At 40.5% G+C, this 144179-nt stretch overlaps 1 protein-coding gene across 3 annotated transcripts; it reads right to left on the bottom strand.

Annotated features, from left to right (window-relative positions):
* Positions 1-58200: 58200 nt before the first annotated feature.
* MACROH2A1 (macroH2A.1 histone) lies at positions 58201-126930 on the bottom strand. 3 transcript variants are annotated; one of them, XM_089529762.1, is made up of 9 exons: positions 126776-126930; positions 109340-109549; positions 79961-80067; positions 79536-79733; positions 76792-76899; positions 68692-68782; positions 65132-65221; positions 62047-62221; positions 58201-58909 (listed from the first exon to the last, which is right to left on the bottom strand). In XM_089529762.1, exons 2-9 carry the CDS (start codon positions 109509-109511, stop codon positions 58744-58746), a joined length of 1107 nt encoding a protein of 368 aa, XP_089385888.1. In that variant the 5' UTR covers positions 109512-109549; positions 126776-126930; the 3' UTR covers positions 58201-58743. The 3 variants fall into 3 exon arrangements, with proteins under 3 accessions (XP_089385888.1, XP_089385879.1, XP_089385899.1); XM_089529753.1 differs by lacking the exon at positions 68692-68782 and adding an exon at positions 70794-70893 and having other exon boundaries at positions 126776-126929; XM_089529773.1 differs by lacking the exons at positions 65132-65221; positions 68692-68782 and adding an exon at positions 70794-70893.
* Between the last annotated feature and the right edge of the window lie 17249 nt (positions 126931-144179).

Raw genomic sequence — 144179 nt, 5'->3', positions numbered from 1 at the left:
CAAATACCAAGAGCCTGAGAAGCTGGCCATCACTGCCATGGAGGTAGGGAATGATAAATTCCAAAATGTGTAAAGTTAATTTCCAAAGAAATCTTGGATTTCAGGGGTAGAGAGAAAGGAGGGTAGTCAGAAGATCTAGTCTAACTGGACAGTTCACACTCATTTTTCTCTATGTCACCAGGAGACCAATAATTAGACTTCTTCAAGATGACATCCTCCAGAGTATGATTCCTAGGAATCTTCAGATAGGAGAGATGGAATCTTCTGGGAGCTGTTTAACTGGAGTGCACTACGTTGAGAAACACTGCCATACATGACAGTATGATGAAATGTAATGGGGATCCTTTGCAGAACAAAATTCTTTAAAAATACTTGCTCCTACTGAAAATGCAGCCACAGGATCATGGCAGTAAGGCTGTATTTTGTAGTGAATTCAGGAACTTGCAAACAGATGGATATTTGGCTCTTTTGTAGCTAAAAATAGATGACTGTTCACCAACACCCCTCCCGGCCCTCAAAATGAAAGCAAAATCAATTGAGGGTTGAGAATTTATTTTGTATGCCAAGTTTCAGTTCTTGCAGCAATTTTTTTATGACTGGTGTATAATCCTCTCCAAAACCCTGGTTTATAGCACACATACCAACACAACGATAACTGTGTAGCAGTACTAGTGGTGCTGTAATATTTATGGCTCCCAAATGCCATCAAGGGTCAATCCTTTAGAAATACAGTTGTTCTCTGGCCTCAAAGAAATCAGATAATTTAGTGATCATAAGAAGCATTTTTGCTGAAGTTGCTGGTGTGTTAACAGAAGATCTCACGCTGTGATACAGCAAGAAATCTGCTTTCACTAGGGGAGCTACTGAGGAGAGTTCAAAGGATTAACAATTTTTCTTTGATTTCAATTCAAATCTAGATGTTTTGTCAGCTTTTTTGTTTTGTTTTTTGGTCCAACTGTCTTTGCAAAAGTAGAATCTCTCATTACTTTTTTCGTTATTTACTCCATAGTTGGAAAGGCTACATAGGCAACACAATTACAATGCTTTTCAGTATAATAGTGAAGCAGTTCCATTTCAGTTTTGTAAAATGCTACATGGACTACAGAGAACTTGAACACTTTGCTGAATGTTGCTTGCTTAGTACCTTACAAGACTGAGGATACCGGGTATAAATCAGAACTGTACATACACTTGGGCCCAGATAATCCAAAAGACTTAAGTCGGGAAAAGAATCAATAGTGAACAATGAGAAAGCTCTTACTGTATTCACACAAAACGGTTGCTTGTTCATAGCTACTGTAAGCCTTAAACTAATTCACCAAAGTAATGTTTACTAGGAATCTTGGTCAAGATCCACTAACAGTCAGCCAGGACCTAAGACTTGTAATGTTCTAAGTTAGAAATCTGATGGTGACTAGTAATTTACTCAGCTTGGTTGTGTTGTTTCTGCTCCTTGTAGGGGGAAAACCCAGCACCCTCACCATCAATGAGAAACTCTGACATTAGCCCCAGAACATCTTGGAGAAAAATTATAACAGGCAATAACACAGAGTGCAGAAATACTTCGTATATGGGTATACTGCTGTTAGTGTGAACCACCCCTTAAATTCCCAGAACACTTTTTATCAGGTTGGGAGTAAACTTGTCAGAAGAAAGAAATGGCACTCAGATGGTGGTGGGAGAAGGGATGGTGCAGGATCTATGTGTCCTGAATTTCTTTCAAGGGACAATAAAGAGGGTGAGACTAAACACACACTTGAGGTCTAAGTGAGCTTTCTGGCAAGGTGCAAAGACCTATGAAGACAAGCTGGCTGTGGCAATATTTATTAGATCACCTTGATAAAATTCCTGACTTCCAGAAATTTCTTCAGTGACTGACTTTTCTCAGAGTAATTGGGACAAAGCAAATGTGACAAGAGAAGGGGTTTCTTTTCCTTTCTTTTCTTTTTATATATAAGACCTTGGCATTAAAGGCTAAAAGGGGAGAGCATTAAATCCTGGTGTGACAGAGACTCTGAAACAGTTTGATGTGACCCTAGAGAAAAGAGCTGTTATCACCACTTACCAGTGGAGCGACTGTCACAGTAGTGATGGTGTAGGAACACACAAAAATAAAAAAGTGTGTCTAGCAGCAAATGGTTCATGAAAACCTTTTCTTCTGCTGCCCTGTTCCACAGTAGGAGTTTGCCTCTAGGAAAAAGGTCATGAATGAGAAAGAAAGAAAGAAAGAAAGAAAGAAAGAAAGAAAGAAAGACTGGTGTAGAGGGTGAAAGTAAGGTTGTCTGCATTTCAAGCTATCCATGTAAAAGGGCTATGTCATCTAATGTTGAAACTAAAATAATCGATGCTGAAAACATATACTACTTTTTAAATACTATTATTTCTTTTGATCGAGACACTGTACTTCTGTTGATGCAGCCTAGAATCGCTTTGGCTTTTTTAGCTGCCACGTCACACAGCCAGGGAACAGCTCAAATATCACACTTCTCTAGCCTCTACATTACTTTATTCTCTAATCCGGGTATTACTGTATACCAAAAGTTAAACAAATCCAAAATTGTTTGAATTTGACATCTCTGGGCAAAGGATTAAAAAAAAACCACACTTCTGCTACTAGACTAATATTTCAAGGACAAGCTTTTGAAAAATATAGTTATCAATGAGTCAACTGCACAGCTTCAGGCAATCTTCAGTCAGTCAGTATCATGGTGTATCTCTTGTGTATCTATGTACATGGATAAGGAATAATCAGTATGATGGAAAAGAAGACCAAATCCTGATTTTGACATGATCACAACATGGAATGCCGAAAATCTAGGAAGAAAGGAGTTACAATTAAAGGACAGTAAAAGACCTCATTGTATTTCATTATTGTTCCTGATGCTGTTAACTTTTTTCAAGTCAAATTCAACTTATGGCAACCCCATGAATAAGAGACCTCTAAGTCCCTCTACCACCAGCATTCCTGCTCAGGACTTGCAGACTCAAGGCCTGATTTCTCTGATTAAATTTATCCATCTGTAAGGTGGTCTTCCTCTTTTCCTAATGCTTTCTACATTACTAATCATTATTGTCTTTTCTAGTGAGTCATGTCTTCTCACGATATTTCAAAAGTACAACAGTCCCAGTTTAGTTATCTTGGCTTTTAGGTAAAGTTCAGGCCTGATTTTCTCTGTGACCTATTTATTTGTGATTTTAGCAGTCTACAGTATCAGTAGAACTCTTTTCCAGCATCACATTTCAAATGAGTTGATTTTCTTTCTATCAGCTTTCTTCACTGTCCAGCTTTCACAACCACACATAACAATGGGGAATATGATTACATGGACCTTACTAACTTCAGTATGCAGTGATAGACCTTGACACTATAGGATCTTGTCTAGTTCCTTCATAGCTGCCCTATCAAGTCCTAGTCTACTGATTTCTTGACTGCAGTCTCCACTCTGATAAATGATTGAACTATGGTTGAAAAATCTGGAACTATTTCAATATCGTCATCATCTACTATAAATTATAAAATTATTTAAATTATATCTCATATACTAATTACAAACAACAATCCTGCTATCAACATAATGAAAGCTGCAGTGATTTAATTTTTAATGTTACTGGGTAGCATTTATCCCTTTCCAAACAATGTTGTTTTTGCTACTTTAATCACCTCCAGCTACTTGCGATGGCTTTTCAAATCAATGCGCTTTGCTTTTAGGGGATGTCTGTGGTGAAATCTTTGGCTTAAGGGAGATATGCATTTCTGCATCTATTCCACTTTAGAAGATGTCAGCTGAAAATCTGAGATGCTATAATACTGCCCTACAGCGTAACTGTTATTTTAAACCCTGGGGCTAGTATATTAGTTGGCTACCCAAATTATCTCTGGGCCCCGCAGCAGATTTCTACAGGCTGTATAAACATATACTCTCTGTTAAATCCTGCCTTGATTAACACCTCACAAAAGTTCAGTCAAGTTGGACAGCATGTTGATATGGCTGGAATTTACTCTATGAGAAGCAAACCTAGATTGGGCCTATAGAGCACACAGAATATCCTCTCTGTATCATATTCATATCCTAAATGCATTATATAGCCAGTGTAATTCACGTCTACACAAAGGGATCTAATTGACAAGTCTTTATAATTTTATCAAAATGATTAATAAGAGCACTTGTAGTATCTAAGAGCCTTACTGCACCAGAAAACAAAGCAGAAATGGAGCCAGAGAGCAGTGGCTTTTTCTGTTCTTTATCACATGATATTGTAGAGCTTCAGTTTTTAAAGTGAGTATTTTGTATAGCTGGAAAAATCTGTTTGACAAAAGACACAAAAGACATAAGCTTTTATGACTGTCTCCTGCAGGAAGAACTGAAGTACTACAATGTCATGCAGTAAGGCACAGAGAAAGTCACTATTCTCCGGCTCATTTCTGCTTTCTTTTCTCATGCAATAAGGCTCTTAATGTTCAATACACTGGCACTATTTCATTAATTCCTACAGCAACCCAGCAATATTGCACAGTTTATCAACCCATTTTACAAATGGGAGACTGAAACTTTGATCCAGTTAAGGTTTTCCTATGGTCCAAAGTTATATGTGACGTAATGTGTGATATTAGGAACTAGTTAGATACCAGCACAAGTAAAGTCATCTTGGCGGGTTACAGACAGCCCATTTGGGGCGGGCTGCACCCGCCCCTTTCCTCGGTGTATCGGGGCCTCAGCGTCCAGAGCGGCAGCCACTGAGGCCCCGATCCGCCGCTTTTCAGGCTGCGGGGAAGCAGCAAAAGGCCCCTTCCCTGCAGCCTGGAAAGGGGTGTCCTTGGGGCTTCAAGCCCCAAGGACACCCCGCAGCGGCAGGGAGGAGGAGAAAGGAGCCGCTTGGCCTCTTTCTCCTTTGGTCCATGGGGCACAGCCGTGTGAAGGCTGCGCCCAGCGGACCAAACCAGGAAGGAGCTCCGAAACGGAGCTCCTTCCTGCTCCACGCTTAAGGGCGCACTAGGCGCCCTGGCGTGGAGTGAGGACGTCACTTCCGCGCCGCCCCGTATAGAGGTGGCGCGGTCGTGACGTCCTCATGGCGGTGGCTGTGTGGAACGGCCACTGCCATTTTGTGCGCGCAGAGCGCGCACTAGGGTTAGGGGTGTGTGGAAACACCGCCCCTTTCTAACCCTAGGACGCGCTCTGCGCGTACTTTCCTGCCCGCCTGTAACGGACCCTTAAGAGAAAAATTGTGTGGTCCCACTTATTTCTAAATCCAGCAGGTCAAGTTTAATATCTTTTGCAGTTTAGTATGATTGTGTTGTGTTGTGTTGTATGTGTGTAGACAGAAAGATGTACAGGGGTAGGGAGAATGTACAACTTCATTATAGTATTTTTTTTAAGAAAATACCCCAAGAGGAAGCTAAAAACTTAGGCACAAAAAAGCTGAAAAGAAAAGCAGACAAGTAACAAACTAGAATTGTAACAAAGGAAAACCGGTACTGAATATTCTTCTGCACACTTTTTTTTCTCTGGATTGCATAAATTGAGTTAAATCAAAGGTGGGAATCATGCCACCTTCCAGTTGTTTCTGGATTACAGTTCCAAGAATTTGTGTTGGTTATGCTATCTAGGGAAGTTCAAACATGCTAACAACATCAGAAAGGCTGCATATTTCACATATCTAAACTCAGTCTAACGTTAATCCTATGTAAAGTAGACAATTGCAATTAAAGTACACCTACTGAAATTAGCTGTAACAAACAAGTCCCATAATTTCAACGAGACTCTTCTGCATAAAGACTAGTGTTAGATGTAGCCCATTGTATTTGTAGTAGTCCTCAGGAAATCAGATCAAATCAGAAGTTGTGGTTGGTTTAAAATTAACATTAAACATTTCAACAAACATATTCAACAAATCATCATGTTTAGCAAACATATTGTTAATCCCAATCCTATTATCAATGCAAAACAGAGTAGACTAGAGTAGAGACATTGAATCATGATGAGTCAGCACATCCTCACCATTCAACAAAGGATTCAGTGGATTTACTCTAGTTAGAATTTACCAACAGGATTCTAGCCATGATTTCCATCATCATGAGATCATAGAATCATAAGAGTTGGAAGAGACCGCACGGACCATCCAGTCCAACCCCCTGTCATGCAGGAAATCCAAATCAAAGCATTCCTGACAGATGGCCATCTAGCCTCTGCTTAAAGACCTCCAAGGAAGGAGACTCCACTACACTCCGAGGAAAGAGTGTGTTCCACTGTCGAACAGCCCTTACTGTAAGGAAGTTCTTCCTAATGTTGAGGTGGAATCTCTTTTCCTGTAGCTTGCATCCATTGTTCCGGGTTCTGTTCTCTGGAGCAGCAGAAAACAAGCTTGCTCCCTCCTCAATATGACATCCTTTCAAATATTTAAACAGGGCTATCATATCACCTCTTAACCTTCTCTTCTCCAGGCTAAACATCCCCAGCTCCCTGAGTCGTTCCTCATAGGGCAAGGTTTCCAGACCTTTCACCATTTTAGTCGCCCTCCTCTGGACACGCTCCAGTTTCTCAATGTCCTTTTTGAATTGTGGTGCCCAGAACTGGACACAATATTCCAGGTGGGGCCTGACCAGAGCAGAATACAGTGGCACTATTACTTCTCTTGATCTAGACACTATACTTTTATTGATGCAGCCTAAAATTGCATTGGCCTTTTTAGCTGCTGCATCGCACTGTTCACTCATGTTCAACTTGTGGTCTACTTGGACTCCCAGATCCCTTTCACAGGTAATTTCATTCAGCCAGGTGTCGCCCATCCTATATCTGTGCATTTCATTTTTCCGCCCTAAGTGCAGTACCTTACATTTCTCTGTGTTGAATTTCATTTTGTTAGCTTTGGCCCAGCTTTCTAGTCTATTAAGATCATGTTGAATGTTGATCCTGTCCTCTGGAGTATTAGCTATTCCCCCTAATTTGGTGTCATCTGCAAATTTGATAAGTATGCTCCCAATTCTGTCATCCAGGTCATTGATAAAGATGTTGAATAGCACTGGGCCCAGGACAGACCCCTGTGGGACCCCACTGGTCACTTCTCTCCAGGATGAAAAGGAGCACCCTTTGGGTTCGGCCGGTCAACCAATTACAGATCCATTTAACAGTTACTTTGTCTAGCCCACATTTTACAAGCTTGTTTGCAAGAATGTCATGGGAAACCTTGTCAAAGGCCTTACTGAAATCAAGATATACTATATCCACAGCATTCCCTTCATCTACCAAGCTGGTAATTTTATCAAAGAAAGAGATCAGATTTGTCTGGCATGACTTGTTTCTCTGAAACCTGTGTTGACTTTTTGTGATTATGGCATTGCCTTCTAGATGTTCACAGACTCTCTGTTTAATGATCTGCTCCAGAATCTTTCCTGGTATTGATGTCAGACTAACTGGACGATAATTGTTGGGATCCTCTTTTACCCCTTTTTGAAGATGGGGACAACGTTTGCCCTCCTCCAGTCTGCTGGGATTTCTCCTGTTTTCCAGGAGTTTTCAAATATGATTGCCAATGGCTCCGATATTACATTTGCCAGTTCCTTTAGTACACTTGGATGTAGTTCATCTGGTCCTGGAGACTTAAATTCATTTAGATTAACAAGGTATTCTTCTACTATCTCTTTACTTATTCTGTGCTGAAATTCCCCTATTCTGTCCTCTGCTCCATTATCCTCAGGTTGAGCACCCTTTGCCTTTTCTGAGAAGACTGAGGCAAAGAAGGTGTTGAGTAATTCTGCCTTTTCTCTGTCTTCTGTTAGCATTTTGCCATCTTCTCCATGCAGTGGCCCTACCGTTTCCTTCTTCTTCCTCTTGCTGCGGACATATCCAAAAAAGCCCTTTTTATTGTTCTTAACCTGTCTAGCAAGCCTGAGTTCATTCTGCGCTTTAGCTTTTCTGACTTTACCCCTACACATGCCTGCTATTTCTTTGAATTCCTTTTTTGTTATTTCCCCATTTTTCCATTTCTTATACATGTTCCGTTTCAAACTCAGCTCAGTTGAAAGTTCCTTAGTCATCCATCCTGGTTTCTTGAGACACCTCCCGTTTTTCTTTCTCACTGGAACTGTTTGAAATTGTGCCTTCAGTATCTCCCTTTAGAGAAACTCCCATCCGTCTTGAACTCCCTTCTCTTTTAGTATTTCTGACCATGGGATCACCCTCAATACTTCTCTAAGGCCTGTTACAGACTGCCAAAATAAAGCTGCTTCGGGTCTCTTTGGAGGTATGCTATTTAAATGATGCTTGGGTCCTAAGAGTCCGGAGGTTGCGCCAAAGCCACACTCCATTCCTAAGCACTGGAGTGCAGCTTAGGTGCAGCTTCTGGATTCTTAGGATGTATGCATCATTTAAATAGCATGCCTCCAAAGAGACCCGAAGCAGCTTTATTTTGGCAGTCTGTAACAGGCCTAAGTTTACTGAAATCCGCTCTCCTAAAGTCTAGAATGCGTGTCTGACTATGCCTAGCTTCTCCTTTCCATTGTATAACAAACTCCAGGAGAACATGGTCACTTCCACCTAATGATCCCACCACTTGTACCCCATTAACCTAGTCATCCTTGTTAGTTAGGATCAGAACCAAAATAGCTGACCCCCTTGTTGCCTCTTCCACCTTTTGGACCATGAAATTGTCTTCCAGGCAAGTGAGGAATTTGCTAGACTTTGAGGATTTTGCTGAGTTTGACTTCCAGCAAATATCAGGGTAGTTGAAGTCGCCCATCACTACTATATCTCTCTTTTCTGACTGTGTGGTCATCTGTTCTAGAAAGATATCATCCAATTCCTCAATTCCCCAATTCCTCAGATGCATGTCATGGGATGAGTTCCAAAATCTGGATTAGGCATTTTAGATATGCAGCCATTGAAAATTATGGTTATGTTTACAGTGCATTTTTTAAAAATATATATTTAAAAAGTTTTCAAACTCAGTAATAGTGTTTCAAATAAAAATATACCAACAGTTGATAATGTGCACTACATAGCAAGTATAACATCTCAATACTGAAAAGTGACTTTCCCAGGGGTTTATTAAGACAGTACTGGGCTTATTTCAGAAAGGTGAGATTTGACATTCAAAATGTTTTTTTTAAAAAATTCTTTCTGTAGTGGTATTCTGGAACCACTGTTTATATGTTCTGTGAAAGGAAGCAGTTTCTGGATGAAGGCATCACTGCAGATGAAGCCTTTTGAAGCTTTCATGTCATGTGTTAGCTTTTCCAAAAGAAGAATGTTCCAAATTCTTTGTCACCAATTTTCTATTTTTTTTCCTACTTCAAGGCAGAGGGGGTGTGCCACTATTGGAATATGGGCAATGAATTAGAGGGTTGAATCCTATAAGAAATACCATTTTTGGTCTTTAATTCTAGAACAAATCTCAGCCATCTCAAATCAGCGAGTTCATCAATGTACAATGCAATTTTTTAAAAGGTATAGTAGCAAGGGGAATGCTTGCCATGGATTAAGATATACCTTTTGTATATAAAATAAAATACACTTACTATGCTTAATTAGCTACAAATACATAGCTCAGTAATCTCCTTGCCCAGTCCCTGAAACCTAACAGCCAGCAGTCTCACTGAGTGACGGACATCTGTTCTGCTGTTGATCAGGGTGATTTCCAGCACCCTTCCTCCAGTGAGCAACAATCAGAAACAGGACCAGCAGGTGGGTAGGGACTGAAAATTTCATCCTGCTGCACCCTGATCAACAGCACAACACATCCCCATCTCTCAGCTTGTCTGCTGCCCATTAAGACATGTTTGCAGCGGTATTTATGGTTGTGGCAATAGTGTCATGATCATAAATGTAAAGTATTACCGAATACAGAGCAGTTATGGATCTACAACACTAGGTTATTAATCTGTAACTACAATAAAGGATGCTAGCCAATATTTGCCAATGTAAAAAAAAATGAAACAGGAGCAAGGAACTTATGGCTGTTTAGGTATTGCTGAACTACCATACCCATTATCACACACCTTAGGTCAGGCAGCTGGGTCTTCTGTGGAATGAATTCCAACAACATGTGGAAAGCCATATATTCTCTGGTCTTGATCCATATTGTTTGATTTATATTCTCCCACCCCCACCCCACTTCAAAGGCCTCTGTGATTTCCCTTCAGATTACCTGCCTATTTTCACATTTTGGTAAATAGCTAAGGCAAAACATTTCTATGAGGATTAGAAATGTTCCACATCCACACGATTCACATATACATACTTATCTAGATGTACATCTCAATGAGTGGCATGGGATCTATTTCAGATAAAACATGTGCAGGAGCTGCCAAGCAGCCATTATGAAGTGTGTGTGTGGGGGGGGGGGGTGCAGTCTATGGGCCACATGTGGTTCCCAGGGCCATTTTTATGGGCCCCAGAACTATTTTTTAGTTTCTTGGGGAGATTTTTTAAAAAAAAAAATCCAAAAAGGTGACCTCCACTCGCTTCCTGATTTAAAAGAGTGTATGGCTCAGGCATAAATGCTCCCCTTCCGCCAGAGGGCATATGGGGGGATTTAATGTGAGATGCAGTTAGAGGTGTAGTCCTCCAAGGTCTCATGAGAACCTAGCCTACCTCGGTTGCCCACCGCTGATTTAATGGTACAAACCTTTGGAATTCTATTATGGCAGGTAAATACTTCTTGGTTCCTTAAAAACCCAGTACAAAAGAAAAAAAAGGAAAAAGAAAAAAAAGAGGTGGCATGGCAAAGATTTTTTTAATTTTTATTTTTGGCTTTACTCTGTCCATTTAGATACAGTTTCTAGTAAGCAATATATTTTGAGGCAATCCTAAATTAAAGCTTGTGCTCCTTGTGCATTGGAGCAATTGAAATTTCTAGTCTGGAGAAAATATGAATATGGAAGAATCTGTGTCACAACCATTTGAACAGATGAGATTTTTATGACACATAAAACTGCATCTCCTTGTTTAACTTAGCTCCCTGTAGACTAATTGAGTCAGTTCTGTGTGCTGATGTCATCAACACAAGGTCGGCTCCAAGGTACTTGAAAAAGAAAAATAACACAGATTGCCTTTTTGCTTAATAACTAACCAAGAAAAAAAAACTGGTGGGAAGAGGGAGTTTCTGGTGGAAACTTTTCCTTGAGTTCTAAGTAGTAGTTTTTTTCTGGCAACAGAATGACTATTGGCTTCTCATAGTTTTATTGCATTTGTTCAAACTACATTGGCTTATTCTCATGAAATGTACACTCTGAGTAGTGTCTCTCCAGAGTTTGCATTCACGGATAGAGTTTCAACTGCAAACATAGGAAATGAGGCTCTACCAATGCCAACGAAGTACTGCATCCAAGGACAGATGCTGAAGCTGGCTGGTTTGGCCAAGAGATTATGGGAATTGTCAACATCTTGGGCCTGAGGTGATAGCATTATAAAATGCCAAGGAGATCAAAACCAAGTTCCATCAGGAAATCTAAAGGTAAACCTATTAGCCAATGGTCAGAAAATCTGAATTTATAATCTGGATCTGTTCTACTTTATCAGTCCCTCAGTCCCAGACAGGTGTTGCTGGAACCTGACTCAACCACTCTCCAATAAGTCTTGTAAGCCCAGGGAAAAAAATCTGGGTTGCCAAAATAGAAAGTATCCCAATACTTTGCCAGAAAGTATTAGGGAGAGGGTAGTTAAACTGGAGTCTCCAGAGTTCCCTCCTATACATAACAATTATAACTTTAAGTAAACTAAGAAAAGTTACACTGCTAAAAAAAAAGGCAGACACCTTTGCCAAATTGGGAGAACACTGGAACATTTCTTTATCCAAAGCTTAGCACATGAAATATGGTGGAAACTGTTCTAATTCAATTATTCCTTCTTAACTGGGATTCCCCCCCGCCTCCATACATCCTTTCTTGGTTAATATATGATCATGTGAATACATATTACATACCTTCCAACATTTTAGAGATAAAATATGGGCATATGTAGCCAAGCAACATCAGTGTGATCAAGATGGCAAAGGTTATTAATGAGAAAGAACAGACAAGCTGGGAGAGTCTGCAGCAACAAGCTTTTGCCTGAGCCTGCTGGGAAGGATAAGCTTCCACCCCTTCCTCTCTTTTCCCTCCTGTTGAATTAATTGTGTGCAAATTACTTTTGCACTTTTAACTCTGTAGTAACAGAAATTAACCTGGAGACAAAGGGGGAAAGTAAGAGGAGGAGAGAAAAACCAGGACATTTTAAAAGCAGCTGAAAATGTCAGATGGCAGAGGATTAATTGGGACTGTTTCTGCCAAATGAGGACAGTTGGAGGGAATGATATAGATTGACACATGTAGCCAAGATTCCCTATAGTGTTTCGACTGCCTGTCTATACTTCCAAACTTTCTAAACTGCAAAGAACTTCTATGCCCTTCACTTTTTTTTCTTAAAATAGCAAAATAGTTTCTGTGTAGAATTAAAACACGTGTACCATCAATGAAGGTGGGTAGTTGCCTCCCTTCTTGGTGAGCATGATTCATCTCTCTCATTCTTAGAAAATGTTGTCATTTGAAAGGCCCGGTGCCTGGGAATCTAGCCTCAGCATACTGATGGTTACCCAGGACCTTCCCTTTGATTAATTTGAAATGTTGGCCTATTAGCTCTGTTATAGCCTTCTCAGTTCTGCCTCTATGCACGTTAAGTTCTGGTTTTACAAAAGGAAATGGACATTTCCTTGCTAATAGGATTTCCCTTTGAGCCCTCAGGGAGAACTCCTAAACACAGTTTCTTCAGTGCAGATGGAAAAAGGATTCTTCTTACAGCTCCCATGAAATTATAATGTTGTGTTTTTTGTGAAATGTAAAACAAAGTCAACATTCCATTTGAGCCTCTTATCCATGTTATAATAAAATGAGACACTTGTTTTAAAAGGCTTTAAACCACTTTCAGTCACACTGACTAGTCCACAGCAGTAACATACAACTCAGTCATCATGCATATGAAGTCTAAATTCCTGACCTTCTGATTTTTCTGATTCTTCCAAGTCCCAGACAATTAACTAGAAATCTGTCCCTTTCTCATTATGTTCAGAATACCTCTGGTTTTTCTAGTTCTCGTGCTGTTATGATATATGAGTAATAATGTAACCACAGATCAAAATTACCTGGTTCATAAAAGCCTTTTGCTGCCTCATAACGCTCTGATGATAAAAAAGAGGAGCATAATTCCACTTGAAACTGATTTCTGGCTTTGAATGGTAAATAAACATTTGTATGTGTGAGGTGAACAGACTAGCTGTTGATGTCCTTACATTGCCACAGGAAATCATGGAATATATGGCTCTAAATGTTTCCTAGTCAATTGACTGGGAATTATTAAGAGCTTCCTTTCCAAGAGGTGTCACTAGCAATAGATGGAACAGTAAACATGCAAAATAAACAGCTTCATTTTATACCGCTTCATACTGAACTAACAGTGTCTAAGCAGTTTACAACTGTAAGCTAATTGCCTCCAACAGTCTGGGTACTCATTTTAGTGACGGTAGGATGCAAGCCTGAGTCCAGCTTGAGCCCATTTGCTGGTATTGAACTCGCAACATTATGGTTTTGAGTGAGTGGCTGCAGTACAGGCATTTAACCACTGTGCCACCAGGGTTCCTTACCATTGTGCCATCCAGTGTTGCTAGGATAGCAAGCATGGGGACTTTGAAATGCTAGGGGCTCAGGGTCGACTCAGCCTTGCATCTTTCTGAGATCACTAAAATGAGTACCCAGCTTGTTGAGGGCAATTTGCTTACATAAACCATTTAGATACTGCTTAGTGTGGTATGAAGCAATATATAAATGAAGCTGTTATTGCTATTCAGTCCTGCTCCTATGCTCAAGCAGGGGCAGAGCCAACACCACAACTTCAGCTACAGGAGAGAACAAACATAAGCATAGTACAATATGCCTAGCGATTCCAGTGCACCTCCTCCCATCAATACTATGTGTTGCTGCTGACTGCCATTGTCATAGACTGAAGGCAACAAAGAAGGCATGATGATAGTAGCCTAACTGATGGATTGCTCAAAGGGGGCGGAGGGATGAAATGATCAAAAAAAGAGAAAGAGATTACATAGATTTACATAAAAATTGGCATGTGCCAAATTATACACAAAGATGCAAATTTGGAAATAATTACCATAATTTAAATAGGAGTGGAATATATCTCATAATAAGTAGGATTGGGGCACTAGGTAACTGGTGTTCACATATTGCAGATGCTACCAAAGATGGGTGGGTACCCTCAGGCCCATGCTGTCTTTCTTTTTCTTTAAATCATATTACAGAAGTGGAGAGCTTCACATGCACAAAGTGCAAGTTGGTAGCACTCTTGGAGGAGAAAGTACAGCAGCTGGAGTCCAGAGTAGCTACACTTCAGCATATTAGGGAGCAAGAGGATTTCCTGGACAGAATGGAAGTAACGATCTTGGACGAATACCACACAGAGGAAGTTGCTGGGGCGGAGGAGGTCACTTCACATACACAGGAGACAGACAGCTGGAGGAATGTCACACAGAGAAGTAGGCCAAGAAGGGATTGTTCTGGGAGCTTGCAGCTAGAGAATCAATTTGAAGCTCTTTCCCTTATCAAGGAGGACGAGGAAGAGCAGCATGGACAAAGACTTCAAGGACAAAGCAGGGGAGCCTGAGAGTTCCAGTAGAAGGAACAGTTGCTGCTGTGGTCATAGTGGGGGACTCCTTGCTGAGGGGTACAGAAGCAGTGATTTGTAGGCCTGACAAGATGTCTCAAGAAGTGTGTTGTCTCCCCGGGGCAAAGATCCGTGATGTGGCAGAGAGGCTGAACTTCTTCTAAAAGTCATGATGACAAAACTGAGGCCATCATACATTGGCCATATAATGAGAAGACATGACTCCCTAAACAAGACGATAGTGCTTGGTAAGATAGCAGTAGGAAAAGAGGAATACCACATTCTAGATGGACAGATTATGAAGGAAGCCACAACCCTGAGACTGTGAGACCTGAGAAGGGCTGTTGATTACAGGGTGACTTGAAGCTCTCTCATTCATAGAGATGCACCCATTGCAGTTGAACAGAAATAATAGCACTACAATTCTGTAGTCTGAATGGGCTCCTGGTCATCGCTGAAGGTAAATACCTTTGCATGAGATCCTAGAGTTCTTCTGCCAGTGAAAGTTGGGAGCTTATGGCATTAACAAATAAGTTGTTTTACCTCTTGCAGCTTGAATTCAGGATCAGGGATGCCCACTTGGATGTTATCATACCTAAATCGTCACCAATCTAGCCAGGATGCCACTGCCTGGATGCATCCTGGGTCGAAGCCTCACTCAGTCAGCACTTTTTCGAAGTCAGGGAGCTTCCAACTTCAATAATTGGCTGGCTGAGTGAGGCTTCGACCCAGGATGCATCCAGGCGGTGGCATCCTGGCTAGATTGGTGGTGATTTAGGTATGATAACATCCAGGGGCATCTTTGATCCTGAATTCAAGCTGGAAGAGGTAAGACTGCTTTGTTAATGCAATAAGCTCCTTATTTAGGGAAATGTACTTTCCCCTCCTGGTCACTGGCAATGCTAGCTGATGATTCTGGAAGTTATAACCCCCCAATCACCTTTTTACAGTTGTAAACCACTTAGACACTGTTAATTCAGTATGAAACGGTATATAAATGAAGCTGTTTGTTTTTATGGTCCAGAGTACAGTTCCGATGGGACACATATTCTGGCCTTCTGTAAGATTGCCTCATAAAACTAATTCTTTGCTTCTCTCTTAATATTCACCTACTCTTTTGTTTAATTCTACATCTACAAGGATGCTCCTGCCAGCTTCTTACACCATGTAGTTATTCAGTTTATCAGTTCTCTTATAACAATAGGCATCTGAACAGCATCCACATTCTGCACTGGGGGCAAAGTAATCTAGAAGCTGGCACCTGTTTGTACCTAGCAGGAATAGAAATCCCGCTAATACTAGATATTATTCAATGATATGCTGAGATTATTCTTTTTCCATTACTCTTCATTAGATTTGTGATACATTGCCATCTCAAATGCCTCTCCTTGGAGTTAATGAATGTTTTGGTTTGCTTAGTTTAAATATACAATGACAACATAAAGCGTCTAAGGAAATGTTATGATTGTAATGGAAACATCATATATCTCATAGCTGGCTATTGACATCAGCTCAGCAATTACATGAAATAGGATCTTTGCCACTATCTTTTAAAAGGGCTTCTGCACTTACCATGAGAACCTGGATTACTGAGACATTTGGGTGAGAAAACCTTGCAGTTGTTTCAATGATATTTAATCCCACTGGATTATGGTTCTTCCACAGCCCCTGAACTAGCTGTTAATATAAGGAAAACAGAAGCATTTATGCTCACAGTGGATTGGGTCACTGCATGCTGGGGATACAGTAGATGTCAAAATGTCCAGTATATCCGATTGCAGGCCTTCCTGACATGGAATTTGAGAATCTAAAGAAAGTGGGGATGGAGCAGGCGGGGTGGTGGGGAGGGAAGATGTGCTGTGTGAGATACTGGGGGGAAAGCAAGTTGTTGGCAGACTTGCATTCCATTCATTATGACCTGAAAAATTACTCTTGGTGCAACTTAAAGGACTAATGTAAGTATTCACATACAGTTGTCCTAGTTAATTAGAGCAAGAGGACAGCACCACACTGCCATCTATTGCTGTTTGTCAAGATGTTCAGGATATCATTCTACATGGTTGATTGACAAAAGCAAAGGGACAAAGGTAAAGTGACAGATATCTTTTAAGGGGTCAGAAGAGTTTGCCATGAATGAGACCAACTAAGCATGGTTGCTTTTGCTGTCAGGAGAAATACAGACTCTCATGTTGAAGTCTTCCATAGCCCTGATCTCTTAAATCCATTGTATCAAACATTATTTTTTTCCTTTCCTGAAATATCCACCTTACTGAAGTATCCACCCAGCACTGGCAGGATATTAGACTAGAGGATGATATAGCATGGTATATAGTTTTGTATATAGTGTGTTTATGCTCATGTGAGCTTGTTGACAGCATTTTTCGAGAAGTGGTGATGAAATAACCCATGACTCTGATCTTGGCAAGTATACATTAGTTATTTATTTAGTTAGTTGTGATATTTACTGCAAGAGCCAGCATGGTGTAGTGGTTTGAATGTTGGACTAGGACTCTGGAAGACCAGGATTTCAATTCCTGCTCGGCCATGGAAACTCACTGGATAATCTTGAGCAAATCAAGTCTCCTAAAAGGCCTCTTAAAAGGAAGACACTGGTAAACTTACTCTGTACCAATCTTGCCAAGAAAACCACATGATAGGTTTGTCTTTTGTTTTTTGTTGTTTATCACCCTCATGTTGATCTCGACCCATGGTGACTCTGTGGCTGTGACATCTCCAAGACTCCCTGTCCTCCACTGCTCTCCTTGTAGTTCCTGTAAACTCATACCTGTGACCTCCTTAATAGAGTCCATCCATCTACAAGTGGCCTTTCTCTCTTTTTTACTCTCCTCCACCTTTCCTAGCATTATTGTTGTTTTCTAATGAGTCCTCTCTTCTCATGATATCTCCAAAATACAATAGCCTAAGTTTTATCATTTTGGCTTCTAGAGAGATTTCTGGCTTGATCTGCTCTAGGACCATTTGTTTGTCCTTTTGGCTGCCCATGGGATCCTTAGCAGTCTTCTCTAGCACTACATTTCTAATGAATTGATTTTCTTCCTATCTTCTTTCTTAAGTGCCCAGCACTCACATCTATACACAGCAGTTGAGAATACAATGGCTTGTATGATTCTAACTTTTGTACTCAGTTTTATACCTTTGCATTTTAGAATCTTTTATAGTTCTTTCATGGCCACCCTCCTCATTCTTAATTCCCTGGCTGCAGTCCCTATTCCTATCAATGTTTGATCCCAGGTATCAGAATTTGTTTACTATTTCTATTTCCTCATTGTTTAGGTTGAATTTATGTAGGTTTTCCATGGCCATTGTTTTAGTTTTCTTTATGTTCGACAGTAAGCCTACCTTTGCACTTTCTTCCTTGACCTTCCTTGGTAGTTGTTCCAGGTCTGGGAGGTTTTCAGTTAGTATTATGGTGTCATCTTAGATTTGTCTTAGGGTTGCCATAAGTCAGAAATGACAAGCACACAACAACAACAACAACAACAACAACAACAATTTCTATTACTCTCAAAAAAGTTTCAGATCAAACCTAAAGCAAATAAAGAAGATCAGAATCCACTGTAATGGCATGGTTTCTAGCACCAGGCAAATAGTTTTTAGAGTCCTTGTTAGCATCACAGTCAAATCTTGACAGTTGTCCAGCGGTACAGAAAGCATTCATTTTAGTAGGCCCTGATACAGTTTCACTTTATCCTGAGAAGAAAAAAAAGGCTGGGAATGACTGGGTAAGTAAACTTTCCTTTGCTTATGTAGTTCTTACTTGTATAGTTCTCGTGGCCATTGGGAGGGGAGATAGGTCACACCTGCTCACCCCATTTTTCTGTGATTTTTGCACTGTATAATCCTTGGTCATTTATTTTCTGTAGACATCATGGTGTGTTTGTATGTGTGTGTGTGTGTGTGTGCAATCTCAGGGACCCCATTTAGCCAATCATGGGGAACTTGTAGAATTTGGCTTTTTGAGACAGTTCTACCACTTGCTGCAAAGGGATGTTGGACTCCATCAAAGGCCCTAAGATCTTCTGGGGAAGGCTTTCTCTCAGTCCCAATCCATCACAGGGTCATTTGGTGAAGACACAAGAGAGGGTTTTCTCAGTGGCTGCTCCCACCCCTTGGAACTCCCTCCCACAAGAGGCTAGGCTGGATATCTTCCTGCTCTCCTTTCACCAGCTGGGAAATACATGTTTATTCAAGCAGACTTTTAATATATAATCTTTATCAGGGAGGCTTTTGTACAGCATGTGTATGCTAGTTATGTTTTTCAGCTTTTTATTTTTATGTAATTTTATACTTCTTGAGTGAGACAATTTTAATTGTTTTAAATTATTATTGTAAAGTTTTAAAACAGTTTTATCTGTGAGCTGACTGATGCTCTAGTGCTTGCCCTCCTCACTCCATAAGATCTATGACGTTTTGGCCCGACTGTTACCTTTGTTGTGCCAGTTCTTTTCTTCTGCTGCTTTTATGGTGAATTCATCTCACCCTCTTTTTTCCCAGGTCTTCCCAAGACACAGATTATTGCGCCACCAATTTCCTGTTCTTGAAAAGCTGGGGGAAAAGCTCAGATTGGATATAGGCTGCCTATTGCACAGTCACAGGGCTGACTGATAAAATCTGCATGTTACGGTTACAATCTGTTTCTATCCTGATGGGAAATTGGTGGTGCAATGATCTCCTGTGTTTTGGGAAGACCTGGATTAGAGCAGCTTCAGCTCAGAACACACATTCCTGAAAAAAAGTGGTGAGATGAATTCACCATTAAAGCAGCAGAAGAAAAGAATCAGCACAACAAAGGTTAAAGCGGGGCTGTTGGAGTGAGGAGGGCAAGCACTAGAGCATCAGTTAAATGATTCTTATAAAATAGGAGTAGGAAAGTACATATGAGGCAGGGGTTAATTTTCCATCACGAGCCACACTTACCCACCTGTGCCCCAATCAACCTCTTTTCTGTGGTGAGATAGTGGCCAAAATGGCAAATAAAAGTTATATGATGCCATTTTGGCCAATATAGAGATGGGGGGAGGGGGAAGTATCTGTAGTAGTTGTGGTGTTCTGGAAGGTGTGTGAGGGTCTATTGCTTGAGAACTGTGCCCATTTTTAAAAAAAAAAAAACAAGGTAGGTGGCTTCAGGGCTGGAAATGTGTAATTCAGGGACTGGATTTTCCTCACCCTGTATGTTAAATTTAACTAATATTTAGGCATAATATTTAGAATGATAATGAAACAGCAGCTTACTTGAAGCGGGAGTGCTTTTGCTTTAAGGAATCTAGCTCATGAGATTTCAGAGGCACAGCATGAAGAAGTAAGGGGCGAAAAGAGAATACTTTACCAGGAATTCAAGTGGTGAGATATCCCTCAAACATTCCCTTGGTCCCTCTTAACACATTTAGTAATCTAGGGTGGCACTAGACATTTCCATTTCATGGCACAATGCTTCCCTCACTCCATCTCTTTCACAGTTGTCTATCTTACTGTCTTGATGGGAAGGAAAAATGTGAGAGCTGCTGCTTTTGAAGGATTCAGCATTATTTGTTGCTGCTGTGTGGATGCTGCCTTGCTGCCTGGATGTTTAGACTTTGCTGCCTCTCTCCTGACGGGCACTACATGGTACTGCCTATTAAGGCATGTTGGCAGGTTGCTGGTGCTGTAATCCCTTGACAATTTACCTTATTCATTTTCAGCCTACAGGGGAGGCAGATAGCAATCTTGGAGTCTTCTGACATCACAAAGTATCACTATACACTGTCTTTTGTGTGGTGACTCAGAATTCCTGCCTTCCACCTCAGGGCTGCTTCTGCCATGATGCTGCTTCTGTTGCTCCCTCCTGCCTGCCTTTCATCTTCAGTATAAAAAACAATCCATCCAACAGATGGAAGCAGAATTATTCCCACCAGCACATCTCTGAGTGCTTACTGGGGATGAAGTAAGTTTGCTCCCAGTATGACAAAAAATATTGTATCTTGCAAGTTCTCTTGAAAGTGGAAAGCAAACTGGGCTGCGTCTTCCCATCCCTAGATAGCTTTTGCATTAATGCTGTAGCGATTCCTCATAACTGAATAATTTAAACTAGTAATCAAAGGTAACAGAAATTGTAATAATTGTTGAAAATATAAGTGATATATACATATAACTAATGAGATTTAACAAAAATAAAATGTAATAGTTTGCTTGTAAAACCAATTGGACAATAAAACAGTAATGTTTGGCTTTGCTTTAGAATATGCATTATACATGCAATATAATAATAATTAGCCCTTATCCAACCCATTTTTTACTCCAGGCACCAGTCCAGCACTTGCACAGTACATCTCCTGATTGAGATGGAATAGAGAAGCAGGCCTGGAAGTCATTGTGTTCCAAATCCCTAGATGATGCCTCCCAAATAGCATGGGAGCAAAGACAGACCTCTGCAGAACCCCACAGGTTAACTGCTACAGAGCTGAGTACAGGTTTCTCAATGCTGCTCAGTAATAAAGGCCTTGACGGTGGAACTTGAAATTAATGTGGTGTAGTGCTTCTTCCAGACTCCTTCAAAGGACTAATTGATTCTACTCCTGGACTAGATCACAACAATTTAATCATGCCTCAGAAAAGGATGCAACTGCAGCAGAGAGGTATGCTTTCCTTCTTGCCACTACAACCATGTGGTAGACACAGTGGTGTACTCTTCCCTGTTTTCCAATCACATTTGGACAGAGGCTTGTGTCATCTGTGCTTTAGCCAGCCTTTTGTTGCTTGAACTTCCTATCATGTCATTGCTTTGAGATTCTAGGAAAACCAGGCAAGTCTTTGAGCTCTGTGGAATTGGAAAGGGTACTCATGTTGACAGCCCTACTTATATCACCATTCCAAAGTGAAACATAAGCATCAGCAGAAGCACCAGCCATGTCATCTGGAAAATCTATAGTTCTTGAGTATTCATTGGGTTCCATAAATCTCTAGGGACAAACCATTTTAATAAATTTTGGATAGTGTTGTAAATAAGAGAATAAAAATAAATAGAAACCAAAATGTAGTTTACCTAGCAGCTGGAGAAAATGCAGTCAATAAAGCATTGGTTGATAAGGGCAAAGAGATATCAAGAACATGATAGATGGTACACTGTGCCAGCTAGTTGGGAAATTCCTTTAAAAATTCCACCTCCTTGTGGATTGTTTGACTAAGATGGTAGTTCCAAGATTGGGTTTCCAGTTCTTAAGACTACAGTTTCCAGAATCCTCGGTCATTGGCTCTAATGTCTGGGCTTTAGGGAGCTAAAGTCCAACAGCAGCTGGGGACTCAAGTATGGGAAGCATTAGATTAAGATGGTGATCGAAAGGTGAGATGACATCTGCTTGTAGCTGGAGTTCCCATTATTTGCATATGTAAAGAAAAGCAGTTCCTTAATTTCACTGGAGCAGAGGGCACAGAAATCATGATTATTATTTTTTTACTATATCAAGTGTTTGCATCTTACTATCAAGATCCATTTGATCCTAGCTACACTGTCTCCTGAGCCTGTGCATCCTTTATGGAACAATAAAATATACTAGACAAGGTGCTAGGTTGATGCCCACACTATACACGTGTAAAAGCTGAGCTTCTCAGTAACATTATGCTACTTTGTTACATCTGTTTTTTATTTCATGTTTATTGTTATTGCTTTACTTTGTATTATCCCTCTGTTGTAAGCTGCCCGGATTCCCAGTGATTGGGCAGCATATAAATAAATCTTATTATTATTATTATTATTATTATTATTATTATTATCCACTTTCTTTTGCTAGATGAAGTATAAATTATCTCTTCTTTTCATACTCTGCAGTAGAAGGGAGCCTGATGTACATGCCAGCTTCATACTACAGAACACGAACAGCTGTAGAAACTTCAAACAGCCATACTGCTGGTGATGTGTGCCTGACAGCAAGTACACCCCAAATCAAGTAAAAGGTCTGATTAAGAGAAAGTATTTCTTTCTGTCAGTTGCCCATTATCCTCCTTCTTGGCAATATTGCCAAGCTTCGTTCTTTTAGGGTTGTCAGTACTTTTACTGACTATGATAACTCACTTTGCAAAAAAGTATTTATAGCCATCCTCTCTCTCTCTCTTTTCATATATATATTCTGAAAAGCATATAGATCATGTTAAAAACCAGAAGTCCATTGTTCAATCAATCAACTTAATCCTGCCTCTCACTGATAACTATGCCTATCATATTTCAGAGTGATTTTACTGGATATTACTGGGATTATGCGGGGTAGCCATTCAGTCTAGACAGGAGTTTCTATTACAGTGAATACAGACAAAAGACTAATAAGAATTATTAATTCCTCATGTATAAATTGCATATCAGAAGATGAATTCTGCTCACCAGAATCCATGTTTTCCCTCTCTCGATTTATCTCATATTAGGCTGACTCTCTTTAATAGATTAGGACATGGAAGGAAGTAGTTTGCAACACTGCCCCAGAACTTGATGATGATGACTTTGTTAGTTTTGACCTACTGCCAAAATGCATAGCTTCCAAATTTCAAGTACAAATACAGAGCTTCAGCGATTTTAAAATGCACGTGTGTACTTGTGCTTACTTGGTAACATTCTGTGTTATTTCCAATAGATTCAGGATCAATGTTTATGATGCAGAAATTTTCAGTAGTTGCCATTCTTCCAAAAGACTCCCAAGTGATTTTCCTTGTCATACCAATGGTTTGGTATACCAGTGACATTTTACAAGGTTTTTCCACATTACAAATAGTCCCATAATCATAATATCATAGAGTTGGAAGAGGCCACAAGGTCCATCCAGTCCAACCTCCTGCCATGCAAGAATACACAATCAAAGAACTCTTCACATATGGCCATCCAGCCTCTGTTTAAAAACCTCCAAAGAAGGAGATTCCATCATATTCTGAGGGAGCATGTTCCATTGTTGGACAGCTCTTACTGTTAGTCAGGAAGCACTTTCTAATGTTAGGTCAAATCTCTTTTCCTGTACTTGAATTTGTTGCCCCATGTCCTAGTCTCTGAAGCAGCAGAGTAAAAACTTGTTCCATCCTCAATATGACATCCCTTCAGATTTTTAACTATGCCAACTTACAATTCTCTTCTCTAAGCTAAACATACCCAGCTCCTTAAGCTGCTCCTCATAGGATGTGATTTCCAGACTTTTCAGCATTTTGGTAGCCCTACTCTGGACACCCTCCAACTTGTCAATATCCCTTTTGAATTGTGGATACAGTATTCCTAGTGAAGTCTGACCAATCAACCAGGCCTAGGAAAAAGGCTGTGTGTGTGTTTGTGTGAGTGTACATGTGCATGTGTGTGCATGCACCTACATGCATAGGTGCATGATGAGATATGCTTTCTCAAATTCTATAATGTTTAGATTTCATGTGTAAATCAATTAATAGCATTAACAGTGACAGACTTTATGTAATTTATTCCCAGCCAATATGAATATTTTTCAAAGTGGGAAACCTTTTAAAACATTTTTCAATGTTTAAATAATCTTACTGAATTAATAAGTTGATTAATTGCTTAAATTGATGATGTTAAACTGTACTTATGTAAGAAATAAGAAGCTAATGGTGTCAACGTGAATGGTGTCTGCCTGGGAAAATACAGCCACTCTGTATAATGTCTGTAGCTACATATAGTTTCATCTGTTCAAAACCTCTTGGAATAGTAATGATGTGAAAAATACTCTTTGGTCAGCTATTAAACTGATAGCCGTTTTGAGTTCCTATGTTAGGAGAAAGACAGAGTATAAGAAACTTTAATAATAACAACAATAACAACAACAATTAAACATTATTATTAAACATCTTTATCAGGCAACAACATTATACCACAAGCTTTCAGTCAAGTGCAACAAAATAGAGAGAAGATTGATAATTGAAATTAAGACTAATTAGCCAATTGACTAAAAGAATTTAATCTCTTAACGACATTTGCTGTTGTTACTTCACAGTACTTAGAGATTCATGTCACTTCAATTCTTCATTTCCAATTTGTGTTGCAAATCTTATTTCTGATACTAGATTTAGGCTTTACACTAGCTCTTTTCTCCCCACTGTGTAAACTAATATTACCAGTTCTTTTACACCTTAAATGTTATCAGTTTAACTTTTTAGAGAACTAAGACCACATGTTAAGAGTACAGCAGTTAGACTAAACCAAGATATTGAGGATGGTCTGAAATGTCTTCTGTGGGCACTAATAGACTTCTGGGAGAGTTTGAATGTTGAACACTCTCTCATGTGTCTATTTATTTGCATGTGGAAAGCTAGCACATCAGAAAATAATGCACACTAGAAGTACCTTCAAATGATGTACCTAGTAGGGAGGATGGATGGATGGAAAGATGATGACTGATTGATTGAGTCCAAGATTCCATCAGATGACTAGTGGGACTCATTCAAAATATTTATGCTAGACGAAAGACAGATCTTTTATCTTGTTGTGGAATGCATGATGGACGAGTCCTGGCCTTAGCCTCATGGCCAGTCAGCCAGTGAGGGACAGAGTAGCACCCAAGAACAGTCCAGCTTGCACAGTGCAGCAAGAAAATATAGTAGCCTCACTGGAGGTCTGGGAGGGCAAATGCTGTTCCTTTCCTCTGCTATATAACACAAGCTGGGCAGCATCTAGGCACATCATTGACAGGGGATGGGGTGGACTGAGCTACAGCTTGGCAACTTCTAGTTGCTGTTACACATCAGAAGGAATGATGTTGCTAAAGGAGGTGCTTGATACTTCCATGTACAACCTCTTTAAAAAGACTTTGTTGAGATACGTTCTAGTTACATCTATAACCAAGAGGATTCTGGATAAATAGATAAACAGATGGGTGTCTTTAAATTTGTATTCTACTCCTCACATGTGCTGTTGATGTGTTTCTTTGTTCAGTTTATATACTGCCTTTCTCCCAAGCATGTGAGTTAAAGCAACTCGCAATAGGATTAAAATACAAAAATTTAAAATAATCAAAAATTAAAATATGCTCAAACAAATTACAATGTTAAAAATACAGTTAGATCTAAAGCAATTAAAAGCATACTCATTAAGGAATGCAATGGTCACTCATAAAACCCCTCTTCCTCAGCAATAGCCTGCATAAACAGGATGCTCTTTGCCTGCAGTAGAAGAAAAATATGAAGGGTGCTAGATGAGTTGCACAGCCTTGTCTCTGTGGTGATTGAAATTATTTTAAGAACCTTTTCAGTCAGTAGCCTTTACTCTAATCTTCTCCTCCATTCAATTCTCCATTTTTTTTTAATGTTCCTTTGTTGCCATAGGTGAAGAGGATGGCCAACAGATCAATACTAACTCATACTGTTCTAGTGGTATAGCACCTTGTTCTCATTTGTGATGTTAGTGCAAAACCACAAATCATCATGTTGCAGAACAGTCATGACATCTCATCCTAAACACTAGGAAGGCTCACCATTGGATCATTTGATACACAAGATATACATTTCAGGGCATAACCTGGAATAATTTGCTGCTGAGATCCTTGAACCAGAGCTGCAATTCCTTCAAAGGGATAAGAAGTGGCTTGCTGTCACATTCACAGCAAGGATGTTGGCTTGATGGACCAGTGGTGTGTAAGATTTATTTTTTACTTTCTTGTATAACCTCTGGTCCAAAGGTGTTCCACTATAATTCCACATAACTGAATGTATGGAAAGAAGATCTGAATGCCTCATAGTATGAGAACATTTGCCATTCTCAGTAAGCGCCGCCAGGCTGTTTAACTTGAATCTCCTTTAAGCTAAGAATTATTGAATAAACACAAGAGCAACCCATACATGTAATTGTGGACAATTTTTTAATAAAAGATTTATTTAGCCTGTAGTTCCCACCAGTTTAAATGCCTTCTTGGCTTTCTGGTCAAATAAAATAACAGCCCAGAACAATATTTTTAAGTAGAACCTGAGCTTGGAATTAAAGCAGCTAACTTGGCACTTGGCTTATGGCTGGGGATTCCATGGCTTTCACCACCCTTCAGAGAGATTTGACTAAATTGTGTGTGCATTTCATGTAAATGAAAAATGAGGCAACAAGGATGAAAGCTTTCACTGAAACTCCATCCAAGTCATACTTTCTAAGAATCACAGCTAACACTTCCTCTGAGTACGTGAGCTGACACAAAGGGATTTTCCTTCAGTGACTGCATTTACTCAGTCCTACTTTTTCATTTAATTTAATGCACCAGCAATAATACTAATACCAATACTAGCAACAACAAAAATAACAACATCCTCCTTTCAGGAACACTTAACTTTTTCCTGCAATGTTTCACTTCTACATCTAAGCCTGATCACTATGCTTTAGCATCTCTGTGTCTGAATCATTACCAGCTTGAAAATGTGAATAGGATCCTTGGAGAAGTGAAGGCCACCATGTGCATACTGGATCCTTGCCCTTCCTGGCTTCTGAAATCCACCAGAAAGGGACTGGCTGAGTGGGTAAAGGGAGTGGTGAATGCTTCACTGCAGCAAGGCAAATTTCCATCCTGCCTACAGGAAGCTGTGGTGAAGCCTTTACTGAAAAAGACCTCCTCGAATCCCGCCATCCTTGATAACTACTGGTCTCTAATATTCCATTCTTGGGCAAGATTCTGGAGTGAGTGGTGGCCTCCCAGCTCCAGGGATTTCTGAATGAAACAGATTATCTAGATCCATTTCAATTTGGCTTCAGACCTGGTTATGGCACAGAGACAGCTTTGGTCGCCTTGGTGGATGACCTTCACAGGGAACGACAGGGGGAGTGTGTCCCTGTTGGTCCGGTTAGATTTCTCAGTGATGTTCAATACCATTGACCATGGTATCCTTCTGAGCTGCCTTTCTGGGATGGGACTTAGGGGCAATGTTATGCAGTGGTTCCAGTCTTTCTTGGAGGGGCAGACTCAGAAGGTGGTGTTGGGGGACTCCTGTTTGACTCCTTGGCCGCTGGCCTGTGGGGTCCCACAGGGTTCTGTGTTTTTCTCCATGCTGTTTAACATCTACATGAAACTGCTGGGAGCGGTCATCTGGAGTTTTGGGGTACTGCGTCATCAGTATGCGGATGACACCCAACTCTATCTCTGCTTTCCATCTGACTCCAAGGAAGCTGTCTCTGTGCTGAACCAGTGTCTGCTGTCAGTAATGCACTTGATAAGGGCAAACAAATTGACGCTTAAGCCAGACAAGACAGAGATGCTCCTGGTCAGTCGTAAGGCAGATCAGGGAATTCAGGCTGTGCCTGAGCTGGATGGGGTTACACTCCCCCTGAAATCTCAGGCTCGCAGCTTGGGTGTGTTCTTAAACTCCACTCTGAACCTGGATGCCCAGGTTTTAGCAGTGGCCAGGAGTGCATTTGCACAATTAAAACTTGTGCATTAACTGCACCCATTCCTTGAGATGTCAGATCTGGCTACAGTGACACATGCCTTGTTCACATCCCATTTGGACTACTATAATGCACCCTACATGAGGCTGCCTTTGGAAACTATTCGGAAACTTCAGCAGGTCCAATATGCCGCAGTTAGAATGCTGATCAGAGCCAGTTACATGGAACGTATAACTCCTGTATTGAAACAGCTTCACTGGCTACCGGTTAGTTTCTGATCACAATTCAAAGTGCTGGTCATGACCTATAAAGCCCTACACAGCTTAGGTCCAGACTATTTGAGAAACCGTATCTCCCCATACAAACCACCTAGAGCCCCAAGATCCTCAATAGAAGGCTTTTTCTTGGTCCATCACCATCCCAAGATCGCCTGGTGAGGACACGAGGGAGAGCCTTCTCAGTAGTTGCTCCCACCCTGTGGAACTCCCTTCCATGGGGGACTAGGTTGGCCCCTCACTGCTGGCCTTTCACCGGTAGGCAAAGACGTTTTTATTTAAATAGGCCTTTTAAGATCTTGCAGGTAGGGATGTAAAGAATATTCTCCAAAATTCGAAAATTAGTAGAAATATGCCTAATTCGACAATTTCGATAACATTTTAGAGAGAAGAAATTTTGAGCACTTCTCGATCAATGAGTAAGAATTTTTATTTTTAATAATTTTGAAATGAAGTGAAGAGACAAGACTGAGCTGACAATTCGACCTCCAGGATTTGGGTATTTTGCGTAAGAAAAGCTACCATTCATACTGGCTTTTACCAGGGGCTATTTCCTTTGTTAGGGTGATTCCCCCCCATCTTTTCTCACTCAGAGCTTCGCTTTGAAAAACAAAACAGAACTAAAGGAGGGAGCCTTCTCCTCTTTACATTATGCTCTGCCATTAAAATTCTCCCAAAAGAGAAGAAGGAGGTGGGGCTGACAAAGGGAAGTTTGGCAGATGTTTAAAGAACATTCCTCTTCTGAAAAAACCAGAAGGCACACACACACACAAAAGGAAAAAAATCTCAACAAATAAACAAGAAATGCTAGAGTTGGGGGACCCTCAAGGACCATCCAGTCCACTTCTGCTATGAAGTAATACATAGGAATACATATAGGAATACATGGGATCCTAGAGGACATGTAGTCTGACCCCTGTTCAACATCAGGATGGCACTGGAAGATGGGACAAACCGAAGGTTTTCTTGGCATAAAGAGGAGTTTTGCCATGGGATGCCTCTGAGGCTGAGAGAGTGTGACCCTCACAAAAGAGAAGAAGGGGCAGGGTGGGGTGCAATGGCAGGAATTCTGCCATGATGGATAAAACCTAGCATTCGAAGGGATTCCAATAGGTCATCCAACCCCTCCCCTTCTACCATGAAGGAATACCTAGGAGCTGGAGTTGAAACTGAGAGCAAGTGACTTGCCCAAGGTCAGCCAGTGCATTTCTATGGTGAACTGGGAGGCTAGAGTCCTGATCCCAGCTCAGCCATGTAAATCCACAGGGTGACATTGGGTAAGTCACACTCTCTCACTCATGGATATTCTGCACTCTCCTTGCCAATTATTATTATTATTATTATTATTATTATTATTATTATTATTATTGCATGACCTTGGCATCACCATGGGAGAGGTGCAGAGATGGATCCCATGTATTCCTTCATAGCAGAAGGGGGTTGGACTGGATGGTCCTTGAGGGTCCCCTCTACCATTTCTTGTTGGGGCTTCAATCACAGTTTATTTGTTGAGACTGGGCTCCCCCCCCCTTTTGTGTGTGTGCCTTCAGCTTTTTTTAAAGCATAGGAATGTTCTTTAAACCATAGTGACTACATGACAAAAAGGCAATAAACATGAATCTACATCCCTATTATGTCACCTCTTTGATTTTAAAGTACTTGGTGGGGTAGACATGAAAATAGAAGCCTATCATTGCTTATATATATATATATATATATATATATATATATATATATATATATATATACTCAATGAAGCGCAAACATGTTAGAAGTTCACTCTTTAAGTTATGCAAGTTATAAAAAAGCTCTTAAACTGAAGTCGCAGGGAGACAAATCAGTCTTTTTGGATGGATTAGCCACCTAGGTGGTAGAAATCCAAAATGCAAATTCTGTTAAGAAGACAAGTCACTCAACTTTCATGCCTCCAGTCTCAAATAATGTCAAAGTATCTTGATGTCTTCAATCATGAAAGAATGGGCTGCTAGGAGGCATTAATAAGTATTATTTGCCGGCTCTTTGAGTTTAGCTGAGGATACCTTTACTTCTTTAGGTCACTATGCAATTATGGCAATTATTCACTCAAACCGTCTTGCAAAATAAGAAGGAGTTGTTTTAGCAAACTGGCTGGGGCTGGAAACTGAAGTCCAAAACACCTGAGAGACCAAAGTTTGGGAACCTGTGGTCCAAAGAGCTATAGCCAGATTGTTAACTGAGACTGGCTACAGACAGTACACAACTCCGTTGTTGCAACTACTCCGCAAGCTGCCAGTCTGTTTCTAGGCACAATTCAAAGTGCTTCTTTTGACTTATAAAGACCAATATGGCTCAGGTCCAGGTTATGTGAAGGACCATATCCTTCCTCCTGAACCAGCCCATGTTTTGAAATCTGCTGAGGAAGCCCTTCTCTCTGTCCCACCACCATCAACAGGTACATCTGGTGGGAACATGGGAGACAGCCTTCACAGTGGCTGCCCCCAGGCTCTGGAATTCCCTTCCCAGAGAAGCTAGACTGGCACTTTCCTTGCTATCTTTCTGCAGGTAGGTGAAGGTTTTCTTTGGGGGGGGGGGGGGGGGCAGGACTTTGAAGACTGATTGCTTGAGGGGAAAAGGCCTTACATAATGTGCTGTATTTTCCATTTGTTGCTTTCTTTTAATGGTTATGTTTGTCACTTGTTTTGATATTTAAGTTACATTTTTAACTTTTGTATGAGGTAAATCTGTTTAAATTATTGTAAGTTGTCTTGAGTCCTAAAATAAGAACAAAGTAAGATAGGAGGAGGAGGAGGAAGAGGAAGAGGAAGAAGAGGATGCAGTAGCAGCAGCTGGCACAGTCATAGAATTAGGCCAAAAGCTGGCATAACTTTCGTTGCACCAATTTTAACATATTCTGAGTTCTAGCAGAAAGGTAATACTCAGAAATCATTTGCAAAATGATTTTGCCAGATGCATAGATATGCAAGCATTTGAGTTTTCTGTTAGTGGGGAAAGGGGCAAACCCCAACTAGGATATGTCCCTAATTATAAGTGGTTGTGAATAGGGATTGTTACTTTGAGGATTTCATTGCACAGTTGCCTGTGCACCAGTGGAGTATCATGCAACAGCTTAAACACATATTTGCGGTACACAAATGGGGAGACCAAGATTATAAGGAATGCAGGCTGGATGCACAGATCTCAGAGAAGGGTGGTTCTGCAATGTTCTCAGCCAGTTTTATTCCATTGTCTAATTGTGTTTATGGTTAACAAATGTTAGTTACTGTCAAATCTACATCTTCCTTTCAATAGACCAGGTGTGGATAAAGTACAGCCTGTGAGCTACATGCAACCCCAATTTCTGACTTCCCCAAGCTCACCAGAGCACTCCCCAAACCTCCATTTATAGTGTCCATAAAACTGTTTTGCTTGTTTTATCCACCACAGTCTTCCAAAGTACTAACTCATCCACTTCAAAATGGTAGAAATAGATCAAACCAAAACAGGAAGTAATGGGGCTATCCAGAATGGCCTGAAAGGACGGCTTGTGGGTGGAGTTAGGGCACAGTGTCCTGATGATGAAAGCCCATAACTCCACCCCCAGGGTGCCATTATGGTGCACGCCAGTCCAGACAGTGCACGCCATCATGACGCACCACTGGTGCTGTGTCCAGATGATGCAGCACCGAAGGAGTGCCATACAGCCGTGCTGTGGTGGCTATGGCACCCTATGGAGGGCACTAAAAGAAGTTGCTTTTTGCAGCTCCTTTTTTCACCCTCCAGAGGCCAAATTGGGGCTGTGGCATGAGGTTGCTGCAGCCCCGATCCAGCCAGGAAATGGGCGGCTGCAGGCTGCCCCTAATGTCATGTGATGTGCTGTAACTTCCTGGTCAGCAAAATGGCACTGAGCATGGCCATGATGTGGGCACAGGGGAGAAAATTAGTTTCTATTCCTGGTGCACTCATCTATCCATCCTAAGTTTTTAGTCAACTTGCTTTTTTTATCTGGAATATATTATAAACTCCTCAGAAAAAAATGGCTTGCATGGCACATAGTTTAAATATTGTTGGCTTTTTTAAAAAACAGTTTATCATATTTTGAACATTTTAAAATGTACCCTGTAATGTGGATAAATAATTTTTATTTTAGATCTGTCAAAACAAGATCATGGTGCAAAACAATTTTTTACAGCTTGCCAATGGTCCAAAGATGGTGATACTGTATCTGATATAACAACATTTATGATGGCAAAACCCAAAAGCTACAGTTAGTGTGTTCTAACTATGGATGTATCAACACTATATAAGTATAGCAGTTTGATTCTTAACTACTCTGGCTCTAGCCTATGGAATCCTGGGATTTGTAGTTTAATTCCAGTTGGCTCCAGTTATACAGTTGGCCCTCCATATTTGTGCATATGACATTTGTGGATTTGATTATTTGTGGTTTTATTTAATATGTTTTGTCTATGAATCTCCAGGTTCTCTAGTACAACTCTGCCAGAAGTTGACAGCAGAATTGTGCTGGAGAACCTAGAGGTTCCTAGAGAAAACACTTTGTAGGTCCTCCAGCATGATTCTATAATCAACCTCTGGCAGACATTGACCATAGAGTCACAGTGAAGGACCTGGAGATTCCTAGAGAGGTGTTCCCTTAGGTAAAAAGAATAGTGTTTTTTTATTTGAAGTTTTCCACTTTCACTGGGGTCCTTTACTCCTAAACCTGGCAAATGTGGAGGGACCATTGTAGTTCAGGGGAGTGGGATTTGAAGAACCTTACAAATGACAAATCCCAGGATTCTGTCAACATGTAAAATGTTATCCAACTGGTCTCATTATGCAATTTATAGAGCACATGAACTTTAAAACCATCTAGAGCCTCCTGGGCTGCAGCCAGGACACAGGATGAAGGTGGGGATTACTGCATGCTAAATCACCACCTAATTGCTTCCCGCCATCATCCCATGTTGAAGCTGGGTCCCATCACTTTTTCAAAGTCAGAAGCTTCCCATCAGCCTGGGACCCAGGGTGATGGCAGGTGGTGATTAGACAACAATTTAGCATGCAATAATCCCCGCCTCCATCCTGTGTCCCAGCTGCAGTCCAGGAGTCTTGAGATGGTTTTAAAGTCCATGTGATAAACTCCATAGATAACGCTTATGTATCTCACAAGAGACTGTGATCTATTAGAATCATTTTTAAAAACAAGTGACATTAAGTCTCTGCTTAAAGAGGCGTTGGCCACTTAATTTGGGTCACTTAAGTGAAACTAACAATATAAAAAGAATCAGGTCAGTTTTTTATATTCTTGGAAAATGATGCACGACAAAGTTTGACATTTAAAAATGGCAAGACAATCCAAACAGATAGCCAATTAAGAATTACCAGAGTTACACAGCTGAAAAGGTTAAAAAGCGCAGGTAAAAAGGTCAAGGACTTCTTTTAGAAATAATTCACAGTACCTTATCACAGCTTGATAAAAGCTTTACCCCACATTGTGTTGCTGTTTACATAATTGCTGTCTGGTCCCACAACATTATTCACTCTCCATTGCAAGAAATGAGCTCACCTCTAAAGGTTCATTAAGAAAAGAGGGCAAACAAACCTTTGGAATGAAGTGCCAGAGCTAAACACAGGCCCAGTTATTTTGTACTTACAGAGCTATGAGGGGTAATGTTATCACAATATACATTGAGTGGATTTATGGGGGACACGTGCATATGCAGAGTTTAGACAAGCTGCTAGACTGAACAAACATCAGGTAGAGACTAGCAGGAAAGAAACGGCAGGGTTTCATGTGGGCAAAGGAAGAGTAATTGCCTGTGGAACAGCTGTGCTGTGCTTGAAACTCAAGACGAACATATCGCTCTAGCCACTGACAACAAAAGGGCACCACTAAAAAAATCACCTGCCTCCCCTCCATCTAATTACCAGGAAACAAACAAGGAACCATCACAGTATCTCCTGTTCAAACCTTTATTCGATTCTGCACCTTATTTGTAAGATGTTCAGGAAAGTCAAAGGTCATTGGACCTTGATGGGCTTCTCTCCAGGAGAAAGATGTGCCCAAACAGCACGGATGTAACAACCCAATCTCATGAGGGTTTTGGACTCTTTTCATTGTACAGTGCTATAAAAGGAGAGGATTAAAGCCACCCTATTTATGTTGTAGACAACGGCAGTAATTCAGGCATCTTCCTTGTTAAATAATTGTAATTATAACTTCCATCCACCCCCATGCAGACTTCACTCACAGGGCTTAGAAACAACAAGTTTCTATCCTTGCTTTTGAATTTGGTAACTGAGGCTAAATTAAAAGTATCATTTTAATCAGAAAAGGGCATGCCATGTGGACAGAAAGAACAAAATTCTTTTCCAGATGGCATCCAACGAACCATTGGATTAAAACAAAGGACTTGAGATCATACTATGTCTACACCAGGCATATTTTTATACATAAAATGAAGGAAGTTGATTGTGTTAAGTCCTTGGTGTTCTGTTTCTTTTTCTTCTCTAGGATTGTTCAAATATTTAGTTTTTACATATGATTAGAGTACCAGGTCATATGCGCTGGCAAGGTCTCAAAGAAAGTGCTTTCTTTTGCTGAATGAGGAGGGTTTGTGATTACACCAAGAGTTCTACTCAGCTGGAGAACTCCAGTGCCTCTGATCAAACTACAAACACCAGGGTTCCATAAAATGCAAGCAAAAGTAAAGAAGTGAGAGCAGTAGATCAGAACTCTGAATGCAACTCTTCAGCAACTTGTGTTCATGGATGAAGAGAACTATTGTAATAATCAGTGCAGAGAAGCAGAAGATGACAACAATAAAGGAAGAATGAGAGACCTCTTTAACAAAATCCAAGAAATTTCCAAAGGGAAATTTAAACCAAGAGATGGGATATTATATGACCAGCAGGGGAACACACAATGGATGACCAAGTAGAAAAACAATGGAAACTATAGAGTGAACAATTATATAAAAGAGATGAATGGATGACAGCTTCATTCAGGGAGGAACCATTTTCAGATGAACCTACAATTTTAGAAAGTGAAGTAGAAGCTGCGCTCAGAGCTTGGGAGAAATAAATCACCAGGAATGGTGGCATATCAATATAACGGCTTTGATCTACAAAAACAAAAACTATTCTAGTTCTAAACTAAAAATCTACCAACAAATATGGAAAACAAAACAATGTCTTACAGATTGGAAACAGTCAATACACATTCTAGTCCCCAAGAAAGATGACAACATGGATTGCAATAACCAAAGGACCTTTGTATTAGTTTCCCATGCAAGCAAGGTGATGCTCAGTATTCTACAACAAAAAAACTTTTACCATATATGGAGTGAGAAATGCTAGATGTCCAAGGTGGGGTCCGGAAAGGAAGGCCCTTATCACATGTGGGGGGTTTGCAGCTCAGATCCGCAGTCACTCCTGTTCTAGCAATGCAAAGCATGATGTTTTTTCACACCAGATCCGGAGTCACTCCTGTCTAGCAATGCGAATTCATGTTAAAACGTGATGTTTTGCCACACCTGGTTGCCTTTCTGCTGCCTTTCCAAATCAAGGGGGAAGCGGAGTCAGTTCTATCCCAAGCAAGTCACTTGATGCGGATTCAAACAAAGCGGGGTGAGTGCACATTGTATTACCACACCAGAGGGTTCAACGATTCGAATTGGCACCCTTGTGCATGCTCAGTGGGGCTCTGGACACTGTCCTCCTTCCCTGCCCCCTCCTTAGCTGTCCTCCTTCATTGAGGTGTAGGAGCACTTGGGGGATGATGGGATTTGTGGCAGGGGGTCACCAGGGCCAGGATCGGGATGCAGGAGCACTCAGGGATGATGGGATTTGTGGCAGGGGGTCACCAGGGCTAGGATCGGGATGCAGGAGCACTCGGGGATGATGGGATTTGTGGCAGGGGGTCATCGGGGCCAGGATCGGGATGCAGGAGAAGGCAGGGGATGATGGGATGGGTCGCAGGGTGGCAGAGAGGAGGAGATGGCATGAAGGAGGAGGAGGGGGATGGAGGAGCAGGAAGCAGGGGGCCAAGGGGCGCGACATTGGAGTGATCTTCCACACCAGACCAATTCGGAGTGAAATTGAAGTGAGCTTGAAAGCGAATTCTGTGAATTCCCTTTTCCCCCTATTTTACCGAAAATGAGGGGTCACTTTAGAATCACTGTGGAAGCCCCACAGAAGGGGCGCCCATAGAAAGAAATCTCATCTGATAACACATTCACATTGTGACGTGAATCCGCATCGTGGACCCGCACTCACCCTGGATCTGAGCTGCAAAAATCCCCAAAAACCTCAGTGTGATAAACCTCGAAGAGAGATCATATTTGAAACATACTGTATTTTCCAGTGTATAAGACGACTGGGCGTATAAGACAACTCCCAACATTTCCAGTTAAAATCTAGAGTTTGGGATATACTTGCCGTATAAGATTACTTCTCTTCCAACGCACACCAAATAAAAATTAAAAAAAATCAGATTTGATTTCAATATGGTAATTTTAATTCAAATGCTTATGACATTCAGGTACTTAGCAGGAAAACTTGTTGTATACAAAGCCTGCTTGGTTTGGATTGTGTACAAAGCCCACAGATTCTCCAGTCTGGCTCAGAAGTTTCAGCACCCGCCCTATAAGATGAAACCCGGCATATAAGACAACCCCCGACTTTTGAGAAGATTTTCCTGGGTTAAAAAGTAGTCTTATACGCCAGAAAATACAGTATATTGGATAATGGAATGTGCCAAAAATTTTCAGAAGAAAATCAGTCTGTGCTTTTCAGAGTATAGGAAAGCCTTTCACTGTGTAGATCATGAAAAACTATGGCTAGCTCAAGGAAATGGGTATGCCACAACATTTGATTGTCCTGATGCATAAACTGTACTAAGCACAAGAGGCTATCATCAGGACAGAATACAGAAAAGCATAATGGTTTCCAAGTGGCAAAGGAGTCAGGCAAAGCTGCTTTTTGTACCCTATCTGTTTAATTTGTATGCTGTACATATCATGTAGAAAACAGGATTAGACTCGGAGGAAGGAGGTGTGAAAATTGGAGGAAGGAACATCAACAACTTAATATATGCAGATGACACCATACTGGTAGTGCAAAATAGCAAAGATTTGTAACGATTATTGAAGAAAGTCAAGAAAAAACTGCAAAGGCAGGTTTACAGTTAGAACATTAAGAAAACAAAAATAACAAATTATTAGTCAGTGCTTGTTTTTTTTTTAACTCAGGCAACAGCGTGAGTGCAGGAGTTAGAGGTAGAAGGCTTTTCAGTTTTGTCCACTTCTGTGGTATGTTTTCCGGCAAGGAGAACATATATGGAGGCTTGGGCCATAAAACACATTTTCAGGTGTACAGGTCTACCTTGGTTAACAAACTAGACATGCTCCTGGACATAACTTCTTTAACAGAAACTTTGATGTGAGAGAAATAACCTAGGAAAGAATATGGATAGATTTCTGCACTACAAAAACATCATTTCAATAAGTTTAAGTAAATTTTTTATCCATTGCCCACAATATGCACATGTGAAATGAAACAACCAGGTCAAACTGTGCATAAGTTAATAACAACCTTCCAGCTTGCTAGAGACTACTTGAAAGCTTCTTCCAAAATGCATCAAGGGACACTTTTTTCAACCAGATTCCATTTTATAATTTACATTTTGGTGACCAAACATATACTATGGATCTCTTTTTCTTAATATGCTTAGAGGAAACGGTAAGGCAGGCTTATTTGTTCCCCTTTTGCATTTCATGCATGCACAGTAAGGGATTGTTGAGAGAGTTGCTGTTTACCTTCCCTGTTGTAGTGAGGCACACAGAGCTACAGGATTGGCTAAAGTAAAATTCCACTTTTCCCCATGTTTAGCATCATTGCATTGTTTAGTGCAGGCATGCAACTGCAACCTGGCACTGAAAATCTAAACCCCCTTCACCATGCTCTCAGTGCTGATGTTGCAAAACATCTTCCGGCTAAACAAAAGATGAGGAAAAGGGGGGCTGGGTAGGGATAAAAAGACTTTGTAAAAAGGAGCTTCTTTGGCAGAGGGTTTGTTAACTGAGGTATGCCTGTATTTATTGTAGAGCCATTTCACCTTGACAGCCTTAGAGTTTGCTTTCTTTCTGTAAACATTATCCAGCAGTAAAAATTGAATAAAAGTGATAAAATTAATCTTAAATCTCTTTCATATCTCATTAAAATTATGGAGAAACTCCAGGAAATCCAATAGCATCAGGGCATTACATATATTTGGATTCATCATCATCATCACAGTAGCAGCATGCGCCTTATTTGTTCTGTGAAACAACGAATTGTACCACCAAGGCCTGCAAAACTCCATAGTTTATTTTACATCAGATATTTTAACCTCAAGTGATACACTCTCACACACAGAACAATGAAATACATCAGATGGTGTCATTCTTCCCCCTTTTCTCAAGCATGGAGAAGATTTCTATGGCTGCAGAATGCCTCTAGGATACAACCTGGTGGAAAGCTCTCCATTTCCTTCTCACTGTGTGGGTATGCTAGTAATTAAAGCCTGGTGGAGCTGTCAATGTCTGTTGACAAATATATTACAATAAAGTTAGGTTAAGTGAAAGTTACTTAACATTAATCCACACCTTGCCCAATATTCCCCTTTTGCATTGGTAAGAATGAGCCAGCAGGGATAAGAACGATTTCTGACAACATTCTGAGAACCACCTCAAGGTGGAAATTTGCAAATAGAGCTACTGTAGTAAGTAATGAGAAGCTGCAGGGCTTTCAATTATCCCACATAGTCTGTCTCTTTGCAACTTGACTGACAGCTAATTATGCTGGTGCCATTTTTTGGCAGTAGAGTTTAATCTCCCAGATGGAAAGCAAATCAATCTGCCCATCCACTGCAGCTGAGGCATACTTTGGCTCAACTTTAATTTATTCTCCTAAGCCTAAGAAGCCTAGTCATTTCAAGGTACAGAAATATCAAATTTCCTGTGTTAACCGGGCTGGTGCAAAAACACATGTGGCAGAGTTGGGATTTCATAGGCTACACTTTGAAATGTTGTCACTATTTGTTTGCCATTAAAAAACAGCAAATATCATCTCCCCTTGATTCCTATTTGTGAGCGCCAGCCAAGAGCAAAGACATTTATGAACTGGTTGCTAGTGATAATGGTTAAACATGAGTTGTGGAGGCATTAAGTTGGATTCTATGGAGGAATGAACTAAATCTCTGAAGAACAGAACACAGAAAGGAACTGGTGGCAATTTTCAAGTCTTTTAGCCAGTATGCACTAGCCTAGTTCCCTGTGGGTTTCAGACCAGGGATGTAAATGCAATCCTTCTACTTACCTGCACTCTTCAGGCCTATCAATTATGCTGCTGCCTTTGAGTTGCAGTTACCACTTGAGGTATTATGGCCCTCTGCAAAGGACATACAGAGCAAAGTATAAGGCTAGTTAGTACAGGCACGCGGCCTGATTCTTGAATGTTATAACAGCTCCCATTCAAGGCTTCAATCCAAAACAATGATCAGTTTAATATTTCAGAAGGAAAGGGTGCTGTGGAGTTGCAGTATCTGAAAATGGGGTACACACTACGTTCTTTGAAGAGATAACATTTTATGATAGAATGTATCCTTTTTTGTTATATGGAGTTCATTTGTGAGCAACACACGCTTTGCCTGTCCAGGAGGTAATCAACATCATGATTTACTTTTTTCTGAAAAGGGACAATCTTGGGATTCCTGGAGTTCCTGAGATTGCACAAATGGAAAATCTTATGGGATAATTCCCAGTCTCAGCCTATGATTTCTCATTAGCAATAGCATGAGTAGGTTCCAGGAGTCTCATGTTATCATAGTTTAATATTTTTAGAGCATATTTCTATATGTATTTAAGCATCTATTCATATATAGTGCTCATCAGTGGGCATCAAGAATGGGAAAAGTGAAGCCAGTCTTAACAAATGAAAAGCCTACATTTAAATCCAGAGGAACAGAAGTAATCATCAAATGTTCACTTGCCTAAATTATTTATGGACTTAAAAAGTAATGTAGAGTTTTCTAATCACCTCACATTAACAGGAAGGAAGGTGATGGGTTTAGAATGACTACCTTTTAGGCCAGGGATTGAAATTTCACTTTTTTGGATTACAACTTCCAGAAGTTCCCAGCCAGTATGACCATTTTTCAAGCAGTGCTTTGGATTAAGAGCCAACAGTACTAACCAGTTGTAAACCAGGCACTAGGTCACCCTTTCCCAATAACTTCTCTGATTGGTCATATCTAGCATGCTACCCAGGACAGGGGTTAAAAAAGGTGTTGGGGCAAAGCTTAGTCCACAAAAAACTATGGGTCTGATTCTTTTGAAGGTGTGTCCACACCACACCCCTGCTGCCCCACCTGCCACAAAAGCAGTGCTCTGGCAGAAGAGCCTTGCTGACAACACCACTTCTGCTATAGAATGGGGAGCACAGCCATGTGATTAATGAGGAAGGGCGACCCCCTGCATGCCTTGTTCTGATGCCAGCTAAGGGGCATGTCAACAGCACGGTTCATCCAGGGATGGGGATGCTTCTCCAGGAAGGTGGTGGCAGAGGAGGACCTGAGGAGAAAGGAAGTTTTATTTATTTATTTTGCAACAAGTGGCCTGGCTCAGAGAGGTTGGTAAGTAGCACTGGTCTATTGAAAAACTGGCAGTGGTTACCACCCACCAAAATCTAGCCTAATCCAGGTGTCCACACCTCCAAAAACATTGAAGTCACTATGGAATTTCCTGGAAGCTGCAGAGAAACTGGCACATTTTTTTTACATTGGATTAAAGGCCAAAAGAAACAGTTTTGTTATGGAACTGGCTGTACATTGTCTGGACTGATTCCAACAGTTACGGGGTGAGTACATTTTTCCCCCTTTGTGTAGACACACCCTTAGTTTTCAAAGACCAAAGTTTAAAACCCTGCTCTTCCAAGCAAATCCACTGGATGACCTAGAGCATATTACATTATCTCAGCCTCAGAGGGGCAAATGCAACAAATCTTTCCAAGAAAGACCCTGGGATAGGTTTGCTTTATGGTCGCCATAATCAGATACTGCTTAAAGGTACACAACAACAACAGACCTATTGTGCCTGAGATGACATAAATCTTCTAGCCCTTCCAAACATTCATCTTGAGCTTGAAGTCGTTCGGAGCAACCAAGATAATACAAGGTCTGGAAACTAAGCCCTGTGAGGAATGACTTAGGGAGATGGGTATGGAGAAGAGAAGGTGACATGATAACACATTTAAATATCTGAAGATATGTGGAAGATGATGTTTTCTGCTGTTCCAGAGACTAGAATACAAAACAATGGATTCAGATTACAAGAAAGGATATCCCACCTAAACATTAGGGAGAAACTCTTCACAGTAAGAACTCTTTGACAGCAGAACAGACTTCCTTGCAGGGTGGTGGATTCTTTTTCTTCAGAGGTTGGGTTGTCATTTTTTAGGAGTGCTCTATGTGTTGTCACATGTCCGGGAACTGGCATGGCTGGCCCTTTCATTCCAGTTCTATGACGGTATGAGATTAACATGCATCTCTGTATTATTACTATTATTATTATTATTATTATTATTATTATTAAGCACTTTGGGGACATTTATGTATTCCAAGATGCACATCCATTTCCTCATCCACTTTTTGCATGTGTGCTTAAAATTTGCATATAACTCTTTGTTGACTGAAGAAAGAATGCTAGAAAACAAAGAGGATTACAAAAAAGTAAGAAAATGTTCCACTAAATTATATCACTGTGCTCAGTAGTGAAAGAGGATAGTCCGAATAATAGATCACTTTGAACAGCACAGGAGAAGCACAGGCAAAATTATATTTTCTGACCTTATCACTCTGTGAAATATTTTGTGTGATGAGTTAGTGCCTTAAGAAAAATCACTCTGTGTCTCCAATGAACAGTTTCCATAAGGTTCTGAAAACTATTGATAGAGCTATTCTTTTTGATAAACAAACTATGTTGAATGAGAATTCAGAGTCAGTTAGGCTTTTGTAGATTGAAAATAAATCTTTTGCAGAAAACCAGTATAAAGGTAAATCTGAGTAGCCTAAAGATAAATTTAAAAATGTTTCAGACACACATACACATGTAGAAATTGGTATCTTGCCCTTGTAGTGTTTACTATTCAAGGTGGATAACAATACTTAAAATCATTAATAAAATTCAATACATTCTGAAGCAAAAACATTGTAATAAAAGCAAACATTGAATAAAACTCATGGAACAAAGAACATGTTGGTAGACATCCTGTTTTAATGCTACGTATATTGCTATGTATATTGGAGGCTAAAATATGCCTGGACCTTATATAATTACCATATACAAGGCTTGCAAAAGTAAAATAATATGCAAAAGTATTTCAGTGGTTCCAAAAGCAACATTAAAATGGTCAGGAAATATACTAGCCATGTTTTCTTTTCTTCCTCTTTTATGAGGACAGAGCCTGATACTTCACTGTTTATAACCTCTAGAGTATACCTATATCATAAACCATACAACACACAGCATATAAATATGTTAACCCTGCTGATGGAGCTTAACATCTGTGTTCTTTGCTGACACTGAAGGTTAACATAGAAGATGTCACAGAAATAATCCTCCTTCCTTCCCCCAGTGTGAATTTTAGAGTAGGAAATTCCAGGCTAAAAGGGAAATGACCTAAAACACAGATGGCTATCCTGCCTCCTATTACTGCTACTACAGGCCTAGGGCAATTCTCCCCAAGAGCTTCAGAAAGATGAAGGCGTCTTCTCTAGTGTCTAGGACCACTCTCCACTAGATTTCAGCCAATTTACCAGAGGTAACAACATCTGAAGCAGAACTTGGAAGAAATGATACCTTTATTAAATCAACCAAAATGCACTACATGTTGCAAGCTTTTAAAGTCTCACTGGCTTCTTCATCAAGCAAACAGGAGAAAAATTGAAGATGTTAGTCATAGGCTTGCATTTTCTGTTTCTGGTCTTAGTTCAGATAGTAGTGAGGGCTATCTGCAGGTTGGCATCTCCCCCTTCGGCCAAGTGGTCACTGGTAGATTTTCAAAGTCAAGGAAATTTAATGTCTATTTGCAATTCAAAGATGTTTCCTTGGAATCCAACATGTCTCCTTCCTTTGTGAAGCCACAGGCTCCTGTGTAGGAAGAGAACTCTGAACTCCTCAAGAAGTTTTGTTTTGCATCAGGAAAATTTTAGGTGGTGTAGTGGTAAAGCATGCCAATCTCTTCCAATATGAGAAAAATTGCTTTACCTTTATTGGAGGCAGAAGCCTCAGATGGCAAGGTCCTAGTGCACTAGATCTCTTTATGATTCCCCTATGACAGCTAAAATGTGGAATCTTGAAATCCAAAAAACATCTGGGGTAGCCTTGTTGGCCATATAACAAATCCAGTAACATCCAAACAATGATACTTTTATTGGGCCAACCAAAGGAATGGGTGACACATAACAACATTATCTGAAATATGTTGCTTTTGGGGGTAATGAAGCCATAATGATGTCATACAAATAACACAGACTGGTAATGTTGCTACTCTTTTCAAACTCATGAATACTATTCACTCATTTTTTTAAATAGTTTTTATTTTTTCTTGTTGCTATGGGGAAGGAAATTAAAGGCATTTAAATTGCTGTGAGGTGTTTTGGGGAGCCATCTGACAAGTTACTTAACAAACTACTTTGAAGGAAGCAGGTCTACCCTCAGTTATATATTATATCCATTGGCAATACTGCAATCTCTTTACAAGCATCTGCCTTTAAATATGTATCAGAAATACCAAGTGGTGATAAATGTGGGTACCCAGATATCAGGGAGTGTGCATCAACTGGAGTATGTTTCATCAGTTTTGTACCAGTTGTTTGGTACAACTGTTGTTCAGATTATTCTTTTCTAAGTCCAGTTTATTATTCTTGACCTTTAAAGCCCTTAACAGTCTGCAGTCAGATTATTTCTGTTTTAGCACATAGGAACATACCCAAGCTTTTTGACTGGCTTGAAAAATTCTGCTCTTCAACATGCTTCTGTTGTGTATCAGTTGATGGGCACCAGATGCAAGGCTTTTCCAGTTGTAGTTATAGAAAGTTGTAGAGAAAAGGTGCCTTTCTTCCATCTGCTTTTAGCTGGGCTATTCAGGTAAGCATATTAAACTGGTCTTTGAAACTGTAAGATCTAATTTTACAGTCTGTAGCTACTTTTAATATTTGTTTTATTTTTTTGGTTTTAATTTAATTGTCTGAAAGGTTTTAATTGTATACTAATTTGAATATACATGTGCAAAATAGTCCAGTATGACTAATAGTAACAATAACAACAAAAACAATAACTGCAGAGGACAATATTCCTGCATAAAACCTACAAATAATAACAAATTACCAGACCAGTTTTGTTGGGATTAAGGACCCAAAAGGCACCAGATCTTGTCTGCTTTTGGAAGGAGGGCCAGCTCTGGTTAGTACTTAGGTGTGAGACGTCCAATGAATACCAGGTGCTGTGGGCTTTATTTCAGAGGAGGAATTGGCAAAGCCACCTCTGAGTACAGTGGGCCCTTGATATCCTCTGGGGTTTGGTTTCAGGACCCCAATGGATACCAAAACCTGTGGATGCTTAGTTCCCATTATATACAAATGGTAAAATCAAGGTTTGCTTTTTGGATTTAAAAAATATATATATTTTCAAGCCATGGATAGTTGAATCCATGGGTGCAGGATCTGTGAATACAGAGGGCCAACTGTATTCTTTACCTTAGATAGTTCTATGAAGGAGGTTGCCATAAGTCAAATGGCAATTTGAAGACAGATAGACACACGCACACAATGCATGTTTTGTCTTGAATTAGACTGATGATGAGATGATGAAAAAGCTTGATGGAATGACTGGTCCAAAAGTGAAGAAGATTTATTAACCATCAGGTTTCCAAATTTCACAATGTATAGCAAGACCTTAAGTGGGGAAATCAGTGAAAGAATAGAAATCAATATCCTATGCTGACTCAATCATTAAATCTCCTGTTTACTCATCCAGAGTCAATGGAAGTATTCAGCAGTTGTAAAGAAAAAAAACATTCAATTCAGGTTTACTGGTCACAGAGAATCAGTCTGCCTGTGCAATTTTTGTTTAATATATTTATGTTCAGGACACACTAGAGAACCTGGCAACCAATTTGCTGATAAATCATTCTTGCACCTATTGGTTTTATCTTCTTGTCAGACATTTCATCATTTTTAAAACACCTGTTTATTTCCATAACTGCTAGAAATTTACTTTAAATTTTAAAAGAAAGAAAAAAAGGGGGGAGGGAGAAAGAGAAGTGGGGCGCAGGGGGAAGAAAGAAGGAAAACTAATACATTTTTATCCCTTCTTGTACAGAATCCAAATATATTTTCAATATGGAATTCTTTGTGTTTTCCCTGTGCTTGTGTAGAACTGTGGAGAACATTGTTTCACTTAGATGGGTTTAAGTAGATCTATCTATCTAGGGCCCAGTACAGACAAGCCTCATGGCACGTCTTGATGACGTGCTAGGGTTGCCTCGGGGCCTCACTTACAGACTCCCTGCAACCCTAGTACGTATTTCGTATGTCAAAATGGTGGCGCCCTGTACAGATGGGCACTGCCATTTTGACGTGATGGACGCTTAGCATCCACATGTCACGACGCCATTATGACGTTGCAAGTGCTGCCTTGGTGCACTGCAGCATCATAATGGTGCCACAAGAAGAACCCACTTTTTGCGGCTTCTTTTTGCTCTGCGGGAAAGTCCCGCGGTCTAGAGACTGCGGCTTCTCTGCAGAGCAAAGCCAGGCACCGGGAGACCGCCCTTTTTGGGCGCTCTGTACAGGGCCTAGATATCTATCTCCTCTTTCCATCTGATTCCATGGTAGCTGTTTCTATACCAAACTTGATGTCAGTAATGGATTGGATGAACAAATTGAAACTTAATCCAGACAAGACAGAAGTACTCCTGGTCTGTCGAAAGGCAGATCAGAGGACAGGGATTCAGCCTGTGTTGGATGGGGTTACACTACCTCTGAAATCTCAGATTCACAGTTTGGAGGTGCTGCTGGACTCAGAAGTGAGCATGGATGCCCAGGTTTTGGCAGTGGCCAGTAGTATGTTTCCATAGTTGAAACTAGTACGCCATCCTTGAGAAGTCAGATCTGGCTATGCCTAGCTTACATCCCATTTGGATTACTATAACACACTCCACATGGAGTTGCCTTTGGAAACTGTTCAGAAACTTCTGTGGGTTCCAATGCTGCAGTCAGGACACTGACTGGTGCTGGGTAAAGGGATCATGTGACTCCCCTGTTGAAACGGCTTCACTGGCTACCCGTCCATTTCCAGGCAGAATTCAAAGTGCCAGTTTTCATCTTTGACCTCATTGTTTTTACTGTATTTTTTTGTTCCAAAGAAAAGAGAAAAAGAAACTTCCATGTTCCCTAGCATTTGTGCATGACAAAGCAAAAATATTGATATCCTTGTGACATCTTTACTTTGCAACAACAGTTTTTCACAGGCATAGAATAGCTCCATTATCAGCTGAGTCCTGTTCTCTTACTGATGATGATGAAAGAGAAAAACAACTTTGTCTTAAAGAAATCAGCATTCAAAAGGACTGCCCATAAGAGGAGTCATTTGTGTTAAGCTGATCAAATAGCCGATCATTCCTATTGAGTCCTAAATATGTTTGAATGGCCTTGTCCCATTATAAGCTGGTAGTTCTGTAATTATATAACATTTCTGAAAAGGGGTCAGGTGAGGATATTCAAAGCAATCATCTTGATGGATTTTGATAATGATAAGCCAGCCTTCCAGTTTAGAAACTATGAGGTTGTGTCCAATGGTATTGTTCAACATTTCTGAAGATTGCAGAAACCATTTTTCCTCTTTGTGTAACTGTCAGTTCCAATGTTTGATTTCACTTGCACAACGCACTGCATATGCTGTTACATAACTCATTATGTTTCTTACACTAGGTATTGTTAGTGCAAGTTGATCCTTCAGCACACTTGAGCAATCATTATCAGTACATGCAATCACCAATAGAACAGTGTCATGTTCTGTGTATTTCTCCCAGTGTTACATCGAATACAGCTACCCAAGAATATAAGGTTTGTCTTTACTAATTCTGACCAGCATTCATCTGACTTGATATTCTATTTCCAACAATGCTTAAGTGAAATACTAGCAGGAGTACAGGACCTGTTAAAGTAAACTGAAAGGCAGACCATAAAAAAATGGTGCTAGACAAAAATAGAAAATCTTTAATGATGCTCATTAATTGCTTACCCATGTTTGATATGGCTTTATTAGGGAAGTAGGAGAGTTCTGTATGGTTGGGATTTTTCAGCTCATGCCCAAAGAGTCATTAAGTCATTAACTCTGAAACATGCTGAGCAATTAATGAGCCATCATTAAAGATTCTTGGTTTTTGTCCAGCACTGGATTTTTAAAAAATCTTTGTCTTTCTTTCTCTCTTGCTCTCTCTCCCTCCCTCCTTCCTTCTTTCTTTAGGCTTGCTCTAACAAATAGCTCACAAATAGGATGTGGAAGTAGGGGCATTAATGACTGTTTTTCCATAGCAGCATTTAGTACTAAGAAACAGACTGCCTTTCTCCATGTAGAATTTACTAATCTATATTGGCTTGCTGTATTTAACAGACCCATCCTTCATTAAATTATATAAAAACATTTTTTTAAAAAAGAAATATCATTTTAAAATATCAGCCATTCTGGTAGTGAACTTGATAAGTTGTTTAGACCTTACAGAGGGATTCACCTGAGTTAGTTGTTGCTTGTTGTTAGCTGTCTTTGACTTTGTTTCATGAGCCACTTCCAAGACCTACAGTCCTCAACAGCTCTGCTCAGGTGCTGTGGGCTCAGGGCCATGGCCTCCTTCATTGGGTATATTCATCTGGTTAGTGATCTTCCTCCCTTTCTGCTACTCTTCACCTTTCTTAGCATTACTGTCTTTTCTAGTGAGTCATCTCTTCTCATGATGTGGCCTAGTCTTCTGATTTCTTGACTGCAATGTCCATTATGATCACTGATTGATGCAAATCTTTAATTATTTCAGTTTCCTCTTAATCTATATTGAATCCTCCATAGTCATTATTTTTGTTTTCTTAATGTTCAGTATTAAGTCTGCCTTAGCACTTTCTTCTTTGTCTTTCTTTAATTAATCATTGTTCCAAGTCATTGTTTTCTGGTAGTAGTATAGTGTCGCCTGCATCTCTTCAACTGATCTGCACTCTTTTTCCTCTGAGTCCAGACTTTCTCTGCATATGATATTTTCTGCATACAAGTTGAATAAACAAGGTAATAGACTGCTTTGTCTGACCCTCTTTCCATTGCGAACTATTCTGTTTCTGTGTATGCTGTTCTGATAGTAGCCTCTTATCCTGAGTATCTGGTATGCATCACGACAATCAAATGTAATGGTATACCCATTTTTTAAAGAACAATCCGTAGTTTAAAGTCGAAGGCTTTCATGGCTGGCATCCATAGTTTTTTGTGGGTTTTTCGGGCTATGTGGCCATGTTCTAGCAGAGTTTCTTTCTGACATTTCGCCAGCATCTGTGGCTGGCATCTTCATAATCCGTAGTTTTCCATGATCTATGCAATAAAAGGCTGTAAAGCACACACTGATTTTCATCTGGAATTTCCTGATGTACTCTATTATCCAGCATGGATGGGAGTTTCTCAAAAGACAGATACTGAAGGCACAATTTCAAACAGTTCCAGTGAGAAAGAAAAACGGGACGTGTCTCAAGAAACCAGGATGGATGAGTAAGGAACTTTCAACTGAGCTAAGTTTGAAACGGAACATGTATAAGAAATGGAAAAAGGGGGAAATCACAAAAAAGGAATTCAAAGAAATAGCAGGCATGTGTAGGGGTAAAGTCAGAAAAGCTAAAGCGCAGAATGAACTCAGGCTTGCCAGAGAGCTTAAGAACAATAAAAAGGGCTTTTTTGGATATGTCCGCAGCAAAAGGAAGAAGAAGGAAACGGTAGGGCCACTGCGTGGAGAAGATGGCAAAATGCTAACAGGGGACAGAGAAAAGGCAGAATTACTCAACACCTTCTTTGCCTCAGTCTTCTCAGAAAAGGCAAAGGGTGCTCAACCTGAGGATAATGGAGCAGAGGACAGAATAGGGGAATTTCAGCACAGAATAAGTAAAGAGATAGTAGAAGAATACCTTGTTAATCTAAATGAATTTAAGTCTCCGGGACCAGATGAACTACATCCAAGTGTACTAAAGGAACTGGCAAATGTAATATCGGAGCCATTGGCAATCATATTTGAAAACTCCTGGAAAACAGGAGAAATCCCAGCAGACTGGAGGAGGGCAAACGTTGTCCCCATCTTCAAAAAGGGGTAAAAGAGGATCCCAACAATTATTGTCCAGTTAGTCTGACATCAATAGCAGGAAAGATTCTGGAGCAGATCATTAAACAGAGAGTCTGTGAACATCTAGAAGGCAATGCCATAATCACAAAAAGTCAACACAGGTTTCAGAAAAACAAGTCATGCCAGACAAATCTGATCTCTTTCTTTGATAAAATTACCAGCTTGGTAGATGAAGGGAATGCTGTGGATATAGTATATCTTGATTTCAGTAAGGCCTTTGACAAGGTTTCCCATGACATTCTTGCAAACAAGCTTGTAAAATGTGGGCTAGACAAAGTAACTGTTAAATGGATCTGTAATTGGTTGACTGGCTGAACCCAAAGGGTGCTCAACAATGGCTCTTTTTCAGCCTAGAGAGAAGTGACCAGTGGGGTCCCACAGGGCTCTGTCCTGGGCCCAGTGTTATTCAACATCTTTATCAATGACCTGGATGACAGAATTGGGAGCATACTTATCAAATTTGCAGATGACACCAAATTAGGAGGAATAGCTAATACTCCAGAGGACAGGATCAACATTCAACATGATCTGAATAGACTAGAAAGCTGGGCCAAAGCTAACAAAATGAAATTCAACACAGAGAAATGTAAGGTACTGCACTTAGGGCGGAAAAATGAAATGCACAGATATAGGATGAGAGACACATTGCTGAATGAAAGTACATGTGAAAGGGATCTAGGAGTCCAAGTAGATGATAAGTTGAACATGAGTCAACAGTGTGATGCGGCAGCTAAAAAGGCCAATGCAATTTTAGGCTGCATCAATGGAAGTATAGTGTCTAGATCAAGGGAAGTAATAGTGCCACTATATTCTGCTCTGGTCAGGCCCCACCTGGAATATTGTGTCCAGTTCTGGGCACCACAATTCAAAAAGGACATTGAGAAACTGGAGCGTGTCCAAAGGAGGGCGACTAAAATGGTGAAAGGTCTGGAATCCTTGTCCTATGAGGAACGACTCAGAGAGCTGGGGATGTTTAGCCTGGAGAAGAGAAGGTTAAGAGGTGATATGATAGCCCTGTTTAAATATGTGAAAGGATGTCATATTGAGGAGGGAGCAAGCTTGTTTTCTGCTGCTCCAGAGAACAGGACCCGGAAAAATGGATGCAAGCTCCAGGAAAGAAGATTCCACCTCAACATGAGGAAGAACTTCCTGACAGTAAGGGCTGTTCGACAGTGGAACACACTCCCTCGGAGTGTGGTGGAGTCTCCTTCCTTGGAGGTCTTTAAACAGAGGCTAGATGGCCATCTGTTGGGGATGCTTTGATTTGGATTTCCTGCATGGCAAGGGGTTGGACTGGATGGCCCTTGCGGTCTCTTCCAACTCTATGATTCTGTGTTTGCAATGTGATCCCCAGTGTCTCCTCTTTCCTGAACCCAGCTTGCACCTGTGGAATTTCTCACTCCATATACAGTAGGAGTCTTTGCTGAAGAATTTTGAGCATGACTTTGCTTGCAGGATCATTGCATTAATTTCTGATGAAAGCAATGTCATGCTCACTGTCAATTCTTTTCATTAGATGGCCCCATCTTTTGTTGCTGGAGTCAGAGGAAGTTTAACTCCCTTTCCTTCTTTATCTCCACCATCCATAATTATACAGTCTGTTATTATTTTTTCACTTGATCTTATTCCTCTAAATAGAAAACTTTCATATGTTTTAATCTGTGTTTGTTTGTAAGAGGTGCTAATAGCCAATAGTGCTACTTCCTGGGGTGTCACCTGGTGTAGGTGGCAGGGCTTCTGGAGGCGGGGACAAATGGGCACACCCCTCACCTTGTTGCTTCATGACATCTATTCATAAGTAAAATGGTAAGCACAAGGGGGTGCTCTGGGCACTCTCCCTCACTGCCAAATGCCACTCTACTTGTGAGTAAAATGGTGCACAACAGGGAGGGGTGTGTGATCAGCTGGGTATCACCCCTCTTCTGGGATGTCACTCAGTGCGGTCTGCACCCCCTGCATCTTCATAGTGATGCCACTGCCGATATCTTGATTATCAGAGTGCACATCTAGAATTATTAAAAAGACCAGGTTTTGTTCCTATTCTTTCCAAAATCTAAGATACGATTTTGGAGAGCCATATGCATTTTGTTTATCCCAGAATATTTTCCGTCAGATTCCAGTACAATCTTCCATCTTCTACCAGCTTCCCAGTTTAACCCAATGTAAAATCAGAAAGAACAGGAACAAAATCTAGGTCTTTTCAATCAGTCTAGGGCCCCATTCCCACTGACCCATTTACCCTGGATAGAACTGGGCAGATCCAGGTCCCCCCTCCCGAATCTCTCTGGAAGCAACTGCCCACTATCATTTACCGTGATTGGGGTAATTTAACCCTGAATGCCATTGCAGCTCTTTGCGGAGAGTTCACATTTGCAGGTACTGGTTTAAAAGAAGGCTCCTTTGCTGTCAATCAAATTCAGTTCTGCTTTCGTCAAAGGTGACGTTTCCTACAGCAATTGGGCAACCGGATGGGTGCTTCCCCCCTCCTTTTTTTTTAAAAAAACTGGCGGCAGTGTGCGCATATTTTGTCAAATTTAAAAACCTCCAGGTGTGTGTGTGTCGTGTGTATTTGGGTCACTACAGATTATGGATCTTCCTCTGCCTCTGTTTTCAACCCTAAAATGCAATCTAATGCTATCTCTGCATCCTCCCTCCTTGTGACCCCAGAATGCCTCATACACATACAATAATAATAATAATAATAATAATAATAAATTCCTCACCTTGGAATGCCATCTCTTCATCCTTTACTTTCCCTCAGCCACCTCAGAATTCCTTACAGACACATACAGTAGCAAAAGCATTATGTATCAATTTGCCAATTTGAAAGAGAAACATTTGTAACATTGTAGCATTTGCATATAAAAAATAATTTAGAAAAAAAGCCTCTTGCAAAGTGCTGTGCTGGGAGCAAGCTAATGAAAGGGAAATGTAGCGCAAGCAGACACATTCTATCTATATATGTATCTACCTGTAGAAAAAGTATTTGCATAGTCTGTCAAGAGAGAAAGCTGCCTGCAAGAGCGAAGGCATGTTCCGCTCCCTGCCCTCCCTCTGACCTAATTCTCTCCCCTGAACTTGACCCTTCGCCTTGCTCCTTCTTCCTCCTTCACAATTCTGCGCTTCATGGCCCCCTTCTTTCCCCGGCACCTCCTCCCTCCTCCGCCCTGATGAAGGGGAGGCATGTTCTGTCATCTGCCCTCCCTCTGACCTAAATCCTTCCCCTGAATTTGACCCGATCATGATCAGGTACAAGTTCATATTTGCCGGACCCGGTTTTTCTCAAAAGATACAGCTTTTACTCCGCTTTCAAAAGACCCGCACCAAGGCGCATTTGTCCCTGAATGGGTGTGAAAGCCTCATTTTTGCTTGTAGAAGGATTGGGGCCAATATGAACTTCCTGTGGTTAATTGGGGTTCTGATCCAGGGTAAAAGGTAGTCTGAATGGCCCCTAGATGTGTCCCGAATAGTCTTTTCCAGTACCTTTTCAAAATCTCTACTATCAGTTTTTGGGATTTTTGGTTTTTTGAGCTGGGATAATTATTCAAAGTAGATAATGTCTTAGTTTACATTGCATATACCGCCAGAATGAACATGTACCTCTATTTTTCAATGGTTAGATCTGCCCCTAGTATGTAACACGTTCAAAGTGGTTCAGCACTTACCAGTGACTTTACACATTGCTCTTCTGATCCTGTTGTTGAGCCTGGCATTCCCTGTGAGAGCACAAAAGTTTTCCTGGCTCATCATTGCTACCAAGTGGCAATGCCCTCATACTGGGACTACAGGTCTTCCAGTGCTTCATGTTGCCCAAACTATATCTCTGTTGGGAGCAGAAAGCCAAAGTATAGCTTTATGTCCAGGGGCTTCCACTCTCTAGTAGGACTCCTCGTTTCTGAATGCACACCTCAGTATCACCCCCACACCAGATCTGGTAGAGTGCTTTCTGTGAGGAGTGGTTTAAATTTTTCCAGCAGTGCATTCTTCTTTGATCCTAGACATTCCTGAATGATATCTTTGGCTGCTTTATAGTGAATTGCCTGTCGATGTCTGCAACTGGTCCCTGACTGTCATAACACTAGTATATCTGCTTGGTCCTTCCTGGATAGGATGGAGAGTATATGTTTCCCTCCTGTCCTTGAGCAGGGATAGATATTCCTTCTCATCTGAGCACTCTCACCAGCTTCTTTGCATCATATTGTATTCCCCCTCCCCAAGAAAACAATGAGAGAGAGAGAAAGAGAGAGAGTTTTTGCATCAAAAATTATTAGGGTGGGATAACAAAATTACTAAAAGAGTAAAACACAGGATTTATGGAGACATTTTCTTTTGTTCCAGATATTTAATTTTTTTAATCCATTAAAAAAGTGGCAGGTGGCAGAAGCTTGGTGACTTTAAAAAAAAAACTTCTTGATGTGACAGTGTCATAAAACGTCTATTACTGTTCCATAAAACATCCAGTACTGTGTGTATTTCATAACCAATGAAAATCTATGGTACTGAATTGTGCCATCTGTTAAGATAAGAGTGACAATGGGCCTTGTTCAAAATTTTCCCCATGTCCATGGGGAAGACTCATCTACTCATTTAAGTGGTTATATTGCTGAAAGGAGAGAGAATACATTGTCAAGGCGGGGAGGATACACAGTTCTGCTTAAACGTTGTGTGTTCTAATTTTTGTATATAGATGGCATTTAGATTAGAATGACTATAATTAAGAGAAAACTGCATCTCATCCTTGTGGGGAAGATAATGACCAAGTGATTTGTGTATCTTCCCTACCTGCTCTCCAGGAGCTGTTGATGGACAACTTTAAGAATCCTGCTGTTCTTTTTTTATGGTTATCTTTAAACTGGACTGACTGGACAAGCCTTCAATGAGAGGACAGTCTCAAAGAGGTAATTTTCTCTGCAGATTAGGCTACAAAACCACTCTGTACTAATCCCATGATTTATAATTATAAATAAAGTCTCTACTGCTCCTGTCCTGTTCAAAATGAAATGCAGATATATGGAGAAACTGGCAAATCCTACAACCTATAACTATTGTCCCATTTTGTGGAGGGAGGGCGAGTTCTATATAAAAGAAAGCTTGGAAACTCTAGTCTCTGGTTACTAGTGAGATCTAACTCCATGGACTTCTCTTATAGAGAGCTATTACTTTCATCTGCAAATGGTAGAACGAGGGTAAGTTGTGTGCAAAGAAATTCTGCACCATGCAGAATGTAGGTTGTCATTTGCAGTGAGTACACAATCGTCTTATTTCTAACATCACACCAGAGGTGAAAATTGTGTGGCCCTCCACACATAGGGCTCTTCTGCATAAACAGGTAATATTCAGTCTGCCAAGGACAGAGCCAAGGTGGGAACCTCAGTTCGCATGTGCTGCATGCAGCCCTAGTGTGGCCACAATGGTTTGACTGTATACATTTGGTTGTTATTTACAATCTGATTGCCAGTAAGGGAGGTGGATATAAACTTTAATTCAAAACATTATTTCAAGTTCCAGGGTGACCCCAGGGACAGACCTCTGGCTCTAAATTAGCTCTGCAAAAATACAATATGTATCAGTGTGTGTGTGTGTATGTGCGTGTGAGAGAGAGAGAGAGAGAGAGAGAGAGAAATGGGGGAGGGGGGAAGATTTGCATACCTGGACTAGGGAGTCTGGGATTATAACTATTTTTACATTATCTACAGGCTGATTTAAAACTATTAGTTTTATGTCTAGGGAATCACCACCAACAATGCAGCCTATCTCATTATAAAATCTGAAAGGCATACTTTAGCCAAATACTTTTTGCAGCATGAAGTAAGATGTACACTATATGTTGCTTCTTATTCTGCAGAACTCTGGGCTGGGTAAGAACATTTGCTTTTCATTTCAGTGTCTGAAAATGATGCAACATGGTTTTCAGTCGTTTCACAATTCTGACATCTGATAGCATGGTGTAGTTTCAAATTCTCACGCCCACAGCATTTTCCTTGCAAATAGCATCCAGGACATCTAAGTCTTCATTTGTGTTCAGATGATCACAGATACAACATACATACAAAAAGTGCTGACAAACCAAACCAAACCAAACCAAACTTTGCCTCTTGCAGGAAAAATTCCAAAGCGGTTAAGTGGCCCTTCTTCAATTCCTGCAACTCTTTTAGTGACACCTAGTGGAGGTTGTAATGAAGGCACCTTTTAGGGATATGCTAGGCAATAGTCCTACTATCCTGGAACTTAGAATCATAGAATCGTAGAGTTGGAAGAGACCAGAAGGGCCATCCAGTCCAACCTTCTGCCATGCAGGAAATCTCAATCAAAGCATCCCCGACAGATGGCCATCCAGCCTCTGCTTAAAGACCTCCAAGGAAGGAGACTCCACTACACTCCGAGGGAGTGTGTTCCACTGTCGAACAGCCCTTACTGTCAGGAAGTTCCTCCTAATGTTGAGGTGGAATCTCTTTTCTTGGAACTTGCATCCATTGTTCTGGGTCCTAGTCTCTGGAGCAGCAGAAAACAAGCTTGCTTCCTCTTCAATATGACATCCCTTCAAATATTTAAACAGGGCTATCTTATCACCTCTTAACTTTCTCTTCTCCAGGTTAAACATTCCCAGCTTCCGAAGTCGTTCCTCATAGGGCATGGTTTCCAGATCCTTCACCATTTTAGTCGCTCTCCTTTGGACAAGCTCCAGTTTCTCAATGGACACAATATTCCAGGTGGGGCCTGACCAAAGCAGAATACAGTGGCACTATTACTTCCCTTGATCTAGACACTATACTTTTATTGACACAGCCTAAAATTGCATTGGCCTTTTTAGCTGCTGCATCACACTGAAAAGGCCAATGCAAAGCCCTTTTGAAACTTTCAGAAATGCCTCACATACTTCTGAAACTTTCAGAAATGCATACTTAGGGTGTGGTGCAAAAAAGCCATTTTCATTTGACTATAGAGAAAGATGCTTGCCTAAAGAAGTCATCCATTGAAAACAATGGTGTTTTATATCACTGCAGCTACTTCATAGAGTAAAAACTAGTACCAATAATTTATATCAGCTTAGTTACATATGCACACACACACATCAATAGTAACAACACAGTAGCTGTCTACTTTCCATCCCCGTCTTCTTGTCCTGGTAGTGCTGAGAAAATGGTGTTTCCTCTGCCACCAGCTTCTCATCCACTTTAGGATTACTCGAGGTAGCATTCAAAGATATAGTGTTAGTCTGTAGATTCAGTATGTGAAGAGAACTTGTAGCACCTTTGAGACTGAAGTTGATGGCTTTCATGGCCGACATCCATATTTTTTCTGTGGGCTTTTCGGGCTATGAAACTGTGTTCTAGAAGAATTTATTCCTGAAGTTTTGACAGCAGCTGTGGCTGGCATCTTCAGAGAAGATGCTCTTCCATTCCAGCATTCTCTGAATATGCCAGCCACAGCTGCTGGCGAAATGTCAGGAATAAACTCTCACCTAGGTTGGCCCATGTAACACCTGTGTTAAAAACTCTTCACTGGCTGCTGATTAGCTTCTGGGCACAGTACAAAGTGTTGGTTATTACCTTTAAAGCCCTTCATGGCTTGGACCTGAGTTACTTGAGGGAATGCCTCTCCCTACACAATCTGGCCCGCATTCTCAGGACATCTGGGAAGAATTTATTAGAATACCATAAGCCCAGGTTAATGTCAACTTCCCATAGATCGTTTACGGTCGCAGCCCTCAAACTATGGAACAGCCTACCAGAAGAGATCCGTCTTATCACCACCTTAGATGCCTTTAAGAAAGCAATTAAGACGGATCGCTTCTCATGGGCTTATCCATCCGACCTCTTATAGGAGATCTTTAAGATAAAATGCTTCACACCTGGTTATGATATATGTTTTCTCAACGTTTTAGATGCTCTAGATGTTTTAGCTATTTTATTGAATTCATAATAATGTCAGTGTTTAATTGATAGCATTTTATATCTGTGTTGTGTTAATTTGTTGATGTAATCCTGCCTCAATCCGCAGGGAGAGGTGGGAAAATACAAATAATAATAATAATAATAATAATAATAATAATAGAACACAGCCTCATAGTCCAAAAACCCACAAAAAGCCTTTAAGACTAACTGAAAGTTAGAGGTAAGGTTACCTCTGTTAGATGTAAGAACTTAATAACCGAGGCTGCTGGCAGACTGCTGAAATAAAGTAGTTCGACACCACTTTAGCTTTCATGGCTCAGTGCTATGGAATTCTGGTATTTGTAGTTTGGTAAAGGACTAGAGCTTTTTGGCAGGGAAGGCTACATAGGTTGCAAAACTGAAAGGCCCCGTAATTCCATAGCATTGCATCATGGCAATTAAAGTGGTCTCAATGGCTTTATTTCTGCAGTGTGGATACATCTCAAATGTTTGATTAGGCACTCATCATACCGTAACACAAGTATCTTCTTTGGTTATTAAAGAAATATGTGTGTGAAATATGTTGATGTGTATTTATGAGATGCTCAGAAAGCATTAATTTACAATACACAAACTAGACCATTTCAAACATTTTACTAAATCAGTTCACACAAATTCCAAATTGCAAATATAATTAAGGGCAACAGGGTTCTTTTCTCCCCAGATTTATCATTAAGACAAGAAATAAACATGAATTAGATGCGTAACATTTTTTTTCTCTTTCTTTAAAAAAATGAGAAAAGAACGCCACATGATAAAAGCACCACAACACAGTTACAAAATAGGATCTGCCAATTTCTTTCACGAATAAAAGACTATGCTAACAACTTTTTGCATCAATCCATACTTCATTAAAATAAGACTATAAAATCTTCTAGATTACACTAAATTCAGACAATGCCTGGAATACAGTGCATTAACAGCAGTGATGCCAACTATCAGTGCCAACATAAAAACATTTTAGAAAGTCCAAAAAAAGAAAAGAAAAAAAAGCCCCACCTTTATTTCCCCTAGAGGAACAAAAATTTCAAATAAGGGGCGCTCTTGTTTCACAATGTGGATTTAAGAATTTGAGGGGGAGAGGGATGGGCAAGGAGACAGGTGTTGTTCACTTTCTAGACTTAGTTGGCATCTAACTTGGCCATTTCTTGCACATAAATCCCTATACTCTCACTGTCAAAGAGCACAAAATACACCGTTTTGATCGAAGAGGACATTGTGGACACAAAATAGTTGGAAATGGCTTTCAGAATCAGCTGGGCAGCAGTCTGTTTTGGGAAACCATTCCTAGGAGAATGCAGAGGAGAGGGAAAAGGTTAGTATTCCACACCAACATGTTCCATTCCAAAGTACACATAGACATTTCCTTGTATGTAAAATGTTACAAAGCATGTGTGCGTGTCTATACTAATTAGAGTGAGCAAACAGCATTTACAAAAACAATATTAGCAAAACATTATGGTTTTTGTTTTGAACACTGAGCTTAAGACCATGTTGTTGTGTTCCTTTAAACTGTCTCCGACTTAGGTGACCTTAAGGCAAACCTATCATGGGGGTTCTTGGCATGTTTCTTCAGAGGGAGTTTGCCATTGCCATCCTCTGAGGCTGAGAGAGTGTGACTTGTCCATGACCAAACTGGTATTCAAACCCTGGTCTCCACAGTCATAGTGCTGGCTCAAGATCATATGGTTAGAATATTATGATTCCACTCTAATGGCCATTGTTCCAGCCTATGGAATCCTGAGGTTTGTAGTTTGGTCAGAAGCACCAGAGGAACCATCTGGCTGAGAAGTCAAGTCCCCTCTCTAAACTCCAAATCCTAGAATTCCATGGGATGTTGCTATGACAGTTAAAGTGAAATACAGTACTATAATTATGTAACGCGAACAGGCCCACTGAGAGGCGGGGGATTTAGAATTCTCAGTCAAAGAGCTCCTCCAGTGCCTCAGACCAAACCAGAAATCTCAGCATGCCATAAGATGCACCCATGGCAACTGAAGTGGAATCAAAATGCTTTATGTAGCATGAAAATGCTTCAGATCAAATCAGTCAATAGGACTGTATGCATTTGGTAACAGGAGAACAGCTGTGCCCATAGCAATGAATGATTGAGGTGGAGTTTGATATTTTCCTGGGTTGACTTTTTTTTTTTTTTTTGAGGAGGGATTGAGCACTCAAATAGATGCCAGATCTGTAATAGTAAAATTAGGATAAAGTTTGATGTTGACATCTGAACTATGTATAACTGTTGCTTAAAATACTGAACTTGCAGCTATTTTTTTTCCATTTGGGCTGCAGAATTTAGATTTGGGAGGCCATCTGGCACACTAAATTCTGTACATGGGCTACTGCTCCCCCTGTCCTTTTGAAAAAAATTACATACACAAACATTGTTCACCACCATATAAACCCATTCTTCAGTCATAAAGGAGAATTAAGCTATTTATGTAGGTTTAATGAGTAGTGTCTGCTTGACAGATGTCTGTCCCAAAACAGCTGTGTACATGTGTTGGATCTGAGAGAGAATGCCTTCGAAACGTTTAATGTTATAAGCTGTTTTTTTAAAAAAAATTATTAAAAATACTTTAATATTTTTTTTAAAAACTCTAATACTTGCTAACTGAATTAGCAGGATGAGCATGTTACACTTCAAAGGAACACATTTTTATTTAAAGCACCACCCTGATTCAAATGCTCTTCAACTCCTCCCCTGCCACACAAAGTGTAGTTCTACCAAATGATGGAAGATTCTTTTCCTCTTCTCTGCTTTATTATTTATGCAAGTTGAGACTTTTGGTCTTTCCATAGAAGAACAAGACTATCTGAGCTTGGCAAAACAATACATTATCTTGAAGGACTTCTATCTTAAGCACCAGACATCAGGGAACAATCACAGAGATACTGTGATCTCTACATATATGCATCAGGTTTGCTCCTGCCCATATACACTCTGCTAATATTTGATTATTTTGACATTAAAGTCATAAAGTTCATTCAATATGCATTACCAAACTACTGCAATCAAGTTACTGTTGGCTTCAGGAATGAATGTGGACAATATGTACAGGTATGGAAAGTTGTCAAAATACTATGAGGCCTGGTTTGTGTCAGAAATGTGAATGCAATCCATTTTCATCACTGTCTGAAAAGCTATGACAGTATTACACAGTAAGCAAATGATCTCTACCACACTGCAATATGAAAATGCAAAATAGGATTTATTTATTTTTTACATTTATAATGACATAATGTGTGTGTCACTGTAGGCAGCTCAATAAGGATCTGGTTTCCTTAACTGTTCTGACATTCTACAGATATGAATTTTCATAACATAATTTTGTAGCAACAGGCATTTCCTTTGACCATAAGCTGCCTGTTGTAAAAGGTAATTAAAACTACTAGGAGCATGTGGCCCTGTTTCAGAGCTCTTAAAACACGGGGTGGGCAACTGCAGCTGGTCTGGGGGGCATTTTGTTTTTGTTACAGGGATCCTCTGGCCATCAAAAGGGCTGTCATAAACCCCCTCACCCCACCCACACTGAAATGGCCAAAAGTCAATTTTTAGTTATAGGTGAAAAATAAGTTAAAGACTTTGGAAGACCTTGCAACCAAATTAAAAGGTGAATTCTTGCTGCTAGAGGTTTCTAGGAAATGCAATTCTCCATCTTTTGGGGAGGGGGAAAGCACAAAATGGGCAGTGTAGGGAATCTCTATGAGTTGGGGACAGCTCCCCTCAAAAGGGACTGCAACTGACCCAAGCCTACCCACTTTGCTGGCTGGAAGCATCATCTCTCTCTGAAAATGGCAATAATTTATACATTGCTTTTCAACAAGGGACACAGAGGATATGAGTTGAATGCTGGCTACAGCTATTTGCCTTGAGCTCCAGAAGGCAGTCCCAGAAACTAGAACCCTGTGTGGCAGAAATCAGTCCCAACATTAGCTTCCCCTCATAGCATGAGGCAGGTACTGGGAAAGGCCTCTAAGTTGTTGCTTGTTTTGGCCTGTTGGAAGACAGCAGCTTGGCAAGGTACTCTCTGCAATCAAGAATACATTGCAGAAGAGAGGCAAATAGAGTATGGAAATGAGGGGTACATCTGCACTGTAGAAATAATGTAGTTTCATATCACTTTAAGTGTTGTAGCGCCATCCTGTGAAATCCTGGGATTTGTAGTTTTACAAAAGTTTTTACCTTTCTCTGTTAAAAAGTGCTGGTATCTCAACAAAACTACAAACCCCAGGATTCTGTAGAATTCCGCTATGGCAGTTAAACTGGTGGCAAACTGCATTAATACTACAGTGTAGATGCACACAAGAACTGTCAATATGACAACAATGATATATCTGAACAAGATGATGGTACTAGAAAAACAAAGCAAATCTCTTAACAGATTTTTGTCACACATTTCTTAGGCCAGCCTTACCTTCCACTTCCAATGGAAGGAAATGCAATTGATTTCAGCTTCTTCTCGTCTGCCAGAGCTAAGCAGTTTTTCACTGTCTTCTCCAACAGCTCTTCACATTTGTCTGCACCCCAGCTAGGGCTATTGCAATGGATCACAAACTTAGCAGGCAACCCATGGCCTGCGCTGACAACAGCTGGTTGGGGGGAGGGGGGAAGAAAGCAAATGTTAGCGATTTAAGATTTTGAATAGTGAAAGAGTGAGAAACAAGATTAAACTAGTGAAGAATATATACAATTCATTATTGAAATCCAATGGACTGTGTTTGGTTTAGCGTAAGGTGAATTATTTTGGCAGGTCTGGGGCCAGTTTCACATTCACCTGCTCCTTGCATCTCAATATGGCCACAAATACTGCTACTACATGCAGGTGAAATTGAGTTCTGTGGTAGCAACTAGAAGAGGGGGAAACACCAACTTAATTTCAGAAAAACGCTTACTGTATATACTCATGTATAAGTCTAGAAATTTAGGTAAAAAACTGACCCCAAAAAATGACTCGACTTATCCACGGGTCAATGTAAATACTGTATATTAATCTTATTTAAAATAAGGAACCATCTCCTGATGAAAAGCAAGAGTATAATATGTGAAGCACTGACCCCTTCTACTCTCTCATCCATCCAGTCTTATGAGTAAGCACATAGTTAATTTTATAAGTTCTTTGACATTGTTTTGCTTTGCTTCGTCCTTTAGATCCTTTGCTATATGCCCCTAAGTTTTACCCTTGACTTATCCACGGGTCATAGCAAAATCCATAATTTTGGCCCCGAAACCTGCCCTTGACTTATACATGAGGTCGACTTATTTGCTTTAGGGCAGGGATGTGCAACTACTCAAGGCCCAAGAGTTGCACATATTCTTCACTGGGCCTCAAGAGGGCTGCAATCTGAAAACACTGTGCCTCCTCTCACCAAATGAAAGTGCAATTATTTTCTAAAATAAGGTGCACACTACCCATGCACCTTGTATTAATGTCAAAAAGAGTTTTGTTGGGTTTTTTTTAACTACTGCACCACTACTTTTGGTGCTATGTTTCTGAATTCAACATGAACTGCAAAAACAGCTGGAGGGACAAAGTGCCCATCCCTGCTTTGGCCCTATCTGAATGAGCTTTGGCCCTGTCTGAATCAGTCTCATGAACTGAACCATTTCCTTTTCCACTGTGACAGGAAAACTGAAAACTTTTGCTTCTAACTAACTGCAGTTACTTATTATGCCAGAACTCAGAAATAATATTGTACGTTTTAAGTATGGACTGGGGGGGAATATGAACCATGGTTTATTCTCACTTTCTTAAAACCACAGCTAAGATTAACCAGGACCTGCTCCAGACATAACAAACCATGGTTATTGACAATGGAAGGGGAACCTTTTAATCTCTTCCTTGTGACAACATAAGATGCAGAAACTAGAGATGGGAGCATATGAGTCCATCCCCTGAGATGGCACAGAGGACATGACTTCTGTGCAAGTAACATTAAACTATGTTTTTAAGATTTAAACTGGAACACTATTATGAACGTACATTTTAAAACTATATTCACATCTGTAGAATGCATTATCCACTTTGTTGTACTGGGCTTTTTTCTATGGAACAACTGATTATCTGCTAATTTAACAAATATAATAAGGGTTTATGGCCAGTCCCAGCTTTGGTGTATCTGTATAAAAGGTAAAAGTTTCTTCTTTGATATGAATATTTAGTCAAGTGTGTAGGGTGTTGTGCTCATCTCTTTCACTTACCAAAGTGGTAACTATTTATCTAATTGCACCTTTACATGCTTTTGAACTCCTAGCTAGGCAGAAGCTGGGACTAGCGATGGGAGCTCACTCTGGCCCATGGAGCTTGAGTCTTGAATTGCTGACCTTGCAATCATCAGTGTCTTACTGCTGAGCCACCATGGAGCTGTATCTGTATACAGCAATCAATATGGATATTTTTATTTGGCCAGCCAAAATGCTTGCATCATGTATTTTGTGTATTTTGGATGTCCAAATGATGGTATCTCTGTTCTGTGAATTTTGGATGTTAGTGTACTTTGCTATATGGCCAACACAGCTATCCATGAATGTTTCCTGCATATAGCACTATATGCTTTCATAGCAAAAAGATATGCATCATTCCAACTGTATGACCATGTTATAAATTTAACACTATAATAGACTTGGAGTCAGACGTCTGAATTAATAACTTTAGTTTTATTTATTTACAATTGTGTGCTGTACTTTTCTTTTCAATGCTTTGTTCAGTATTATACTCATTTTTATTTTATCTATTTATTTAATTTATAGCCTTCCTTCCTCCCAGCACAGGATTCATGTTGTTTTGTATGTGTATCATAACTTACCTCCTACAAACTGATATTAGCACTAGGGGAGAATTTTTACTTTTTGATATATTGTTCTTATATTGTGGCAAAAACAGGATGTCTCCCATAGACAATGGTAACTGTGGAAAGGAATGCAAAAATAGAAGGGACTATGCAAATGGCTACTGAGATTCCACACTCAAGGAACTCCTTTTACTCATTTCTCATCCAGGTACATCACTGGTGAAACAGATACCCAAATTGCATTTTCTTCTCTGAAAAAGTTGGTATAATATACTAGCTTTCATACTGAAGCAGTACCTTAAGCTGCAATTATGTACTCACTGGAAATAAGCTCATGAAATCCATTGGACCTACTTTCAAGTAGGCATGCAAAAAATAGCTGTAAATTACTTATGCATGTCTAAAGCTTTTAAACCCTAATTCTTAATTATAAATATGTATGTTACTGACATGTTATTGTGCACAATATCACTTTTCCTCCTTCATTACCTGTTTCCACATTGTTAAATTATTTTTTAGGGGTATTCACTTTTAAAACTGCAAATATTTAAACATACTCCAGAAGTCTTTCAACAAAATCCTCAGAAACGGCTTGGTGCAGGTAAGCTTTTCGTAATCATCAAAAGAACACATTTCAATTAAACCAAACTAGAATATTATGGTACATGCAGATATTTAATTTCTCCTGTTTCGCTGGAGTTTAAACTGCACCTCCTGCTGTGTCCAATGGCCCACTCTTTTTCCGAAGTTCAACCACAGCCTCCACGAATTCTTTTCCGCCTTTCTTCTCCAAGGTACTACCTGCACAAGGACAGATTTGTGACTGTTCCATATCTGACAGAACATTTATGGCTTTAGATGGTCAAAACATCATAGATTTCTCTGAGCAAAAAAATTTGGGGGACTGCAAAGTAAGATCTAAACCTTTGGGGACTAGTCCAGAACATTTCCCTTTCTGTCTCTCAATCACTCTCTCTCTCTTCTTCTCTCTTTTTAAAAAAGTCACCCTCCCACAGAATTTTAAAAAAATTATATCTGAAAACATTTTCTGATGCAATTCTCAGTGTCAACCAGCAGAGCGGTGACATTTCTAGCTGCTTCCTCTGCCCCAGGAGGTAGACAGTGTTCCGGGGAATATGGTTATTCAATGGCATCAACTCTTTTCCTCACGAGGGCAAGATCCCACTTCTATTACAGATAGTTTTAAAGACAAATTTGCCATAAGAAGAACTTGAAACTCACCTCATCTTCATCCCTGACCCCAACAGGTGGCCCCCGGGAGTGAAACAGTCTTGTGAGTGCAGCGGGCTGCTTTACTTGACAATTGCCCGGCTTGTTGAACCACCTTTAACCAAGAGGAAGAGCCTCAGTAATAAGGAGAGTCTCTAGGGAACATATTCCTCCACTGCATTGTTCAACTGCAGCTATAGAAGACTGACAAATGCTGCTCGTGTGAGGGAGGGAGCTGCATTGTTGAAGTTACAGGTTGAGATTTGCACAAAGGCAGTCCACCACTAAATGGTTTAGATCTTATTTTGCAGCTTTTCTTTAATACAGAAGAAATAATAAGGTAGCCCATAAGGTTTATTCCTAAAACTAAGCACCCCAAATTCCCATGGCATTTTGCTTTATGATTATACAAGTAGCAAAGCAAGGAACAGCATCAGTGATACTTGATTGATTCTGAACTGAGAAAGTTGGTTTGCAAATTGATTGCTGCAGCTTAATCTTAAACATATTCATTTGGGAAATAAACCATGCTTCTTTCAATGGGGTGTACAGAATGCTTATGCGCACAGCCATTGGCTAAGTTCTTGCGTACTCTTGTTATTTAACTCAGCAATACATACTTATTTTGTGTACTGTCATATTTTGTGAAGTAAATTTCATTTTAGCAATATGGAGGAGGGTACTGCAATTTTTAATGGATGTGCACATATAATATGCTCAGTGAAATATATTTGCATTTGAGACCATGTGTCAAAAGAACAGAAAAAGCACAAGAGCAAATGAAGATGTATTCTATCTCCCTCAGCATCCCTCACTAAATGTGGCAGACTTCTAATGCCATGTTAACTCACCTCATTTTTATTGGCCAAAGATATGGATGGTTTCTAGCTCAATGGTTCATTACCTTCTTTTTAGAGCTAATTTGTTACCTGTGGATGAATCTTGGATCTCATATGGCACTGATGGCTCTTAAGTGGTCTCCCAGCTAGGCTGAAACCACACCCTGACCTCCTTATGCCTTACCTAGGCAGGTGTATTATGTGCTCTTATGCTAATCCATTCAGACTAGTAATTGCAAAAATTCCAAGAAATGTTCCAGATATACTGTTAAAGCTCAGCTGATCTGGACAAGAGAATGTCTGGGAAAAATGACACTAACTTTACAAAGGAAAGAACAAGATATAAGTCTCAGTAATGGATTTAAATGTTTGCATGTAGTTAAGAGGCATGCTCATCTCTATGACAGTCTCTAGCTGCACCTCTTTGGTAAAGCAGAGGATTTGCATGCATCAAATTCCACATGAGACATGTGGCACCGTTCCTTGAAATCCTGCAGAGGGACTGCCAGTCCTTAACAAGCTGGATGGAAAAGTGGTCTGAATGTTTCTGATTCTGAAACTGAAAATCTGACTACCGGTAATTAATCATCCCAAGACACCCAGAAAGGGGCAACTACTTGAACTGTAATGAGGATGCCTGAATATGTCTCTAGCTATATTCCTGTAAAAATACTGTATTAGTCATGAATGGACATGAAACAGGCACTGACTTGAGAAATATGATGTGACTGGAAGAATTTCTCTTCCCTTCAGTTGCCCCCTATATCAGTGCATCTATATAAGCATCAGAGATGCAGTATTTTGGTGCCTAAGATATAAAATCCAAGAAACATCTCTACAGGGTCTTGAATTTGCTGCCATTTAAATATACGAGCCTTATTCAGTTTGATATGATTTTAAAATCGATATAGCATTTAAAATGCTATATCAAATCTGTGCTGTGATACTACTAGAGTGACTCAAGAAATGATGTATTATATTAACCTTTTACACTAAGCTAAATGGCTCTATTTAAGGGGCCCTGCTCCACAATATACAGGTTAATACTTCTTTTCTTGTCACAGGCATAAAAATATGTGTTACTCCCACAGAATAAAGTCAATATTTCATGCTCTCAAAGCAAGCATTGGTATAATGGTGACAACAGCCTCGGCAAAAATTCAAGCCTGTAATTTTTTTCAAAATATTTCCCCAACACATATTGTGGTTAGAAAGTCCTTTCTATGTATAAAAGTTAATCATTTGAAGCTAAGCATGTGTGCATTTCTATTCTTCCTTCCAGCAGTCACTGGCAACTAAAACATTGTTGGCTACTGAGTGAAATAAACCAGCATGGGGACATGGTATTTTTTTCTTTGATAACATAACTCTGACCCAATATCCACAGTGATTTTGTATATTCAGCTGCCAACTGAAGCTGAAGTTACAAGTGCATCACTCAAAAAATGTGATCAGATGTTTCAAAAATAGCTTTGAAATCTATTTATGATTTACAATTTTTTTTAAAAAAGTGGCCATTTTGCATTTAAATTTGCTTGTCGCCATTTGTCATTGCAATCATGAGCCATCAATATTTTATTTTAAAAGATCACATCATCTTAAATTTGATGAGTACAGGTGATAACAGATCTAGTTACACAACTATTCCAAGTTTATGTCTTTCTTTTCTTTTTTAAAAGAATCTTTATACAAATGTGTGAGAATATCAGCCGTGTAAAGATATATTGGGTTTAAACCACTGTCAATGGCTGCATCTTCTGCTTAAGAATTCTAGCAGTTAGTGAGGATGCCTTTGTTAGAGATGCCTAAACTCCAACACAGATTTCTAGCATCACTTGGGGACAACTCTATTAACCAAGTTAAGATGCATTCCAAAAGCCAAAGTTTCATATTCCACTCTAAGAGGCATAGATGAATATTATATCATTGTTTTTAGGCTGGCATTTTATGTTCAAGGTGGGCATATTACTTTCCCCCATAATAACATTAATTTCAATGTGACCTACAAAGCAAAGGTTTTGGTGAAATTGCTTTGTACAATTCCAATATTGATTAGAAGTCTTTTGCATTTATTGACTTGAAGCTGGAGGAGACTGCTGGAAGGTAGAAAATAATGCAGATCTGCAAAGCATAGGCAAGCTGGTGGCTGCTGATTGGTCATGCACACACATACAAACTCTGCAGCACTGAACTCTCCATTACCTACTTCACCACCGGTGTAGAAGTCAGAGTTTGTCGGGTGAACGACAGCATCACTGTCGATCGTGGCAATGTCAGCCTGAACAACTTGCAACTACAACAGGTAAACAAATGTGTATCAACCATGTTGGCCAAAGACCCAGAAGAGGATCTACATTTATGCAAGTACCAACATCTTTGTTTTCCTACCTTCTGGGCTGAAAATATGTGCCAAAAATTATGACAAAACCCAAAATAAATGTACAGATATGTGCTCAGCAAAGGGAGAGGGAGGTGAAAGCAGGAGGTAGAGAAGCTTCAAATTCAACAATTTTTGTGTTTCACCAAGAGGTCAAAGGCACGGCAAGAATTTCAGAAAGAAAGTATTAAGAGCAGCTAGCACCTGCTTGGCTTTGTGGAAACCTGCGAAACTAGAATCTTATAGAACATGATGATAACAATATCTTACACCTGGATCATCAAGCCCAACAAAACAACTTGTTTCTCCATTCCGATTACTAACAGACTTTATTTCTGTCTTTTCTTGATTATTTGCCACATATATCATCATATTAAGGATATGCCTGAATCCAGCTAATTTTTGAAGTCCTGCTGAACTCTGAATTCCCTTAAAGAAACCACTGGGAATTTAAGGCTGTTCTTCTTTACTCACTTCCCTGTGATTAAGTCCCACTGAACTAAGTGACCTAGGATCATGGAATCATAGAGTTGGAAGGGACCATAATGGCCATCTAATCAAACCCCCTGCCATACAAGAATATACAATGAAAGCACACCTGAAAGATACCCACCCAACTTATTTTTAAAGATCTCCAAAGGTGAGTCCACTACATTCCAGTGCAGTCTATTCCACTGTCAAACAGCTCTTACAGTCAGTAAGTTCTTCCTAATGTATAGGTGGAATCTCTTTTCCTGGTGCCCATGGAATAGACACTCCCCATCCTATTGTCAGAATTCTTCTACACTGGTAGGCGGGCCTGGCCTCTTGCTCCTACTCCTCAGCCAGCTGGGGTCAGAATTGGTCTGATATTTCTGAATAACCATATAGAGGATTTCACTATAAAAAAATGCTTCTGTTCGGTTATATGTACTGTAATATTTGTACCTTGCAATGTGTCACAAGTATTAGTTTTCTAACAAAAGACCTAAAAGCCATGTGACATGGCTTCATATGAAACTTATGCCATTAATCTTTCATAATATTTAAACTTTTCACATATTGGTTTATTTAATTTTCACTTTTCAGTATGAGGGTAACTGGAGAGAGAATTTCTCCCGTAAACATTTTAGATCAGGTTTTGCCCACTAATGTATATATTAGCATTCAGAAAAATGAGCAGTTTGTTAGAACTAAATCCATTGTTTCAGTAAGAAATTACTAAACCCACTTATAGTAACAGATATAGAATAAGATCCTCCTTATAAAAGCATACAGATTAATTTTATTAAACATCTTTCCTTTGAGGGACATGTAAATTTCCTCTTGAACACCAATATTTAAAAACAAAATTTAGTATGGACACCCAGTTATTGAAATAGCATTTGTTTACATCAGAACAAGAAGCTGTCTGAATCACGCTCAAAAACAACAATGGAAGAAGAGAAATTTCTTTTAATTAACTATTTCTCTCCACCAATTTCCATCTCTACCTATTCAAGTCAAAATAGAAACATGTAATCATAATGGAGAAACTAAATAGTTTCAAAGAAACTTGATGATTAGAAAGATTGCGAGATATAAAACTATTTTAGTTCTCAAAGAATCCATATATGAAACATTCCCAAAGGAACCAACAGTCACTGCTGATTATTATGGAACAATGCTTAAGTGACTTCAGGTAGGGTATTAGTTAATAGTCGTCATGCAACTATTAAATAAGGGCATCTATTAATAATCCTTCCATTAAGTATTTTTGGGGCTTAGGTCTGCGGTTCTATATTCACTTGCCTAGGAATAAGCCCCATCAAACTCAATGGGACTTACCTTCAGATAAGACAGGAATAGAACTGCACTCTAAATACACTGCACTTATTACATGATAATAGTACTAGAATTCCATAATTTTCATGTGACTGTTAGTTATGGCAGCCCATTCCCCATTTACCTAGATCATCTTTAAGGTCAATGTCAGCATTGGTGGGATTGATAATGGCCTCCACTTCGAAGCCGGCTAAATTACTGATTTCACTGTGAATAAGGTTCAGCTGAAAAGAAAAGCATGTGGTGGGAAATAACAACAGGACAGTTGGGAAATCACAGAGAAGCTGCAGTAAAGCAAGAATTGCAACTCAGATGGGATAGCACCACTGCAAATAAATGTGCAAAAACAAATGGCAGGTCATAAAGAAGGTTCCTGGTAAATAAATAAAAAGAACAGATGTGTTTCAAACCCAAGACTCAAACATAATTCTGCATGTGTGAAGGAAGCATGGTCAGATCAAAGACTTAGTTCAGCACACTTTTAACAGTCGGGGTGGGGATAACTCTCTGAAAGCTATGGCTGCCAGCTGCTATGGCTGCAGCTTTTGTATCTGCAATGATTGTGTTATCTGACTATATGACAAACAATACCTACTAAATTTCCCTCCTCTACACAACCATTAAGAAGACAGCAGCCATCTACAGTTTTCATCTGGCAACCTTATTCAGAACATGGGATATAAAATTTTTAGCATCTTGCAATCAGACCTCGGAAAAGTTACCCTTTTGGAGTAAAATGTCCTGTCTTCCCTTGTGGATCTGGTTGGGGAAATTTGAGACTTACAGTCTAAAAAATGTAAATGTTTAAACCCCATCTTTGTCACCTCAGTATTAAGGTGGCATATAAGCACATAATATATACATCTAATCTGTTGACACAAAGCTAAGGGCATGATATCATCAGACATTTCATTCATTGTTGCTCATGGTTGGTAGGGAAAATGGATCTAATTTGCTTTTCTGTGCAAGTGTTTGCATTGGTGTGCATGCATTGGTGAATATAATTTCAAGGATAAATATACGCTACATTTTGCCAAAGTTACTGGAAAAATACTCTCCTTAATGTGCCCTAATTGCCTGATTATGGGAGATGTGTAAAAAAACCCAAAAAAACCCAGGGGCCTATTCACACTACACAATTATAGTGCTGTTATTCCACTGTCACTGCCACCCTTCCAGCCTAATGAATTCTGGGATTTGTAGTTTGGTGAAACATTGGAACACTTTGTGTGAGAATTCCAAATGCCCCTCCCTAAAGATGCCAATAACTGAATAGTGTGAATGGGCTCCAAAGTCACAGAGCTTGCCAGTGCATCCTGGTCTCCCCAGTTCTGTGACACAGAGAAAGGTCAATTATTGTTGTTGTTATGTTGTTGCTCTTGTTGTTATTTCTACCCCACTTTTTTCACAGTTTGGGATTCCAAGTGGCTTATAGCAAATCAGACATTCACAAGATATAAAAGAAAAAAAAGACTAAACAATCAGAAAATGAAAACCAGGTTAGAGCATACATCATTAAACATGTGCGTGTGCACACACACACACACACAAACCCACACATGCCAGCACAACAATTAACGAGATCCAGTGTGTTGTTTAGGTGAGATGGGTCTTACTTATTAAAAGCCTGTCACAATACAAGCCTTTGCATTCTGTGAAAAGAAAGTAGGAAAGATGCCTGTACCCATTCAGCCAGTTCCTTCTAGCTTTTTAATAAGCCAGGAAAGGCAAGGCTATAAAACAAATGTGGTGGATCTCATATGTTCAAGAAGGATCTGCATCACTTATAGCATCCAAGTCAGGCCAGATCTGAGTACAGTGGGCCCTTGTTATCTGCTGGGGTTTGGTTCCAGAATTCCCTGTGGATAACAAAATCGGTGGATGCTCAAAAGCCATTCAATCCAATGGCATAACAAAAAGGTGTCTCTTATATACCATGGAAAATCATGGTTTGCTATTTGGAATTTATGCTTTTTCTGAATATTTTCAACCCGTGGATGCTTGAATCCATGGATAAAAAAAAAACTGTGGATAAGGAGGGCCAACTGTAATTTTATCTGCAAGTGTTGGGCACATTGTTTGCAGTAGGCAGTTAATGGTTGTGCCCCAAACAATTGATAACTGGCTAAACGCAGGTTAGATAACATGCCCTTTGCTGTGTTGTGTTTTACATCTCTCTAGTCTGTACTCTCAGTTCTGCCCTGAAAGATCTCTCTTTATGTATAAAAGGGAAGTGTGTGCAAGTGATCCCATTAGATTTTGACACATAGCTGCACTGACTATGCAAGCTGGTATAGTATGTTTTCTCAATTTACCAATTCAAACAAAATAACTAATTAAAGCGCATAAATAATTTGAGATTCAAATGACAATAAATCATAACATCTGAATTGTTTCTCAGTGGCAGTAATTAGATTAGTGTGACTATCTCTGAAGTGGTACTGTGTTGCCTTTGTTTTTTGTGGGTTTTTCGGGCTATGTGGCCATGTTCTGGAAGAGTTTATTCCTGACGTTTCACCAGCATCTGTGGTTGGCATCTTCAGAGAATGCTGGCATGGAGGTGAGTGGAATATGTATACTGTGTGACCCTTGATTGAGAGGAAGTGATTTACATGTTAATCTGTGTGTTAGTCTGTTGCTGAATTGCAAAGCCTCGGGGTGTTTATTTGTTGCCTTTGTTCTGCTGATTATTGTGGCAACTTTTGCTATCATAAAAATTGTACATGTGAAGGGGAAAAATACAAATACCAATTTTGCAAATGTAGACACAATACAAATGCCAAAAAGCATAATCACACTATATGGAACACCCCAGATCTCAAAGGGAAAGCAAAGATTTAACTGAATGAAAAGAACTGGGAAAAAAAGAGGTTAAAGGGCTGGCTTTGAGATTCAGAGACCACTGAGGTAAAAATATCTTCTTCCTGCAAATATAGCCATACCTTCCATAACAGTAAACGGAATGGATTTTCATGTGCATGATAATTATCTCATATGGCTCTAATCATTTCTATCAATCCATTTTCACACTCCTGTTTGAGCCTTGTGTTTGACCACTGGTATAACCAACATTTAAAAAAACAAGAAAAAAAATCAGATCAGACATTCATTCAGGACAGTTCCAGGGTGTACTACAAATATGTTAATATGTTAAAACTAGATGGTTATATGATCAATCTCTTTTATGTGGGTCCTAAACACATCAATTGTCAAGATACTATAGGAGCTCTGAACAAATACAAACCGGGCCAGCTCTTTAAGATTTCATTTCAAATTTCTCAATCTCTTGCAATTATCTCCTGCATCACAAGATGCATAAAGTTTCCTGGGTGACAAACACAGCTTCATTTCCTTATTATGATATTTTCTAAACATTATTGCAATGGAGCAAGTATTTGGGCTGCATGCCACTGACAGAGTTTGGCAAAGGTAACTTCATATATAATGTAACTCTGGCTGCAGTATGTGGTCTGGTGCAGCTCTAATGAGGACAGTCTTTTAACTGTGACTATGAGAGCACCAGCAGCCCATGAACCAAGTGTGTGTGTAGGGTGGTACATCACTCCTCCACTGCTATATGTTTTCCATCCTATCCTCACTATATATGCTGCTCATCTTCAGAGTCTCCTTCTCCAGAGGTGAAAAGCAGCAAAGATATTATACACATCTACTGGCTTAAAGTCTGCTTTTTTTAAAATGAGAAGCTGGTTCAAGATATGGGCATTTGGGAAGAAAGATGTGGGACACTAAACCACTCATAACAGGATAATAAAACAATTAAAAGGGTTGAGATGATATATGATTCAATTTAAGGCTGAAATGGATAACCTCAGTGTAAGAATACATCTAATCAGATCTGTTAAAGGCATACATGCAACTATTTTTCCACATGCAGATGGGTTGATAAAACTACAAGTGGTTAATTTTATTAAAATTGTATAAAAACAAGTAAAATAACCTGATAACAGAAAAAAGGTAAAATCAGGAGAAAATATCCATATTGTTTGTTTGAAGACTAACCTAATTACTTTCCAGCTGATACATATTTTCAGGTGTGTGTGTTAGAAAAGCAGGACCCAAATGTCAAGTCCGCTTCTGAAAGTCACCTTCTTTTAAAAACTGATCTACTATATGTTGTGAAAAGCTGCTAGTGAGAACCACAAACCAAAACTTTCTTCAATATATTGAGTGGTTCTTTGGATTCTCATCATGGCATTTATGCTTAAAATGTGGTAATAACTCCAATGTAAGCCACATTTCTGATTATACTATTCATAAAATATAATTTTATTCCCTCACAAGAAATGGAACCTAATGGACCTTTTAATATGTGATGGATATATGGAATATATGGAAACGTATGAGAGACATCTTCATATCAGTGGAATAAACCATTAGAAACTGATAGGCACAGTATTAATATTACTCATGCTGAAAGGCAACAGGTAAAATACATAAACATTTCTCAGTGCAAATATTCAAACCTTCTCTATCCCTGGAAAAATATGAATTTGAAGGTTAAACACACTTTCTTTAAAAACTACTGCTTTTCAATCAGAAAGTTGACTATTATTTCACCGTGAATTAATAATTAGTCAAAGGAAATACAGCCATTGAAATAACAAAATGAATTTATGGATTGTAATTTATTTCATTTCCTTACATATATTGAAGATTTGGCGAAGACCTATAAAATCTTCTTTCGTTAATGTAATGGGAATGTAGCACAAGTTATAAGGCAAATATGAAGCTCTCCACATGTGCCTCACAATATTGGTGCATGGGAATGGGGGGATCTTTACAAAGGAGAGTATGATTAACATTTTTCTGGGAAAAGCAAGATTCCTGATAACACATAAATTTTCATACAAATGTCACTTCTTTTTGTACACAAACATTCCCCTAACGTTTATATGGGCTTTATTAATTCAGATTTCTACATAGCAATTCTTTAACAAAGCCATTTCACATTCTGCACATATTAGCTGTCCTGACATGGGATATGAAGGGGCTTTGAATCTACCATTTGGAAGCATCTACCCAGCAACACAACTATAAGTCGAGCTTTCCACTGGTAAACTTGGGGTATCTATGACACATGTTTCTCTACCTCCACTAAACCAACTACTGCCCTCCAGCACCTCTATCTCTTCCAGTCCTGCTTCAGCCAGTTCTTCTGCTTTTTAAGATTATCCACCTTGCTAACAGGCACACAGCCATAACTTGATTCCTTAACTTCTCCCTCTCATTTGTGGATGACTGGCAGCCTTCATTAGTTTGACTGTCTCTGCCTTATTATACATCAGTCCTCTCAGTTCTGTCCACCACTCCACTAAAAAGTTACTCACTTCTATCACCAACGTAATCACCTGTTCCCTGGCTTCTCATTCCTGTACGTATTCAGTAAAGACTCCTTGTTCTGCCTGTGACCTTGGCTCTGTCCACTCTATTCTGTTAGTCACTTAAAGGCCTCCTTCCCCCTTTCTAGCCTACAGTTGGCTCCTTCAACATCAGGGAAATGTGTGGCCCTCCAGATGTAGTTGGACTACAAGTCCCCTTACCAAACACTATTTTAGTTAGGGTTGATGCACACTGAGGTCCAACAACATCTGGAGGGGTCATGCTCACCTTTTAATGTCTTTAACTTCTGATTCCATGTAATCTAAAGCTTTTGCATTAATGCATGAATATTTATTACCAACAGTAACCTCATTTCAAATATGTGTAATTAAATATGGTAAATTGTTCCTTTATTTCTCCCTCCACTGTTCTCCCAGTTGTCCAATTCAAACTGCAGTTTCCCTGGAAGCAGGGACCTATTATCTATTAAATTTTGTTAGATGTCAGAATTAAAAAGGCTGAGAGAATGTGAATTGCCCAAGGTCACTCAGGGTGTTTTCCATGACTGAGTGGGGGCTTTGAGCCCTGGTGTTCCAAGATATTTAAGAAAGTATCTTGAGAAGATTCCTTTGTTTCTGTGGTAGTATTTCTCCAGATGTTCAACATGGCATAAAGGAGAGGCGCTGCAAAGATGGATGCTTGTCAATCTATTATGCAGACAGGGAGATACCTCCTAAGTAATACATATGAACAAATATTCTAAATGAAATGGGCAAACCTACCTTCTGCCCAAGGAATAGACTTTTAGTAGACAGGACAGTGAAGCCATCTGTTGGGGTACCTTCTGTTGTGCTGTCAGCACTTGCTGATTTGCTGACTTCTCCCTGTTTCTTCTCGTGCAAAATCAATCCAACAATCAGCTAGTGAAACCAACTTCAAAAGCAACAAATACAGCACAACTAATATAATTACACTGCATGTATATGGAGAAAGGCAAGCTCTATTGCAGGTACTCTATGCATATATGTACAGTATATGCAAATATTCTAAAGGTAAAAAACCAAACAAACTCAGAAATCAAAAACACTTCTGGAGCTTGGAAATGTTACTTGGACTACAACTGCCAGAATCTCCCAACAAGCACCAGCTGTAACCATGCTGGTTAGGAAAGTCTGAGAGCTGTAGTGCAAGCTGATCTCCTTTATCTGAAATTCCTGGGACCAGAAGTGTTTTTGATTTCTGAGTTTGTTTGGATTTTTACTTTTAGAATATATGCATATACTGTACATAATGAGATATCTTGGGCACAGGACCCCAGTCTAAACATGAGATTCATTTATGTATACACGCAGCCCGAAGCTAATCTTACACACAATATTTTTAACAATTTTCTGTGTGAAATGAAGCACAGGTGTCACTAGTTCAGCCACTCATGTGGACAATTTTGGAATATTTCAGATTTTGAAAATCTCAGATAAGGGAGATTCAACCTATACTATAAAGTAATTTTTCCAAGTTCTGTTTTACAGTAGAATATTTACAAAGCCCCTATCTCTTAACATATTTTGAGTGGCAACTAGGCCATTTAGCATGGTCAGGGGCTAACCCCACTGCACTGCTGACCCAACCACAGCACATAATTTATTTTCCCCTGCTGAAAGAACAGTGTAATGTTCATGAGTCAAACAAAGACATAGGGCCAAAACAGATGGCCCTGGAGGGTCAACTTCAAGCCACCACAGAGAAAGCCGGATTGGGGCCACAGCAACTGCATGCTGCAGCTCCGATTTGGCCTTTTGCTGGCTCAAAAAGAGGCAGCAAAATGCCACTCCTTTTTGAGCTAGCAAAAAGCCAGCTTTTCCATCATCGTGGCTTTGTGGCTCTCCTGCGGCGTGCGGCGTATAAACACCACACCACCAGACTGTTGCAAAGCTGCCTGTTGTGTGGTCAGGCAGGCAGCATGACGCCAGCTTGGGGGTGTCATCAGAACATGCAGCATTTAAATGTCAGTGCAAAGGGGCTGTCTATTTCACCCTGAAGTGGCATTAGAATTGCATGTTGTTGTGTGCCATTTCAGTCATTTCCAACTTATGGAAATCTTAAAGTGAAACTATCACAGGGTTTTCTTGGCAAAATCTGTTCAGAGAGGGTTTGCCGTTGTCTTCACCTGAGGCTGAAAGACGGTGGCTTGCCCAAGACCACCCAGGGGTTTTCACGGTTGAGTAAGGTTTTAAACCCTCATCTCCCAGAGTACTATTCCATCTCTCAAACCACTACCACAGTGGCTCACATGAAAATCATAGTATCTTCTACATGGTAGGGATTGCAAGGACAATCTAGTCCAACACTCTGCAGGAATAGAAAACTAAACCACTCCTGAAAGTATTTTTCACTTCCTTCTATAGCTGGAAATGACCAGGGAGTCAAACTAGAATCAGAGTTGTAATCTGAATAATCCTAGTTTTATATTATTGAAAAACAAATCACAAAGAATTTGAAAAATTACTAGTTAATATCTAAACATACAAAGTTTATACTTTGCTTCTTTGTTAATATTGCTGAACCTAGTATTTGAGTACTGAAATAAATATACCTAGCTGGATTTTCTGAAAGAAGGGAATCCTGAATCAGAAAAGTGTTAATTCTCAGGATGGTCCTGAGTGATTACCACATAACTTAGAATACATCTGATTCAGGTCCACTGAAAATTTGATATTACAGACAAGGCAACAACTTGTTGTGTCTATGCCTTCCTAAAGTTATAAGCAACAAAAGAAATAAATAAGTATATGATGTATATTTAAATATCACTTGATTTTTTTGCTTACGTAAACTGGTTAAAAGAAATCAATGCTTCATGATACATTTTCACCAATTGATGTATTTAAGAAGAAATAACATTCAAGATCAGAATAAGATCAGAACTGTTTTAAGCAGCATGCAACTTTTACTTCTGAAGTTCTTCTTCTAAGTCCTGATGAACACAGATAGAGGGAGCTGGTGGCTATAAAAGGATGTTACTTAAGACAATTTTGCTGCTTGGTTCTGCCTTGGTGAAAAATAAAAGCTTCACTTTGCTTCCTTAAGTAACCCAAGTAGATGTGGAAAACCAACCCGTGGAGCTCTCCCAGGGAAAACTGACAACAGATGGACTGATCATTCTTGAGGCCCTTCAAATGTTACTAGACTGCAACATTCATCATTCTGAGCCAACGCATCTAACGATGAGAACCACTGGTAGGTACAGTCTATGAATATCTGCAATGCTATATAATCTGTATCACAGCTGATCTTCACCTAAACAGGATGGTGTGAGTTCATAGGTATATGGTCCACTGCCACTTCTAGAGAGCAGTCTGTAACATTAACTGCATCAGATAGATCAAATATCATACAATTGACCAAAACTCATAAATGTATAAAGTCCAAAGAGCAATCCTATTCACACTGACTTGTGAGTGCAGTAGGGCTTACTTCTGAGGAAATATGTGTAGCACTGGACTGTAAATGACAAAGACAAGAGTACCTTAGACTTTCTGGCTCCTTTCTTGCCAGCTGGTTTCTTTGTTGTGGTTTTCTTCTGTGAAGGAGATTTTGCCTTTTTTGCTGGGGGTGGAGTAATGATAGCTTCCAGTTTTCCTTTTGATCCTCGTTTCTTTGCCAACAGCTCTGGGTGAATATTTGGTAACACACCACCACTGGCTATGGTGACACCTTTCAACAGCTTCAAAGGAAAAGGAACAACAACAAAAGGCACATTCAAGTAGTTTTATCTGTCAGTTTCAGTCTGAACAGTTCAAAATACATTTCACATTCATGTTACTAAATTGGGCCAACTGCAAACTACTTCATAAGCCCTGAATTACAAAATCTGATGCAATAACAAAAAGGGATTTCAAAAGGGGATGGGGAATTTTTAAATATCCCTCACAAATGGGAATTTCTTTTTACCTGATTTAATTCTTCATCATTTGCTACTGCCAACAGGATATGTCTAGGTGTAACACGGCCCTTTTTGTTGTCCCGCGCTGCGTTTCCCGCCAATTCAAGAATTTCCGCTGCCAAGGAAGATAATTAAAATGGTTTTATCTACAAAATAGACTTCTATCATGGTGAATAAAGCTAATCAAATTGTATACAGTAACTTGAGCAGTTGATCAAAGATATATAGGCACCTGACACGTGTCGTCTGAAATCACAGTATCATTTGTCTGACGATGGATTATAATGACAAATGCATAGAACTAAATAGATTACCATCCATCTGATTTACAAAAGGTCTACAGAAATTAAGAGCCAAGATTAAATTAGTTTTACACCCAGCATTTTGGTATCAATGCTTTTGGTTTACATAGGGGCTGTACAGATGCCACTCCTTTCCCTGATGGATCAGGGATGCGGCAACTGCACATCCACGCCCCTAACCTGGCAGGTCCATGGTGAAAACAGAAGTTCCAAAAAGTGTTTTCTTCTTGCGCAGTGGAAAGGGCGCTACAACTGTTGGTGCCATGGCTTTTCGGCACTCCTTAGGCACAGCGTGTGTACACGTTACACCAAGGGAGTGCCGTGACACCTCCTGTTGTGGAGCATGGGCCGTCATGCTGGCGGAGTCGGGGTGCACGGCATGCAGTCACCATGCCCCCATTCTGCCCCAATGCTGGTGTTTATCGTTGGTCTGTTCAGGGCCTTGGTTGAATTAGTTAACAATCGACTTGGGACAGAGAACATGAACACCAACCTATTCCGACAAGAAATGATACCTATTCTGTACAAACCAATATAAAAGTGTTTAGTTTTATTAAGAACTAAGGAAATACGTAAAACAAAACTGCAAGCAGACTGTGCTCAACTTTTTTCTTAAAATGCATTTTTGGTACTGATAATTATTGCAAAGATTTAAAAATTGCCATACTAGACCTACTATTGCTTATAAATGAAACAGAACTATAAGAAGGTGTACAGATATTTGTGTATTTTAATAAATCATCTGTTCAGCTTCAACAATCTGTTTTACCTTATTCATAATATAACATATATTAAGTGTCATTTATGAATTTCTCTTGTTACATAAAAACTGATTCCCTGCATTTAAAAAAGCTGTTACATGGATCAGCTTGGGGAATATGTAGAAAGGGCAACCATTTTCAATGAAAAAAGGAAACTATTAAAAATGCATTTCACATTCTATAAAGGATCAACTTCAGTACACACACTGGCTAGGCTGACCTTTATAATATTCCTATCATAATCACCATTCCTTTGATAAGCCTGTTACAATACTTATTGGAAAACCGGAAAATAACTCTAAATAAGCCAAAGATGTATTTTGCTAATGACAAAAAATTATTTTTCACCCTCTTCATATTTCTAAAAGGCATGGCATAGGAAGAGCATTTAATTTCTCTGGTATGGTGACTGAACACACTTTCATATATTGGTGGCTAAAATGTGACAAACTTTTACATTAAAAGTATAGAAAGTTAATCATACGCTGAATGTCATTTCTATGAAGCACTATTAATATTCATAGCATCTCTATGAGTTGAATATTGAGTGTCAATTCACTCACTATAATTCCAGATACAGCAGAGAAATCATTCTGCTATTTATCACCTCATATTTGGAATTGTAACAAATGAATTCACCTAATATTATATAGCATTATTGGAGCCATGAAACTGTTTAAAAAACTGTTAAAAACTGTTTTTTACTGGTGAGGTCATGCTACTGTACTTCAAATGGTCTCAAATGTTAGAAACTAATTATAATCCTTAAATCAGAAACTGAACTAATGGGCAAAAAGGAGACAAGATTATTTGGGGTCTATGGTACTCCAGCAGACCATAATGCACCCTGAAATTTATCATAGAGAATTGGACATAAAAAGGTGACTCTATGAACGGAATCTACTATTTGTTCCAAATAACAGGATATATCCAAAGTCAGTGATTCTAACAGCACTTGGAAAATTATCTTTGGAGACTTCATCTCCCAGAACCATGTTGGCTGGGGGATTCTCGGAGTTGTAGTCCAAAAAGTTCCAAGGTCTTCCAGCACAACACTGCCTAGCAGATATTATTAAAAGCCACCAAAAAGTATCCTTTTTATAGATGAGGAACACAACAACTGGGACATTGGCAATCAACATGAAGCCAACAGCAGCACAGATTTTTTTCTTGCAGTTTTACATCTTCTTATTAAAAAACTGGGAAACAGAAATTGTTGGGACATTCACTTCAAATCACCCAGAGATCTACTAGGAAATCCTACTCTGTATCTTCTAACAGCTGTTGCCCTAAAGGAGCCCTGGTGGTGCAGAGGTTAAATGCCTGTACTGCAGCCACTCACTAAAAACCACAGGGTTGCGAGTTCAAGTCCAGAAAAAGGGCTCAAGTTCGACTCAGGCTTGCATCCTTCCAAGGTTGCTAAAATGAGTACCCAGACTGTTGGGGGCAAATTAGCTTACAGTTGTAAACCACTTAGACACTGCTTAGGTGGTATGAAGCAGTATACAAATGAAGCTTGTTTGTTTTGCTTTGTATCATAATTAGGGTTTTGGCCAAAGCTGGTGCACATTCAGATTTCAGTGAATCAAGTCCCTGCATTTGCAAGTGAGGAGCTGTCATTAATACAGTTCAAACTTTCATAGCATTAGTGTGTATTTGAACATAATACATTTTTCAAAGGGGGTAGTTCAGATATTCGGTTGTGAATGATCAATTCCTAAGTAATGACACCATGGCTCATGTAGCACAGTAGCTAAGAAGCTTTCCTGTGGATCAGGCAAAAACAATCTCTCCCAGCTTCTGTCAAACACACATCCTGCCATATGGAAAGAACAGTATTTACGAGGTTGTTGTACAACTAATGGCCAGAAGCAATCTGAACACTTGAAATAACACAAATATGAAGTGTTATTAGCCACAGGAGTTTACTGCATACCATGCAGCTGCTGAAAAGTCTACATAGGGACCACCAAACGCAGTGTGCAAACAAGAATCAAGGAACACGAGAGACACTGCAGACTGGGTCAGCCAGAAAAATCAGCAGTAGCAGAACTTGCCACAAACCATCCTGGGCATACAATACTGTTTGAAAACACTGAAGTTCTGGACCATGCCAACCATGTCAGGATGCACAGGGAAGCCATTGAAATCCACAAACACCTGGACAATTTCAACCGGAAAGAAGAAACCCTTAAAGTGAACAAAATTTGGCTACCAGTCCTGGAGAACAGCAAAATAAGGACTCAGCAAATGCCAATGGGAAACCATTCAGAGTAAGGGGCTTTCCCAGCAGATAATTGATCACCAATTAGCAGACATTAATCCTCGTTTGCATTAGCCTGCCAGGCTGAGGACAGCCATCAACACAGAACAATACACATGCAAATCACTCCTGCATTCCCAGGCTCACACAGTATATACAGTATACACCCAATTGTTCCAGGCAAAGCATTCTCTGAAGATGCCAGCCACAGATGCTAGCGAAACGTCAGAAAGAAACTCTGCTAGAACATGGCCACATAGCCCGAAAAACCCACAAAAAACTATGAAGTGTTATTACGTTCTTACTCTTTCTACTACTTTCATATATTTTCCTGAAGGGAAATGAACATTAACTAGCATTAGACAAAATCAGTAGATACCAAAAATTTACTCTGCAGTTCTATCTTTCCCTTGTTCCTCACTCCGTAACTCATTCTCAATACATAACCTCACCCAGTGGTCTCCCTCCTCTCCATCAAACCTCGTGGAGAATCTAATTTACATTTTTAATAATGCACAAAGGACAATGCAAAATACTGTAAAGGGTCCATGCTTAATATAGTGATATTCACTAGAAAGCTCCGAAGCAAAGCCAGAATACAATTAAACACAAACAAAAATAAAGCTCTTGGGCTGTGCAGCTTCTGGAGGGTTGCTTTCGGGAAACTTATGGGTTTTATCACTTCAGATAAATATATCACTCTGTACCTGCTTGTGCAAATGTTTTGTCAGCCTAACAGAACATGATCTGACAGGTTGACAGAATGTTTGTGTTTAAGATTAAACAACAAATACAAAGGGCAACCAAAATGTTGGCAGCTACAATATCATTTCAGTGTCAGATTTGGAATCATAGGAAATACAGTCCCTATTTGGTTTCTTAGCCAAATAATTAAATAATAAAATGTGATAGCCACTCTTCTCAGGATGGCAAATCCTTTGGTCTAACATAATTTCTTCCTGCTGGTTCCACATTATAGCACCGAAGAACACAAATATCTTTAGAAGACTAGTACAGAAAGTTTGGTTTTCACAGAATGGGAAGACACTCCAAGAGCTAAGTGTAGGAATTATTTTTAATGAACAGCATGTGTATAAACAGCCAAGTCTCTACTCGACAGCAGTACTTGTGGAGGTGAGATTTAAATTATTAGCGGTGGAAAAGATGCCACTGCCACCCACAATCTTGCATGGTTATCCTCCTTCCTTTGAAGCACAACCTTGTGTAAATTTGTCATCAACACAGCAATGCCATTTAAAGGGACAAGAATGTGACCTCCAGAATCCCATTTCTATTCCTCTCTCTTATACAAGACTGAAGGTGACTTCAAAAGTTCTCACTCAGGAGAATTTTTGCTCTCCACTGGAGAGTAGAGTTGTCAAGTAAATTAGGTTTGCAGGTCAGAAATGTAATTTTGGTTAACATTACATCCCTGCCCTGAAGCCAATACTGAGTCTGCAGAAAAAAAAAAACACTGAGAAAACTAAGTAAGGCTTGAAGGCAGGAGAAAAACATGGAAATTTTTAAGCAAAGCATTGTTTGTTCTTTACCATCCACAAATAAATTCACTTTCTTTGAAGGCAGCAATGTCATGATAAGATGAGAGCAGTGACTAGCATCCAGCCAGACAATTCCAGGGATTTTTGGGCTACCGTTTGAATTACAGTAGCCCTAGCCAATAGAGCCAATGGTGAGAGGAGTTCAGCAACTCCTGGAGGGACACACATTGCCTGTTCTGAGCTAAAGGAAAAAGAATCCTTTGCTTAATGCACCCGATATCCTTTGGCGTTTGAGGGAGAAAGTGAAACTTGACAGATTTTCCCAACCTGGCTTGTACTGCCATTTTCTTTTCTTTCCCTCATTTATGAGTCCACGCCAATCACTATTCCATATTTATTTGGCACTAGTAAGGGATTTATTCGATTACTCTTGGCAGCAGATACAACCATATAGAGAAGTTTTATTGTAACTAATCAGTTGACATTAAGTGTGGTTCCTCAAGACCCCCAGAAGAATATTTTATTTGCCCTTTGCCTTTCCGAGGGGAAATATTTTGGAAAGTGCTAAGCATTCTTCTGTCGATGGAAAAGTGGTTCTGAAAGTGTCCGTTTCTAATGGCTCTTTGGGGGAGTTTATGTATCCCATTTCCTTTTCAGACACAGGAAGAAAATAAGGTTTAAGAGGAAGAGTTAGAGCTTACGATATAACAGAAGGAACTGAGGAGTAGAGAGGGGAGACTTACCCCCTCTGTCTACTCACTCTTTGTTACACATGCTCCAGCTTTAATAGTCCTTCAGCAGCACAGAATAGTAACATTATATTTAGAGTTAAAATGAGGAATTTCTGCATAATTGTGGATTTTTTTGTAAAAAAAAAAAATACACCACAGCAACCCCAGAAAATGGTTATATTTTAAAAGAGAGAGCGAGAGAAGCAAAACCATAACTTTTTTTTAAATCCTAAAGAAACAAAAAGAGCTTTCCACATCTTTAGGGAAAAGGAAACGTCTAGTTTTTGTCTGCATATGTCACTGTTTTACAGGCTTCCACAAAACATTCTCATGTTCAAGCCAGTTTTACATTAATGCAATTTCACAGAGTTTTAGGACAAATTAAAAACTATATAGGAACACTTAGAACAAGGTCCTACTTAAAAAAAACAATAACAGAACTCCAAGGCCTCCTAATTCAATCCAGGTGCAAAATAGTTGTATGTAAGTAACAAGTTAAAATAAGTTATTTGTAATTAATACATGTTCCCAAATATCTAAAGGCATAATTAAGTCACACTACAACTGCAACATAAACAAATAACATTTTTGTAGTTATATATATCTGCGACAGTTTTATAGTTGCTCAAATAGTTATTAGGTAGGTGTGTTTTCTACCACATGTCAAAAGCCTACAGTACTGAATACGGAGAATGTAGAGTTACTGTACTTTACAAAATTTATTGTAATGATAAATTACAGTAACTGCAACCGATTACTTCTTAGAAGTAACTTTCTAACAAGTAACCTTTCAAGGGGAGGAGAGAGAGGAGACAATCTTAGAAATAAGACAGAGTGTAGCTCTGAACACATCCATCTTGAGGGAGAGAGAGGCAGGCTAGCTCCACCAAGCCTGCCTGGAAGAAGAAAAGCCCTCCCTTCATCCTCCATCTTGAGGGAGAGAGAGGCAGGCTAGCACCACCAGGCCTGCCTGGAAGAAGAAAAGCCCTCCCTTCAGCCACCATCTTGAGGGAGAGAGATTGTATTGTATTGCATTTTTGTACTGTACACCGCTATGATCATTGCGGAATAGCGGTCTATAAATAAAATGTATTATTATTATTATTATTATTATTATTATTATTCTATGTGATATATTAGTACCAGAATTGAAGCCATTGTTCTTCTAAACAAAAATCCATTGTGACCATTGTTGAATAATTGCAAGGCTTCATACATTACTAACATGAAAGCAAGAGCACGCAGAAAAAATGTCACCTGGCAATGTGGGGCCCCTTCCCTTCTCCAGCATGGATACCTGGTGAGGAGGCTTATATTTAAATGTACAGGCTTCCCGGTCTCAAAGGTCCACAAAATGGTTTGTGCAGGAAGGATTTGTGGGGAGGATGCACCATAACTCAGATTCAGCCCTTTTGTAACTCTTTGTTCCTTTGTGTAATGGGTGAAGGGAAACAGTACCCTTCCCAGCCTACAGCAAATCACCCAGAGGAGTTACTGAGTTCTGTTCTAGCTTCTACCTTCTGTGAACTTGGGTCTTAAAAAAAAGTGTCTCCCAGATTACCTACTAAAAATAATGGTTTGATTTACAGACTCATCAGAATAACAGGACATTAATGATGTTAAAGTACAAGTCAAGTTATTAGGAGTTCCATAAATACTGTGACACATTTGCTTTCTTTGCATCTTCTCTATTACAGTTTTATTTATTTATAAAAACCCAGCACACATAAAGAGAAAAATATAAATGTAAAGTTCCGCTAAGTGAAAAGTGTATCTCAAGGAAAGTACTATTATTCTCCATGAATATATTACAGATACCGTATTTTCCGGCGTATAAGATGACTGGGCGTATAAGATGACCCCCAACTTTTTATATAAAAATATAGAGTTTAAGGATATACAGTACTTACCGTAGAAGCTGGCAGCCGGCCGTGCAAGCATGCCAGCTTCTAAAGGGCCTCCGGAGGCCCCTTAGAAGCCGGCGCGGGCCTGCAGGCTTCCCAGGTCTCCAGGGGCCTGAGAAACCTGCAGCCCCGAGAGCATGTGCGCTGGCTTCAAGGGGCCTCCGGAGGTCCCTTAGAAGCCAGTGCGGGCCTGCAGGCTTCCCAGGCCTCCAGGGGCCTGAGAAGCCTGCAGCCCCGAGAACATGCACACTGGCTTCAAGAAGCTGGTGGCTGAGTGCACGCACTGGGCCCCAGGGCTCAACCCGGCCTATAAGACGACCCCCAACTTTTGACCCAATTTTAGAAGGTCAAAAAGTCATCTTATACGCTGGAAAAAACGGTGTATTTCCAAGAACAATGAGCACAAAGCAAACAAAACATCAAAGAACTGTACTCTTGCTAAAATTCCATCTGTTGATTTTATCCTCCCCAAGATATTTCTTTTTCTTCCAGGGCTGGGAATTTTTCACTGTCTTCACATGAAATGCAGGCTTATGATCCTAACCTGTGGGCACTTGTAATATGGCCAGCAACTTGTGGTAAGCTTCTCATTTATGGCAATCTAATGGCTGGTGTCTGCATGCAGTCAGGTTAATACCTTAAAAATAACCAAATAATTTTGATTAATTCATTAGTTTACACTATGGTGTTCTCAGTCATGTAGCAATGGTAAACTCATGTAAAAGAAGTCCGCAATCTGATGTTCTTAAATTCATATAATCAGACAGCATGATGTCCACAGGGAGGCATTTCAGGAAAATGAATGAAAACAAAAATAACAGGACCTGAGCAGGATTTCTTTAAAATACTAGTATCAATATGCCACTAACTGTTCATAATAACACAGAAATTCAAAACTATTAAAGGTTGTGTATATGTAGCCTGTCAACTTATGGCAACTCCATGAAGTTTCAAAAGTGAAGCCTCAAAATAGTTCCTCATTAATATTAGTAAGAAAACCCCATGAATTTCATAGGGTTTTCTTATTAATGTTAATGAGGAACAATTTTGAGGTTTCAGTTCTGAAAGCCAAGCCTGGTGAAGTCCTTTCCTTGCATCAACACAGTAGTTCTTCCAAGTCGATTCTGTTGTTTATTAAGAAAAAAAATAGTCAAAATTTAAATTTACATGGTAAATTTGGTATGTGTATTTAGGTCAGAGAAAAGTCCTTATATTTGACAGGTAGTCAAGACCTGTTTTTTGCTATGCAAATGTGAATGTACCTGACAGCTCTGAACTCTGACTTCATCCATAGTCTGATTAGCTTTATTTTATTTCCTCTTTTGGGGCAGAAATTTCATGTCTTGACTGAAACCACTTCTCTTATTTCAAAACCCTTTGTCTTACTTCAGTTCACTGAAATGAAGTCATCACACTGAGAGTTTAGTTACTAACAGCTAACAGATGACATGCTGAGAAATAGCCAGTATTTATAACACAAAACAGTTTCAGCAGAGAAAAGAAATGGAAAAATGTGTGAAACTCAATCCTCAATCCAAAAGAAATCACAGAACTGTCTTCAGAAACCTGAAGGAGAGCCACTAGTATCAAAACCCTTTTGAAATCCTAACAATCCTATACAGGCATCTCCAAGCAAAAGAGTCCAGATCACCATCATCCTTCCATCCATGATTTATTGAATTAGGTTATTCCATTATTATGGAGTAATTTAACCCAATCAGAACCAATCAATGACGAGTCTTTTCTTTGTATATCCCTCACAATAGTCATTCATTTCAAAGAAAGAGAATCACATGACATCTCTTTTTCCCATGCATACCTTTTTTAAAAATAAATGTCTGTCTTAGCTATGATTAACATAACTGATGTATCTTCAATCTGAAGATATGCATATACTGGCGAACCTGTTCCTCCAGCCAATTATCCCACTCTGCCAAATTTCTCAAGGAATTGTATTTGTAGAATGCAGATGACAGGCTGACTTTGACATAGAATGTATATGGTGGCTATAAAAGCCACTTACAGCTAGAGAATTCCAAGTAAGGCAAGTATTTTCTTCTTCTCATTTCACACAAGGAAGGCTTACAGTGGTGGGCTCTTAGTGCTACGAAACAAAAAAACACTGTGCACCTCTTCTGGGGTAAGGAAAAAAAGATAAGAGGAAAACACAGGAGGTTTAGAGATGGAAGACAGTGAAGTGTGATGCCCTCCCTAGCTGCCTGGAAATGTGACAATTTAACTGTTACATGGATTTGTAATTGGTTGACCAGCCAAAGCCAAAGGGTGCTCAACAAAGGCTCCTTTCCATCCTGGAGAGAAGTGACCAGTGGGGTCCCACAGGGCTCTGTCCTGGGGCCAGTGCTATTCAACATCTTTATCAATGATTTGGATGGCAGAATTGGGAGCATACTCATCAAATTTGCAGATGAAACCAAATTAGGAGGAATAGCTAATACTCCAGAGGACAGGATCAAAATTCAAAATGACCTGGATAGACTAGAAAGCTGGGCCAAAGCTAACAAAATGAATTTCAACACGGAGAAATGTAAGGTACTGCAGTTAGGGCGGAAAAATGAAATGCACAGATATAGGATGGGGGACAACTGGCTGAACGAGACTATGTGTGAAAGGGATCTAGGAATCCAAGTAGACCACAAATTGAACATGAGTCAGCAATGTGATGCGGCAGCTAAAAAGGCCAATGCAATTTTAAGCTGCATCAATAAAAATATTGTGTCTAGATCAAGAGAAGTAATAGTGCCATTACATTCTGCTTTGGTCAGGCCCCACCTGGAATATTGTGTTCAGTTCTGGGCACCACAATTTAAAAAGGATGTTGAGAAACGAGCATGTCCAAAGGAGGGCGACTAAAATGGTGAAGGATCTGGAAACCATGTCCTATGACAAACGAGTTAGTGAGCTGGGGATGTTTAGCCTGGAGAAGAGAAGGTTAAGAGGTGATATGATAGCCCTGTTTAAATACCTGAAGGGATATCATATTGAGGAGGGAGCAAGCTTGTTTTCTGCTGCTCCAGAGACTAGGACCCGGAGCAATGAATGGAAGCTCCAGGAAAAGAGATTCCACCTGAACATTGGGAGGAAGTTCCTGACAGTAAGGGCTGTTCGACAGAGGAACACACTCCCTCGGAGTGTAGTTGAGTCTCCTTCTTTGGAGGTCTTTAAGCAGAGGCTGGATGGCCATCTGTCAGAGATGCTTTGATTGAGAGTTCCTGCATGGCAGGGGATTGGACTGGATGGCCTTTGTGGTCTCTTCCAACTCTACAATTCTGTGAAAGAGGCAGAGCCCCTGCACAGTAAAAGTCTTGCCGAGTCTTAACAACCATCCTCAGTCCCACAATTCATTATTTTTATAGGAACTGTGCTTCTTTCAGATGCTTGCAGCTCTAAGTCAATCATGTTGTATGGCTGACATTACACCTCTATCCATATTTTATTCATTAAAAGTAGACCATAACATGTTCACTAAGGCTTGTTCCTACTATACATGTTTAAGACTGTAAGCTAAACAAGTTAACACAAAGGCAATGTTCTACAGAATGAGCAAAAACTGAATTCAAATGTAAATGCAATATGTTTTCAGTGCCTGTTAACAGGAAGCCAAAGCCATCTTGATATTTTCATGCTTAGCCTTCTCTGTCCCCTCCCTCTGTAAAATGATGTTTCCTTTGCCTACCAGTTTACACTTCACTATTACTCTTAACAGTTTACACATGCTTTTTTCCTTTTAAATGCATTTAAAGATGATTAGTCTAAGTAGCGCCAGATGTTACTTGACTGAACGCAGTTATGTTTCATTTTTGGCTCAAAATACTCTTACAATTTAGGACAGGTCTTGTGTCTTTAAATGGGCTCTTAGCTTATGGTCTAATTTTTAAGACCTTTTGGAACAAACCTATACTTAGATGCCAGTCACAACCCATGAACCCCTTTGCATGTATTAGCAAAATTAGTAACAAAATAGCAAGGAATTTATTTGAGGTGTAACATCAGCTCACAAGTTCTCTCTACTGTGTCCGGGAGTTTCATATGTTACTCACACAAATGGGAAAGGTGGATACACTGTGGCTGCAGGTCACAGTTCTGGCCCTATCCTTCATGTTACATGGTTCTCCCTACTGTTAATGCTACTGTGTGTGCCATATTTGCTGTTTACACTGTGCTATTGGGGTTCCAGAACTAGTAAGGTGTAGTTGTTTGAGGACTAGGAATCTGGGACATCAGTGTGTGAATTCCTACGCAGCCATGGAAACGCACTGACTGACTTTGGGCAAGTCACAGTATCTCAGTCTAAAAGAGAAAGAACAATGGCAAACCCTATCTCAGTGAATCTTCACAAGAAAACCTTAAAATAGGGTTGCCAGAAGCCACAGTCAACTTGGAGACACACAACAATTTTATCATTTCAGGTTCTGAAGAGGTCTGTGCACATATACTTCCCCTTTTCAGCTGTCCTTGTTAATGTCGGAGTGGCAAAGATGGGGCGCCATGTATCACCAGGGATGGGCTAGTGAGGTGAATGCACAGCCTCCTACCCTCATTGACTCTTCATCTAAGTACATGAACATAGGACACTCACCTCACACAAAGCTCAGTGCTGTCTGTCACTAGGGGTAGAGATTGTATGGACTCAACACCCCCTTTTTGCACATCCAAGCCCTCCAAGTCTTCCCTGAGGAACACCAAATCTGCTGCCAAATTTCAGTGGCTCAGTCTCTTCTTTGCATGGTTTGCCTATGAAATTCTATAGTGCAACTGGTATGGTAGCTTGCTATTACAGCAGCAGAGTTGCAAGCAAAGAAAAAAAGATTCCCCCTCAAAGTGACAATCACATCATGATACACCCCTCCTGCCTTGCATTCCTTTGGAAGGCTCAGGTCCAGCTAGTAAAATGAAAACCGGTTGGAGGTGGGATAGGAAGGCTGATGGCAGCAAAGCAATTGGGAACAAAGAGGTGTGAAAAAAATCATTTCAAAGCAACAATCTGTTTTCTCTTTATTTAATTTTAAGTGGGAGATGGGAGGGTGCAATTAATTAGAGGGGAAACAATTAATTAAGCATGCATTACTAAAGCTTACAGACTGAGGCACTCTCAGATTATTTTCTTAGAACAAGGAAGTAATTTTCAAACAACCACTATACTTCCTGGCCAAGCAACTGTAGGACTAGAAGTTGGAGCCCTGGTGGTGCAGTGGTTAAATGCCTGTACTGCAGCCACTCACTCAAAACCGTAAGGTTGTGAGTTCAAGACCAGCAAAAGGGCTCAAGCTTGACTCAGGCTTGCATCCTACCAAGGTCACTAAAAGGAGTACCCAGATTGTTGGGGGCAATTAGTTTACAGTTGTAAACCGCTTAGACACTATTAGTTCCGTATGAAGTGGTATATAAATGAAGCTGTTGGAGGGACTATCTGGCCACCATCTACCACAGAGTTTCAGTCACTTGCTGGACAATTCCAACTGCCTATTGTACAGCTTCCACTAAGAGTGCTGCCCTCACCCTAATTACAGAATCAATTAATAACTGTTACATATTTAGTTACAATTAATTTTATAATCAATGTAATGAATTTAATCCTTAGTAGCACATATAATTTTAGTGAACTTTTTCCACATTTTAACTAAAAACAATAATGAATATTTGGGGGAAAACATTTAAAAAAACAAATAAAGTGCACCTCTTGAACACTTAAGTTGAAAAATAGCCCCCAATACTACTGCAGTTGCCCATCTACAGTCTTTGCTAATTAGCGGACACTCCCCAGCATATCGGAAAAGGGACATCTTTCCAGTCCTACATGGAGACACTGACCACTAATCTGAGGCTTTTGCATGTTTGTTCGTGAATTATTACTCTTTTGCTATTGTACTTTTTTCTTAAGCTTTAGCATTATGGTGATTGCATTTTCTGGAATGACATGTGGAATGTATTTTGAGAATAATATCAAACCATATTGATTACCATATATACTCGACTATACATCAGCCTCATGTATAAATTGAGGGTAAAGCTTAGGGGCATACGACAAAAGATCTAATGGATGAAGCAAGGAAAACAATGCCAAACAACTTATAAAATTCCAGCAGGCACAACTGTTTGTGCTCATCCTAAAGGCTGGAGGGATGAGAGAATAGAGTCAATGCTTCCAGGACAGATTATGCTCTTGCTTTTCACCAGTGCATGATTCCTTTTTTAATAAGAGTTAAAGTACAATACTTACATTGAACCATGGATAAGTCAACTCAGTTGGGGTTTTTTTGGGTCAATTTCTGACTAAAATTTCTAGTCTTATACATGAGTATATACAATAATAACCATTTCCTCACCGTGTTCTAATGGCAAAATTCATGCATTTGAATATAGTTATTTATGTGTGTGCAAATATAGATATTACACATATATCTACGCTCTATGCTCTACAAAGAACAATTTGTGAAATCAAGCATCGTTTCAGTTCTAACACTAAAACTAAAATGGTTTTTATTAGAACTAGATGTATTTTAGCAGTACTTCATTTGTCAGAAAAAATTGATTGTAGAGGAAACATTTTTCCCCCTGAAACAGGAAGAGCATTTATCCTTTACTGTGTATCTAGTTCTCCATATAGTGTTTATTTCTAGATCTCCAAAATGAAAAAATATAAAGAAAGCCATGTTTATAAACCTGATTTTAATGTTTCCAAACAGGAAAATTTTTTAATGTTTTTCTTTTCCAAATAAAATAGGGCACAATAAAAGAGAAAAAACAACACAACAGGTTGAAACAAGCAGAACTGAAAAATGTGAATGTTAAATAAAAAGAAACATGGGATATTATTAAAATGTTACCAAACAGTATCTCAGTCAACAATCAACAGTAATGTACTGTTGAAAAGTCCAAGAATCTAATATTAAATTCAGAAATATCCTAAGGGAACTATATATCAAATAAAAATCAGTGTTATAAATGAGGCTGTTAACTCGCTGTTCTTAGGAGTTATCAGTTATAAAACAGATTTTTAAACATGTTCTGACCCTCAATGTAGAATCTAATACTGTGGGGACATCTGAAAACTGAATGAAAAGTGTCAGTCATCCGTTACTCACTGTTGATAGCAGTAACAGCACTTGTCATTGTACTAACAATACTGCAGTAATAATCATATCAACATAGTATTAATATTTCTAAATGTTATACCCTCTGCACTGTCCAAAGCATTTATTTGCTATAGCTACAAACAGAAGGGTTCAGAATTACTGTTTATATTGCATACTAACAGAAGATAAAACAACAATGTCCTTTTTGCCCAGACTGAAAGTATTGAAGAATGACAAAAGATTTCCCCCTCATTTTGACTCAACAAAGATAAAAGAAAAATGTTATGCCTGTTACGAAAAATAAAACCACACACTGTTACCAATGCAATTCTGCAATGCTTGTGAAACTTTACCCTGCTCAGTTGCTGAAGAATATAGAAGACTATGAGTGATAAAGTTAAACACAAACACAAGTACTGGAACTTAAAACAAGCAAGGCTAATTCAGAAGACAGGAAAGTCATGATTAAAACAAGCTGTAAACTCTGTTTTGTGAACTTACAAGGTTGGAAATTAGGACTATAAAGCACTGACTTCATATACTTTCAAAGGGTTTGAGTTAAAAGTGGGGGGGGAGGGGGGACTACTGCAGTATAATGCTCTTTCAAGTATATGTAAGCTTCCCATTTTGTTACAAAGATAACTATAAATCAATATTTGTAATTATACAAGCCAAGGGTTTTGTTCATTCTTACCATATTAGAAACTAAATTAAAGATCCATCTGTTGCCCAACACTGAAACATCTCATCAGACCTGCATTCCCTCATTGCATAGTGATCTCTTCTTATCTTTTGTAATTTCTTCTTAATTTCACTTCCTACATCCTACATAAAGACACTATCTGAATATCACCATGGTCTATGTTAACTACTACGTGAAGGTCCATAAATAGCCAGAACCTGGCATTACACTTGCCAGCTATCCTGCAACATGAGGGAACTCCAACAGCCATAAGATGTCATGGCCCTTTGGGGGGGCACTGGTTCGACTGCTCTGATGTCACAGATGCTTGCAGATCAAAAGTCAGCCAAATGAATTATTAGGAGTTATCATCAGAACATTTTCAAGATCCATGAAAATTCTGCAAGCCCTTTTAGGGTAGAATCCAGGGAGGGCAAAATGCAAGGTTTAGGCATGGTTAGAATACATAGCTGGTGGGAAGAATTTGATCACAAGTTGCGTAGGCTTCAAAGAGAAAAAATAATTCTAAAATTATTTCTGAACAGAAGCAAAACAAAAACAACAAATTTCAATAGGTGTTACTTCTGATTAGAGACTGTAATGTGAGCTTCCTGAAAACAGGTAACTATGTTGCATCACAATTGGCTTTCTAAAGTCCCCTTTTTACAGAAGTGGTTTGATATGGGCAGAGGGAGATGATGGACAAGATACGCCAGCAATGGAGACACGGGTGAAAGCTAACGTGTATCTCAGCTATGGTTTCCATATTTAAAATTGTCACATAAACTATGTTTAATTTCTGCTTTTCATCTTTATTAAGGATATCACACTTTTTAAAATCTCAAAATATGACAAGGGAACAAGTTCTATTTAAAGAATAAATTTACTTATGGCACAATTCTATGCATATCTGCTCAGATATAAGCTCCACTAAGTGCAATGGGCCTTATTCGCAGTTAAGTGAGGCCCAGTACAGACACGGCAAAATAAAGCTGCTTCAGGTCACTTTGGAGCTATGCTGTTTAAGTGATGCATGCGTCCGAACAGTCCGGAAGCCACACCAAAGCCACACTCCAGTCCTTAGGCCTGGAGAGTGGCTTTGGCACAGCTTCTGGACTGTTAGGACGCATGCATCACTTAAACAGCTTAGCTCCAAAGTGACCCGAAGCAGCTTTATTTTGCCCTGTCTGTATGGGTCCTGAGTGTAGTTTTTTAAGTCCCACTTGGGAGAAAGGAAGGATATAAATGAGATCAAATTCATAAATATAGAAACAGCTAGAACTTGTATTTGCTTTACAATTACTACAGCCCACATCACTTTTGGAAATGTCCTCCACTGAATAATTTGGGGAAAGTTTAATTTCTAGGGCTTAGACTTTAATTTTTTATACTCAGTCTAAATGTGAAGATGAAGTGAGTGTACTGTTATACATGATTACTGCTGCCCATTTGACATACGCCAAATATTGGAAATCTAATACCGTACCAGCTCTAAATGAATGGACAATGAAACTGAATGAGTTAGCTACATTGGATATCTTATCAATACTCAACAATAACAGATCTACACAGCAATATGAAGAGAAATGGAAAAGAGCCACAAAATTATGGGAAGATAAGGACATGATAAGTTAAATGATAGTATCTTATAGGATAAGCCAAAAGAATGTTATTTCAATTTTGGTTGTGTGATTTTTGGTCTCTTCATGTAAAAACAAACATTAATGGCTTAATAAAAAAAAGATTTATATATAGCTTTTTGTTTCTCTCTCTCTCTCTCTCTCTCTCTCTCTCTCTGTGTGTGTGTTTTAGTCAAACTGGGCCCTGTACTAAGGCTCACAATGCATATTCAACACATCAAATGTCTAACTAGGTGCCGAAAATACGCCGCATGTTTCAAAGGATACTGTCACTGAAATGGATTTTTTATTGTTTCAAAACCTGTATGTCCCCACTTTTCTAAAATCTATAAATAACATCATTCAGAACCTCAGAATTATGTTCTGCTTTGAATTAAAGAATTTTAAAGGAAAAATCATCATTTTATAGGAAAAATCAAATGATTTTAGAGGAGAATTATTTTTATATGATTTTTATAGACTACAGCCACTGTCTTTTTAAAAGAAAACCATGCATCAGAAATTATGCTTAAGCAAACATTATTGTGAGCCTTCCATATCCATGGATCTAAGCACTCAGAGCTTGAAAATATTCAGATTTTATATATATATATATATATGTGTGTGTGTGTGTGTGTGTGTGTGTGTATATATTCCAATAAGCCAATCTTGACCATATTACTATGCCATTGTATGCAATGGGATATGAGCACCCACAGATTTTGATATCCACAGGGTGTGCTAGAACCAAACCCCAGCAGATACCAAGGGTCCACTGTACTGTCGTATACCTCTATTTATTTATTTACTTATTCATTCATTTTCATGACAAGAAAAACCTGGAATAATAGTTCCATATAATGAATTCTGACAGGCAATGCCATGAATATTTGGAAAGAATGGCTAAACATTCTGACTGGAGGAGGTCTTATTTTTCAGGCACTCTGTAAGTGGTTTGGGACAGGTCTCCATACTGAGAATGAATCATGATTAAGCAGCAGGTCAATGACTAGTTGGGAGTATCTGAAACTCCACTCGGGGTTTCTGGTGATGTCATAAAGCACAAGAACAAAGCCTCAAAGTCCCTACAATCCCTGAGAGGGAATTAGGGCTCTGGAATTCAAGAACAGGAGGCATGGGGTGGGTGCGGGGGAATCCTGGTTTAAATTTTACCAAATGCATGGACTGGCAATAAAATCCCATGGTGGGAAATATGTTAATGGACAACGCAGACATTTCAAGGTTTATCCCTCCCTCCTTGGCTTTTCTAACTGTGTAACAATGTAAATCAAAATACCTTTGTGGGGGTGGGAGTAGGGGAGGAAGAATGCCTTATACATCACCTGCTGTTTTATAAACTTCACTCCATCCCTGTTTGTTGTGGTATTGTTTTCTTATGTAAGCCAGTCTATTCTCAGCAATTTCCACCAGTTTCATTTCTGTTTCCTTTAAAGTATATCCCCAAGTACTGTGGGCCCTGTCTTCCTTTAAAAATGTTTTATGGCTGGAATGACCTAAGTAAATGGGACTGAAATCCTAGTAAAATAACAAGGTATACAGATAAAGAGGGTAAATGCAGCATATGCAAATTAAACAAATCATGGGATCGACTCACAGATCAGTTCACTGTTGGTTTGTGGTGCTGGGCTACACTAAATGTCAGAAATTATTTCTCCTTTTTATTCTCTAGAATTATTCCAGGTGGAACAGAATCCTGTGACTCATGCAGCACATAGTTTGCGGACACTTTAGGAAATCATCTTCTTAGCTCCCTTGCTTTCCTAACTGTTATGGCATTGTTATTTCCTAACCGAAAACATGTTGACAACAAATTGTGATTCCCCCCCCCCCCGGCCGAAAAGACACAAGGAAATGCAAGTGGAAAATCATTCTGTTCTTCAGTTCTCTTTAACAATGAAATTTTAGAATTTGTATTTAGTATAAAGAAAATGGTTTGCAAAGAATGTACAATAAGCTTACTTTGACACTTTAATGTGATCACAGTAACAATACTAAAAGTAGACTATGATACAGAACTAAATATGCAAGTCAGCCATGTTCCACTGGGCCATGCCTCAATTCGTGTTTTCTATCCAGGTAGTGACACTTCAGGCTTCAAGAATACATGAACTAAACACAAGAATCAAATCAAAATGAGAAACTGTGTAATATTCAGCATATTTATAATACTTGGAAGTGGATACCATTTATTTTTCCACAGTCTATTAAAGAGAAAAACTCTTTGGTATTTTTCAAAAATGTGCATTGATAAGCCATATATGTTTTTATGGTTATTCCTGCTGTAGCAGAAACACACAACCATAAATGTCATATATTTCCTATTCTCTCCCTTGAATGGTGGTCATGGTGACTTCATTGACACAATGCATTCTCTTATTTTATATCTGAAACTGTAGCATATAATTTTCTACTCTTCATAACAAAAGAAGCTGTTAACACAAGCACAGCCCAATACAGCAGGCTGATAGAAACACATCTTACCAACTGCTTAGGGACCTCCGTCAACAATGCAATAAATCTGATTTTGTTACAGTTACAAGACTGCAGAAAATGGTGTCGCTTAATCATATATATGACAGAGCACAAGCTATTTGGTGGATTCAGCTTGCTAGGTCATGTTGTGCAGACCAGGAAGGGTCTAAAAACACACTGCAGAAATAATGCAGTTTGAAACCTAGGGAATTCTGGGAACTGTAGTTTTGTGAGACATTTTACTTCTGTCAGAGGGCTCTGGTGCCACAACAAACTGCAATTCCCAGGATTCCCTAGCACTGAGACAGGGCAGCTGAAGCAGTCTCAAATTGGATTATTTCTGCAGCGTGTTAGGAAGGAAGGAAGGAAGGAAGGAAGGAAATAATAACAGACTGTCCTTTGGAAATAACAGATGCAACAACACACACAAACAGCAGGCCCTTTCACACTGTGCAATTATAGCACTATGGGTCCACTTTTAATTGTCTTGGCTCCATCTTATGTAAAAATGGGGTTTAGTGTTTAGTGAGGTATATTTCTCTGGTTGAATCCTCAACCAGAGAGCTCCTCTGTTACCTCTGACCAAACTACAAACCTCAGGATTCAATAGGATGCAGCCAGAGCCATTAAAGTGAAATTGTAGTTCTATAATTCTGTAGTGTAAAATGATCTAGATCAGAGGTGGGTAAAGTGCAACCCACAGACAGCATGCAGCCCACATCACTGTTTTGCAGTCTCTAGCCTCCCTCCCAGGGGTCAAAAGATGTGCCCTTTAGTCTTGTAGACCTTTTTTGCTTCAAATGCCCAAAAATGATCTCTTGGAGGTACGGAGGGCATTTCCACCATATCTGGGGTGCACATACACACTGGGCTTCCCAAGAGTCAAAAAAATGTTTCCAAATTTTTTTTCAAAAACAGTTTGCCTTAAAATATCCTGAAATGCCTTCTAGTTGCCCAGGAAGACCCCCAAACATTCTCCATGTACCCTAGAGGGTGTTTGGGAATGCCTGGGGACCAAAATATATATTTTGGAGTAGATGCAAGGTCTCCAGAAGAGTTAATACACGCTTCTAGTCTTCTACAGTCTTCTCACCCCAATCTAAACTTAGATCTATCTCTTTCCTGGGCCAGTTTGAACAGCTCACTCACATCCATTTCTCTCTCTCTCATGCATGCCTACACACACACCCTCAAATGCAGCCCTGCTTTCCATCCTACTCCCAAGCTCACTAAGTGGTGGATGTAAGAAGGTACTTTTTTAAAAAAAACACATTTTCATACCATGGTAAAGGTGTTAAAAATTATAGTGCCATCCAAGGCTCTAGCTGTCCACTATCTCCATCTTCCTTAATACTCAGAGAAACTGAAGAGAAAAAAGGTGAAAGCAGTTCAGTCAATACAACACTTTGCAGGAACATGTTGTTCAGACAAGGTTCGTTTGCACTGTATAATAAAGGGGGAGTGAACTCTTGGGACATCTGGGCTCTCATACCATGCCCTGATATTTGGACCCAATTCTATCTTTCCATATTCCATGCAAACAAAACAAAACAAAAAACATTCACAAAAATATTCAAAAAATAAATAAAATAAAACCACCTCATACCAAAAGCACTGTTTCAATCAATCAATGTTTATTTACGGTCTTTGACCAAAAATATCTCAGAATTGGAGGCACTGTCTCAAATTACACAAACAGCAGCAAGTTAAAACACAAAGCTGCAAGTCAACAAAGCAATGTGGTAGAGCACAGAAACACCACAATCAACACCTGCTAGAACAGGAAGGGCTTTGCCTTTTGCTAGAAGACAACTATGAAGGGGACACTGTTATCATTATCATCTTTATTTACACCCTGTCTCCTCCCCAAAACAGGGACTCAAGGCAACTTACCAATCAAAAACATAGTACCTAGTATAAAATGGAATTAAAATTACCAGTTAAAAATGATTTTTTAAAACAGTAAAAAAGCGGCAGTACAATTAAAACTGCATGAATTTCTTGATGAAACAATTCTAGACCCTGTACATATTGAATGAAAAATGTCTCAATAGATGATGTACGAAAAAGCATGGACCTTGGAAAAGAGCCTGTAGGAATGTTATTTACATTCCTACTAAATGCATATTTTTCTGGGAGATACAAAAAAAATCTTCTCTGCGTATCTTAACGCATGGGCTGGTTCAAAGAATTTATCAACGACAACCAGGTGGTACTAAATTATGATTGGTTCTATTTAACTTTATTGGCTGCAACGTGATTAGGGTTGGCACATTTTCCCCAGCCTTGTTCAAGCTCTCCTCCTGGGCTATTTAGGTATAATATTAAGTGTTTTTGATATGATGTACTTTCTACTCAACACACGGATGTGCTTTTAAAGGATATTTACAGAAAAGATGGTTTGTTCAGGCAAAAATAACTCTCAGGAGAACTATCTATGAAATGACGGAAACGTAAGAAAGAGGTTTTCCCTGATCAGGTTGCTGTATGTCTGACATGAGATGTCAGATGAAAAATGAAAGATCAGAAGAAAACAGTTTATTAGATGACACTCTCCCCCTTCCTTCTTTCCCAATCTAGTTTGAAATGGAACAAAACAGAAAGACACAGAAAGACTGCTCCAGATGCTTAGTGGGAACAAAATCAAAGCTGTTCTTTGCTTATTATCTGGTCAAACATTATTAAGTCAATACACTTTGGCCTGTTACAGACTGCCAAAATAAAGCTGCTTCGGGTCTGTTTGGAGGTATGCTATTTAAATTATGCATGGGTCCTAAGAGTCCGGAGTTCGCACCAAAGCCACACTCAATTCCTAAGCACCGGAGTGCAGCTTTTGGTGCAGCTTCCAGATTCTTAGGATGCATGCATCATTTAAATAGCATATCTCCAAACAGACCCGAAGCAGCTTTATTTTGGCAGTCTGTAACAGGCCCTTATATGATTTAAAATGGTGAAGGGTCTGGAAACCATGCCCTATGAGGAAAGACTGAGGGAGCTGGGGATGTTTAGTCTGGAGCAGAGAAGGTTACGAGGTGATATGATAACCCTATTTAAATACTTGAAGGGATGTCATATTGAGGAGGGAGCAAGCTTGTTTTCTGCTGCTCCAGAGAACAGAACCAGGAACAATGGATGCAAGCTCCAGGAAAAGAGATTCCAACTAAACATTAGGAGGAACGTCCTGACAGTAAGGTGTGTTCAACAGTGAAACACTCTTCCTCGGAGTGTAGTGGAGTCTCCTTCCTTGGAGGTCTTTGAACAGAGGCTGGATGGCCATCTGTCGGGGATGCTTTGATTGTGATTTCCTGCATGACAGGGGGTTGGACTGGATGGCCCTTGTGGTCTCTTCCAATTCTATGATTCTAACTCAAGGTGTCCCCGTGCAGCTGCAGGGCAACAGCCTCTGTTTAAGGTTTGCAGTGTGCCCTTCTCCTTGCAAGCAAATAGGTGTTAGAACATCCAGAGACAGTGGATATGGATATGATGCTAGGCAGTGAAATACACCAGTGAAAAAAAATGTAAATTTTGCTAGGATACAAGCTTAAGCTCTTGTATGCCTTTGGTCACAGGACCTCAGGATCCAAAGCTCTGTTGCTGTTAAATGCAACAGATTCTTGTAATAACTCCTGGAATTTGGTATTTCTGTTTTAGGTAACAGTACAACACCAAAAAAAGGGAAATATTTGCAAGGGGTATATGAAGTTAGCTTGGAATGTCAGACTCATGTAGCCCTAGTTTTACCATTAATACAAATGCTTTGGCCTCTGGTTTTACACTTTTCATAACAAGAGAAGATTCATCTTCTGTTACAGAACACAAATCCCTCAGTGTCATGCAGCTTCATGAACTTTAGCTTTGACTTTTTCTTTGTTACAGATTAATGATTACCGCCCTTCATTTAGCTTCAGATCAAGCACTCTGAGAGATCACCCTGACAGACAAAAGACAAAGTCGAAAAAACCCAGGTGCAGCTTGAAGTATTCTGCTCTGGAGCAGCCCCAGCTCCACCACTTGAGTGCCCCAGATCTACCACTTGACATGATGGTGAGACAAAACCACCTTGTTGTCCAGATGGACAACTGGTGTCCTGTCCTGCTCAGGGCCACTGATGTTGATGACACTGCCTCGCTAGTCACTAAAGCAGCTCCTTGGTGGAAGAGCCTTCCTGGTGTTGTTGCTTCTGGTGAGGCCAGAACAGGGTGCCCAGACATGTGAACAATGAGGAAGTGGTAGAGCCACCTCCTTTTCGATCACATAGCTGGGCACCCCATTCTGACACCAGCCACGTGTTGACAGCAACACTCTGCCCAGGGGGCTGCTTGCCTGTGAAGGCGGCAGCAGTGGAGGACCTGGAGCAGTGGGGGGGGGGGAATCTTTTTCCCTTCCCCATAAGTGACTGGGCTCAGCTGGGGAGCAGGTGGAAGGCAGCAGTGGCTCTTTAAAGGTGGTGCCACTCCACCAAATCTTGTGCAATCCCTGCTGTCCACACTCAGGAAACTCCAGATTTCCCTAGGAAAATCCAGAGTAATTTGAAAGGTTTTAAAAAGTGGATTAAGGGGCAGAAGGTCCAATGCAAATCAGGCAGTACATCTACAATAGATTGTAGTGGATGGACACAGGTTGAGTCCAGGGTTTGGACAAGTGTACACAAGCCCAAAATCAGTTGTGTTCTTTTCAGTGGTAAAATAGGAAATTGTAATTCAGGGAAATCTGTAAGTGTTCTGTGTTCATTGGGAGTTTCTTGAGCTTCAATGAAATCCTGCAACACCTTAATTGTCAGTACAATCCACAGCACGCAAGAGAATGCAGGCCCATATGCTCCCACAAATTTGGGACATATATGATGGGTTATGGAGGTATTAACCATCAGATGGAAGTGGGGTTCTACCTGAGACCTGAAAGACTAAAGATTATATGTTCATGAACAGGTATACAGGCTTGTTCCCTTCAGCCACTTTAATGAATATTGAACTGACACAGTATTTCAAATAAAGGATGAATAATACTAGAAAAGCACATTTAGAATTTAGTTAACTTTCTATAATGATGCAATGTTAAATGTATACTGACACTGAAGAAATTAGACAAATAATAATATCACTTTCTAAACTCATTTTTTAAAAGTAGGCAGAAAAATATAGAGTTGGGTTGTTTGTTTTTAAAATCTCAGTTCCCCAGAACTGAACTAATTAAAGGCAATAAAACCCTTTTCTTCAGCTCTCTTTATAATATCTTCCTTGGGGATAATCTAGCTGGGATTGCAAATAATGTTTACAAATTCCCATGGTATTTTTTGTTTCCTTCAAAAGGAGGTCTTCATGCTCCATTTTATTCTTTTCTTGCTCAACATGTTAGCTTGGAGAAGTGAGCAAATCATTTATTTAATTGGGACCATATGTTTCTCATTAATGATACTTGTATTACATCTCAGTTACTAGTTGTGTTTTCTAAAGAATGCTCCACACAGGCTATTTTATAAAAATGTGTGCTGTTTAGAATTTAAAATATGTAACATCATAGCTCTGCAGTGATTGCAATGATAGAAGTGTGTGGTTTTTATTTTCAGGAGAAATTTGAAATTGATAAGACCGCATATCAAGATTCAGCTGGTGAGATCACAATACAATGCAAGCTCAAGAAAAATAAAGAAAAGGTCATAGATGTTCATTTGGATAACAGGAAATGCATACAGTCCCCCCTTTTAAATCCATGTATTGAAAATGTATATGATTTAAAAAATGCTCTTGTTTGCTAGTCAGTGATAACCAAAATAGATGAGAAAGACCAAGATTTACATAGAAAAACCTCCTTTAACTCAATTTATCTGGTAGAAGCCCCGATTCCATTTAGAATTATAATTTATAGAACTGTAGGGCTAATATGTTTCTATGTTTTCTGCTTGGAATTTTTTTTTCCAAAATCCAATTTAGATTTTAAATATCCCTATTTAAAAACACACTTTAAAAAAAATATTTCTTTTCCCTGACTGTACAAACGCCTGGTCCAAACCTTCAAATCCTTTACAGTATAGTTTAGCAACATTACCTGGTAAAAATAGACTCAAAAATCACAAAATGAACAAAAGCATTAACCATTTGATAGTACAATCTCCCAAGTGTGTTATTAGGAAAGTGGATGTCCACAGAGGAAAACTGCTGCTTCCAAAGTCATACCTGTTTATTGCTGAACAGAGCAGAAGGTGTGGTTGACTATTTCATTTTCACTTTCCTTCTCCTTGTCCCCAATGGGAGGACTATACCAATTGGTTTTCAGCTTTGTTAGTGGTGCCTGTGACTTGCTAAACCCCCAATGAGGCCTAGAATCTTGCAGAGCTTCACCCATCTCCACACCCTACACATAGCTCCATTTTCAACCACACTAATGATGCAAAGGACATCTGTAAGCAAAACACTGCAGCAGTATCCTGCAGTCCCTGGGGCCATATTTTCAGGGATCTGAAGATTACACTACTCGTGTTATGTCTGGGCTTTCAACTAAATTCATGGACCGTTCTCATTAATTGGTTATTATACCCAGTTCTTTTAAACTGCTCAATGCACAGTCTACCCTCCTTTAAAGAATATAATTGTCTGTTGAAGTAAATAATTAATTTGAAAGGGAATTTCCATTGGTAATTAATATTTCTGTTGTACTAACACTAAAGGTTTTAGTTTTAAATACATTTTTTAATAGTCATGAGTCCCCCAACTCTTGAGGACATTTATTAAGGCAAGAGTGGTGGGTTTTTTTTAGTAATTACTGTATACTAATACTAATGGATCTATGCACCTTGATTATATATTTATATTGCAAGAAGGGATATAAATTCTGGGAAAAAAAACAAATACTATGTTAGGAAATAATACCTTAATATGTATATATGTCTCTGTGTGAAAGCAAATAGAACAGCTACCATATGGAGAAAATTGAGTGTAAATTCACATATAACAAACAACATATGGGATTAGATTCCTTTTGGATTCTTCCAACTTAATTCCTAGTGTGTGAACCTGTCATACATGTGTGATTTGCTGCACCTGCTGCAAATGCACTGTGTTAAGCTGTGCCTGGGTTGAAACAGCTGTGCTATCAAGGCTCACAAGACAAATGCTTCACATGGATCACTCAAAATCTGCATTAATTTTAGTCAAACTTTTTCACACTTGTTTGCTTTTTTTAAAAGGGCCACTTTTATTATTTTGGCTATTATTAAAGTATTAAAACTGCTTTTTATGAACACCTGCAAATGTGAAAGGGTGATGAAATTTCATCTCTTATCGAATCCCTTTTTCTCCCAGAAAGCTTAGGCTAAACATTTTATGCCTGGACACTTTAACTTGCTCTGTGAGAGAATCACTTTCACATATTTAGCTATTATCTCTTGTCACATCAGTAGGGCTGACTGTACTTAACACTCAGTTCTTAACACTATAGTCGCCCCTCCTAACACGCAGATCTGGGATCCGTGTCCTTGAATATTCACGAGGGGTGACTTCTGTTGTTTCTAATGGGGTGCCCCTACCCTATGGCATGCACCCTGAGCACACTCATGGGCACGCACCCCATTCAAGCATATGGGGCTTGGATATGCACAAGCCTCCATTTTTGCGGGGGGTGAGTGGGTCCAGAACGGATCCCCACGAAAATTGAGAGTCAACTGTACTTGTTTTTTCTTATTAAGAGCACACTTGAGTGCTCATTAATACACTCCAGTACTGAGCAATGAGGCCTCCAGTATCTCCTTCTCTGTTTCCTTCAGGGTATGTAATGGCTGCTGGAAAGAGCCAGGCACAATTCTGCTTCCCCAGCCCAAAGAGCCCCTCCCCTCATGGCTGGGGATGTGCCTAGGGTTGCCATATGTCAGGAGCTCCAAACCGGGACAAATGTAGGGCAACATTTTCAAATGTAGGACACATTTTATAAAAATGGAGGACGTGCAAAAAATTGAGGATTTTAAAAAAATGTTAATATAAATGCATGTTTTTAAAGCATGATCAAAATGGAGGACATTTTGGCATTATTCCTAGACAGATGGCAGAAATGGACTTGCCCTCGGGTTCAACTTTAATTCTCAGAAGTGTGTACTTGGTCAAGGGACTGTGGTTTTTCTTCACTGTGCATGAGTTTGTAAAAATCACAGCAAGTTACATTGGCCGTGCCTCAGAGGCTTGTTGATATCAATATCACCACCATCATCATCATCATCATCACCACTATAATTGGCCAAGAAAGGCAGACTTGTTAGCATTCAAAGCGCCATAAATATACAGTACAGAAAATGCACTTGCATATATTTAATAATAAAAAATAATTAAAAAAAAAAACAAGGCAGGGGTGTATATATTTAATAATAAAAATTAATGTAATAAAATAAAACAAGCAGTAATAAAAATTAATGAAATAAAATAAAACAAGCAATAATAAAAATTAAAGAAATAAAAAAATAAAAAGCAATAATAAAAATTAATAAAATAAAATAAAACAAGCAATAATAAAAATTAATGAAATAAAATAAAACAAGCAATAATAAAAATTAATGAAATAAAATAAGTATTTTATATTTTTAAAAATAATATAAAAACCCCAAAAAAACCAAGGCAGACCTAATGGCCACTGACTCAGCTTTCCTCCTCCTCCTTCGCCCCAATTCTGCCCTGGCCCCTTCAAGGCACCCTTCCTTCCCCTGGCTCCTTCCTCTTCCTCCTCCTCCTCCTCCTCCTCCTCCTCCTCCTCCTCCCCAATTCTGCCCTGGCCCCTTCAAGGCACCCTTCCTCCGGCTCCTTCCTCCTCCTCCTCTCCTCCCCTCCTCCTCCTCCTTAGGATGGCTGGCACACGCGCGCGGGGAGGGAAACTGGGCAGGCGCGCGCGCTGCCGCTGACCCCTGCTGAGGCCTGGGCGGCGCGTGCCGAGGAGCCCGTCCTCTTTGGCCAGCTGGCCAATGGCTGACTGGCCAAAGCAAGGGACGAGCTCCTGTTTTGGAGCCCTGTGTGTGTGCGCGCGCGGGTGGGCAAGCCCTGACGCGGTGGCGGCGGTGCTTCTGCCGCTGAGGAGGAGGAGGAAGGCGGAGCCGGAGGAAGAGGTGGGTTGGCGCTGCCCAGCCCACCACGAAGAGGAGGAGGAGGTGGGTTGGCGCAGCAGCCAGCCGCATTAGCGGCAGCGGCTATGGCCGCAGGAGGAGCGGACCCCGAACCGGGAACAAGGCATGGGGGGCCCCCAAACCGGACCGTGACCGTGAGGGGCCCCCCAAAAGCGTGATTGTCACGGGGGCCGCCGGGTTATGGCATCCCTAGATGTGCCAAGAGAATCATATCATGCCATAACTCAGCTGGTAGTTGTCAGCCTCTTGGGCCTCACATATTAAGTATGGTGGCCAAGTTCTATCCATTACCAATGTTCAATAATATTGCAACCTTAACTAAGTGCCATGTTAAGCAAAAAGAGATGGATTCAAATTTAATTTAATCTGGGTGAAAACAACAAGACTTCGTTATAAATATTTGCAATGATGTATACTGTACTTTTAATGGCAACACAATTTAGATCTGTTAATAAGTTGTCTGAGTTTTTCTTTTCTTTTAAGCCAGGCTAGTTTGCTCTTCTTCCACTTCTCTTATTCTCTGTGTTTTCCTTTTTCCTTTCTTGGATAAACCCAGACTATCAGAAGAGACACTATACATGCATTGAATGACAGAGTTAGGATATGACTGATTCTTATTGCCAACACTCTATCTATACTCACTTCATTTAACACCACAAAAGTCTCACTCAAAAGCCTATTAATCTGAGTGGAAATCCACTATAAATGATACTTAAAGAAGAGGGTTTATAGCAGCTCAGACCATTGGTGGGGTAATTCCTACATAAAGAAATCTGAACCAAGATGTAAACTCTGTCATTAGGATTCAAGTGTTGGATTCAAGTGCATTATGAAGTTAATGCTTCTCACACTAAACATTCCTTTTTTTCTTATAAAAAGCTTTTCTTCCTCGTATGTTATTTTGTTATTGCTGTTTCTTGGCTCTTGTTCATGTAAACTTACCAGTTAGGTATTCAAGTACAGCTGCCATATACACTGGAGCACCGACCCCAATTCTGTACTTCGGATGGCCTTTCTTAATGTAACGTAGCATTCGTCCAACAGGGAATATTACCCCTGCCTTTGCTGAGCGAGAGGTCTTTGTTGATTTTTTCTTCCCACCCCTGCTGGACATCTTCTTTGAAGTGGGTGCTGGTCAGCAGACTGAAAAAACTGTGAACAAGAACAAAAAATGACATGACAAAACCTATAATGATTACTTACAAAAGGTGAAGAATGCTTTTAAGTCTTTCAAAGTATCATTGACATAATCAGGTCCACAGATTTCTGAATATACTTCAGTTCCAATTCCGACATGTGTGTATCTGTGTATTTTCAAGCCACCTATCAACTAATAGAGACCCCACAAAAGTCATAGGGTTTTCTTAGGCAAAGAATACTCACAGGTAGTTTTGCCAGTCTTCCTCTGAAATGTATCCTATAGCACCTGGCATCCACTGGTGGTCTCCCATCTAAGTACTAACCAGGGCTGACTCTGCATAGCTTCCAAGGTGAGACAGGATCTGGTACCCTTATTGAACTTAAGCCTCAACTGCCACATACTGCAGTAATTTTCAAAGACAGAACACCAAAAGCTGTCCTAATGACAGTAACATATAAAATACTAAGCCTATGCCTATGATTGATCAGACTCTGAAAATGTGATTAGTTTCTAGCCCTCATGAGTAAGACAGACATATGAGAGAGGTAAATGGATGTCCATCCAGACCTAGATAAAACCACTGAACCCAAAGATGTCACTGGGCAGGATTACTAGAAGTTCATCTATGTCCTTACCTTGTACCTCCAAAATTATAGAAAATTAATTTACGTGAAATAGGTAAATACATGAAAAAATAAGTACAGTCAGCCCTCTGTATCCACAGATTCTGCATCCAGAGTTTGAAAATTTCCCTCCTAATTTCCCCCCCAAAAACGAAACTTTGATTTTGTCATTTTATATAAGGGACACTGTTTTATTATGCCATTGTATATAATGGGACTTGAGCATGCAGGAATTGTGGTATCTACGCAGGGTCCTGGAACCAAACCACAGCAGACATTCATGGGCCATTATATAATATTATTTTGATTATATTGACTTTTAACACTGAAGCTATATTTATTACCCATTTGTATCTCTTTTTGCTAAGGTGGTTGTACATCGCTGTATCCCATTTTATCTTCATAAGAACCCTGAGAAAAAACTTCAACTAAGAACGCTTAGGACAAATCATTCAATTAAATTTTTTGGCTGAGTGAGGATTTTAACCATGAACATTGGCTTGCTTCACTACTCTTTCTACTGGATGTGAATTAATCAAAACAGACATATTAAATCAAAGGACATATTACATATTTTCATGACCTACAAATGAAATAATCTGGAATCTGAATCTTAGTCTAGAACTAATGCCCGGTCCAGACGGACGGGAAAGGACACCCTCGTCACGTGCGAGGGGCAGCGCTTCTAGATGCCCCTCACCCCTTGCACGTGATGAGGGCGTCAAAATGGTGGTGTCCTGCACAGATAGGCGGCACCATTATGACATGCTGGACGCATAGCGTCTGCACGTCACGGCGCCATTACGACATCGTGAGTCTGGACTGTCTGTCCCATGCCTAAGATGGCTATTTTGGTGACTATTCACAGAGAAGGAATGTGCTTGAAGGTTATCTAGTCCAGATTTCCATTCAAAAACCCGACCACCTGGCCAGTACACAGACAGCCCACAATCAGCTAAAACACCATTAATGTCACAAAGAAAAGAGGAATGCACTATTGGGAAGACCTACTGGTTCCAGATGATTCACACAATATACGACTCCATACCAACAGAGGAAGGGCACTCAAAGTTACTGTACTCATCAATGTGAATACGCAAGGAGAAACATTTCCCATCTGAGGTAATGGTGTTGCTTCTAGTTTACATAATTCAAATACAGTGCGCCCGCGTCATACGCGGGCACGCTTTACGCAGCTTGAGCATACACGCTCAAGCTGCGGGGTGCGCGCGGAGCGGAAGGGGCAGCCGTCCCATTCAATTGAATGGGCGCGCGCGCCCGTTGCGCCCCGCCGCGCACGAGCCCCATTGTTTCCAATGGGGCTTGAGCATAGGCAGAAATCGCCTTACACGGAGGGATCCGGAACGGATCCCCGTGTAAGGCAAGGACCCACTGTATCATCTGTTACAAGATGGTGGATGCCTACCATCGTAAGGTATATGTAAGAAGACAGAATCATAAATTTGACTTTTTGACAGTACAGCTTTGTTTATGTTTATGTTTACTCAGGTGAAAATCTGGCTGTTTTCAATTAAATGCAGTCCCAGAAAAGTATGCACAGGAATGCAATCAAAATACACACACACACACACACACAGCGAGAGAGAGCGAGAGAGAGAGAGCCAGAGTGCAAACAGATATATATATGGATGTTTTCTTTAAAAACAAAAAATGACACAAAAGGAACTTTATGATATATAAGAATTTGAGAAGAATCTCTGAGCTTTTCCTATGTGGTTGTTAAACGAGGAGGAAGATAGGCAAAGTGGAAGCAGTAATTCTATCTTAGCACATTTCATCTCTCTTACATCTCATAAAATGAGTTTCACAGGTGGAGGGGAAAAACAAATCCCCAAACTAAAAAACAAAAATTGCTCTTAACTGATAACTTAACATTGTTCAAATTGATTAATATTCCTTTATTTTTTTAATTGATACATGATACAGTAGCAAATACTAATTTACGATGAAGAAAGGTTATAAAAACTGTACTGAACTGTAAAACTTACCTGGAATTCCTATATACCAGCATCATTCCCATTCCCTTGGTTTGTTTGTACAAAAATGCCATTTATTGCAGAATTGTTTCTAGATTTGTTCTTTCTAGCAGTGGGTAGATTTGCTTACTGTACTGATAAGTACATTATCTGTCTTTCATTGAACATTTTACGAAAAATGTATGATAACCGTCCTGTAAAAGCTGCTTGGCATACTGAACCATACTGAGCCACTAGTAACCACTAGTAACAGATGTGTAGGGCTACCTCCCATGAGAGCAAAGCATTCTACAGATGTTCAAAGGTACTCTGCTCTCCACTGTGACTTCAACATGTTTTATACACCTTGGCCTTAAAAGAACATTCCAAGACTAAATCCTACTGACACCCACTTCATAGTTTTTTGTTCATTTATCTGTTTAGAAAGGACAGAAGGCTGCAATTCAGCTCTTGGGGTTCAAACCTGTGGAATCCATCTCCTTATGAATCATGCTGTTATATTCCATTCTCCTGCATGGAATTTTGTAAACTTCAATCTGACAACTTCCTTCCACAAACATAATTGGACTGGACACCCATGAATGATGGCCAGCAATTGCATGTTAATTTACTACCACACACAAACCTATTGCTGATAGTTCTGCCAAGTGTCTGTCATTTTTAACTTGTGTTTTTGTAAGTGTACAGGCATTAAATTAAAATGTTGAAAAGCTCCGTGGAGAGGGGTGGTTTACAAGCACAGAAACTGTTGCTCTTCTGGGAGCTGGTGGTTTAGTAAACTAGTCCAAATTCCTGAACCCTTTATTTCCTGTAAAACAAGCCTGTAGTGGTTTTTTCCTTCACCCCTATGGAGATAGACAGGTTTATAAACAATGTTTTATAAGCCAAAGGAAAACCCAATGGTGTATATTAGGCATAGGAAAACCTTCAGCTGACCCAAAGCTGTCCTAACACAAAGGGGTGCATTTTCACAGTGATTTCCCCCTCCTCTTCCAAATCAATCCTCCCTGCTTTCTTGCTATTATTAAATCATCATGTCTAGGCTTTGAATTCTCTTTGCTTGTTCTCTCCATTAGCTGCTTGTTGCTCTATTGTTCTATTTCTTTTGCTCCTGGGCTCTCTCCCTGCAATGCAAACCTATCAATACATGTGTCAGGCATCTCAAAGGGACTCATTTCCAAATAAAGCAGAGCAAGTTCATCCAGTCCCACTGTGACATTATGCAACTTCTGCTATTATGTGATTTCTGATCTGTGCTGACATGTCATACAAGGTTTTAAATAAACTTCTAGCTATTCTACACACACTAGCCTGTCTAAATTTCAGGATGGAAGCCTGTTTTCGATTGTGACTGTAATTTCAGTGCCTAACTCAATCTATCCCCCCGCCCCCCGCCACACAATATTGTTAACAATGATTTCTAAAAAAAAAAAAAAAAAAAAGGCTTCTGAAGTCTTCTTGTTGTTGCAGAAGAGAAGGAAAAAAGGGTGCTCACACAGGTTTGAACATATAGGATGAACTGATGATTTCCCATTATGTTTGAACAGGGATTGTTGATTGAACAGCAATTGTTGATACAGTGATGGTTATGACATAGGTGTTCGTGTTCTTCTACTTGGTGTATGTACTTTGAAAGCTGATATAAGGAGTCACAGATGTTTCTGCACCAAGGCCTCATCCCCACTACCTTTTCAACCGGATCGTGATTCAGCTCGAACTGGTTTAAACAACCATGATTCCCACATAATTTGAATTGCTATTTGTGGAGTCTAGATTTTCCAACATTAAAATTGGAAAATTAGTCATCTGTAGGAAAAAAAACTTTACAAAAGGCTCTTCGTTAGCATAGATTTCTTCTACATAAATGTCCTGCCATTACCTCCTTTGTTCCTATCTGCATCTCCCATCCTCACTGTTTCCATAAAACATGCATGCTGATAAACTCCAAGACAACAGAACTAATTCTTATTAATGCATTCAGGATTCCAAACTCCATGAACAGTTATTATCAGATTGATATCACTTTATCTGCCATGTTTCCGACTGTTGCAGTGACTAAGGATGGCATCTCTCCTCTGGATGCCTGCCTAGGGTCAGTAATGGGATGGATGAGGAAAACAAACTCAAGTTGAATCCAGAAAAAACAGAGGTACTCATGATAGGTACTCCTAGTCCAGGGATGGAGATCTGCCATCCTGTCCTGGACAGGGTCACACTTATTATTATTATTATTATTATTAAACTTTATTTATATCGCGCTGTAAATTTACACTGTACATACAATCTTTTAATTAGACGGTTCCCTGCCCTCAGGCTTACAAGCTAAGAAGACATGACACAAAAGGGGAAGGGAGTGGAGGATGCAGCCAGATGCCTTCTGGGGAGGGCTCAGTTCCTTTGGGGAGGCCTGATGGGGTTGGCCCACCCCCTCTCTCCCTCAGAGGCCAGGATGGAGCCAGGTGCCTTCTGGGAAGGGCTCAGTTCCTTTGGGGAGGCCTGATGGGGTTGGCCCACCCCCTCTCTCCCTCAGAAGCCAGGATGGAGTCCCCTAAAGGACAAAGTCTGCAGTTTAGGAAAACTCCTGGACTCATCCTTACATTTATCATCTCAAGTTGATGCAATGGCCAGGAGTGCTTGGTACCAGCTTCGGCTGATACGCCAACTGCATCCTTACCTCGACAAAAAGAACCATGAAACAGTGGTACATGCACTGGTAATCTCTCACTTAGATTTCTGTAATGCACTCTACATGGGGCTACCTTTGTCCCAAGTTTGGAAGCTTCAACTAATCCAAAATGCAGCAGCCAGATTGGTCACTGGAACTTCCAGATCAGACCATATAACACCGGTCTTAAAATCCTTACACTGGCTGCCAATTAGCTTCCAGGAGCAATACAAAGTGTTTGTTATTACCTTTAAAGCCCTATATGGCTTGGGCCTGAGTTACTTGAGGGAACGCCTCTCCCTATGCAATCCGCCCTGCACCCTCAGAACTGGGAAGAACCTACTTGACTATCCTAAAGTGAGATTAACAGCTACTTCCCAAAGAGCATAAACTGCTGCTGCCCCCATGCTATGAAACATTCCAGAAGAGATCTGCCTCATATCTACCTTAGATGCCTTTAAGAAGGCATTAAAGACAGATCTCTTCCGACGAGCCTACCCCCCAGATCTTCTATAAAGAAAAACGGTTCACCTCAGGTCAGAATTGCCATTTACTGATTTTATGGTAGCAGTTTTAGATATTGTATTTTAGATATGTATTTTAGATATTGTATCATTGTATTCTTGTTGTAATCCCGCTTTGATCCATTGGGAGAGGCAGGAAATATAAATAAAATTTTATTATTATTTATTTTATTATAGGATCCTGAGATTTGTAATTTGGGAAGGTATTTTGAATTCTGTAGGAGAGAGCTCTAATGTACTTCCCTGAAGTGCAACACCAGAACTCTCTAGAAGGCACTTCTAAATACTTCCAGATTAAAAATCCCACTATTCTACGCCAGTTAAAGTGCCATCAAACTGACATAAATATATATTGCAGACATAGGGCATGTGTGTGTACACTTGGCTACAGAGCAGACTGCAAGGAAAAAAATAGGGAAAACATCAGCAGGTCTGATGCTTACACATGTCCCTGATGCAACATGTGAAGCCTCTGCTACCATTTGAGCAGATGAATATATAATCTGATCCTTAAATTGTGGGTTGCAGGTAGTAGAAATGAGCAAGCTTCATAAACTATGGTTTGAATTCAGCTTGTTCCAACAAACCACACTGATGTTTAATTACAGTTTCTCCAAGTTAAAATTGACACTGAGATAAATATAAAAGAGAAGCAAAAGCTCCTGTATTCTTCCTTACAACCTCACCAGAGGAAATGTGGAGGAGGCGGAAGAAGACTGTTAGCGTAAGGTTCGATACAGTTCATTTTCATATCACTAAACTGTAGTTTGATCTTATATCTGAATGAGGCATATGTAAACAAATTCAAACTACTTAAATGTCCTTGGATCTGCCACAGCTATATTATCTATTTATATCAAAACATATATCTGCGTCCCTTGTATACATGCAAGCAGGAAACAGAGGGGGAAATAACGGGCACACACACAGAGGGGGAAAGCTGTGTCAGAAGAGACAAGAACACCTGCCCAGTGTGTTGTCCTCCTCCTTTTCTGCTGAGTCAGCGAGGATGCCTACCTGGCAAAACCCCCAGGCCGCTCAAAGGCGAATGACTCGGCAGAGGAGGAGGAGGACAATGTGGCGTGCGGATGTCCTTGTCTCTTTCCCCATCCCCCTCCTCCTCTAGAAGGAAGGAAGGAAGGGAGGGAGGGAGGGAGGAAAGAAGGGAGGAAAGAAAGAAAGAATCAAGGAAAGGAAGAAGTGATGAAAGAAAGAAAGAAAGAAAGAAAGAAAGAAAGAAAGAAAGAAAGAAAGAAGGGAGGGAGGGAGGGAGGGAGGGAGGGAGGATAGGAGGAAGAAAAGAAAAAAGAAAGGAGGGAGGGAGGGAGGGAGGGAAGAGAAGTAAGGAAATAAAGAACAAAATAAAGGAAGGAGGGAGGGAGAAAAGAAAGAAAGAAAGAAAGAAAGAAAGAAAGAAGCAAGAAAAGAAAGAAAAAAGAAGGGAGGGAGGGAGGAGAAGCAAGGAAATAAAGAATGAAGGAAAGGAAGGAGGGAGAGAGGGAGGGAGGGAGGAAAGAAAGAAAGAAAGAAAGAAAGGAGGGAGGGAGGGAGGGAGCAAGCATGGAAAGAAAGAAAGAAAGAAAGAAAGAAAGAAAGAAAGAAAGGAGGGAGGGTATGCCTGCCGCTTAGTAGGGTGACCAGACTTTCCCTCCTTTTCCTGGACATGTCTCCCATCTCGGTCTTCCTGTCCAGGAGGAGGGATTCCACAATATCCTCCATTTTGAGCATGGCTAAGTATGGATTTATATTTATATGCTTCCAGCTTTTATTTGGTTGTGTCCTCCATTTTGCTTGAATGTCCTACATTTCCCCTAAATGTCCTATATTTCACTGTCCTAAATCTATTGGTGGCCCAAAAAACCTAGCCGACCTTAATTTTGGCCCCTACCTCCTTCCAAGGTGGGCACCCATGCATTAAACGATGCTTCTTCCTCTGTGATATCAGTCTACCATGTAGCTGTGCCACAAATAACCAGCTTTATCTTTCCTTAAGGAGAACAGGAGATGCCTGAAGGAGGTGATGTTAAAAAAAAAAGTATCCCCTTGACAGAAAATTAAAATGTTAGCATCACATGAAAATATAAAAGGATGTTTACTGGTGTTTTTTGCCATTTATATCTGAATTTCATTTAAAACATCAGTCTCTCTGGATATACAAATTAATGCAACTTTGAGTAATATTCAGCTGGCAGTCAGTGTATAGCAAAATAACACTACATTTTCGATCACCGAATCATAAAGTTGGAAGAGACCACAAGGGCCATCCAGTCCAACCCCCTGCCATGTAGGAACTCTCAATCAAAACCTCCCCAACAGATGGCCATCCAGCCTCTGTTTAAAGCTCTCCAACAAAGGAGACTCCACCATTCTCCAAAGGAGTGTGTTCCGCTGTTGAACACCTTTCACTGTCAGGAAGTTCCTCTAATGTTTAGGTGGAATCCCTTTTCCTGTAGCTTGCACCCATTGTTCCGGGCCCTATTCTCTGGAGCAGCAGAAAACAAGCTTGCTCCATCCCCAATATGACATCCCTTCACATATTTAATCAGGGCTATAATATCACCTCTTAACCTTCTCTTCTCCAAGCTAAACATCCCTAGCTCCCTAAGTCATTACTCACAGGGCATGGTTTCAAGACCCTTCACCATTTTACTTGCCCTCCTTTAGACACACTCCAGTTTCTCAACATCATTTTTGAATTGTGGTGCCCTGTATTCCAGGTGAGGTCTGACGAAGGCAGAATACAAGTCATGGGGCATCTTGTCAAAGGCATTACTGAAATCAAGATATACTATATCCATAGCATTCCCTTCATCTACCAAACTGGTAATTTTATCAAAAAAGGAGATCAGATTTGTCTGACGTGACTTGTTTCTCTGAAACCCATGTTGACTTTTTGTGATTATGGAATTGCCTTCTAGACATTCACAGACTCTCTGTTTAATAATCTGCTCCAGAATTTTTCCTCGTATTGATGTCACACTAACTGGACAATAATTCTTGGGGTCCTCTTTTTATCCTTTTTGAAGATGGGGACAATGTTTGCTCTCCTCCAGTCTGCTGGGATTGTCCAGTTCTCCTGGAGTTCAAAGATTATTGCCAGTGGCTCCAATATTACATTTACCAGTTCTTTTAATACCCTTGGATGTAGTTCATCTGGTCCAGAAGACTTAAATTTGTTTAGATTAACAAGGTCTTGTACTACCTCTTTACCTATTCTGTGCTCCATTTTGCTCAGGTTGTGCACCCTTTTCCTTTTGTGAGAAGACTGAAGAAGGTGTTGAGTAATTCTGCCTTTTCTCTGTCCCATTAGCATTTCACCATCTTCTCCACATAGTGCCCCTACCATTTCCTTCTTCTTTTTGCTGTGAACATACCCCCCAAAAGCCCTTTTTATTGTTCTTAACCTCTCTAGCAAGCCTGAGCTCATTCAAAGCTTTAGCTTTTCTGACTTTACCCCTACATGTGCTCGCTATTCATTCAAATTCTTCTTTGTTGATTTCCCTCCTTTTCCCTCCAGTAAGCCCATATGGATATATTCTTCACCCTTATCACTTCCTCCACTTTTTATTTACAGGTAATTAACATGTGGCCTCTGCTTGAACAAAAAATATTACAGGCAAAATATAGTTTATTTCCAGTTTAATAAATTCACTGCAAATGGAAGAGGGTTATTATTGGGTTTTTGTCTCCTGCAGTGATACAAATAATCCTCATTAGCATTAAACAATAACTAGGCCATGTACACCAAGAAAAAGGACAGACTGATATACTGAGTCAACTACAATGAACAAATTAATCAGCAGGTGAAAAACCACTGCTCACTGGAGGGATACAATATTAGTGTACTCACTTTTTTAAAAAAAATATTCTGCATCTTTTGTAACTACACACTAGCAACACAGTACAGCATTAGGTGCAGGGAGTCTGTCACAGAAGACAGTTATAGCACTATGATTCCAGTTGAAATGCCATGGTTCCATCCTAGAAAATCCTGAATCTGTAGCTTCATAAGGAGGTTAAAATTTTCTTCTAGGGAACTCCTGTACCTCATCAAACTGTAGATCCCAGGTTTCCATAAGATGCAGTCATGGCAGCTAAAATGGAATCATAGTAGTTGTGTAGTGTGAAAGGGTCCCAGTTACCAACACAAAGAGATCTTCTGTCAATGAGCCCAGGAGCAACCACTGCTATTCTGGTGAAACTGGCAGGAAATGAGTGAAATGGGAGGGCGGGGTATACTAATTTTCCTTTTTTTTAAAAAAAAAAGGTATACTAAAAAACATTGAAGCAGCTCTATGAGTAGAGGCTAGTAAATTGGAAGCAGGAGACTACATGGTATACAGATCTAAAAAAGCTCCTCTCCTTTCTTGGCTCACTCTAACATGTTACTACAGCCATTGTGGTTGAAGGCTTGGCTTATGTAACATTTGCACATCTTTCATCACGGGTAGCATTAAACTGCTAAGCAGCTAGGATTACCATTCCTTTAAACTTCACTTTCCTTTCTTTTTTTCTGGACTGAAATTCCAGCCCTCCACATCCCAAGAGCTTCAGTTGAGAAACAATATCTTCATTATGTTGCCCTGTAATTCCTCCCTGGGTACCATAAACCTACTACTTTTTGGAAGCCTTACAAGCTGTGGTTGTTGTGGCTGTATCTGTGGGTAGGCTGGTCACTCATTCTGTTCTGGATAAGCTAGTGTGCTGAAAGGGTCCAGCTAATGGAAGATTAGTAATAGGCAAGATGCTCAATTTACTTCAGCAGAGTAATTAACATTCATCCTAATGAATATGATGCATTGAGTTGTCTATTCTAAGGTAAGCAAACTTATGGACAGTAATTGCCTTCATACACAAATTACAGATTTTTCTAGATATACATAATGGCATCAATGGGACTTTGACATTAGATAACGATCTCTTGAGACTGGATAACTGCCAAGATGAATGAGAGGCACATTTGTTATTTTTTCATCACTTCCTCTTCATAGCCAATGTTTCAGTTGCTCCCATCAGATGCTATTATTATCAGCCTTGAACCATGCAAATATTATTTTATTCATTTAACCAAACTCTTCTTCCATGTAGGTAAATGACATGAGGCTGACTCATTTCATCTTCACAAAACCCACCTGGGATTGGGTAGGAAAAGGGATTCTGACTGACCAGAGATCACTCAATATGCTTCACTACTGAGTCAGCATTTGAATTCATGTCTTCCCAGTATAAATCCAATACTCTGTTCATGACACTCTCCCTGCTCCATTCAGCTGAACTGCTCTGTATTGTTCCTACAATATTCTACTACCCTCCCAATTTCCTCCTATGAGCATCACTGCCAGTCCCTGCACTGCATTTCACTTCCTTTTGTGCTCCCATTGCCACCTTACCTTTCCTCTCCCACCAACTCCTTATGCTTCAAGATAACAGGCAGGAATTTCCAGATTAGCACTATTCCTATACATCTATTTTGAACATCTGGGACACTGCATTTTCCTTTCCTTCTCCTTCCTTCTCCTTCCACCTAACTTAGAATTTAACAGTATATTGCTATGTTGTGGAGATTACACATGAAGCTAAAACAATTAAGTCAGACAAAATGGGAAGACAACACAAGGGCCACCCTGTCCAACCCCCCCTGCCATGCAGGAATACACAGTCAAAGCACTCCTGACAGATGGCCATTCAGCCTCTGTTTAAAAATCTCCAAAGGAGACTCCACCACATTCCAAGACAGTATGTCCCACTGGTGAACAACTATTACTGTCACACATACCTATTAAGAACAAGGCTGCCTTTTTGAAGCAAGCAAAATACATCATTCATAGCAAGTGCTTATCCCACCAGACCAAACATAGGTAGAGAGAAGGGCAGTAGAGCATGAGAAGGGCAAAGAATTAGAATTATTAGTGCAACAAAGAGAACTCAGAAAACAGAAGGAGTGACTTCCCCTTTGGGAGCAAAGAATGATTGACTTCTCTAAGATAGAATATAAAGTAATCGATGCTTATCAGTAAAATCATATATGCATCGCTTACAAGAAACCACCAATTAAAGAAAGTTTGGGCATGGCTTTCAATATTTCAGGACGCAATCACTGCAATCCACATAAAATTGTACATCTCCATGATGCAAACCTCTTGTAAACTCTTCTTGTATCTCAGAGGTGGGTAACTTCTTAGGGCTGAAGGTTCACACACAACCTCCCCAGAACCCACCACCCTATATGGAACATCACAGCTGATGTTCCTGCTGCTGCCACCACCATTTAATAGCAACCAAATTTACATAAGTTAACATGTGACCTGAATGCACATACACACACAAGGTTCCCACTATCATAACTACCAACACCAGTGGAAACTGCAGCAACTCTACACTGTGCAGAATGGTGCCAGGATTCTACGAAGTAGAGAGAGTCCTATGCCACAAACATCTTTCAGTCTGAAGAGCAGAAAATCATATTTCCTTCTGGAATTGAAGAAGGGAAAACACAGAGGGGGGTGGTCAGTTGTACACAACCATGAAAGGTCTTATCAACAGCAGCAGTGAATGGGGGCAGTGGCAACTCCCTGGGGCCTGTGGATCATTTCTTCCCCTTTCCTGTAATACGAAGTTATAGGACTGCTTCATCAATGGTAGGTTGGGTTGCACAGTTTCCTATTCACTTGCCCTGTAATGTGCGTATTTGTTGTCACGTTGAAAATTTGCCTACTTATGAATTCACTTCTCCCTGGTAGGGTTGCCACAACTTGAGAAGGCTCATGTACCTTTAATGGTTGTATAAGAGGGAATTTCAGCAAGCATTGCTTGTTAAATGGCTCCATGACAAGGCAACACCTACTAAAATTCCCTCTTCTGTACAATAATTAAAGATACGGTAACACTCTTCAGTTTTCAACCTGACAACCTTACCACATAGTCCCCCTTGTTGGTATGACATGAAAACACATGTGTGTGCCCCCCCCCCCACATACATGTTCTGTCAATAGACATAAATAAGACAAATACCAACAAAGATCTCTTTTCATCCTTTTCATATACCTTAGGCTCTGCTAGACTAGCAGGCTGAGGTTTTTAAAAATGTAATTGAAAATAATTATGTAAATCAAAAACATTTCCCTTGATTTTCCTCAGTAATTTTGATTAAATGGTTTAGATATTTTTTTATGGTTTTATGTTAGAAGGTTATATATACTGCAGAATTTTACCTCCTCTTTACTATTAAAATGGAGTGTGCCTTTTATTTCAAAAAATTCTCTTTTATGCAACAGAAGTTATTTTATGTGACTGGAAGCGTTCCAAACATGTGCACTATATTCCTACGACTGATATATTTCCTAATCAATAGTGTATGCATCACTTTGTGCTAAAGTTAGGAACCCCTGAGCTGAATTTTCCAGTGTTTAATGTCACCAGTTCAAATTAATGTCTCAGTTACACCAGTGTAAATCTAGAACGCAGTTAGGCCACATTGAATGCAGATTAGAATATTCCTTCTTCCTGAATAAGATGTTAACCACATGGAAACTATGAGCATTGCTTAACTTCCCTTATTTCCTCATCATACTTTAGATTTTAAGAATGTTCTAAAATTTAGAACAACAGGAAAACAGCCTGAAATCATAGCACATTATGTCCTCAGAGCAATGCTTTAAAATATACCATAGATCTATCAAACACATTCCTTTGGTTGAATTAACTGCTATATTAGTTTTACTCTGACTGTCACTCATCAATCACATTCAAATGCTAAATCAAAATGTAATGAGTTTGCAATTGCTTAAATATATCTCCTCCTCAGTTTCAGTCAGATGTTCTTTCTCCAACAACAAAGTTACCTGAGTTTTGAGTTGTTCTGTTCAGAAACAGGAGGGGAAAACACATGACCTGGAGCAGTCCCTACACACCTGTCGCTAAGTAGCAGCTTCACAATAACCACAGGCTTAAATATTAACACTTTGATCACACTGACACAATCTGAAATCCTGATCAGCTCTTACAATTTATATGCTACAAAACCTGATGCTCTACAAGGGCTTGGGTGAAGTTATTTCTAGTTTAAATATTTGATTGCAAAAACATCATGGGCCAAAATACACACAGTAGGCTGGAACCAGATTTTCATCATGCTTAAAATAACTTCAGTGCAATCAAGGGAACTTAGGTTAGTTAGGATTTCTAATTTGTCTCACTGCTATCAAGGGGTCTCCTGTAAACATGACTAAGGGGCGAAACATACGGCCCTGAAGGGGTGATGTGATGCTGCCCCTGAGAGAATTGGACTGGGACCACTGCAACTGCATGCTGCGGCCCCAATCTGGCCAGCTTCAGTCCCAAATAGGGGTGGAAAAAAATCTGGCTTTTCTTCTGCCCCGTTGCTTCTAGAGCCAGCTTTTGGCTGGCTCTGGGGCAAGTGGCCTTTGAACGCCACGCCCCCAAGATGCCCCAAAGTCAGCTGTTGTGTAACCACTAGCAAGGCTTCTGGGCAACTCAGGGGCATAGTTTGTCTAAAAACCACACTCTCAAACTGGCTAGCAGCCGGCTTTACAGGGCCATCTGTTTTGGCCCTATGTTTGGATTCACCGTGGTGAGAATGGCAAACTGTACACTAGCATAGACTCAAGAGAAATTACTCAGACCCAATCTGCACTGCAGAAATAATGCTGTTTGACACCTCTTTAACTGCCATGGCTCAATGCTATGGCATTCTGGGAATTGTAGTTTGTTGTGGCACTAGAGCCCTCTGACAGAGAAGGCTAAATGTCTCACAAAACTACAGTTCCCAGAATTCCATAGCACTGAGCCATGACAGTTAAAATAGTGTAAAACCTGATTACTTCTGCAGTGCAGATGCAGCCTATGTCAGAGTGCTCTGGTGCCAAACAAACTACAACTCCCCGGATTAAGAAGAAGTGACACAGATCCAATGTGCACTGTAGAAATAATGCAGTTTGACACCGCTTTAACTGTCATGGCTCTGGCTCAATGATATGGAATTCTGGGATTTGTAGTTTTGAGGGATATTTAGCCTTCTCTGTCAGAGCACTCTGGTGCCACAACAAACTACCAATTCTAGGATTCCACAGGCTGGAGCCATGGCAGTTAAAGTGGTGTCAAACTGCACTATATGTGCAGTGCAGATGCGGCCCTACTCTCCAGTCCAACATCCGCATCCATGTACACAAAAGCAGACTTCTTAATAGCAACATATGACAACAGAGTAAGCAAACAGTGACTATGTTCAGAATGAAGTCCCCAAGACTGGAACAGTTAAAATGTTTCGCATTTTTGAAATGCATTTGGTATCTAATTTTATTTATAACTGATCCTGCCCTTTCAAGCCTTCTCTTTAGGGACTATTATTATTATTAACCTTTATTTATAAAGCGCTGTAAATTTACTACTACTTTCATTCACCTTCAGCCCCTCACAAGAAAAGTGTGCCATCCCAAGGAACACCTGCACAAATAGGCCCAACTATGCTGGGGCACTCATGACATGCTGTAGAGAAATTTTTACAACAACTGACCCTCACTCAGGTGGGTGCCCAAGATTTCTCTTGGTTCACTCTCAGAAGTGGCCTTCCCACATTTTCCAGGTGGTGGTTTCCAAAACGCCCCTTCGGGTTCAAGTTCTCCCCAATCTGCAAACATGTAACTTTGCTTAAGGTCGCAAGAAAGTGATCAAACACGTCCCTCTTCCTGCTTCCGCTGCTCTCCTGTTTGCAGTGTCTGCACATTGTCTTTTCCTGTACAAAGCCCCAAAGTGAGCAGCAAGAAGACGAGGGAGGGAGGGGAGAAAAGAAAAGAGGGTGGAGAAGCACAGTGTGCTCAACCTTGATTCACGGGGGATTCATAATTTTAAGGGACCCCAAGGGCCATCCAGCCTCTGCTTAAAAACTTCCAGCCCTCAAAGCTCCTGGTTCAGATGAAACATAACAACAAAGATCCAGGGACCATGGAGAAAGAGGAAAGAGTGGATCCCTTGCCTTTCTCTCTCTATTAAGAGCACCAGGAAGCTGCCACAGCTCTCCATGAACAGGGTGACTAGATGTCCTAACTGAAAAGGAGGGCCAGGCAGAGCAAGACAGAGGACCTATAAAGGGGGGGGGGGAGGAGGATGTGGCCAAATAAAGCTCAAAACACTGCTATAAATATAAATCCATGCTTCTTAGTCCTGCTCAAAATGGAAGATGTTTTGGAATCCTTCCTAGACAGAAGGCAGAAATGCAGGGCAGGTCCTGGAAAAGGAGGATCTCTGGTCACCCAAGGGGCTCTTTATTCACCTCCCACCTGGTAGCCCCCAGACAAAACACAAATGTATATTGGAGCTTCTTAGACCAGCTTAAAATTCCTCCTGGGCACAAGGCTTGAAATGTCCTAGAAAAGGAGGGCCTCTGGTCGCCTTGCTCAAGGGGCATCCAGGGGGCTCTTCCTTCACCCCTCAAATTAGCAGCCCCCAGCCTCAACACCAGACCTCTCAGGAGCTGGACTTGGCGGAGAGACACACCCATGGGGGCCCCTTCAGGCAAGGACAGAGGTGGGGTCTGTCCTTCTGGCTGGCCCTTTCCCTCTCTTTCTTGCTGCCACCTTCTCAGCCAGGCTTTCTCTCCAGGAGGGATTCCTAAACGTCCTCCATTCTGAGCAGGACTAAGAAGCAGGGGTTTATATCTGGATATATTTATATCTCTTGAGTCTGGGGGCTGAGAAAGAGCCCCTTGGGTGACCAGAGGGCCCCCTTTTCCAGGAGAGATTCCAAAACATCCTCCATTTTTATCATGATTCTGAACCATGGATTTATATTGGCATGAAATATAGCTTTTATTTGGTAACGTCCTCTCTTTTTCTTGGAGGGCCTCCTTTTTGCAGTGCCTGGTCCTCCTTTTGCGGTGACATATCTGGTCACCCTGGCCCTGAGGGTGACAGGATGCCTCCGCCTCCTTTCCCAGGACGCGTCCTCCATTTCAGCCTGCAGTCCAGAAGGGATCCCAAAACGTCCTCCATTTTGTAACCATAGCTTAGGAGCGTGGGTTTCAGAGACCCCTCTGAAGAGGGGGCTCAGGACACGGGCTCCAATGCCAAAATGCCGTCCCACCCAGCCACCCCAAGCATCCTCCTTTTCCAGGACAGGCCCTCCATTTCAGCTTTGTGTCTAGAAGGGATTCCAAAACGTCCTCCATTTTTTGAGCCATGACCAAGGAGCGGGGGCCCAGGACGTGTCCTCCTTTTCCAGGACACGTCCTCTATTCCAGCCTCCTGTCCAGGAGGAATGCCGAAACGCCGCCCTAAAGAAGCCCGCCTTGGGCTGAGACCGTGGCAGCAACAGCAGCAACAGGGACCCGGCGGGAAAGGCAGAGGAAGAGCGCCAGAAGGACAGGCCCCTTCCCTCCCTCCCTCCCTCCCTCCCTCCCCTTGAGCCCGCTCACCGTGGCGCTTCCAGGAGCAGCGGCGGCGGCGGCGGCGGCGGCGGGTGCAAGATGTCTCCCGGCGTCTCTCTCTCTCTCTCTCTCTCTCCTTCCGTCTTCGCCTGGGCCTCCGCTGATCCACTGGAGCAGGTCGGAGGCTGGGCAGGGAGGCCCACAATGCACAGCGCGGGCCCTCGTGACGTCACATCCCTTCCTCCTCTCAGGGAAAAGAGGGCGGGCGGGCGGGCGCGCAAGGACTCCCATGGGGCCCTGCGCCTCTTCCCTCCCTTCAGGGACAGGCGCCTGGTCCTCCTTTTAGGGCCAGGGCCTCAGGTCTCCCTCCTGAAAGGGAGGACAAGGCACTGCACGATAGGGAGAGCTTTCAAGGGAAGAGAAAAATATGGAGGACATCATCATAATCATAATTGTCCACGGATTTGATTCATATGTCCTCTCTAGGAAGATCTAGGTCCTTCTAGATTGCAACTCTATGGTCAACTTTAACCAAGACCTGCACTGAAAGGCCTAGAGAGAATATGCTGCTAGGCCTTTGTAGCTCCTCCAGTGCATTTCTATGGTCAGTGTCTGTCGGATGTTGACCACAGAGTTGTGCTGGAGGACCCAGAGATTCCTAGAGAGGCGTTCTCTCAGGGAACCGTCCATTTAAAAGATTGTATGTACAGCACTGTGTAAATTTACAGCGCTTTATAAATAAAGGTTATTAATAATAATAAAAACATGGTGCTTTTGTTATTTGCAGTCTTTCCATATTCATGGGGGTCCTGTGCTCCTAAACCTAGCGAATATGGAGGGACAAATGTATTAACCCCTAACCTTCCCACTATTACAAATAGTAAAATTCAATAACAGTTAAAAATTACATCAGTACTATAAAGTAAAATGAACAGGATGGAGTGGGCAGATTGAAGGCAGAAGGGGCTATCTCTCTTTCTATCTCTGGGAGGGCCTGCAGGAAGAGATCCGTCTTAAAGGCCTCTAAGATCTCCTCCAACCAGTGATTCCACAGTTTCATAGCAGCAGAAAAGAAAGTCCTCTGAGAAATTGCAGCCAATCTGCTCTTTTCCAGCGATGGAGGTGGAAACATAGCGTGGGTTGATTCCATCTCTTGCTCCAAAATAGGCAGGAAAAACAGACTTGAAGGAGTCGCCTCCAGAGGGAGCAACCCCCTCCATCCCTCAGTCTTTTTCCTGCCTCGCTCCAAGTGGGCTGTGTTTTTCCTCTTCTCCTCTTTCTTTAAAACAAACAAAAACCAAATTTGGAGTGTGGGGCTAGAGCTAAAATGGGTCAATTGGTTTATTAAAAAAAAAAACAGGTTCAAATTGGAGATTCTCCAGAAAACCCTGGAGGCACTTCAGCTCCATGATTTTGTGTGTCCCTGTTCTTAGTTTCTGCATCCCAATCCACCTACCTCATCACAATTATCTACACACTACTTACCAGGGAAAGCTTTTGCCATACAAGGCTCTACCATTCAGTCTGTTGTTTTCTTCAGTGACACTCACTTTGAAATAGTGAGATCTCCACATATACCCATAACTTCACAATGTCCTGATCAGATCTGTTTCTCTTCCATAAGATGTAACAGATGTCTAGTTGTGCTTTCCTTCCTATCCAGAAATGGTTTTCTGCTAACTCATGAAAAGAACAACCTAGTTCCATTTCAGAAGCTACAACACTTTGGAGTGGTTGTAGATGCGTTGCTGACCAGACTCTACCTGACCAAACAAAGGGTAAGATCCATGAAGAACACCTTCAAGCAGGCAGGTTGTTCTCAGTTATCTGACCTAGTGTTACTGGCATACCTACAGTGCCTGATCTGCTTCAGTTAATAGTTTGTCATGAACACGAGGAGCCTAGAGTGGTTCCTCTAGCTATTTCAAAATAGATGTCACAGATATGTCACTTCTTCTGACATATACCAAATAAGTTCAAATCCCTTTGAACAATGGTTGTTGCTGCCAATCGAGAAGGATTGTCTGATTGGCCCCTGATGGATTGCCAAATAATGGTGGATGCCAGCTTAGGGTGATGCTAATCATTTTGTTACTCCCAATAAGCAAAAGGGCCATCCAGTCCAACCCCATTTTCCTTGGCAGTTTTCTTCACAGGGGGTTTGCCACTGCCACCCTCTGAGGTTGAGAGAGTGTGACTTGCCCAAGGTCACCCAGTGGGTTACCATTTCTGAGCAAGGATTTGAATCCCAGTTTCCAGAATCAATAGTCCAGTGCTGAAACCACTCCACGACGCTGGCCTCCATAATCCTTCTTGGTCATGCTTCTTGGTCTTGTTGAAAATGGAGGACATTTTCAAATTCCAAAACAGAAGGTTGTGATGGAGGTGTTCCCTGGAAAAAGAAGATGTCCGCTTACCCTAGGCATGAGGAAATACTGAGATGAGCCTCTGAGACATGAGCAAGATGACCAGATGTTCTAACTGAGTCCCAGTCCTGGGAAAAGAGTGGGATACAAATAAATATATTAAATAAATAACTGCAAAAGAGGCCAAGGCACTGCAAAATGTAGGCTGTTTGAGAAAAAATAGAGGACATGACCAAATAAAAGATAAGAACACTCATATAAATATAAACTCATTCTTCTGAGTCATGTTCAAAATGGAGGACATTTTGAAATAACTCCTGGACATAAGGTTGAAATGGAGGACATGTCCTGGAAAAGGGCCTCTGGTCAACTTGCTTTCTCTGGCTGTAAAATGTGCCCACATGCCCCTTGCCTTGATTCGCCCACAGGGCACAGTGTACTTCCCACTCCAGGCGACTCCAGGCAGAGCAGTGGGAGGAGAAGTGTTTGCCTGCCTCTTTTTAAAAGGAGGATGCGCCAGGTCACCCTGTTCAGGGTGTGGGTTCTGAAACCCATGCTCCTCAGTCATGGTCACAAAACAGAACATTTTGGAATTCCTCCTGGGCTGAGGCTGAAATGGAGAATGTGTCCTGGAAAAGGAGGAGGCATCTGGTCACCCTGTCCATGAACCCCTGAGGGCCAGGGTGACCAGATATGAAAAGGTGGTGTGGGTGGGGCAAGGCTCAGGGAGGGCAGAAAGGGGAGGCTCCAGGTTTTTTTTTTTAAATTAAATTGTATTATTTTAAAAGATTCTATAGAAACATCCTATTTTACCAAGTTTTCACTTTAACCATGTGAAACTAAGGACACATAAATACATTTAGGCTGTGCGTATGATATTGTAATTTAAAGGTATAATGTTGATTTTGCCAGTTGTTTTATGTCACAACTGCTACCATTACATCCACCAGTATACAGGATTTATGACTAACAGTACAAAAAACATTGCTAAGGATTCTGTATGGGAGTAGTATAGGAAGAGGTCAATGCAGGGGGTAACACCATGAGTTATCACATCATAAAATCATAGAATTGGAAGAGATCACAAGAGCCATCCAGTCCAACCTCTCTGCCATGCAGGAAATCACAATCAAAGCACCCCTGACAGATGGCCATCCAGCCTCTGTTTGAAGACCTTCAAAGAATAAGGCTGCACCACTCTCTATGGGAGTGTGTTCCACTGTCAAAGAGCTCTTACTGTCAAGGACTTATACTTGCAGCTCAAGAATAGGCACTTTAGACAAATAGCACCAAGGAAAATATTGAAAAACATAACTAGAGACTGTATATGTTGTCTATGACAGTATACAGACCGCCCCTTTGGGGCGGCCTGCACCCGCCCCTTAACCTGACAGATCGGGGCCTCAGCTGCCACAGCGGCAGCCCTGAGGCCCCGATCCGCTGCTTTTCCACGCCGCGGGGAAGCGGCAAAAGGCCACTTCCCCACAGCCTGGAAAGGGGTTGTAACGATTTCCCACCACCTCACAATCCTTCCTTTCCTTTAGACCCAATACCCCTTTGGGTTTTGAAAGCCAGTAGCGTGGATGAATGTTAAAACAAAGGCCAAGTGGATAGTTAAACAAGAATAAAAGTTTATTTTTAAAACAGAATAGGTAAAGGTAACTTTTATGTGAGGTTGTTACTATGTCTTCTTTTGTTACAAATATACAGGTCTGGTTTTAACTCTATAATAATAACTCCGCCACACAGGCTATACTATCACTCATAAAATTATGTAACCCAAACCCCTCTTCCTGAGTCTGGCTACACTGAGTCTCTCCTCTCTAGACTCTCCAGAACTAATACTGTCCCTCTGGACAAAACAGTTCCTTAAGTAACTATTCCCTCAGGAACTATCAGAACCCAGTCTTCTTTTGGACTCTACGGTTCCCTCCACTCCCTAATCCTAACTATCTCCCAACTCCACTCCAGCCTTATCCCTCAGGATTCCAAACCCTAACTGACACAACCCAACTGCCAGCGGAATCTTCACTCCTCAGCCAGCACCTGATTGGCTTAGGATCTCTGGCTTCTGACTGGCTGGTTTGTAAGTCAGTTCATCACCGGGGTGTCCATGGGGCTTCATGCCCCAAGGACACCCGACAGTGGTGGGGAAAGAGAGAAAGGGGCCGCTCAGCCCCTTTCTCCTTTGTGTCGCTGGCTCAGCCGTGTAAAGGCTGCGCCAGCTACACAAACCCAGGAAGGAGCTCCAAAATGGAGCGCCTTCCGGCGACGCAGAAGCGCCAAGACGTCACGTCCGCGCAACCCCATTTGGAGACGGCGCAGCCGTGACATCATAATGGCGGTACCCATGTAGAATGGGTGTCGCCATTACAACATATTAGGGTTGCGGGGTGTCTGGAAAGGACGCCCTGAGGCAACCCTAGTACACGTGCAGGCTGGCGCAAAGCGCCATCTGTACAGTGCCTATGTAAAGAAAATGTGGAAATGTCAAACACTTTATTAGTTTGTAGAGTAAGATCGCCCAGATTGAATATGAGAAATGCTGTGATGAAGTGATTGAAGAGGTACATTGCAAAAAATAGGATTCACCAGCTGCAAAGAACTGGTGGAAACATAACCCTGAAAAAGTTGTCAAAAATGATGAAGTAAAAATCTTATGAAACTTTGGAATTCAAATTGATAAACAATTATAACATAATATGACAGACATAACTGTGGCTAAGAAGAAGGAAACATGGATTGAGCATATTGCAGTGCCAGAGGACAGAGGAATTGAAGACAAAGAGAAGGAAAATATTAGGAAATATTGAGACCTACAAATTGAGATTTAGGCCCGAGACAGACAGGCCAAAAGCAGCGTGCCACCGCTGATACTAGGGCTCCAGAGCATGCAACAACTGCATGCTCCAGAACCCTAGCATGTCACAGCGGCAGCCTAATGGCAGCCTCCCATCCATACAGGGGCCATCATCTTGATGTAAGCGACGCACAGCATGCAGACGTTGCTACATCACCGGCACGCCAATGGCGCACTTGTGACATGCACCGGGCGCCTTAGAAAGAACTTGCTTTTTACTCCAGAGGGACGCCGCGCAGTTAGGCTGCTGCGGTGTCCTTCCGGAAGAGAAATGGAGGCCTTCAGGCCACCTTTTCAGGACAGTATGTACCATGCCTTGGAACCTCTGGGAAAAGAAAAAGTGGTTCTAGTGGTGAGAGACAATCTGGAAGAAAGGGACTAACAAACATTTGAATGAAATTATCACAGATAGGATCAGAACAGCACAATTACAAAAAGTGGCACTACTTGGAACATGCCACATTAACCAATATAATCATCAGCATCATAGGTAATGTAATAGGCTATTGTAATTATTTTTGCATTTCTAGGAATGCAGGATACTGTAACAAATGACATGCTCCAGGAATACATAATGCTGGGACAAACACCATGCAAACTAGGAGAGGCTGCATGAATTACTTGTATATGTTCCATGGGTAGAGTTCCCACCATCAACATTTTAATAACTTTTATTTTATATTTAATCATTCATAACCTGTCCTAGACACATAGGAATCTAGAGTTACAGCTTTTATAGAGAGGTAGAGAGGCACATTCTAGCGGAATGGAGGACAAACTTAGTGTCACATCAAATATATTTGCAAGCCAGAAAAACATATATTAAGATATACCTGTGCATGTTTTACACAATGGATGCTGTGCACTTTCAAACATGAGATGAAGCCACAAATATGCAGTTCTACAGATGGTGAGATGAGACACTTCTTCAAAAGCAAATTGATCACAGTGAGACATGGAAAATAGTATAAGTGAAATCAGAGTGTCATCATCTTCAGTTTAATAATCTGTCAAACACGGACTTTTCTCCAGCCACAAATGTTGAAAATCAAAAATGCAGACTAAAAATTCAAACTTGTTTCCATGAAGCCTTGCTAAGTCTTCACATGAATTTCTGTTAGGAGAGAAAGAAGTATGGAATTAATAAGGACTGTGATCTTGTGCATTAGAAGTGGATTGTGATTGCTCTCCTAACTGCATTTGTGAGGCACAGTCTCACACTGAAAGTAGCAGGGAGTTGTGTGTAGACCCACTGGGAACTTCAGAAGATATGCTAGAAGAGGACATCCGAAGTCCATCTGGAGCTGCAATCTTTACAAAAGGACAAGCACAGCAACTAAGGTTATTCTTTTTCAATAGATGAGTCTCTGCTGTAATTTTTCCTTGTATTTAAAAATCATTTTACTATTTAATACTGTAAATTGGGGTAGCTTACATTAAAATCATTTTGAAACAACAATTACAAAGTTTAAACAAATTAAAAATACATTAAATAGACTCTCAATTAAAAACAGACATTTTAAAACCAGTTAAAACAAATTTGATTAACACAACCATGAAACATATGCAGCCGAGATGACTCCAGTGTTAATGTCAAGCCAATGGAGCCTCCAGAGGAAGAGAATTCCACAAGTGAGGTGCCACAGCAGAAAAGGTCCTCCCCCATCTCCACAATGTGCTTCCCCTACTGATGGGAGACAGAGGAGGGCCCCTCCAATAGATATCAATTCTTTGGAAGGCATAGAGGTGCTCCCTCAATTATCAAGGTCCCAAGCCGTTTACGGCTTTAAATGTGATGCCAACAGCTGGAATTTAGAATAGAAATGTACTGGCGGCCAGTGCAATTCCCTCAGAATGGGTGTTATACAATAGCTGAATGGAATACATTGAACAATCTAGCTTCTGCATTTTGCACTAGCTGCACTTTCCAAGTTGTCTTCAAGGGCAGCTCCACATATAGTGCATTGCAGTCGGCTAATAAGGAAATTACCAGTGTATGGACTACTGTGGCTAAGGGTGCTACTAAACAGCAGAATTAATGCAGATTGACACTGCTTTAACTCTCATGGCACCATCCTATGGAATCCTGGGATTTGTTGTTTGTTGTGGCATCAGAGCTCACTGAGTAAAAGCAATTTGGTGAGTTTGGCCTGTTACAGACTGCCAAAATAAAATTGCTTCGGGTCTCTTTGGAGGTATGCTATTTAAATGATGCATGGGTCCTAAGAGTCCGGAGGTCGCGCCAAAGCCACACTCCATTCCTAAGCACTGGAGTGCAGCTTTGGTGCAGCTTCCGGATTCTTAGGATGCATGCATCATTTAAACAGCATACCTCCAAAGAGACCCGAAGCAGCTTTATTTTGGCAGTCTGTAACAGGCCATAGTTAGGTTTTCTAAGGCCCATTACAAACAGGCACCCTAGTATGTGACGAGCGCTTACTAGGGTTAGAAAGGGGCGTCACTTCTTGACGCCCCTAACCCTAGTACGGACCCAGTCCGTACAAACTGGCGGCGCCCTGTACAGATGGGCGCCGCCATGACTACGTCACCACCCCGCCACCTCCAAATGAGGCGGCGCGGTTGTGACGTTGTCATGCCGCACGAGGGCGCCTAGAGAGCCCTTTCCGCGGTGCGAGGAGCTCCTAAACGGAGCTCCTTCTGCGGTTTGCATCGCTGGCGCAGACTTTAGACGGCTGCGCCAGGGATACAAGGGAGAAAGGGGCCGAGCGGCCCCTTTCTCCTCCTCCCCGCCACCATCAGGTGTCCTTGGGGCATGAAGCCCCAAGGACACCCCTTTCCAGGCCGTGGGGAAGCGGCCTTTTGCCGCTTCCCCGCGGCCTGGAAAGCAGTGGATTGGGGCCTCAGAGGCTGCTGTTGTGGCAGCTGAGGCCCCGATACAGCGGGGAAAGGGCCGGTTACAGGCCGCCCCAAAGGGGTGGTCTGTAACACACCTAAATGTCTCATCCAACTGGAAATCCCAGAATCCCATAGCATTGAGACAGGGCAATTAAAACAGTTGCAAACTGCATTAATTCAGCAGTGTAGATGCAGCCTCAGTGACCCCTGTCCAGGAAAGGCTGTAGCTGGTACACCAGCAGAAGCTGGCCTCAAGCACTCACAAGCACTCTTTAATTATTGAATCACAGCCTGCCTTTCTCCTGACAGAAAAGAAACTCAAGTAGATTTACAATTAAATAACATAAACACGGCTAAAAATGTAAATGATTGCATTTGTCTTTTAAAACATCATTGAAAAACAGCAATAAAACTGGGTTGCAGAGGAAAGGGCTTTTCTTTGCGTGAGTGCACATTACATCCACTTATAATCAAATGGTGGTTGGGAGTGCTTAGGGCCAGCTTCGACTGTGTTGCACCCAGGGCCGGCTCTAGGTATTTGGCCACCCTAGGCAAGAAATATTTTGCACCTCCCCCTGTAACCCCTCAAAGCATATGAAAAATGTAGGACAAAATGTAGGACAAATTGTAGGATGTTCAAGGGAAAAAAAAAGGCCTCAAAGGGAGCGATCAGGCAGACCCAGCAACATCAGGGACTGCCTGAAGGAAGAGGCCCCTCCCTCCTCAACTGTCATCTCGGCCTCAGAGGGAGCCATCAGGTAGACCCAGCAACATCAGGGACTGCCTGAAGGAAGAGGCCCCTCCCTCCTCAACTGTCATCTCGGCCTCAGAGGGAGCCATCAGGCAGACCCAGCAACATCAGGGACTGCCTGAAAGAAGAGGCCCCTCCCTCCTCAACTGTCATCTCGGCCTCAGAGGGAGCCATCAGGCAGACCCAGCAACATCAGGGACTGCCTGAAGGAAGAGGCCCCTCCCTCCTCAACTTTCATCTCGGCCTCAGAGGGAGCGATCAGGCAGACCCAGCTCCATCAAGGACTCCCTGAAGGAAGAGGCCCCTCCCTCCTTAACTGTCATCTTGGCCTCAGAGGGAGCGATCAGGCAGACCCAGCTCCATCAAGGACTCCCTGAAGGAAGAGGCCCCTCCCTCTTTCAACTGTCATCTTGGCCTCAGAGGGAGCCATCAGGCAGACCCAGCAACATCAGGGACTGCCTGAAGGACGAGACTTCTCCCTCCTTTAACTGTTACGTTGTATTTTGTATTATATTGCATTTTTTTTTTTACTGTACACCGCTATGATCATTGCGGAATAGCGATCTATAAAGAAAATGTATTATTATTATTATTAATGGAGGACACGACCAACTAAAAGCCAAAAACATTAATAAAAAACAATATACATGTTTCTCAGTCATGCTCAAAATGGAGGACATTTTGACATTATTCTTGGACAGAAGGGTGGGATGTAGCTTTGTGTGGTTTATGTGTTGGACTAAGACTCTGGAGATCAGGATTCGATTCCCTGCCTATTGGGTGACCTCAAGCAAGTCACACTCTCTCAGCCTCCTCAGTAGAAAGCCATGGCAAAACTCCTCTGAACAAATCTTGGCCTAGAAAACCCCAGGATAGGTTTGCTTTAGGATCTCCATAAGGTGGAAAACAACTTCAAGGTACACAACAACAAATAATAACTTTTTACTGTACCTTTAAGTGCAGTGGCGGGTCCAGCATGGTGTAGTGGCCTAAGTATTGGACTAGGACAATGGGAGACCAGGGTTCAAATCCCAGCTTGACCATGCAAACCCACTGGGTGACTTTGGGCAAGTCACACTCTCTCAGCCTCTCAGGGCTTCCCTTTCCTCCCTTTCTCCTTCTCTTCCTTTTCTCCTTCAACCTGCCTTTTTCTTTCCTCCCGCCTTCTTCCCTTTTCCTCCCTCCCTTCCTTCCTTCCTTCCTTCCTTCCTTCCTTCCTTCCTTCCTTCCTTCATTCTCTAGTTCTCCCTGCCTTCTTCACCTTCGACTCTTTCTCTCTCCCTCCCTCCTTCCTCCCTCCTCTTTTCTCTTCCTCAATGTCTTGGTCCAGTGCTGCCCACCCACTGCATTGCCCGGTGGGAGTCGGGCGTTGCTCTCCACATGCTCAGAGGCCCTCTTACTCATTCCTTCCATGGTCAAGGAGAAGGGTAAGTCTCTTGGGGAGGGGAGGGGGGACCCTAGAGGAGGTGCCTGTGGCAACGCGGCAGGTGACCAAGGTAGGAAGGAAGGAAAAAGAGGAGAGAAGGAAGGAAGGCAGGCAGGGAGGGAGGAAAGGAAAGGAAAGGAAAGGAGAGGGAGGAAAGGAAAGGAGAGGAGAGGGAGGAAAGCAAGACAGACAGACAGAATCATAGAATCATAGAGTTGGAAGAGACCATAAGGGCCATCCAGTCCAACCCCATTCTGCCATGCAGGAACTCTCAACCAAAGCATCCCCAACAAATGGCCATCCAGCCCCTGCTTAAAGACCTCTAGGGAAGAAGACTCCACTACACTCTGGGGGGGGGTGTTGGGGGGTGTTCCACTGTTGAACAGCCCTCACTGTCAGGAAGTTCCTCCTAATGTTGAGGTGGAATCTCTTTTCCTGGAGCTTGCATCCATTGTTCCAGGTCCTGTTCTCTGGAGCAGCAGAAAACAAGCTTGTTCCCTCCTCAATATAACACCCCTTCAAGTATTTAAACAGGGCTATCATATCACCTCTTAACCTTCTCTTCTCCAGGCTAAACATTCCCAGCTCCCTAAGTCATTCCTCACAGGGCATGGTTTCCAGACCCTTCACCATTTTAGTTGCCCTCCTTTGGACACACTCCAGTTTTTCAATGTCCTTTTTGAATTGTGGTGCCCAGAACTAGACATAATATTCCAGGTGGGGCCTGACCAAAGCAGAAAACAGTGGCACTATTACTTATCTTGATCTAGACACTATACTTTTATTGATGCAGCCTAAAATTGCAGAAGAAAGAAGAAAAGAGAGGAGGGAAGTAAACAGAGAGGAAAGGGCTACTGCTCCGCTCCCCTCGTCCTTTGGGCTTCGGCTTCTCTCTCTCTCTCTCTCTCTCTGGCCTCTAGGCTCCCTTGGCACCTCACCATGCTGGTCCCCCCTACATTTTCCCATCCTAGGCAGCCACCTAGCTCACCTATATGGACGAGCAGGCCCTGGTAACACCCAGCAAAAAAGCCCCTTCTGAAAAAAGTAAGGCCAGTTGTCAAATCCCTACTTGAATAAAAACGTTTTCACCTGCTTGCAGAGGTTGGGAGACAGTCTAGCATCTCTTAGTAGGGGGTTCCAGAGCTTAGGAGCTACACAGTATCTCTGTCTTGATCCCCAACCCATTAGACCAGGTTTCATAATGCCCTAGGCTCTTGGATTCTTAAAACCATAAGCTATATAGGACTATTGCAGGTCCCCCCCCCCCCATGAGATACTACTGTTTTCCCTTACTTTTTCTGCATTTCAGTATGTGAATCAGATGACTATCACTTCAGGGTCTTCCTATGATATTTTCATGGATCTGTGTCTTTTTGCTATGATATATATATCTTCATCATTACTGAATCAGGAATGTACATGGCCAATTTCATGGTTCATGTGTTGCTATTAATCTAAGAATTTCAGTGTTTTCAAACAGTATTTTATGCCCAGGATGGTTTGTGGCATGTTCTGCTACTGCTGATTTTTCTGGATGGCCCAGTCTGCAGTGTCGCTCGTGTTCCTTGATTCTTGTTTGCACACTGCATTTGGTGGTCCCTATGTAGACTTGTCCGCAGCTGCATGGTATGCGGTAAACTCCTGCAGCTGTGAGAGGGTCCCTCTGGTCCTTGGCTGAGCAAAGCATTTGCTGGATTTTCTTCGTCGGTTTGTAAACCATTTGAAGGTTGTGCTTCCTCACCACTTTGCCTATTCTGTCTGTGTATGGTATGATGTATGGTAAAAATACCTTCCCTTTGGGTGGCTGCTTGTCTTCACTCCTCTGGGTTTTCCTGGGCCTGACAGCCCAAAGGGAAGGTATTTTTACCATACATCAAAGGAGTGACAGAGTGACACTGCAGACCGTGCCATCCAGAAAATTCAGCAGTAGCAGAACATGCCACAAACCATCCTGGGCATAAAATAATGTTTGAAAACATTGAAATTCTGGACCATGCCAACCACTACCATGTCAGGATGCACAGAGAAGCCACTGAAATCCACAAACATCTGGATAATTTCAACCGGAAAGAAGAAACCCTTAAAGTGAACAAAATTTGGCTACCAGTCCTGAGGAATAGCAAAATAAGTACTCAGCAAATGCAAATGGGAAACCATTCAGAGTCAGGGGCTTTCCCAGCAGATAATGATCACCAATTAGCAGACATTAATCCTCGTTTGCATTAGCCTTCCAGTCTGAGGCCTGCCATCAGCACAAAACAATACACATGCAAATCACTCCTGCATTCCCAGGCTCACACAGTATATATATATACACCCACTTTTTCCAGGCAAGTATTCTCTGAAGATGCCAGCCACAGATGCTGGCGAATCATCAGGAAGAAAATCTTCCAGAACATGGCCACATAGCCCGAAAAATCCACAAAAAAACATGGATGCCGGCCATTAAACCCTTCGACCCCCACCCATTGATTGCAATGACCACTGCCAGGAAAGTGACCACTGGGGGGGGGGGGAATGGGATGCGCTTGTAACTCCTCAACAAGATTCTGGCCATTGTTTATGTCTGTTTAGGTATTTAGGTCCTCTCCCTCATTCACAGGGTCACCATAAGTCAAAGGCAATTTGATAGCAAACAGTAAAGGAGTGCAATTAAAGTTTTCAACCAGGAGATGGCACTTTTTGTAGATGATGTATATAGATTTATCAGAATTTTGTTCTTGCCAAATCCTGCCAACTTCAGATAGTTTAAATCTTTTTAAAATATCTGAAACTAGAAATAAATGCCTGTGACACAGAGTCATCTTAATTCAGATCATTTTTGTACCAAGATATGTTTTTATTACTTCTTTTTAAAAGCTTTATAATTAACACATGCATTTTATTACACAAATATCCTTTACTTATTATTATTATTATTATTTATTTATTTATATAGTGCTGTAATAATGGTTTAGTTTTATTTTTTATTGTCCTTTAGATGTCTTTTCTACAACTTTGATCAACTGCATAGATTTGTGTATTGTGGTCTATTAGATTTCAAAAGATATGCTGATACTCCTTCCAGCTTGTATACAAGCTATATTGCAAATGACATATATTATAAGATATTTTGAATAGGACAGCATTCTGTTCTGAAGGCTCAGAACTTCATCGTTTTGTAAAATAGCATACAAGTAAGCAAATATAAGCCATTTTCTTCTAAGTGAAAAGTCAGTCAGTAAAAGATGAATTACTAACTCTTCCCACGCTAGAAGACAGGAGTCTTCTTGGGAGAATAATAGAGATGAGATTGTCAAGGCATACTTTAGAATATAAGAGTATATCTAGAATGCAGTTATAGTAGTATGGTACCACTTTCATTATTATGTTAACTGCTGTAATTCAGGAAGATGCACTTAGAGCTCTGTAGTAGAGAATTCTAAGCATCTCTAAAAGTATATATACTTTTATATATTTTATTATATTTTCATAGTATGGAGCTATAACAGTTAAAAGTGATATCAAATTGCTATGACTGTAAAGCAGATACACTCAATGTGTGAGCGGACTTGTCTGTTTTGTCAGATGACTAGAGAACACTTTATGAATTATACAACTTGGGTCCAAGGTAAATGAAGGAGTATAGTCCAGTACAGAAGCCTGCATGGTTTTGTGTTTGTGTCCCCCCCCCCACCACCATAGGAAACAAATATCCTTATTTTTCAGAAATTATTAGTAGTCTCCTGCCACTCTGACTTCCATTCTCCCATTTGTTTCACTTTTTTCATTTTCCCCTCTCTACACGCCTATTAAGTCTCAATACAAACGTCTCAAAAACTCAAATTCATAGTCAGCAGGTTACACAAGCTTTCAGATCTTATGGGAACACTCTTTTCTCAGGCATGTCCATCTCAAAACCATATTTGGTGAAAATGCAAGTGAGGGCCTTCTCAATGGTTGCTCCCAGGTTGTAGAAATCCCTTCAAAGGGAGGTTAGCCTGGCTCCCTCTTGAGTGTCTTTCCACTGGCCAGCAATGTCCTCTTTTATCATTCACTGCTGAGGGAGTTTTTTTTTTTTTTTTTTAATGAGGAGGTACTGAATTTGGTGTGCTTTTAAAATTGCTTTTACGTCAGTTGTGCATTAATATTAAATTTTGTTTTAATATTATAGTTTATTGTGTTTGTATTTATTCTTTTTTAAAATCATCTTTTGAGCAAGCTGGGCTATAAATTAAGTCAGAAAAATAAAGTAAAACAGTAAACACAACTTCCTTTTCTTGGTCAACAGAGGAGTACGCATCAGACAGCAAAAAAAGCTTCTAGAAGAAAATCTGGCAATGTGGCCATGCTACCAGACAAATTCTGTCAAGAAAACCCTAAGATAGTCTTCATAGTCAGAAATAAAAACAATGTTATGATAGGAGATAGTATGTTACTGCCTGAATCAAGCTGCATGTAATGACACTACAATAAGCACTCCTATCCTATGTCTGGTAGAAGTCCAATTAAATACAGCTTTGCATTGGAGGTTGTCCTGATTTCCTGCACCATCTAGTGGAAGTCAGAATTATTTGATACTTACTCAGGATTTTGAACTCAAGAGTGGAACAGACCATGCAGTTTTGTAACTGAAACATGTATTCATCAGAATAATTATTAGCAAAAGGAGCAGAGATATGAGAGGAAAAGAAGTTCAAAAGGAAGGACAATATAACACACACAACCACTAGATAAAGAGGGGACAGTTTGGGGAGCTGCAATACTCCAGGCTGCTCATGGAGTATTCTGGCCACAAAACAGCCCTGAATTCTCCTGTTTCCTAGCACTCCAGAGCAATACCAGGCAGTTATCCATGCATACACCCCATTGTGCCACCTGATGCCACTGCTGCTGCTGGCACACATTGCTCCCTCTGAAGCAGAAAATGATGGGCCCACGTTGATCACAAGACTGGGTGCATTGTTGTGAACTCAGAGGAAGTGATTCATGCCAATGGTGGTACTGTGGGATTGGTGGTACAGTGGTAAACAGCCATCTGGAAGCACCCTGGAGTGCTCCAGATTTTCCTGAAAATCCAGAGCAAAAGATAAATTATTTTAAACTGGTTTAAGGGAGAGATGGTCCAGATTTGGTGCAGACCTGGCCTCACAACGTAAAGACAGTCCACACACAAATCAGGGCTTTGGCTCTACATTGTGTTACAGGGTGCCGTGAGAGTGTGTGTGTGTGGGGGGGGGGCAGATTAAATGGCCTGTGTAGACATGTCCAGTGAAAGTTACCTCTCCTTTGCCCAGTTGGACTTGTGAGAAGCTAGGGAGACCTCTTGGCTGAAACAGAGAAAATATAAGGAAGACAAGCTGCAAATGGTTCTCCAAAGAACTTTGAGGAATGAGTTAACAAGATTCTCTGGCCAAAATCCTGGCTTCTGGTGGGTGGGGGTGATTTCAACTAGAAGGGGTGACTATTATTTTCAAATAGAGCAGGCAGGCATCTTGAGCGCTTGGTCCAACTAGATCTCACCCCAGAATGGTTACCTTTGACTCTGGAATACTGTTTAAAGCATCTCAGGTTGGGAAAATGAAGGTGACATCAGCAAGGTCTCTAAGACAAAGGAACTCCTCCTCCTCCTCCTCCTTCAAAAAGGGTTCCCTCTGGGCTTCTTGAGGAACCATACCCAATACTTGGTTTAAGAAAAGGTAGGACATTATCACATCAGCCCCAAAGCCATGTTAATAAAAGAAAACAGAAACATACTGCTGTAGGAGCATTTGTTAGTTTATGTCTCTGCAATACCACAAAGGCACTGTTTTTGCCATCAATGGTTTCTTGCACTCTCTTCTGCACTACTCCATAACCCCACCTGCCTGTCCTTTGCCTTACCCAACGTGCCTTTGGTGTTTGTTTTTTAAAAATTTTAATACAATTCCCAAATTGTGCTAATTCAATTGTATAAAAAAGAAAATAAATGGGTGGTGGTGGTGGGAGGAGAAAAGGCTTCTTGGGAATAGCAAGGGGAGAGGGGGAGAGGAGGAGACACTGACAACACAAGACTGCAGTATTGGAACTGCCATGGAAGTGATGTTTTGCACCTGTGGAGTACTGGAACAATAGCATGATTGGGAGCTTATTGATGGATTTTCCCCATCAATAAAAAAGAATAGTCTAACAGCAGCAACAAGACAGAAGTGATGTCATGTGATAAGAATTTTCAAATTCTCCAACTCTAATTGCAGTTTAAAAGCCGCATCTGATAATGTCCATTGTAATGTCCCAGGCAAGCACCCACTTAACAAAGATGCCAGAGAAGCGTTGTCAAGCACCCTTGCCCCAAAGGTATCACTTCCTATTAATGCATTTTCCATCTATAATTTATTGTTCACCAGCTGCTGACTGACACGCTGGAGAGATAAAACCTTGTCTGGGAGTTAATTCAATATTCCAGTAGTTTAATACATTTTCTTGACGCACCCAATATGCCATTAGTGGAATTCATTCTGTCAGAAATGAGTGCTAACTAGAAAGTTTTAACTAGGAGAGGCTTTTCAGTTATCCCTTACTGTCCTAGGCCAGGCAGTCAGAGAGGTTCCATTTTATGGCATACACATGTACATCTTCACAGAGGTGTTATACAGATCTGGCTGTCTCCTCCTAACATGGTGACTATGGAGATATTATTATGTCATTGTCATTCTGTTGAACTATGCCACTGCAGATGGGTGCATCCAGTGGAATGGGATCTTTCTCACTTGTCTGATATCTTTTTCTCTAACTACTAATCTGTAGTTATTCTTTGCTTACATACTACAAACATACACTTATGGTGAGAAATTCCATGTGCCAAATCATATAGCATAATGACCCATGTGTGCATGAGGGACTTAAAATATTCTTCTTTCATGATCAAACAATACTGAGTGTCAGATATTGGCTTCTTTGGCACAACTACACCCCCTCCCTCCTTTTAAAGAAATACTGATATGAGCCTGCAGGTAGAAGCCAAAACAATTAGAGTAGTTTTCATGTCAAGAATTTTCTTGGAGATCATTCACCAAATGATTATTGAATTGAGTGATTACAGCCTTCCTTTTTTCTGTTAATGTCAAGAAAGGAATAGCAGAGAGTTTTCTTTTGTTGCTTGGCAACTCAAAAGTGATTTTGAAATGTGTTTCAATGAGAGAAAAATATTTCTCAAGAACTACCAATTTGGCAGG

The sequence above is a fragment of the Sceloporus occidentalis genome, unplaced genomic scaffold, assembly GCF_023333645.1.
Source record: "Sceloporus occidentalis isolate IW3139 unplaced genomic scaffold, rSceOcc1.0.p SCAF_1, whole genome shotgun sequence".
NCBI classification, from domain to species: Eukaryota; Metazoa; Chordata; class Lepidosauria; order Squamata; family Phrynosomatidae; genus Sceloporus; species Sceloporus occidentalis.
This window is presented reverse-complemented; position numbering and strand designations above follow the sequence as displayed.

Coding starts and splice junctions, on each gene's coding strand:
- MACROH2A1 (XM_089529753.1), bottom strand. CDS start 109,511: ATGTCCAGCAGGGGTGGGAAGAAAAAATCAACAAAGACCTCTCGCTCA. Junction 79,734..79,960: donor ATGATGAAGAATTAAATCAG/GTAAAAAGAAAT, acceptor TTTCCTTTGAAG/CTGTTGAAAGGTGTCACCAT. Junction 58,910..62,046: donor CCTTCCATTGGAAGTGGAAG/GTAAGGCTGGCC, acceptor GCATTCTCCTAG/GAATGGTTTCCCAAAACAGA.